Below are 144,179 nucleotides of genomic sequence, written 5' to 3'. Positions count from 1 at the left end.
CTCCTCCACTTGGGTCAAGATCTCCTCCCCAACCCGGAGATGGCACTCCACCCTTTTCCGGGCGAGAACCATGGACTCGGACTTGGAGGTGCTGATTCTCATCCCAGTCGCTTCACACTCAGCTGCGAACCGATCCAGTGAGAGCTGAAGATCCTGGCCAGATGAAGCCATCAGGACCACATCATCTGCAAAAAGCAGAGACCTAATCCTGCAGCCACCAAACCAGATCCCCTCAACGCCTTGACTGCGCCTAGAAATTCTGTCCATAAAGGTTATGAACAGAATCGATGACAAAGGGCAGCCTTGGCGGAGTCCAACCCTCACTGGAAACGTGTCCGACTTACTACCGGCAATACGGACCAAGCTCTGGCACTGATCATACAGGGAGCGGACTGCCACAATCAGACAGTCCGATACCCCATACTCTCTGAGCACTCCCCACAGGACTTCCCGAGGGACACGGTCGAATGCCTTCTCCAAGTCCACAAAACACATGTAGACTGGTTGGGCAAACTCCCATGCACCCTCAAGGACCCTGCCGAGAGTATAGAGCTGGTCCACAGTTCCACGACCAGGACGAAAACCACACTGTTCCTCCTGAATCCGAGGTTCGACTATCCGGCGTAGCCTCCTCTCCAGTACACCTGAATAGACCTTACCGGGAAGGCTGAGGAGTGTGATCCCACGATAGTTAGAACACACCCTCCGGTTCCCCTTCTTAAAGAGAGGAACCACCACCCCGGTCAGCCAATCCAGTGGTGCCGCCCCCGATGTCCACGCGATGCTGCAGAGTCTTGTCAACCAAGACAGCCCCACAGCATCCAGAGCCTTAAGGAACTCCGGGCGGATCTCATCTACCCCCGGGGCCTTGCCACCGAGGAGCTTTTTAACTACCTCAGCAACCTCAGCCCCAGAAATAGGAGAGCCCACCACAGACTCCCCAGGCACTGCTTCCTCATAGGAAGACGTGTTGGTGGGATTGAGGAGGTCTTCGAAGTATTCCCTCCACCGATCCACAACATCCGCAGTCGAGGTCAGCAGAACACCATCCTCACCATACACGGTGTTGATAGTGCACTGCTTCCCCTTCCTGAGGCGGCGGATGGTGGTCCAGAATTGCTTCGAAGCCGTCCGGAAGTCGTTTTCCATGGCCTCACCGAACTCCTCCCATGTCCGAGTTTTTGCCTCTGCGACCGCTGAAGCCGCACACCGCTTGGCCTGTCGGTACCTGTCCGCTGCCTCAGGAGTCCTATGAGCCAAAAGAACCCGATAGGACTCCTTCTTCAGCTTGACGGCATCCCTCACCGCCGGTGTCCACCAACGGGTTCTAGGATTACCGCCACGACAAGCACCAACTACCTTGCGGCCACAGCTCCAATCAGCCGCCTCGACAATAGAGGCGCGGAACATGGTCCATTCGGACTCAATGTCCAGCACCTCCCTCGTGACATGTTCAAAGTTCTTCCGGAGGTGGGAATTGAAACTCTCTCTGACAGGAGACTCTGCCAGACGTTCCCAGCAAACCCTCACAATGCGTTTGGGCCTGCCAGGTCTGTCCGGCATCCTCCCCCACCATCGCAGCCAACTCACCACCAGGTGGTGATCGGTAGAAAGCTCCGCCCCTCTCTTCACCCGAGTGTCCAAAACATGAGGCCGCAAATCCGATGACACAACTACAAAGTCGATCATGGAACTGCGGCCTAGGGTGTCCTGGTGCCAAGTGCACATATGGACACTTATGTTTGAACATGGTGTTCGTTATGGACAATCTGTGACGGGCACAAAAGTCCAATAACAAAACACCGCTTGGGTTCAGATCCGGGCAGCCATTCTTCCCAATCACGCCTCTCCAGGTTTCACTGTCGCTGCCAACATGAGCATTGAAGTCCCCCAGTAGAACGAGGGAATCACCCGGGGGAGCACTCTCAAGTAATCCCTCGAGTGAATCCAAAAAGGGTGGGTACTCTGAGCTGCGGTTTGGCGCGTAAGCGCAAACCACAGTCAGGACCCGTTCCCCCACCCGAAGGCGGACGGAAGCTACCCTCTCGTCCACCGGGTTGAACTCCAACGTACAGGCTCTGAGCCGGGGGGAAACAAGAATTGCCACCCCAGCCCGTCGCCTCTCACTGCCGGCAACGCCAGAGTGGAAGAGAGTCCAGCCCCTCTCGAGAGAACTGGTTCCAGAGCCCTTGCTGTGCGTCGAAGTGAGTCCGACTATATCTAGTCGGAACTTCTCCACCTCGCGCACTAGCTCAGGCTCCTTCCCCCCCAGGGAGGTGACGTTCCACGTCCCAAGAGCTAGCTTCTGTAGCCGAGGATCGGACCGCCAAGTGCCCTGCCCTCGGCTGCCGCCCAGCTCACATCGCACCGGACCTCTATGGCCCCTGCTATGGGTGGTGAGCCCATTGGAGGGGGGACCCACGTTGCCTCTTCGGGCTGTGCCCGGCCGGGCCCCATGGGGACAGGCCCGGCCACCAGGCGCTCGCCATCGTGCCCCACCTCCGGGCCTGGCTCCAGAGGAGGGCCCCGGTGACCTGCGTCCAGGCAAGGGAAATCTGGGTTCCTTCATCGTTTTCATCATAGAGGTCTTGTTTAAAGATTATTTTTTTAATCTGAATAATCACACTTGAATTTGGATTAATCACGAGCAGAACATTTTTAAAAATGAGCCCAATATTTGGACACAAATGCAATTTTATTGTTAAAATGTCATTCAGGAAAAAAAAAAAAAATGTTGTACTTTAATGCACAACATGTATTTAATGATTACATTTTTTATCAGATTTATCACATGTTTGCGTTTGGATTATTCATAATTAATCAGAAGTAAATTAACTTTAAAAAGAGCCCAATATTTGGATAAAAATGCGATTTTAGTGTAAAAATGTCAGAAAGGAAAACTGTTTCAATGTAGTTTTTTATTTAATTTTTTAAATTTAAATTAACCATGATGAATCAGGTAACAATAACTTTTTTTAAAAGCCTAATATTAGGACAAAAATGCAATTTTACTGTCAGAATGTCATAGATTTTATTTTTTTAAATGTGCTTGAATGCACTGCATTTTTTTTAAATATATTTTTTTATCAGAATAATCACGCTTGAATTTGGATTAATCACGGGCAAAAAAACTTGAAAAATTAGCCCAATATTTGGACACAAATGCAGTTTTATTGTTAAAATGTCATTCAGGAACATTTTTTTAAATGTTGTACTTTAATGCACAACATTTATTTAATGATTACATTTTTTTATCAGATTAATCACATGTTTCCGTTTGGATTATTCATAATTAATCAGAAGTAAATTAACTTTAAAAATAGCCCAATATTTGGATAAAAATGAGATTTTAGTGTAAAAATGTCAGAAAGGAAAACTGTTTCAATGTAGTTTTTTATTTAATTTTTTAAATTTAAATTAACCATGATGAATCAGGTAACAATAACTTTTTTTAAAAGCCTAATATTAGGACAAAAATGCAATTTTACTGTCATAATGTCATAGATTTTATTTTTTTGAAATGTGCTTGAATGCACTGCATTTTTTTAAATATATTTTTTTATCGGAATAATCACGCTTGAATTTGGATTAATCACGGGCAGAATAACTTTAAAAATGAACCCAATATTTGGACATAAATGCAATTTTATTGTTAAAATGTCATTCAGGAACTTTTTTTTAAATGTTGTACATTAATGCACAACATTTATTTAATGATTACATTTTTAATCAGATTTATCACATGTTTGCGTTTGGATTATTCATAATTAATCAGAAGTAAATTAACTTTAAAAAGAGCCCAATATTTAGACAAAAATGCAATTTTACTGTAAAAATGTCAATAAGGAAAACTGTTTCAATGTTGTTTTTTATTATTGAATTTTTAATCATACAATTACAATTTTGAATTTGGATTAACTATGATAAATCAGGTAACAATAACTTTTTTTTAAGCCTAATATTAGGACAAAAATGCAATTTTACTGTCAGAATGTCATAGATTTTAACTTTTAAAATGTGCTTGAATGCACTGCCTTTTTTTTAAGATAATTTTTTTATCGGAATAATCACACTTGAATTTGTATTAATCAGGGGCAGAATAACTTTAAAAATGAGCCCAATATTTGGACACAAATGCAATTTTATTGTTAAAATGTCATTCAGGATTTTTTTAAAAAAATGTTGTACTTTAATGCACAACATTTATTTAATGATTACATTTTTAATCAGATTCACCGCACATTTGCGTTTGGATTAATCATGATTAATCAGAAGTAAATTACCTTTAAAAAAGAGCCCAATATTTGGACAAAAATGCAATTGAACTGTCAAAATTTCTGAAAGGAAAACTGTTTCAAAGTAGTTTTTTAAATTATTTTAAATTTTAGTCAAAAAATTACAATTTTGAATTTGGATTAATCATGATAAATCAGGTAACAATAACTTAAAAAAAAAAAAAAAAGCCTAATATTAGGGGGAAATACAATTTTACTGTCAGAATGTCATATGTTTTAATTTTTTTTTTAAAGCTTGAATGCATTTCATTTTTTTTAAAGATTATCTTTTTATCTGAATAATCACACTTGAATTTGGATTAATCACGGACATAGTAACTAAAAATTAGCCCAATATTTGAACAAAAATGCCATTTTATTGTTAACATGTCATTCAAGAATTTTTTTAAATGTTGTACTTGAATGCACAACATTTATTTGATGATTACATTTTTCGTCAGATTTATCACACTTTTGTGTTTGGATTAATCATGATTAATCAGGAGCAAATGACCTTAAAAAAGAGCCCAATATTTGGACACAAATGCAATTTTACTGTCAGAATGTCATTCAGGAACATATTTTAAAACATTCTTGAATGCACTACATTTATTTGATGATTACATTTTTAATCAGATAAATCACACTTCGTTTGGATTAATCATGATTAATCATAAATAAATTACCTTTAAAAAGAGCCCAATGTTTGGACAAAAATATAATTTTACTGTCAAAATGTCAGAAAGGAAAACGGTTTCAATGTACTTTTTTTATTACATTTTTAATCAGAAAATGTATTTGTCCCCCATTGCAAATGTAATAGAAAGGGCTTTAGGAACCTGCCAGTCAGAGTTAAGGGTACAACAACAACTTTTAAATGGGGAAAAATAATGTCCGCTCAAAATATTTTTTAGTAAAAGTGAAATGTTACCAAATTTAAACATATTTAAAAAAATGTAACAAATATTTATTTAAATTATGAAGAATATTGTTTTATAAATGTTTTCCCCTCAACTTTTAATTAAAAGTTCCAAAAAATGTCAATTCAAAATATTTTCAGTAAAAAGTGCAACTTACAAAAATTTAAAAATATGTATTAAATTATAAGAATATTTATTGAAATTATAAAAAATATCGATTGCAATTTTTTTTTATAAACTTTTAAACATAGGTTCATAAAATATGTTTATTCAAAATATTTTTTAGTAAAAGTGCAATTTTACCAAATTTAAATATGTTTAAAAATTTAACAAATGTTTATTTAAATTATGAAGAATATTAGTTTTAAATGTTTTTCCCCTGAACCTTCAATTAAAAGTTTCAAAATATGTCCATTCGAAAATATTTTTCAGTAAAAAGTGCGACTTTCAAAAATGTAAAAATATGTATTACATTATAAGAATCTTTATTGAAAGTATAAAAAATATTGATTGCAATTTTTTTATATAAACTTTTAAACATAGGTTCATAAAATATGTATATTCAAAATATTTTTAGTAAAAGTACAATTTTACCAAATTTAAATATATTAAAAACAATTTAACAAATTTTTATTTAAATTATGAAGAATATTGGTTTTAAATGTTTTTCCCCCTGAACTTTCAATTAAAAGTTTCAAAATATATCCATTAAAAAATATTTTTCAGTAAAAAGTGCGACTTTCAAAAATTTAAAAATATGTATTAACATATAAAAACATTTGTTGAAATTATAAAAAATATTGATTGTAATTTTTTTTCTATAAACTTTCAAACATAGGTTCATAAAATATGCCTATTCAAAATATGTTTTAGTAAAAGTGCAATTTTACCAAATTTTATTATATATTTTTTTTAAATTTACCAAATGTTTATTTAAATTTTGAAGAATATTAGTTTTAAATATTTTTTCCCCTGAACCTTCAATTAAAAGTTCCAAAAAAATGTCTATTTAAAATATTTTTAGGTAAAAAAATATAACTTTCAAACATTTAAATGGATGTATTAAATTATAAAAAATATTTAATTCAATTATAAAAAATATATGATTTTAAGCTCCCCCCCTAAACATTTAATAGAAGTTACATAAGATGTCTATTCCAAATACTTTTTAGTAAAAAGGGCAACCTTCAAAAAACGTAATATATGTATTAAATTATAAAAATATTGTATTACATTACAAAAAAAATGTAATTGGTTTTAACCTTGTTATTTAAAATGTCCAATATTTTTCAGTAAAAAGTGCCACTTTCATAAAATTTAAATATATGTGAAACATTATAAATATAAAAACATTTTAATATATGATTACAAATATTAGTTTTAAACTTTTAATGGAACATTTCAGAAAATGTGCATGCATTTACAAAATGTCCTTCATGATGACCTAGTATATTTCTGTTCTATTTCATTCTTCTTTATGGTAGTTCTGCAGCATGTCCCAAATACTGTGCAGCATTTTGGCTTGTGTTTTCTCATTGTGCTGTGACAACAGGTCCGAATGCTAAAAATAGACATCTTGAAGTGTGTACATGAGGTCACCACAATGCTTTCGGGGTTACATGTGATCGTTTCTGACTCTTCAGGACCATTTTTCTGTACAATGTTTCATGTTTCAGTGTTCATGCGCGTCATGTTGCAGGCTTGTATAGAACTTTTGTTGTGGTGTTGACAGCTGCTTTAGACACACGCTCTGTTAACCGAATCAGGCTGAGCAAGGGGTGCTGTTGTTGTGTTGCATTTTCATTGTGGCTGCATCTCGATAGCGCTTTTGTTTGGCCTAAAAACATCCCTGACCACGCCTGTGTTGATATGTGATACAAGCTGACTCCACTGACTGACCACTGATTCACCAACAGGAATTCATGGCTTAGTCAAATATTTGCTCCCACTTTTAAATACGCGCTCGTATTGCAACAAGGTGGTGAAAAGGCTCATGTGAAATCCTCACTAAGGAAGACAATAATGCATCTATTTCATTGTGATGTTGTATATTTTGATTTTATTCTTTTTTTTTTCAAACTGTATTTTAATTCTTTATTTGAGGCCATGAGGTAGAAATGTATTAAGTGTATCCAAATAAATTGTGTTTTATTATTTTAATTTTTTACACTTATTATTATTATTTGGATTATTCATTAATTACATATTATTGTTAAAATAATAATAATTATTATTATTTTGATCATACATAGTAGTAATAGCAGTAGTAGTAGTTAATATTTTTTCATCACATTTTATCACACAATATTATCATTATTGTTGTATATATTTTTATATATTATATAGGCATATGTTATGTAAAATTGTATTATATGGTGTTATATATGACAATGTTTGTATGTCTCCTGTGTTTGTGAGCCAAAGACCATTTTCCACCTTGGTTTACAATACAGATGTATTCTCTTATCATTGATACTACTTATTATTGTAATAGGTATTCATTCATATTATTATTATAATAATACATATTATTATAAGAAGTATATAATGGTAATGCTCTGTATTTATCTAGTCCAGTCATACACAAATTCACACACTGATGGCAGAATATCATTATCATTATTATAATAACCCTGCCCCAAGTGGAGGAGTATACATTTGTGTTATTATTAATATACTATTGACTAGTACGTGATATTATTATTATTATTATTATTATACACAAGAAGGATGTAACCTGTTATCAATATAATAATAATAACACTTAATATTATAATAAGTATTATACATTTTTATTCAATATGTATTTTTTATCATTCAATCATAATAAGTATTATCATTATGATAATAGAATAGCTCTAGTTTTCTCATTGTCCCACTGGGTTGAGTTTTTCCTTGCCCTGATGTGGGATCTGAGCCGAGGATGTCGTTGTGGCTTGTGCAGCTCGTTGAGACACTCGTGATTTAGGGCTATATAAGTAAACATTGATTGATTGATGATTGATCTTTATAATAATAACCAATAAAAATACTTATTATTATTAGTATTATTCAATGTTAATATTATGGTAATAGACTAAATCTTCAATGTGCACCGATAAGCATTATGATAAATTCCATCCATCCATTTCTACCGCTTGTCCCTGTCGGGATCATGGGGGGTGCTGGAGCCTATCTCAGCTGCATTCGGGCGGAAAGCGGGGTACACCCTGGACAAGTCGCCACCTCATCACAGGGCCAACACAGATAGACAGACAGCATTCACACTCAATAATGATAGTAATAATAATGATAAATGCTTTAGAATGTAATATCGGAAATTATCGGTATCGGTTTTTTTTGGTGTTTTTTAAATTTTTTTATTAAATCAACATAAAAAACACAAGATACACTTACAATTAGTACACCAACCCAAAAAACCTCCCTCCTCCCTCATTCACACTCATTTACACAAAAGGGTTGTTTTTTTCTGTTATTAATATTCTGGTGCCTACATTATATATCAATATATATCAATACAGTCTGCAAGGGATACAGTCCGTAAGCACACATGATTGTGCGTGCTGCTGGTCCACTAATAGTACTAACCTTTAACAGTTAATTTTACTCATTTTCATTAATTACTAGTTTCTATGTAACTGTTTTTATATTGTTTTACTTTCTTTTTTATTCAAGAAAATGTTTTTAATTTATTTATCTTATTTTATTTTATTATTTTTTTTAAAGGAAAACATTCACCTTGGGATAGGTTGATTGGCAACACTAAATTGGCCCTAGTGTGTGAATGTGAGTGTGAATGTTGTCTGTCTATCTGTGTTGGCCCTGCGATGAGGTGGCGAATTGTCCAGGGTGTACACCGCCTTCCGCCCGATTGTAGCTGAGATAGGCTCCAGCGCCCCCCGCGACCCCGAAGGGAATACGCGGTAGAAAATGGATGGATGGATGGATGGACCTTATCTTCACCATAACTGGTTGTCCAAATTAGGCATAATAATGTGTTAATTCCACGACTGTATATATTGGTATCGGTTGATATCGGTATCGGTAATTAAGGGTTTGGTCAATATCGGAATATCGGATATCGGCAAAAAGCCATTATCGGACATCCCCAATATTTTATCATTATTATTATTTGTATTATTTTGTCATAACATTTTATTTTTTGTACCCTAGGACCATGTCTTTTTTTTTTTTAAGAAATATTTTATTCCCAATAATATATTTTTTATAGCGCTTAAGTCCTGTGACTGTGGTTTTATAAGAAATAAAGACAACACGCTCGTTAATATTATTTCTGATGATCATTTTTTACTATATCTTCTTTTGGTTTTGTTACTCAATTTAAAAATGATCTGGGGGGGAAAATACTATATTCTCTTATTGAAGGATGTCTCCAAAGCAAAAATAAATAAATAAATGTATTTTTGACACATATTATAGCAAACAGTTCGTGTTGAGGAGACGTTCAAGTCTAGTGGGAAGTTCTGCTTCCCTTTTAAAGTGTATCTGAGTCACACGTGCTGTACACAATGTAATAAAAGTCTATACAATGTATATGTAATGTTGTCGTGTAATATAAACATATTGAGATAACGGCGCATACTTCAACAAGGGAGTAGCTCACATCACCATGGCAACCTGAACCTCCCAGGTGATTCACATTAGCTGATTCCGACAACTTTATGTGACGTCACAACCCCCCTACCGTTGAGTCACAGGTGATTTTCCGTTTTTTTAATGAAAAAAGTTGTCGGCTGCGCAGTAAGGCCTCCTCTGATTGGACAACGGTGTCCGCGGGATGGGAGGGGGGAAGATTATAAGCGAGGTGATGGTTGGAAGCACCTTAAAAAGGAGTCGCTTGTTTGATGAAGATTTTAATAACGGTCTAAGTCAGTACTTCAACGTCCTTTTTTTCCCTCCCTCACAAGATGAACCGAATTATTCTCCAGCTTCTGGCCGTGGGAGTCTGCTTCACCATCGGTAAGAAAATCCACTCAACTCCACACTTTTTGACTATTTTTCAAAACTCGAAAAAGGCTTCAGAACGTCATCTGCTCTGGCGTAAAATGAGGCGTTTTCTCTATGAGGTTCGGTGCGTGTATTGAAGTACGCCAATAGAACACTTGCCACTCAAACAGGCTTCGTTTTACCTCATTTTCAGCCTCATTAATGTGAAGTTTAATATATGTTTGTTCAATCACCGTATTTTTTTTTTCTATTTAGGTGAGTTTATTGGGTCTGTAAACGCTTAACAGGGTAGGGTGGGGCGTTAAGGGGTAGCTCGGACAAATTGGACCGACTAGCAAAAACACGCCCTAAAACACGCATGCGCCCTAAAAAGTGTCACATTGTCCAAACTTTTCCAGTGACTTAAGCATAATGTGCTAATTGGTCACATTCGAATCATTACGCAATCACGTTGGAGCAAATATGGGGCAAATCGAATGCTTTGTAGTAGGGATGTCCGATAATGGCTTTTTGCTGACATCCGATATTGTCCAACTCTTAATTACCGATATATATAGTCTTGGAATTAACACATTATTATGCCTAATTTGGACAACCAGGTATGGTGAAGATAAGGTCCTTTTTAAAAAAAAAAAAAAAGAAATGTAAAACATTTTCTTGAATAAAAAAGTAAGTAAAACAATATAAAAACAGTTACATAGAAACTAGTAATTAATAAAAATGAGTAAAATTAACTGTTAAAGGTTAGTACTATTAGTGGACCAGCAGCACGCACAATCATGTGTGCTTACGGACTGTATCCCTTGCAGACTGTATTGATCTATATTGATATATAGACTTAGACTTCCTTTTTATTGTCATTCAAATTTGAACTTTACAGCACAGATAAGAACGACATTTCGTTATATAAGCTCATGGTAGTGCAGGATAAAAAAGCAATAAGGTGCATACATATATATATGTATAAATAAATAAATTAAATAAAAAAATAATATATATATTACTGTATAGATAAAAATATTGCACTTATAATGTAGGAACCAGAATATATCTTGTGTGTTATGTTGATTTAATTAAAAAAACAAAAAAACCATACCGATAATAACCGATATTACATTTTAAAGCATTTATCGGCCAATTTTCTCCATTTGTAGTCGTTTCTTTTCAAATTAATCAAGAAGCCATTTCTGTCTGAAACAAAATAACCACAATTGTGTAAAAAATGCATGACTTAACTTTACGTGACTTTACCTAAATCGTTTTTTTTTTTTTAACCGTGCCTCCACTTGTTGCTAGGTGTTGATTTCTGTATTTCATATTACACACTGTAAAAAAAATAATAGCAAAAAAAAATCCAGGATTCAATAGCATTCAACAGTATTTTTTCCACTGTAAAATATTGGATTGCTGCGACACCAAAGGGGACAAGGGGTAGAAGATGGATGGATATTACACACTGTAAAAAAATTCAGGATTCAATAGCACTCAACAGTATTTTTTTCCACGGTAAAATACTGTAATCCACTGTTTCTTAACCATAGGGGGCCGCCAATACCCGCTTGAGCCCCACCAAAAAATGTTTTTCAGCTGTGGTCCATATAGGCCACAGCGGTACTCGATTGTAATACATGTTTCCACCACTTGTCGCAGTCATGACAATATCAAACAGAAGAAGTCTGGCGCTTAAGTCAGAAGTTTCTTTAGCGCAAAAATTATGACTAAAGTGGTGAAGCTGTATTTTCATTTGCGCTTACAAATCATTAAGTTTAAGAAACCTATTTATTGGTACAATTTATTATACAGTCTATTTTAGCACTGCATAATTGTGTACATTTATTTTTCAATATTTTTATTAGTCCCTCCTTTTGCAGTACCGTATTTTTCGGAGTATAAGTCGCTCCGGCCGAAAATGCATAATAAAGAAGGAAAACATATATGTCGCACTGGAGTGTAAGTTGCATTTTTTGGTGTATTTGATAAAACCCAACACCAAGAATAGACATTTGAAAGGCAATTTAAAATAAATAAAGAATAGTGAACAGGCTGAATAAGTGTACGTTATATGACTCATAAATAACCAACTGAGAACGTGCCTGGTATGTTAACGTAACATTATGATAAGTCATTCAAATAACTATAACACATAGAACATGCTATACGTTTACCAAACAATCTGTCACTCCTAATCGCTAAATCCCATGAAATCTTATACGTATAGTCTCTTACGTGAATGAGCTAAATAATATTTAGTATTTTACGGTAATGTGTTAATAATTTCACACAAGTCGCTCCTGAGTATAAATCGCACCCCCGGCCAAACTATGAAAAAAAACTGCGACTTATTGTCCGAAAAATAAGGTATATTTGATTAGTATTTATTTTTTTAATCAGCCTGACCTAAGTATTGATCATCTTTGTGATTAACAGTTTCATATCACTTGACAAGGTTAATCCTTTTAACATGTAACTAAGTTAGATATAATAGAGTATAAACAAAATCAAGAGTAACATCACTAATTCAGTGTTTATATTTGAGTGGGCCCCTCTGCAGTGGAAAAGTGGGTTCGATGTCAAAAAGGTTAAGAACCCATGCTGTAATCAAAGTTTACTGTATTACAACAAGTTACTGTAAAAACAGATACCCTTATTTCACAATAAATTACTGTAATCGTAGTCCTTTGTAATATGAACAAATTACTGTAACTTCAAGCGGATTTGTCTCGGAAGTGACGTTGCATTTTTGTACAGTAGGTGGCAGTATGCTGTTAAAACGAGAGTAACTGTACAATTGCAGCGTTTAGTTGTAACTTTACTGTAATGAACTATGCAGTTACAGCAAATTGCTGTGAAGATATTTCACAGTAAATTCCTGTAAATTTGACTGTGAATGCAACACGGTAGCCAGTAATTGTCTGTCAATTTCCAATGACCGTGCATCAGTCAATATTTGAACTATATATCAGATCAAAACGTTATTTAAATGGCATTTTTCATGCATAAGCAAAGGAAACACACAGCACTATTTACAATAACGAGACGTCATGTTTTTTTTGTATTAATATTTTGGCAGACTGTGCAAAACAGGACGGGGAGAACTGGCAGGAACTTGGTAAACTGACTGCATTTTTCAATGTATTACAGATTCAATTAACCTTTTTTCACCACAGTGCCATCTGCTGGATCAGGTAGATTACTGCCTAGCTTCATTTGTATACCTAAACGCGTCAAACTGCTAGCATCTAAGACATTCCTTAATAATGTGTAGTGTTCCATCCATCAATTTTCTACCGCTTGTTCGGGGTCGCGGGGGATGCTGTAGCCTATCTCAGCTACAACTGGGCGGAAGGCGGGGTACACCCTGGACAAGTCGCCACCTCATCGCAGGGCCAACACAGACAACATTCACACTCACATTCACACACTAGGGCCAGTTTAGTGTTGCCAATCAACCTATCCCCAGGTGCATGGTTAGTATTGAATATATGGTGTTGCAGCTGTGCTTGTGTGGGTTTACTCAGGGTATTCAAAAACTTGCATGATAGGCTAAGGCTAGGATGGACTTTGATTGATTGATTGAAACTTTTATTAGTAGATTGTACAGTACATATTCCGTACAATTGACCACTAAATGGTAACACCCGAATAGGTTTTTCAACTTGTTTAAGTCGGGGTCCACGTAAATCAATTCATGGTACAAATATATACTATCAGCATAAAACAGTCATCACACAAGTTAATCAGAGTATATACATTGAATTACCGTATTTTTCAGGCTATAAGTCGCAGTTTTTTTCATAGTTTTTCATAGGGGTGCGACTTATACTCAGGAGCGACTTATACGTAAAATATCAAATATTATTTAGCTCATTCACGTAAGAGACTAGACGTATAAGATTAGACAGATTGTTTGGTAAACGTATAGCATGTTCTATATGTTATAGTTATTTGAATGACTCTTACCATAATATGTTACGTTAACATACCAGGCACGTTCTCAGTTGGTTATTTATGCCTCATATAACGTACACTTATTCAGCCTGTTGTTCACTATTCTTTATTTATTTTAAATTGCCTTTCAAATGTCTATTCTTGGTGTTGGGTTTTATCAAATAAATTTCCCCCAAAAAATGCGACTTATACTCCAGTGCGACTTATGTTTTTTTTTCCTTCTTTATTATGCATTTTCGGCCGGTGCGACTTACACTCCGGAGCGACTTATAGTTCGAAAAATACGGTATTTACATTATTTACAATCCGGCGGACCTGTAGCTCAACACAGCAAATGGCAGCACAACCCAAATCCTTCTTTCTTCCATGGAGGGTTAGGCTGCCCAGTTGTGGTAGGAGGAGCCTCTTTGTGTTTTCCCAAGACTCTATTGAAAGACTGGATCAGGTCCCAACTTGTCAGCCATCGCATGAGAAATTCCTCACCTCATAACAGATGAAGCCCGTGTCTCAAATTCCTTATCCACACAGGATTTGCAAGGTCTGCATGACAAGTAACAGTTCTTGGACTATTGTGTTTATGCTGCCATTGTAACTCCAACCCCCCCCCCCCCCCATCCCCACTTTCCCAGTCTGCACCTTTTGTCCGTGTCTCCTGTTTCGGACCACACCCTCGCTCGCACTGACTCTTTTTATTCCCATGCTGGCTGCTTTTTGTGCTTTCAGGTGTTGCGCAACCTTCTAGCCTCATTAGCCTGCCCCTCAAATGCTGAAGTCAGTGGCTGCTGTGGAAAAGTAGAACTTGTCCTATTGCCTGCTTGAGTTATTTTCTTGGCAACATGTCACAAGCTTCCATTGGCAAATATTGTCAGACAATCACTGACACGCCCACAAAAAAGATGTAATTCTTGTACCCTGAATCTGTGTCAAACCCCAGGCCTGGGGGCCAGATCAGGCCCGCCACGTAATTTTACGTAGTCCCCCACTTTTTATGTAGGTCTACGTTGTCCAACAAATCGTATTATGTGGTTTGTCACATCATTTAGTGGCCCACCATGTCATTTTGTGGTCATCACATTATTTCAAATGGTTTGCCACATTATTTAATGTGACCCATCACATTACCTTCACGTAGTCCGCCACGCCGCTTTAATATAAAATAAAAGCGCACTTTCTGGCTAAATGTACAGTACAGGCCAAAAGTTTGGACACCTTTTCATTCAATGACTATTTACATTGTAGATTGTCACTGAAGGCATCACAACTATGAATGAACACATGTGGAGTTATGTACTTAACAAAAAAAGGTGAAATAACTGAAAACATGTTTTATATTCTATTTTTTTTTCTTTCAAAATAGCCACCCTTTGCTCTGATTACTGCTTTGCACACTCTTGGCATTCTCTCGATGAGCTTCAAGAGGTAGTCACCTGAAGTGGTTTTCACTTCACAAGTGTGCTTGAAGCTCATCGAGACGGACGGCGTGGCACAGTGGGAGAGTGGCCGTGCACAACCCAAGGGTCCCTGGTTCAATCCTCACCTAGTACCAACCTCGTCATGTCCGTTGTGTCCTGAGCAAGACACTTCACCCTTGCTCCTGATGGGTGCTGGTTAGCGCCTTGCATGGCAGCTCCCTCCATCAGTGTGTGAATGTGTGTGTGAATGGGTAAATGTGGAAGTAGTGTCAAAGCGCTTTGAGTACCTTGAAGGTAGAAAAGCGCTATACAAGTACAACCCATTTATTTATTATTTATATATATATATATATATATATATATATATATATATATATATGCACCTTATTGATTTTTTATCATGCACTATCATGAGCTTATGTAACGAAATTTCGTTCTTATCTGTGCTGCAAAGTTCAAATTTGAATGACAATAAAAAGGAAGTCTAAGTCTAATATATTCATGGTTAGAGGTGGCCCTCAATAAAAATAACTAACACCCTTGTCCTAAACCTTATAATACTCCTCAGTTAATAAACCATACAGTAGTGATGGTTAAATGATGCCTCAGTGAGCGTGTGGCACACTCACTAGCTGTATTGACGCTGCACTGATTGTCTTGTTTCATAAGTCGTCCACCCATCTTCTGGATTAGTCACTTCACTTTGACCGGCAAATAAATAGTAAGAAAATATAAATGATCTAAATGAATGGCTGAGCAAAAAGGAATATGAAATGCACAACTCAATGAGCCAAATGGTAAACAGGAAATATTTACCTTATTTAAAGCTATAAAATCTAAATTATCCCACGTTTTAGATTTTTCTTTTCTTCGTTTCATTTAGATTGATGGTGGTTAAAAACCACTCCTTTTGACTTCATTTAGTTCGAGCCGTCACTCGTAAGCTGAAAGCGTTTCCTGAAACTGGTTGCTTCTGTCAAATTGCGTAGCAGCTGTATTAGTCACATTAGTTTTTTTTCCTTAAAGTGACACACCATCACTAGTATGCAGTGTTGTATCACCTTACACGTCGCATCTTGTCTAAGCATCTTCTTGCTGGAAACTGAGTCATGTTGACTTGTGAGACATTGCCCTCTGCTGGATTTGTGGCTGTAGCATACAAATAACTCCATCACTTTGTATTTAAAGGGGAACTGCATTTGTTTGGGAATTGTGCCTATTCACAATCATTATGAAAGACATGACGATGAATGGATTTTGTTCAATACATTCTAAACATTAAGTAACTGAATAAAAAAGTCCGCTTAACAGCGGAGCCAATGGGAGCTCCTCTATTCCACCCATAAAATCGGATAAATAACCATTCAAAAAGCGCAAACAATGCTACATTTACATTTCTTAAATTGAAAATTAACCAATAATGTGTGAAATTATAAGCGCTAAGACAAACTATTGATAGCTGCGCCGTGTTTACAAGCTTATGTTTACATCGAGTGGCCTGCTGCTTCCTTGCTTCCCTGCTCCCTGGAAGTTTATTGTAGATAATGAATCATGCATATCACGTAGACAAAAGACCTTTGAGAATATAATCCAGAAAGTTGGGACACTTTGACCGCCATTTCGGGCCTGTATGTGGTGAGAACGACACAAAAAGCACTTGTTTCCCCCCATGAGACATTTTTCACCTCAATGGAAATCTATGAACATCCCAGCAGTAGTCATCCTAATGAGAGCAGACCTTGTACAGTAAGTGTTTTTTTATCATGTTTGTTGGCTCTCATGAAGTCTGTAGTGAGCAGAAATTGGTGATGGGGAAAGCAAGTCGTGATGAGTCTTAGAAAATATAGTGCCGCGTGTGCTTAAAATGATCTAAATACTAAATGTTATAAATGTGTCTGTTAGTACATTACATATATACTTGCATCATGTAGATACAACCCTAATAAAGGTGTTTTGATGTTTTTTTAAGGGCTTCTCTAGGCAGAATTGAACGGCTCCTGTAAGCGAACTTTGATCCAATTTAATATTTAGAATGCATTTTTTTAAATCCATTCGTCATGTCTTAATTATTGTGACCCATAGGCAAAAAAAAAAAAAAAAAAGTGCTGTTCCCTCTCCAAGTTGCCTTTTGAAAACAAAACAAAAAAAAAAACTATTGAAATAAAAAAAGATAGCATTCTGAATTTTAAGCAGTAAAACGTATTCAAATAGGAGAGGGTGTGAATGGAAATTTAAGCAGTAAAAAGTATTCAAATATGAGCGGGTGTGAATGCCGAATCCCAAATTCTTACTGTTATGCTGGCAGAGGTTGCATCCTAACCTTGCATCTTGGCCTGAGAATATACATATGTTATAAAAAATATATATAATTTTTTTATAAATAGAAATTGGTTATTTACTGTGCATGTATGTATGTCTATCTCATGTTGTATATTACCTTTCCACCGCAAATATTTTATATAATGCAAACATTTAACTAAATATTAATGGTTAACATTTCCTTGCATTGTTTTACATGTCATTGAAAGGGGAACTCCTCACACAAACGACAAACTATTTTTTTCACTATTGTTTGTACTCTGGTTAAATCTATAAACTATGAGATATATATGTGTATATATATATATATCTTTTATGTATTGTAAGAGGTTTCCAGGCTGCCTTATCATGAAATGCCTTTTAAAAGTGAGCGCTCCTGGGTTGCCATGGCAACAGCACTAACCGCGTTCAATGACACAAACAATACATATTTACTTTCGGAACTCTTGAAGAACTGAGCAATCACTCCCAAATGCACACTTAAACATGGGAGTGCTCCTTTTTTGAGCTTGTTCAAACTGGATATCAACAAATAAGTCTTTTGTTGGGATGTATGATCATTGGCTGGTACCTCCCAACTTGTCATAGTTATGATTAACAGCTCTTAATCCCAACGCAAACTCCTGCTATTTGCTTTACATGCTTGACTCTCTGTATTTATTTGTACTCTGTGTGCAGTGAAGCGTCGCCAGTTCTTGTGTTATATCAACTTTTTTTGTTTTTGTTTGGGCCCCGTCTTCCTGTTTTCCACAGTGGACATAGGAATACAAGGCTTTTCAAAACGGAACATTCTGGTGGTGAAAATACCTTTTTTTTAATTTTTTTTATTTTTTTATTTTTTTTTTTTATTTTTATTTTTTTTTAAATTTTTTTAATTTAAATTTTTTATTTTTTTATTTTTTTTAATGCCAACATGTATTAAATGTACTAAAGGAACAATGAAACCTGCCAGCTTCCTAAAATGATACTGGTCTTGAGGCCTTTTGTAGCATTAGCTCTCTCTAGTGGTTTACTGTGGTAGTGCATCACTTTGGTGTGTGCGTGTGTTTGTGTGAGTGTAGTTCTGTCAAGCTTTTTTTTATTTTTATTTTTATTAAAGGTTTTGCACTTCTAGTGTCCAATGTCTCCTAGACTAGAAGTGCATTTCACATTTTGGCTGCTGAGATAGGCACTCAAGCTCACAGATTCCACCAACTGGGAAACAAATGTGTCACCAGTGTTTTTTGTCATTGTTTTTCTTTTACTTTGTTGTTTGAGATTGTATTACACAGCATTAGTTATGCTTAGGCTTTGTTGTATTTTGTCACTGTCCAATGAAAATGATCACTGCTGAACAAATTCAATTTAGGTTTATTATATTACTTCATATTGTCTTATTTTTTAAATATTTGAACATACTTGTATACTAGTTTACTATATATTACAATGTATTTAAAAAATATTTATGTTACTATGTATTGTATAATCTGTTTTCAAACATTAAAGCGGTTTGTTACTAAATTGCGAAACATTTTTAAAATAAAATTGACATTTGTTTGACTATTACAATATTTGAACAATTGTTATTTAAAAAATATTTTAAAATAGTTTGAAATCCCAATACACATTATTGATGCCTATTTATTGTATTATTGCATGCATTTTGTCACAAGGATGAACATTCCTCAACTAAATCTTAAGATTATCTAAAGACATTGATAAATAATTTTAGTTTTACTTCACTATATATTATCAACAGCATTTTTTTAGTTTTACTATGTATAGTACAATGCATTAGTTAATTCTTTTTGAAAATACGTAATTTTAGTATTGCTATATTTATATTAGTTTCACTTATTTGAATTTTTAAAATTATCTATAAATATGGAGATTTGACTTTGAATACAATATAAACTATTTTTAAAATGTTTAAAAACTGTTCTATGCATTACAATCTATTTTTAAGATTATTTTAGTTTTGGTGTTGCAATATAATCTGGTTTGCTTTAGAAATCATATTCAAATAGTTGTAAACTTTCAGTTTTACTAAAAATATATATTAGTCTTGCTGTGGTACTCCTTATGATCAATTTTGTTTTAAATATCAAACATTTGAACAGTTTGTTTTACTATACTACAAACTATTTTCATACTGATCTAAAAATATAAAAACATCAGTTTAAATATTGACAATTTTTTTATTTGACAATATTTGCAAACAAAATATTGGATATAAGCAATAGTTTTAAAATGTTATATTACAATATTTTTTAGTTTTGCCCTTACTCTATACTACTATATATACTTTACATATATCAAATATTTAAACTGTTTTACTATATTACAAAAATGTATTAAATATCTAAGCATTTTTAATTTTAGTTTAAATATATATTATATAAACTCGTTTTTTTTGTTAACACGTAGATTTACTGTTATATAATTTTTGAAAATATTTAACATTTTACTATATATGATCCATGTTTGAAAAATATTTATATATTTTAAATTATATTATAAAATGTTATACAAATATTGACAATTTTTTTATTTTACAATATTTGTAAACAAAATATTGGATATTTTACTTTTGCTAAGTCACTATATAATTTGTTTAAAAAAAGCAATAGTTTTAAAATGTTATTACAATATTTTTTAGTCTTGCCCTTACTCTATACTGCTATATATACTTTACATATATCAAATATTTAAACTGTTTTACTATATTACAAAAATGTATTAAATATCTAAGCATTTTTAATTTTAGTTTGAATACATATTATATAAACTTGTTTTTTTTGTTTGATAACATGTAGATTTACTGTTATATGTTTGAAAATATTAGTTTTAAAATTTTACTATAAATGATCCATGTTTGAAAAATATTTATATATTTTAAATTATATTATAAAATGTTATACAAATTAAATATTTTTTGACTATTACAATATATCTATGGATGGATGAACGGACTATATTACAAATTGATACATTTCTATAATTTACAAATCACATGAAAAATTTACATTTTAGTTCGACTATACAGTTACTATATATGTATGTAAGTATGTGTGTTAAATATATATATATATATATATATATTATTCATTCATTCTTAAAATTATTTACAATGTTTTTAGCTGAAATAATACATTCACGAAATGTATTGTTTTTACTAACACAAACATACGTCAAAATAAGTCAAGACGTAAAAATGGTTTTAATTGGAGGATTTGATTGACTGAATTCAATGAAAGAACGTAATGTTTGTTTTTGTTTGTAATATTCCTATGACTCATGTTGCACGTCACACCTCAGTTCCTTTTGATCAGGGTGGCCTGTGGAACATGGAAACATGACGTAAAGGTGACATTTTTCTCCCAATGATGTTTGTGGAAAAATCTGTTTCGCTCTAAAAATCAAGGAGCTGAAAAACATTTGAAAATCAACTATCAGTTCAAGAGGGGGAAAATGCTGTGCTGCTAATACATTTGTTCTCCCTACTGCATGAAACTTTGACATACACACACACATACACACGCACACACACACACACACACCTGGTTTGACTGGATTCCAGGAAGGAGAAAAGTTGACGTAAACATGTCAGCCCGCATTTTGATGCTTGTAAGGTGTGGTAGATCACATGCTAGTTGTTTTTGTGAAAAGTATGTTGACATCACCATATAAGGCCATAGTCAGTTATTGTCTTTTTATTTTTTATATATATAGTTTACAAACTGCTTTTGTTGATGGTGAATTAATTAACTTCTACCATCATGCAGAAAAATTTAAACATTTTTACCTTTTTGTTTGAAACACACTAAAAACTAATCTTTCAGTCCAGGTCATCTAAAGCCACTAAACTACCAGAGGCCATTACATCTACTCTTGTGATTCAGTATTTTCATGAAAATGAACAATTCCTAGATGTCTTTTTTTTTGGACATTTTTAAAATATGAAATGTGTTTCATTAAACATTTATATTCATTTGCTGTGACTATCCAAATACTATTTTGGCCATATATTTGACCGTTAAATATAATCGTTGAATAGACAAAGTTTCAGATCTACAATTTTATTAAATTGAATTTCTTTCAGTATAAAAAAAAATAAATCATGATGAAAAAATATGACTTTTTATTGTATGTCAAGAAAAAAAATACGGCTTTTAATACTCTTGCGTTCAATAGCTGATGCATGTGTGTGAATAGGGGACATATATAATTAATTCAGTGTATTTTAATGTATTATAAATATTGAGTGATAATAATTCAAGAAAAATCAGGAATGTAATGAAAGTAATTACGTAGTAATTTTCTAAAGCAGGCCGTTTATTTTTTTCCAAAAAACCATCCATCCATCCATTTTCTACCGCTTGTCCCGTTCAGGGTCGCGGTGCTGCTGGAGCCTATCTCAGCCAAAATATCCCAGGAAAACTAGCCCCGTTTCACAGACTTTGGACAAGCCCTGCATATAGGATGGCTTAATATAACTACAGTTGGATTACAAACTTTGATTTTGCGCCAAGCAAGTCAACATGGGGAAAGTACCAAAATATAAAAAAATTGACGCTAACAAAATAAACCAATCTCTCAAGTTACTCACCCAGGTTCTCAATAATAGCTTTTACAAAGGCATGGCATGTTTGTGTTTTACAGTCACACTTCAGCAACATGTAATCAATTACTTGTTTGGGAACTTGACTGTCATCTGCATCCGCTTTAAGTACCAGTGAGGCATGTCGATGCGTGTCTTATGTCTGAACACCGCTTGAAGAGTCACTGCTTAAGCATGTACAACAGCAAGTCCTTAAATGGAGTACTTCCATCAATACCTCAAATACCTACAGTTGTACCTTGAGATAGGAGTGCCAGTTTACACATTTTTTTTTAACTTTAGAGCTATTTCTTAACCTTATCAGAATCATCAGTATGACATAATTCCTCATATTGACAGTATAATTATTTGTCTACTGCTTTAATGACAGTGCTGTTCTCCACATGTTAACCTGTTTTTCTAATCCTGGATAGGGCCGTGGTTAATTGTTCACACAATTCTGATTGTTTGTAATTATTGGCTCTAGGGATGTCAGATAATGGCTTTTTGCCGATTTCCGATATTGTCCAACTCTTTAATTACCGATACCGATATCAACCGATATATATACAGTCGTGGAATTAACACATTATTATGCCTAATTTGGACAACCAGGTATGGTGAAGATAAGGTACTTTAAAAAAATAAATAAAATAAGAAAATAAGAAATAAAGTAAACATTTTCTTGACTAAAAAAGAAAGTGAAACAATATAAAAACAGTTACATAGAAACTAGTAATTAATGAAAATGAGTAAAATTAACTGTTACAGGTTAGTACTATTAGTGGACCAGCAGCACGCACAATCATGTGCTTACGGACTGTATCCCTTGCAGACTGTATTGATATATATTGATATATATAATGTAGGAACCAGAATATTAATAACAAAGAACCCTTTTGTGTGAATGGGGGAGGAAGGTTTTTTGGGTTAGTGCACTAATTGTTAGTGTATCTTGTGTTTTTTAAGTTGATTTTAATAATAAACAATACCGATAATAAAAAAAACAGAACAGATACCGATAATTTCCGATATTACATTTTAACGCATTTATCGGCAGGCCGATATTATCGGACATTTCTAATTGTCACTTTTTATGGCTCACATGTAAATAGTTAAATTCTGATTTTTTTTAAATTTTTTTAATTTATTTTTTTCAAATCCGACCCAAGCCTATTCTGTATGTGGTCGTAAATCTGATTTTCAATCCGGTTTTCAATGCAACTTGCAAGCCAGCGTGCTAATGGCGTCGATCTTAAATGCTAACACAAATACAAGACGCATCAAGGTTCTTCCCCATTAAACTACATACCCCAATCTAAACTTGTATAAAGTAGGAGGAAAGTAGCTATTATCTGTACTGTAAAGTTCAAATTTGAATGACGATAAAAAGGAAGTCTAAGTCTATTGGCTGTCCTTCACTACATCGCCTAATTTGCACAATTTATTGCAACAGACGCTGTACGAGAGGTACAAAAGTGGGTTGAAAAAAAAAAGTATTAGTAGGGATGTCCGATAATGGCTTTTTGCCGATTTCCCATATTGTCCAACTCTTAATTACCAATACCGATATCTACCGATATATACAGTCGTGGAATTAACACATTATTATGCCTAATTTGGACAACCAGGTATGGTGAAGATAAGGTCCTTTTTAAAAAAAAAAAAGATAAAATAAGATAAATAAATTAACATTTTCTTGAATAAAAATAGAAAGTGAAACAATATAAAAACAATTACATAGAAACTAGTAATTAATGAAAATGGGTAAAATTAACTGTTAAAGGTTAGTACTATTAGTGGACCAGCAGCACGCACAATCATGTGTGCTTACGGACTGTATCCCTTGCAGACTGTATTGATATATAATGTAGGAACCAGAATATTAATAACAGAAAGAACCCTTTTGTGAGAATGAGTGTAAAAGTGGGAGAGAGGTTTTTTGGGTTGTGTACTAATTGTAAGTGTATCTTGTGTTTTTTATGTTGATTTAATAAAATAAAAAATTTAAAAACGATACCGATAATTTCCGATATTACATTTTAAAGCATTTATCGGCATCTCTAATTATTAGAAGTACAAATTTAACTTCTTTTGATTCTCGGATGTTTTTGAAATCAAGTGTTCGGAATCGTTAAATGTTAGACTATCAAATTTGATCACAAGAATGAAGGTTTGATATTCACTAACGAACCAAATCTGACTGGGTCATTGACGTGAACGATTGAATTGGGGCTTTGCAGTGATTATTAGCTTGACCTGACAGAAATATTTCCATATCGCTCTGTAAATTTCAGGCATGTGGTCTCCTCTCTACTGACATGATGTGATAGCTAGATGTTGGACTTTTGTCACAGACACACACTCGCTCACACAGACGAGGTGAGCAAGTGACTGTGGCTGTGTACAGTAGGCAGGTCAAATTCAGCAATTTAGGTGTGACACTAAAACATTTACAATTAAAATGGGAGTCCAGACATTCAGCTATAGGAATTAAAAAATTCCAACTTCCCAGTACAAATTGAATGTGCCATAAACGACTGCAAAACAGTTGTGAAACTGCTATGTGCGCTAAGGCATAAAAAGTCTCTCAAGGTCGCCAAATTTGTCACTAGTAGATTTAACGACAAAGCTGTAACATACTTATTAAAACACTTTAAAACCTTTACAAATTAATTCGTAAGATCAAACACTAAATAATATGGTTCCTAAGAAGCCAGAAGAAGTTTTATTTTTTTGTAAATAAAACTTTAGATTTTTTTGGTGTGCGTGTCAGTACAGGCCAAAAGTTTGGACACACCTTCTCATTCAATGCGTTGTCTTTACACATGTGGCGTTATGTACTTGACAAAAAAGGTGAAATACCTGAAAACATGTTTTATAGTCTATTTTCTTCAAAATAGCCACCCTTTGCTCTGATTACCGTTTTGCACACTCTTGGCATTCTCTCGATGAGCTTCAAGAGGTAATAACTGGGATTTATATAGCGCTTTTCTAAGTATCCAAAGTCTCTTTACATTTAGAACCCATCAATCATTCACAACTGGTGGTGGTAAGCTACTTTCATAGCCACAGCTGCCCTGGGGTAGACTGACGGAAGCGTGCCTGCAATTTGCACCAACCACCTATCATGCAGTTCACTGGTGTGAGTGGCTCCGGGGGCAAAGGGTGAAGTGTCCTGCCCAAGGACACAACGGCAGCAATTTTGGATGGTAAGAGGCGGGGAGCGAACCTGCAACCGTCAGGTTTCTGGCACGGTTGCTCTACCCACTACGCAATGCCACCTGAAATGGTTTTCACTTCACAGGTGTCATAGTTTTGATGCCTTCAGTGACAATCTACAATGCAAATAGTCATGAAAATAAAGAAAACTCATTGTGTGTGCGTGTCATTGGTTACCCTCAAAATAGCACAATGTGACTCATTCAGCTGCCTCGTTCTTGTCATAGTGCATGCACTTTACTGCAGAAACTGGATATCCGATGGCCCTCGATTTAAGAAAAAAAAAAAGTGTAATTTTTGTTTTTCTTGTCACTTTGAATCTTAACTAAATTACTTGCAGGTGCTGTATTTTGAATTAATCAGTCAATTAATGCAATGATTTTGTTTCCTTCCCCCTCCTCAGGCCAAGCTCTGCAGTGCTATGAATGCAAAGTGGGCTTTTGGACCTTGTGCATAACCAAAAAAGTGACGTGTGCCGAAGGGGAGCATTGCTTCAGCGGCATCGGGAAGGCCGGTAAGCAACTTGTCCCATTTTTTTTTTTTTTTCTTCTGAAAACTATGTGGACCACGAATCATCCAGTGCGGCCCGAACGCGACACCGCGGTTTACCCTCACGGAATGTGGAAGAATGTAGTCGTAACGATGTGGAGATGAGTGGAACGTGCACAAAAAGTGCCGCGTTTGCAAAAGGAAATAAGGCGAGACGTGGCATCGCATCATATTAAACATGCCACTGCACTTTTGATTACAAGTCACATGCATGTGATTAAAACAATATTATCCAGCTTGTAGATGTAGATTGGCAACATAGCTAATCATCCAAAAACTGGCTCAAACCTGCTTAGTAGGACTACTGGTTAAACCTGTCGGCATGATCTTCATTCTTACAGGCTGACTAGTGACGACACACATCAGCAAAGACGTCTTTGTCCTTCAGGCATTCACAAAGTCCATTCCTGCGGATCAACGCCATTTGCTTGTCACTCTCAAACTGACATTTCTTTTTTTTCAACTCTAAATCCGACCTACAAATACAAACTGAAAACAACTCTTAAGCAAAAAGACTAAGGGGAGTGAATTTTTAGCATAGAAGTAGCAAATGCATGAAATGTAGCGCTTATGCTAATGTCATGTGCTAGTATGTTAGCATTTTGTCCAATAGGCAACTGTTCAATGACAATGAAAGCCTTGAATGTTTACATTGAGCACATTAGGGATTCAACAAGAAAAGGTAGTTCAAAAATACACAGGCCTGAGTTTTTAGCCGCGAATTAGCAAAAGCATTCAATATAGCATTTATGCTAATAGGCTAGCATGTTTACATCAAGCACTTTACAGTGATTCAACAAGAAAAGGTACCGTATTTTTCGGACTGAGTCGCAGTTTTTTTCATAGTTTGACTTATGTGTGAAATTATTAACACATTACCGTAAAATATTGAATATTATTTAGCTCATTCACGTAAGAGACTAGACTTATAAGATTTCATGAGATTTAGCGATTAGGAGTGACAGATTGTTTGGTAAATGTATAGCATGTTCTATATGTTATAGTTATTTGAATGACTCTTACCATAATATGTTACGTTAACATACCAGGCACGTTCTGCGTCATATAACATACACTTATTCAGCCTGTTCACTATTCTTTATTTTAAATTGCCTTTCAAATGTCTATTCTTGGTGTTGGGTTTTATCAAATACATTTCCCCCAAAAAATGCGACTTATACTCCAGTGCGACTTACGTTTTTTTTCATTTTTATTATGCATTTTCGGCCGGTGCGACTTATACTCCGGAGCGACATATAGTCCAAAAAATACGGTAGTTCAGAGTTTTTAGCAGTGAAGTAGCCAAATCATTAAATACAGCCATGTTGCATTTAGGCTAGCATGTTTACGTCAAGCACATTACAATGATTCATCAAGAAAAGTTAGTTCAAAAATACACAGACCTGAGTTTTTAGCAGTGAATTAGCAAAAGCATTCAATATAGCCATGTAGCAGTTACGCTAATTGGCTATTTTTGCTATATAGCCATGTAGCATTTGTGCTAATAGGCTAGCATGTTTACGTCAAGCACTTTACAGTGATTCAACAAGAAAATGTAGTTTAAAAATTGTTTTTAGCAGTGATTTAGCCAAATCATTAAATATAGCCATGTAGCATTTATGCTAATAGGCTAGCATGTTTACGTCAAGCACATTACAGTGATTCATCAAGAAAAGGTAGTTCAAAAATACACAGGCCTGAGTTTTTAGCAGTGAATTAGCAAAAGCATTCAATATAGCCATGTAGCAGTTATGCTAATTGGCTATTTTTGCTATATAGCCATGTAGCATTTGTGCTAATAGGCTAGCATGTTTACGTCAAGCACTTTATAGCGATTCAACAAGAAAATGTAGTTTAAAAATTGTTTTTAGCAGTGATTTAGCCAAATCATTTAATATAGCCATGTAGCATTTATGCTAAAAGGCTAGCATGTTTACGTCAAGCACATTACAGTGATTCAACAAGAAAATTTAGTTTAAAAATTGTTTTTAGCAGTAGTTTAGCCAAATCATTAAATATAGCCATGTAGCATTTGTGCTAATAGGCTAGCATGTTTACGTCAAGTACATTGCAGTGATTCAACAAGAAAAGGTAGTTCAAAAATACACAAACCTTCAAACCTGAGTTTTTAGCAGTGAATTAGCAACAATATTCAATATAGCCATGTAGCAGTTATGCTAATTGGCTATTTTTTGCTATATAGCCATGTAGCATTTGTGCTAATAGGCTAGCATGTTTACATCAAACACATTAAAACGATTAAACAAGAAAAGGCAGTTCAAAAATACACAGGCCTGAGTTTTTAGCGGTGAATTAGCAAAAGCATTACATTTAGCCATGTAGCATTTATGCTAATAGGCTAGCATGTTTACACCAATCACATTACAGCGATTCAACAAGAAAATGTACCGGTAGTTTAAAAATAGAGGTAACAGAACTGAGATTTTAACCCCTCAAGTCATAAAGTAATATCAACTACTAAGAAAAAACGAGCGCACTTCTGTCCTCGGATCAGAATGATGCGACTTCCTCTGGACTATGTGACTTGGGAATTATTCCCCATTTTTCAGAGAAAATATAGAAACATTTATTTCAAAATATTTTTAATATTAAAATTTTTGTTTTTACAAAAACTACATCTACATTTATATAACAGATAAATACATACATTGTTGTGCATTTATATCCAATTCGAACACAAGTTGCTACAGTACTGTCCCTTGGTTTAAAGTCACACCACCAATACAATTGCTGATCACAAAAATTGAAAAACTAATGTATTTAAGGTGAGTGCTATTGACAGTTTAACAATATCCACACAATATTTAAACTGGTTCCTCATTCTATTACCTACAATTGTTTGTAATAAATAAAATATTAACCTGTGTTCTGTTGCTTGTAATGCTGCAAAAATCACATCTAATTTGTTAAGTGACATGTTTGTGCAGGGTTACTATTTGGTGCCAGATCAGGTTCAATCTTGATATAATTCAGATGAGTGTTTCCCTGCCATCTAGATGTAAGTTCGGTAAAAGGTCACTTGAGCATGTTCCAATGTAATAGGTAGGTAATGTGCATTTTAGTATCAATTACATCCCAAGTACTACAGGGCCAAAATTGATGATTTTGATAGATATTTGGTCATAATTGGCATCAAAAATAAAATGCTAGAACAGAGGTGTCAAAGTCGTTTTCACTGAGGGCCACATCAGTTATGTTTGTCCCCAAGGGGCCGCTTCTAACAGTGAATACTATTACTCAATTGTTTTATGCATTTTATTAGATTTTTTTTTTTTAACTAAAATGTAAAAATGTGGTAAGTTGCAATAATTTGACCTCAAAATGTAGTGTATATTACTGTAAATGGAAAAACAGTACTGCTGTTTTTTATGGTAAAGGCAGCTCAGTTGTCAGATTTTTATTGTAAAATTTACAAATGTTTTTGTACTGTAAATTAAAAAAAACTGCATTTTTACAGTAAAATGTTGGCACCTGAGCTGCCGGTTCATTGTTTTTTTTATACCGCAAATCAACAACTGCAGATTTTTTGGTGTATTACTGTAAATGCCAAAACGGCACCACAGTTTATTACAGTAAAAAAAAAAAGTTTTTCCATTTAGAAAAATGCTGTAAAAACAGTAAATTTTACCATGAAATCTCTTGCTACTATTACATTACACAACTTGATGGATAACTTGCCTTGCAATCATTAGTATTTATTTCTATTTAAATAATGGTTTGAATGTTTGATCATATCCATCCATTTTCTACCGCTTGTTGTTTGATCATATATTTTTGCATAATCAGACAATATTTAAGTTAACATAATTTACAATTACACGGAGTACATATATATATTTTTTTTTTTTTCTCCCAAAATAGAAAAAAAAAACATTTAGTAAGAAAAGTTACAGTAATTTATTGATAGTATTTCCAAGCTTTCGGGGGCCAAATAAAATGAAGTGTTGGGCCACATCTGGCCCCCGGGCCTTGAGTTTGACCCATGTATGCTAGACCAACATTTTAAGCAGACACTGATGTCAATTTTAGTTTTGTTTGGCAAACCAACATAACCATGTAACAGTATGTACAAGAATACAGATTTGTGAAAATAAACAGAAAAATATCAATCTTATCATGTTGGTATGGATCTGACTGTGGTATAAAGCTGTTTTTCAACGACTAGTGTGCCGTGGAAGATTATGTAATTTTACCTAAATGGGTAAAAAAATATTTTTTGCAAACCAGTAACTATAATCCGCAAATGTGCCGTTGCTGAGTGTCTGTACTGTCTTTAGCTCGGGAGGGTAACTGTAATACTCTTCCATGTCAGTAGGAGGCAGCAGGTAGCTAATTGCTTTGTCGTGATCACAATATGCATTGATTGATTGATTGAAACTTTTATTAGTAGATTGCACAGTTCAGTACATATTCCGTACAATTGACCACTAAATGGTAACACCTGAATACGTTTTTCAACTTGTTTAAGTTGGGGTCCACGTAAATCAATTCATGCAGACAGCGGGAGGCAGTGTGCAGGTAAACAGGTATCTAATGCTAAACCAAAAATAAACAAAGAAAAGGCATTGAAGCTTAGGGAAGGCTAAGCAAAACAAATGGTAAATGGGTCGTACTTGTATAGCGTTTTTCTACCTTTTTTTTTAAGGAACTCAAAGCGTTTGACACCAATTTCCACATTCACCCATTCACATTCACACACTAAACAAAACTGAACTGGCTACAAATTAAACCAAAACGGAATGCTGGACGACAGCAAAGACTTACTGTGGAGCAAAGACGGCGTCCACAAAGTACATCCGAACATGACAATCAACAATGCCCCACAAGGAAGGATAAAAACTGAAATATTCTTGATTGCTAGAACAAAGCAGGTTTGGGGAATAGTGTTCGGGGAAAAAATGAAACTGCTACAGGAAAATATCAACAAAACAGGAAAAGCCACCAAAAGACAAAACTAAAACACTACGCACAGGAAAACACCAAAAAACTCTAAATAAGTCGCGGCGTGATGTGACCGGTCGTGACAGTACTTTTGAGACAAGAGCTATTTTTTGAATTCATATCCAACAATTGCCAGAACAACTTTTTTACTGTCAATATAGGCTGCGGAGTTTTTTTGCTGGTGGTGTGCCTCCACATTTTTTTAATGAAAATAATGTGCCTTATCTAAAAAGGTTGAAAAACACTGCTTAAAGCACATTGCTCTCTGCAGTTCTTATCCATGTGACATTTTTCTAATATTTCCGCTCTGAGTTTGAAGGTTTGACTAACGGCTTTTTGTCAGAGTGATATGTTAAAGTTAAAATGTTAAAAATGTAAACCGGTGTCGCGAGTGCATTTCTTGGCTTTCCCGACGACGCCATGCCTTACATACCCCGAGTGCGTTCCCGCCATGTTGTATCGCAACAATTGCTGACAGTTTTATTGTGTCCCCCCGACCCCCCTCAGCCGGCTTTGTGGACATCTCCATGAAGGGCTGCCTGGCAATGGACAAGTGCAACCGCACTGAAGAGGTCAACTTCCCCTCCGATTCTAACACCACCTTTTACAAGATGAAGAGGACTTGCTGCGACACCCACGACCTGTGCAACGCCGCGCCCGGCCTGCCCGGCGCCTCGGGCCTGTCTTTGACCCTCGCCACCATCACCGCTGTGCTGATGGCCAACGTGCTGGTGTGACACCCCCGCCACTAAATATCGCTGTGGCGACATAAGCCAGCTTTTATTTGTATTCAATGATATAACAAGGTTTTTTTTCTGCAGTTTGTCGTTTTTACATTAATGCCTAAATTGTCTACCCTTTCTCTGACAATGACAGTAAAACTCTTAAATGGCTTTACGTTGCTCATGAAATTGACCATTTGTACGATTTGTTCTTAAAACCGCATGACTGCAAAGGTTTATCTGCAAATCTTGCGGTATTCTGAATTGCACACCCTAAATATAAAGATCTTGGATTTTTAAGATGGACAACTCCCACTTTCACTTTCTAGTCCTCACAAGCTGTTTGGAGATGGCACAACTTGTCTGATTGTGGATATGCAATGAAACCAACATGGTGTGTTTTGCACGTATGAAATAAAGGCTTCAAACCAGTGGTTTCTGTGTACGAGTCTCATCAGACGGGACTCTGGTTTCATTATCTTGCTCGCCGCCGTCCAACAAGACTAACCTGTCCGACCGGCCCCCCTAGCACAAAATCCACGAGTCATTCATTCCAATTCTGACATTTTCTCTTCTGCAGGAGTCTCCAAATTTAAGGATGTGGAGGCCGTTTTGGTATTTATCTGGGGAAAAAAAAACATGACACTCTTAAAATGGTCCCTTAGCAACACTTTGCACGCCCAAGTATAGCCTAACAAAACACTTGACTCCCCAAGTACCACTGTAATGACCAGTAGCATAGTAGGCCTACATATTAATTGAAAATAAGGCAGAGGTTGAATTTGACAAGTGCATTTAATATTTTTTGGCCACTAACACTGTTTTTGGTGCACCGCTAGAAGGAGCCTGCGTACCACTGCGCTTTTGTAAAGAAACATTTTGATTGAATGGATGCAATAGTGTGTGACACTGGTTGACACACTAAAGCAGTGGTTCTTAACCTGGGTTCGATGGAACCCTAGGGGTTTGGTGAGTCGGGCTCAGGGGTTCGGCGGAGGTCAAGACACACCCGACTCATCGTGTAAATAAAAACTTCTCCCTATTGGCGTATTACGGATACGGCAACAGCAGAAGCCAGATTGATTTGCAGGTGTGTCATTTGTTGTGAGTTTATGCACTGTTGGTTTTGTTGTTTGAACAAGGTGATGTTCATGCACGGTTCATTTTGTGCACCAGTAAACAAAACATGGTAACACTTTAGTATGGGGAACATATTCACCATTAATTAGTTGCTTATTAACATGCAAATTAGTAACATATTTTCTCTTAACTAGTCATTAAGTACTTATTAATGCCTTATTCAGCATGGCCTTATTATAACCCTAACCCTAACCAAATAACTCTAAATTAAGTCTTTGTTACGTAGAATATGTTCCCCTAGTGTCCAAAAAACTCTAAATTAAGTCTTTGTTACTTAGAATATGTTCCCCATACTAAAGTGTTACCAAAAACATAACTTTGTCTTGAATTTGAAAAAAAACATTTTATTTTTCACTAAAGAAGGGTTCGGTGAATGCGCATATGAAACTGGTGGGGTTTGGTACCTCCAACAAGGTTAAGAACCACTGCACTAAAGTCAACCAAATATAACATCCACACAATTGGACATCTACAGTGGATGTGTTAGAGCCCTGGCTGGGTATCGAACCTGTGCTTGAAAAAAAAACAAAAAAACATTCAATCTAATTGGAATAAAAACTTGGAAAAAAATGTAGCAATCCATTTACTGTAAAACACACAACTATATGAATGCATGGTGGAGTACAGAGGAGACATGTGAGTAAACTCTATCACAGGAGCCATCTGCACCAGGAGGTCATCAGACCATGGCCACCAGGACGCTGACGCAGATGGCTCCCTCTGAGAAACATTGGACAGTCAAAATAATAAAACTTGTAAAATTGGTAAAAACCACAAGTAGAGCTAAAGGATTAGATACTAGTAATACAGACGCTAGGTCAGGAAAAAACACAGAGGCTATTTCATCTGTACAAGCCTGTTTTACTCATCAGGGGATTTTATAAAATCCCCTGACGAGCAGAGAAACCTGCGAAACAGGCTTGTATGGATGAAATAGCCTCTGTTTTTTTCCTGACCTAAGGTATATTCCGCTCTACCCCGGTATTGAGCACTGTATAACGGATAAACCACAGAAACCTTGACTATACAAGTAAAACATATGATTAAAAAAAAAATACAGTAAATATAATTAATACATCTAAATAAAATCTTGCATAACTAATGAGATAAAAAGTAAAATACGAATGAATTCAATCAAATAATTTTTAGGTAAAAGCCAAATCAAAAAGGTGTGTCTTAAGCCTGCTCTTAAAAACACTTTGTTGCACCACCTCTGGCTTTCATAACAGCTTCCAGTGTCTAAGTCATGAACTTAGCGAGTGACAAACAGAACTTCTCATCCATCTTGCTCCAACTTTCTCTGATTGCTCTTGTCAGATCAGCTTTGCAGGTTGGAGTCTTGCCATCCACCGTTTTCTTTCATTTCCACCACACGTGTTCAATTGGATTGTGAGCTGGACTATTGACCTTACGGGTCTTTCTCCCAACAGAGTTTGTAGAGTTGTTGCTCTACGGCGAGATGCAGTATCATCTTGGAAAATAATGTCATCATCCTCAAACATCCTTCACGATTGACGGAATAAGAAAAGTGTCCAAAATGGCAACGTAAACCTGTGCATTTATTTGCATGTTTTCTTCAGGCGGTCGTCTTCATAAATGTCATTGGGACCAAACAAGACTTCCGGCATCATCGCCTTGCCCAATGCAGATTGTCGATTCAGAACTGAATATGCCTTCCATCTAGTATTCCACAGTCCACTATCACTCTGCTTGATCTACAAAACCCAAAACCAGTGAAGTTGGCACGTTGTGTAATTCGTAAATAAAAACAGAATACAATGATTTGCAAATCCTTTTCAACTTATATTCAATTGAATAGACTGCAAAGACGAGATATTTAATGTTCGAACTGAGAAACACGTTTTTTTTTTTGCAAATAATCATTAACTTAGAATTTAATGGCAGCAACACGTTGCAAACAAGTTGTTACATGGCCTTTCCTTTTAACAACACTCAGTAAACGTTTGAAGCTTTTCAGGTGGAATTCTTTCCCATTCTTGCTTGATGTACAGCTTAAGTTGTTCAACAGTCCGGGGTCTCCGTTGTGGTATTTTAGGCTTCATAATGCGCCACACATTTTCAATGGGAGACAGGTCTGGACTACAGGCAGGCCAGTCTAGTACCCGCACTCTTTTACTATGAAGCCACACTGATGTAAAACGTGGCTTGGCATTGTCTTGCTGAAATAAGCAGGAGCGTCCATGGTAACGTTGCTTGGATGGCAACATATGTTGCTCCAAAACCTTTATGTACCTTTCGGCATTAATGGTGCTTTCACAGACATGTAAGTTACCCATGTCTTGGGCACTAATACACCCCCATACAATCACAGATGCTGGCTTTTGAACTTTGCGCCTATAACAATCCGGATGGTTCTTTTCCTCTTTGTTCCTGAGGAAACGACGTCCACAGTTTCTAAAACAATTTGAAATGTGGACTCGTCAGACCACAGAACACTTTTCCACTTTGCATCAGTCCATCTTAGATGAGCTCGGGCCCAGCGAAGCCGGCGGCGTTTCTGGGTGTTGTTGATAAATGGCTTTCGCTTGGCATAGTAGAGTTTTAACTTGCACCTACAGATGTAGCGACTAACTGTAGTTACTGACAGTGGTTTTCCGAAGTGTTCCTGAGCCCATGTGGTGATATCCTTTACACACTGATGTCGCTTTTTGATGCAGTACCGCCTAAAGGATCCAAGGTCTGTTATATCATCGCTTATGTGCAGTGATTTCTCCAGATTCTCTGAACCTTTTGATGATATCACGGACCGTAGATGTTGAAATCCCTAAATTCCTTGCATTAGCTTGTTGAGAAATGTTGTTCTTAAACTGTTGGACAATTTGCTCACGCATTTGTTGACAAAGTGGTGACCCTTGCCCCATCCTTGTTTGTGAATGACTGAGCATTTCATGGAAGCTGCTTTTATACCCAATTGTGTTCCCAATTATCCTGTTCACCTGTGGGATGTTCCAAATAAGTGTTTGATGAGCATTGCTCAACTTTCTCAGTCTTTTTTGCCACTTGTGCCAGCTTTTTTGAAACATGTTGCAAGCATCAAATTCCAAATGAGCTAATATTTGCAAAAAAAATAACATTTTCCAGTTGGAAGGTTAAGTATCTTGTATTTGTAGTCTATTCAATTGAATATAAGTTGAAAAGGATTTGCAAGTCATTGTATTCAGTGTTTCTTAAAGCCAGAAAGTTGCCACTTGAAATGACTATAGTTGTGTGTCATGTCTGTTATCTGTTTTTATTTCCACAAAAATCAAACAACTGAATGAACATCGTCCAAGTCTGGTGATTCCGTCATTTTTTTTCAAGGGGTCGCAGTAAAGAAATCGACGTTCACTTCAAGCGCAGCGGCTCTGGCGGACATTTTTCCTGCAGGCGGGCTAAACAATTGCCTGCTCTCACAACACAATATCTGTGCTATTGTGTTGTGTGACAAAAGTTCACATTTGGTTGTGGGTCGCCTGAGGCTGAGGCGCACTCGTGCAAAAGTCCTGCTGTGTAAACAGCATCTTAATATGCCACACCTTAGACATGGATGGATTATCACGGCAAAGAAATGACCACAAACACAGATTGACAGGTTCATTAACAATGTTTGAGAAGGATTGGACTATTGTGTACATGGGAAAGAGTTTAGATCTTTGAGTGCGGGGGCAAAAAAGTCCCTGCAAACGTCATCTTTCCTGGTTTCTGTGTACATAAGGACCATTGAAGTGAAGTGAAGTGAATTATATTTATATAGCGCTTTTCTCTAGTGACTCAAAGCGCTTTTACATAGTGAAACCCAATATCTAAGTGACATTTAAACCAGTGTGGGTGGCACTGGGAGCAGGTGGGTAAAGTGTCTTGCCCAAGGACACAATGGCAGTGGCTAGGATGGCGGAAGCGGGAATCGAACCTGGAATCCTCAAATCAAACTGTCAAATTGTCTTTGTCACTTCTAAAAGTCTGCTCATTTGACCAGAGCTCGTACATAAAAATGTTCTGGTACACTAATCATTGTGTGCCGGGTTCATATTGCCATATTATTAGTAAAAAAAAAAAGAAGACAAAAATAATAAAGATCCCATTCATGAGGAAGTATTTTTTTAATTTGCAGTCCAAATTAATAGAGTGCTTGATTTGGATATTCAAGAAAAGTTTAAATAAAATGGCAAATTCAACAAAAATATATTTTTTGCGGCTATTACAGTATATACAGATATAGTTTCCTATAATTAGTCAAATAAAAAAATAAAATTTGAGGAAGTATTTAAAAAAAAAAATTGTAGTCAGTGTTTATAATCAATCATTTAATATTGATATAATATTTACATGTTCATTGTCACTGGAATGGAACACTTATTTGGCTATTACAAAGTAATTTAAATTAAAAAAAAATATATAAAGTATATACAGTGGGCATCTACAATTATAATTTCCTTTGATTAGTACATTTAAAAAATACCACTTGCAAAGAATATTTTTTTAAATTGTAGTCAGATTTTTTTAAATTTTAAATCTATCATATTTGACCAAAAAATACTGAAAACATATATTGAGCTATTTAATATTTATGTAATATTTATATAATCATTGTTTGCCAGGTCCAAATTGCCGTACAATCACAAAATGTCACAGGAATGCAACGCTTGAATTGGCTATTCAAGAAAACTTTAGATAAAACGGCAAATTAAGCAAAAAGGTTTTTTTTTGCGGTTATGATATGCAATTATAGTTTTCTATAACTAGTAAAATAAAAATACAATTTTCAAGGAAGTATTTTCTTTTAAATTGTAGTCAGGATTTATAATCAATAATTTATAATTCATTTAATATTTATATAATATTTACATGTTCATTGTGTGCCAGGTCCATATTGCTCTACACTCACAAAATGTCACAGGAATGAAACACTTACAGTATTTGGCTATTCAAGAGTAATTTGAATACTATATACAAATGGAGTTAGTATGTTGTGTAAATGGTAAATAAAAACAGAATACAATTATTCAATTATTCAATTGAATAGACTGCAAAGACAAGATATTTAATGTTCGAACTGAGAAACGTATTTTTTTTTTTTGCAAGTAATCATTAACTTAGAATTTAATGGCAGCAACACATTGCAAAAAAGTTGTCACAGGGGCATTTTTACCACTGTGTTACATGGCCTTTCCTTTTAACAACACTCAATAAACGTTTGGGAACTGAGGAGACCAATTTTTGAAGCTTTTCAGGTGGAATTATTTCCCATTCTTGCAACAGTCCGGGGGTCTCCGTTGTCGTATTTTAGGCTTCATAATGCGCCACACATTTTCAATGGGAGACAGGCCTGGACTACAGGCAGGCCAGTCTAGTACCCGCACTCTTTTACTACGAAGCCACGCTGTTGTAACACGTGCAGAATGTGGCTTGGCATTGTCTTGCTGAAATAAGCAGGGGCGTCCATGATAACGTTGCTTGGATGGCAACATCCAAAGACATGCACCTGGGGATAGGTTGATTAGCAACACTAAAAAATTGGCCCTAGTGTGTGAATGTGAGTGTGAATTGTTGTCTGTCTATCTGTGTTGGCCCTGCGATGAGGTGGCGACTTGTCCAGGGTGTATCCCGCCTTCCGCCCGGTTGTAGCTGAGATAGGCTCCAGCGCCCCCCGTGACCCCAAGAGGGAATAAGCGGTAGAAAATGAATGGATGGATGGATGGCAACATATGTTGCTCCAAAATCTGTATATACCTTTTAGCATTAATGGTGCCTTCACAGATGTGTAGATGTGTAGTCAGATTTTAGTTTTTTTTTATATCTATCATATTTGACCAACAAAACCTGAAAACATATATTGAGCTATTTAATATTTATGGAAAATTCATATAATCATTGTTTGCCAGGTCCAAATTATCGTACTATCACAAAATTTCACAGGAATGAAATGCTAGACTTGGCCATTCAAGAGTAATTTAAATAGAATAAAAGATTAGACCCAAAAAAATACACAGTACATAGCGGTGGGGCATCTACAATTATAATTTCCTTTGATTAGTAAATTAAAAAAATACCACTCATGAGGAATCCCCAAAAAAATTGTAGTCCGAATTTTTTTAAATCTATCGTATTTGACAAAAAAACCTGAAATAATATATTGTGCTATTTAATATTTATATAATATTAAAATACTAATTGAATGCCAGGTCCAATTTAAAGTAAGTAATTTAAATAAAATTGCAAATTAAACCCCCCAAAATATAGCAGTTGGTCATTTAAAATGATAATTTCCTTTAATTATTAAAAAAAGAAAAAAAAAGTTACAAAAAAAATCCCAATTTCAAGAAATACGTTTTTTTTTAGAATTGTACAGTCGTCAAAAAAATTATCATGTTCGACAAAAAAAATCAGTGACAGATGTATCGAGCCATATAATATTTGGATAATCAAGAAATGTTGCTTGTGGTCAAGTCTATCCAATTAAAGAGCATCCTTCCATGTTTCTGTATGCGGCCAACAACGAAAAAAAATAGACACTTACCTTACGTTACCTTACCTTTACGTTCCCGGCGTCTACTTCTGTGTGAGTATGCGAGCATCCCCGCCTCCACCCACAGAGACAAAAAAACAAAACTGGATGACTGACCAGAGTCTTCACTCCTTTTATTTATTACGCTATAGATAGCTCAAGAATTACGGGCATGCTTTGGATGAAACTTTATTTATTAAAAAAAATGATTAAAAGTATTTTTATTGTCAAGTTTCTTAATACAAACATATATACATATAATAAAGTAAATAAATAAAACATGAAAATAAAAATAATGAATGAAAAAGTGTTTTACACAGATTATAACATGTAAAAACTAAATACATGGGGGGTTAGGGTTATTGACTACAGTTTCAGGTATTCCAAAATAGGTCTCCACTAGGGATGTCCGATAATGGCTTTTTGCCGATATCCGATATTCCGATATTGTCCAACTCTTTAATTACCGATACCGATATCAACCGATATATACAGTCGTGGAATTAACACATTATTATGCCTAATTTGGACAACCAGGTATGGTGAAGATAAGGTACTTTTAAAAAAAAATTCATAAAATAAAATAAGATAAATAAATTAAAAACCTTTTCTTGAATAAAAAAGAAAGTAAAACAATATAAAAACAGTTACATAGAAACTAGTAATTAATGAAAATGAGTAAAATTAACTGTTAAAGGTTAGTACTATTAGTGGACCAGCAGCACGCACAATCATGTGTGCTTACAGACTGTATCCCTTGCAGACTGTATTGATATATATTGATATATAATGTAGGAACCAGAATATTAATAACAGAAAGAAACAACAGTTTTGTGTGAATGAGTGTAAATGGGGGAGGAAGGTTTTTTGGGTTGGTGCACTAATTGCAAGTGTATCTTGTGCTTTTTATGTTGATTTAATAAAATAAAATAAATAAATTTAAAAAAGAGACCGATAATAAAAAAAACGATACCGATAATTTCCGATATTACATTTTACGCATTTATCGGCCTGCCGATATTATCGGACATCTCTAGTCTCCACATATCACAAAATGTATTTTAGTTACCAAAAATCTCATATCTCAGTTTTTCAATGTGGAGGATTCCCACTACCTCCCTCAACCAGGCTTTATTTGGATGAAACTTTCAGGAAATGTCAGAAAAGGAACAAGTGATTACATTTTGGGGGTGATCCGGACTTTTTTTTGTTTCAGTATTGGGAGGTCCGAGTGCTTTTCTAGTTATTATTACCAGGGGCGCCGAAAAGGGGGGGTAAAGGAGACGGATTCTAGGGGCCCATGATGGAGGGGGGCCCAGAGAGGCACCTAATGATGATGAAATTATAATACAGAAAAAATAATGACACTGTGTTGGGGGCCCTGTAAAGATTCTTTTCATGGGGCCCAAAATCCCTAGCGGCGCCCCTGATTATTACCACCAACCAATTATGAGAGTTTTAAATATGCCAATTAATAAACAATGAAGCACTTCATACTATTTGCCAACAGTAAGGACTTTTACTCGCACAAAAGAGGTGCGCTCAAGGCACCTTGACTTAAATAAAATACACTCCTTTGTACATTGTGTCTTGTAGTTACCACACAGAGACTGTGACTCAACGCACCTCGCTTTTCTTCATTTTCGGTGACGCACACAAAACAAGACAAAGGATGAGAAACCACACCCCGTTTGGCCACCTCCCCCCCGTCCTTGACCCACCTAACCCGGCGGGGGATAAAACCCTGCCCTCCGACAGGTTCACCAGTCACTCACCTGCCGCCGAGCGCAAAAGGATTCTTTGAACCGCTAAACTAGAAAAACAACAAAGATGAGCAGGATCCTAGTCGGAGTCGTCGCAGCCTTGGCATGCTTCATGCTGGGTAAGATTACGACCAAATAACAACTTGAGTTATTTCATTCTTATTCTGTTTAGTTCATGTTAATTCAGTTCATTTCAACATGCCGGGGTAATAATGTAAATGTGTTTATTTTATTTGTGCAGAATAGGAAAAAAAAACAACAACCCTGATATAGGTAGATTATAAAGCTAGAATTGTGTTCTTATTAAGTATATTCCACCTAAATGTACTCTATTTATGGTTATCTAGCTGCATGTTACACCTGTGTGAACTAATGTTGCACTAATAGTATTATTGATAACAGATTCCACGTGCAAACCTTAGTAAAAAAAATGTTTTGTCTCTTTCAGTGGACTCCCTCACTTGCAACCAATGCGCCTTCGGTCTTTTGGGCATCTGTTTGTCCTCCACTGAGGTGGAGTGCTCCACCAACACCTCCCAGTGCTTTACAGGACGTGCAAGTAGGTCCACGACCAAAAGACGCTATTTTAAAAACAACTTTTTTTTTTTTTGAGCAGCGTCTCACTCAAGTTGTGTCGCTCTTTTCTCAGCATTCGCCATCTCCTCGGTGGGCTTCAACACCCAGGGCTGCATCGAGGCCGTCAACTGCAACATGACCACCAACAACACCCTGCTGGGCGTGACGTACAACGTGCGGGTGGATTGCTGCAACACGGACAGGTGCAACCCCGTCCAGACCAGCGCCGCTCCGTCCACCAAGATGGCGTTCGGCACCGCCGTCGGGGTTGCCCTCCTGGCCTCCATGTGGGGGAGCCTGCTGTGAGGACCACTGTTCTCATAATTATAGTCCCGCACCAACAGTACAGAAGACAGAAACCCTTGGACAATATGTACGCATGATCACTACAATGTGCTCACAGCATGGGAGTTGAACAATGGGATGTTTCGGAGAAACATTGAGCTCGTAAACCTTCCATGGTGCTTTTTTTTTTTAATGCAATTTTATTTATCCTTTGTACTGCTGTGTGTCATAATGCAAAAACAAAAAAACATGATGTGAAAATAAAGTGCAATTGACGTGATGTTTTTGATATAATTCCTGTGAGCTTACGTGTCTCTTTTTATAACTCATCTTTCATCATGACTTACAGGCTGTCATTTAAAAAAAATAAAAAATACATGTGTTCATTCTAAGTTGGTCACGGAGATTGTAATGGAGGGGTGTCCAAAGTGCGTGTAACATGTGAGCTACAAGCACTTTATATAGTGTAGTTGCATATATTAGTGATGGGTAAATGTGAGTGTATGCCACACTCACTACCTGTATCAACACTGCACTTATACTGTGTTAGTGTTTCATAAAAAAGGATTTAAAAAAAGTCACTCCTAGCGATGGTTAAATGCCGCCTCAGTGAGTGTATGGCACACTCACTACCTGTATCAATACTGTGTTAAGTGTTCAATAATGGTCATCCGCCCTCTGCTGGATTAAAAAAGTCACAACTAGACATGGGTAAATGGCGCGTCAGTGAGTGAATGGCACACTCACTACCTGTATAGACACTGTGCTAGTGTTCCGTAATGGTTATCCGCCCTCTGCTGTATTAAAGAAGTCACTGCTAGTGATGGTTAAATGATGCCTTTGTGAGTGTATGGCACACTCACTACCTGTATGGCCACTGTATTAGTGTTCTATAATGGTCATCTGAATTGGCCCTAGTGTGCGAATGTTGTCTGTCTATCTGTGTTGGCCCTGTGATGAGGTGGCGACTTGTCCAGGGTGTACCCCGCCTTCCGCCCGATTGTAGCTGAGATAGGCTCCAGCACCCCCCGCGACCCCAAAAGGGAATAAGCGGTAGGAAATGGATGGATGGATGGAATGGTCATCTGCCATCTGCTGGATTTTAAAAGTCACTACCAGTGATGGGTAAATGACGCCTCAGTGAGTGTATGTCACACTCACTACCTGTATCAATACTGTGTTAGTGTTCTATAATGGTTATCTGCCATCTGCTGGATTTAAAAATGCACTACTAGTGATGGGTAAATGACGCCTCAGTGAGTGTATGGCACACTCACTACCTGTATCAACACGGTATTAGTGTTCAATAGTGGTCATCTGCCATCTGCTGGATTTAAAAAGTCACTACCAGTGATGGGTGAATGACGCCTTTGTGAATGTATGGCACACTCACTACCTGTATTGACACTGCACTGATACTGTTAGTGATTCATCATGATCATCCGCCACCTGCTGGATTAAAAAAGTCACAACTAGTGATGGGTAAATGACGCGTCAGTGAGTGTATGGCACACTCACTACCTGTATAGACACTGTGTTAGTGTTCCGTAATGGTTATCCACCCTCTGCTGGATTAAAGAAGTCACTGCTAGTGATGGTTAAATGATGTCTTTGTGAGTGTATGGCACACTCACTACCTGTATCGACACTGCACTGATTCTGTTAGTGATTCATCATGATCATCCGCCACCTGCTGGATTAAAAAAGTCACTACTAGTGATGGGTAAATGACGCCTCAGTGAGTGTATGTCACACTCACTACCTGTATCAATACTGTGTTAGTGTTCTATAATGGTTATGTGCCATCTGCTGGATTAAAAAAAGTCACTACTAGTGATGGGTAAATGACGCCTCAGTGAGTGTATGGCACACTCACTACATGTATGGCCACTGTATTAGTGTTCTATAATGGTCATCTGCCATCTGCTGGATTTAAAAAGTCACTACCAGTGATGGGTGAATGACGCCTTTGTGAGTGTATGGCACACTCACTACCTGTATCGACACTGCACTGATACTGTTAGTGATTCGTCATGATCATCCGCCACCTGCCGGATTAAAAAAGTCACTACGAGTGATGGGTAAATGACGCGTCAGTGAGTGTATGGCACACTCACTACCTGTATCAATACTGTGTTAGTGTTCTATAATGGTTATCTGCCATCTGCTGTATTAAAAAAGTCACTATTAGTGCTTGTTAAATGATGCCTTGGTGAGTAAATGGCACACTCACTACCTGTATCAATACTGCGTTAGTGTTCTATAGTGGTCATCTGCCATCTGCTGGATTTAAAAAGTCCTGACAAGTGATGGGTAAATGACGCCTTCGTGAGGGTATGGCACACTCACTACCTGTATCGACACTGCACTGATACTGTGTTAGTGTTTCATAATGAACATCTGCCATCTGCTGGATTAAATAACAGTAAATATCCGGAAGGTAATTATGTCAGTTATAAAGCTCCACCAGTAGGGGGCGACACTGGAGTCAATGCGTGCATGTCCTCAGGCACTGACTGGCGACTTGGATCACCACATTCAATTTGGAGAAAATCAAAGCTTCTGGAATCTTACAATTTTCCACCAGCTGAGGGCGACGCAACAACAAACAATGTAGACGATTTGACCATGTGGAAGGTAGTTATACATTTTCACCACTAGAGGGCGACATGGCAGACCCTTACTGAGTGGTGACTTTAACCACCATACAGATTGGGGAGGACCACAGCATCTGGAATGTTATGTTACAACTTTTTCACCAGCAGGGGGCGTGCTGACAACTTGCTGGGTAATGGCGAGGAGCTGGTTTGGTCAAAGGCCCTAGAAGAAGTTCATCAAAATAAACCCCCAGGTTTTCTCCCAAAATGGTCACTTCATTAGGATTTTTTTTTTGCTGCCGATTCCGATCACCCTTGATTGATATCGGCCGATACCAATACTGATATCACATGTATTAACTGTTCATTTGTCCATGTATTTATGGTGAGTGCTACTCACAGAGTAACAATTTCAACACGACACTTAAACTAGTTTACGTTTCTCTCTTATCACATATTATTGATTGATCAAAACAAAGTCAATAGTACACAATAACTCAACAAAACTACCGTCTACTGCTCATTTAAATCCCTTAGTTTGTAAACATGAACAAAAACAAACAAAAAAAGATTTGAAGATAATAAAAATATCCACCTAATCTCTTTAGTGACGATGATATACTGATACTACCCTTGGTACCGTCCTCCAGTGATGATACTTGATAATAACAAATAAGACACTAAGAAATGCAGTTGATTTGCCATATTGGAGATGATTATTATGTATGTTTTAGTATTTGATAAATGATGTTATTATCACAATCACTATACACTTTAGCAGTAGAATGTTGAATATCTTAAAATGTGCTTTGTGGCAATTGCAACTTTGACCACAGCATCAGTTGCTATGTAGGGTGCCGCTTTCCAGTGTTTTCAACAGACTGCATTGCAAAATGATTAACCCGCCCTTCTTCCTCTCGCGCGAGATCCACCCAGGAATGGGGCCATATGAATCCCTTCCCTACTGTACCATAAACATACAAAACAGTATGAAAATGGACAGACAGATGTTTATTGCACTGTGAATAAATACATTGGTAGAATAAATATACATTTTTTTAGTGTTTGGCTATGAATTATTATTATATTTAAATCTGACGGTCAAAACTTTGAAATAAAATACTAATACTGTATGTGAAAAAGCAATGATTAAAAAGGCTTGTCTTTTTTAGGCAACTTTACATAACATAAAGTTGTGCATACCGTGTAGTTAAGTAGTAGGTTACACTTCTCAACACTAGAAGGCGCACTAGACTAAATAATCCAAGTACTCTTTACAGAGCGAGAGCGAGGAAGACAACACACTCCAAATGTCTTCTCCTATCAAGGTAATAATGACGGTTGAGTTGTTTAAAGCATGATTTAAAAAGTTACATATCAGTGCATCACATTGTTTTAGGTGTCTGAAAAGGAGTAGGTAGAAGCACATCTGATTCAATCCTACTCCTTGTTCCGTTTTCCAACAATGACTAATTATGCTGACTTCCTGTGTTTAACCGGTTCAAACAAAGGATTTCGAATTAAACACATGGATGACAAGTAATGAGATGATAAGTGACATAAAAGTTGGTTGACAAACTCGAGTAAATGAGCTGAATACATAAAATTAGGAGGTAAAAGTAGACAGCACTGTATGGGGTAAGAAAAAATACATATTGTATTGTATTGTATTAATGCTTTAAATGTGTAGTTCTCAGACTACTAGTGGTACGTGGGCTCCATCTAGTGGTACGCCAAAGCAGAGCCGGCCCAAGGCATAAGCGCACTATGCGCTTGCTTAGGGCCCTTCCATTTTCTACCGCTTATTCCCTTTGGGGTCGCGGGGGCGCTGGAGCCTATCTCAGCTACAATCGGGCGGAAGGCGGGGTACACCCTGGACAAGTCGCCACCTCATCGCAGGCTTGCTTAGGACCCCGCGGCAATTAACAAAAAATTCTTATTTTTTATTTTTTGCATGTACGAGTCTGACTGATGATTTCTAAATGATCAAAGATATATTATTGTACAAAAACACAATTTTAGGTCAACAGAGTGCTGCTGCTGATCTAGGCCTAGTGATTCTTCCTGCCTCTCTTTAAATGTAAAGCTGCCTCTGCTGCACCTGTGACGTTTGCCGCCTGCCGTGCGTGCAATGCCAGTGCGCACTGGGCATCAAAAGCGCAGATAGAGGCAAAACAATGTCACCAAAAAGGACATATCCTTCAGGTGCAGAAAAAAAGGAAGAAGAAGAAAGTGGAAGAGGAGAAAAACTGCCATGATAAAGGTATGTTTGCATGACTTGGTAATAAAAAGTTTATAAAAGAGATTTGTAGCTGTAATTAGCTTTAGCTAGGTGACGTTAGCTAGCTAGTGCGGTGCTAGCAATATGTTTTTAGCATCAGGTTACTAGTGAGATATGTTGTTTGCACAAATTGTTTGCAGCAGAGCACGGTAATTTATGTGAGTAAAATAAACATTATTTTTTACATCAACTCAGGAGCATTGTTAAAATACTTTGGAGGCACAGAATCAGCCCAGAGCCAGTCCACATCCTCAGGCTCAACTGTGAGTGATGAATTAGGTGAGGAAAAGACTGTCACCATACAGTATACATTTAATTTCTTAGTATAAACATTACACCTGAAAGGAAATTAATATAGTCAAAGTATCTCATTAATATGTGTGCCTATATATATATGTATGTATGTATGTATTTCATCATAGGTCCATCTCCATCCTCTACAGTGCTCTCTCACACACCTCCATCCTCTGTGCCCACTGTCCCCTCCATGTCTGAAACCACAGCTGATTTATCTAGTAAGTTAACTGCAAAACACCCTTTATAATTGCTCATTGTACTGCAGAACATTCTGAGATGAATAATTATGTCCAACAGTGCAATTTAATGACCTTATAGGTCCTTCTTTTTTAGTCATTGTCTTTCTTTGGTCACTTCCTCAGCAACTTCCACCACAACGTCCCCTTCACACCATGGACCATCATCAGCTCCGCCAGTTGACCCAGCTGAGTGGCCTTCTTTCCTCTCAGATTCAGACAGGACTGAGCAGGTGATCAGAGGACCACTGTCTATTAAGGAGAACTTTTCATTCCCCAAACGGCATGATGGCCGAAGTTTTCATTATCATTATACCTACAGACAGCTAGTCAATGGGGAAAAAGTCAAGTGTCGCTGGCTGACCTTATTCAAGAAGTAAAGATGCAGTCTATTGCTTTTGCTGCAAATTATTTTCCAAAAAGTCCTTAAAACTGGCAGCCGAGGGACAGCGGGATTGGGTCAACATAGGTACACTGCTGAAACAGCATGAAAACAGTGAAGATCATTGTATCAACATGGTGAAATGGAAGGAATTTGCCTTGCGTCTTTCAAAGGGGAAAACTATTGATGAATTTAACTTCAGTAGACTGCGCTCTCTTTGTACAAAGTAAACATTAAATATGAACAATTAACTAAAAATATCAACTAGTAATTAAAGACTAATATGTACAAGACTGATGAGACAAGATGACACTTTTACTGTAAATACAAAGCTTTATCACTTGGACTGTTCAACCCCAGGTCACTCTTGTAGCTGAATGTTTTCTACATTTTAAGATTAGGAACCATATGTGGCACTCTGGACATCATTCGTTCATTCATTGGTATTATTTATGTTCTTAACTGGGCCACCCCCATATCTTTATAAATGACATGTCATTTGTAAAGACATGCCAGGCTGACAATAGGATAATGTAAACAACACTGCCAGAGCCGCAATGAGTTTATAGTAGGTGTGTGAATGATCAACAATCAATATTATTGGCAGAAATAGAGGGCCCCAAAATCAAATTTTGCTTAGGACCCCATGGAGGCTTGGGGGGTCCGCTCAGCCCGACCCAATCGACTCGTCGCTGCGCACGTGACCCGGTCCCCCACCGTGTAAGGGACCCAGCTGGTCAGCCGGGTCCCTTCATTTTTCTCCTTATCAGGTAATATGGGGCCCCTGGAGGTGGACAGCCAGGTGATGTTGGGCAGGGGTTTGCCCGCTGTGACACACTGCAGCCTCTGGGGGGCGCTGTCGTTGACCAATGACAAGCTGAGGATTTCCGGCTTCTCTGCCGGGAGAGCAAGGAAACAAGGAAGATGCACATGTGCTGACTCCCTGAAACTTCTCCATTATGTTCATTTCAATCTTTACCTACGACCTTTAGCTCCATCTTCTTCTCCATCTTGTTCTTGTAGCTCCGAGGCACATAGTCCAGTTTTATACGGCACAAGTACTCGCCTTCGTCGGTCGGCTTGACCCCTTGGATAAGGAGTGACAGCACCCCTTGTCGCGGGTCGCCATGCAGTGAGAACCTGAACCATGAGCAGGCCCTGAGGTTCGCTGAGGAGATGTTTTGGATGGAGCACGCTAAGAAATTAGTTTTGGATTGTTTGGACCACTCGACCGTAATGTTGCCGGCATAGTGATCCTGCTTGGGATGAGTGAAAGAGCATGTGAGGACGACGTCTTGTCCTCTTCTCGCCTCAGTCTCCTTGGAAACTTCCATGTTCCACTTGGACACCGAGACACCGCCTGCACAAGTCAACAAGGTCAAGGTATATATCCATCCATCCATTTTCTACCGCTTGTCCCGTTTGGGGATGCGGGGGTGCTGGAGCCTATCTCAGCTGCATTCGGGCGGAAGGCGGGGTACACCCTAGACAAGTCGCCACCTCATCACAGGGCCAACACAGATAGACAGACAACATTCACACTCACATTCACACAATAGGGCCACTTTAGCATAGACCAGTGGTCCCCAACTCAAAAACCCCCCCTCCCCCATTTACCCTCATTCACACTCATTTGCCCAAAAGGGTTGTTCATTTCTGTTATTAATATTTCTGGTTTCTACATTATATATCAATATTGATCAATACAGTCCGCAGGGATACAGTCCGTAAGCACACATGATTGTATTTTTTTATGACAAACCACGGGGGGGGGTGGACCGGTACGTTTCAGAGACAGTATAGTACCGAAAATGATCATTAGTATCGCGGTAGTATACTAATACCGGTATACCGTACAACCCTAGTAGTGACTAGTAATGACATCATTATAATTAAATAATGAATAAAACAAAGCACTGTATTAACACCGTATTGCACACTGAGTCAAGGTTTCACCCACTAAGAAATAACAGGTCACAGTAATTAAATAAGTAGATGTAACAGTCTAATGCACCGTGGATGTAACCGTTTAGTGCATCGTGGATGTAGCAGTCGAATGCACTGTGGCTGTAACAGTCTAATGCACAATAGATGTAACAGTCTAATGCACCGTGGATGTAACAGTCCAATGCACTGGGGCTGTAATGTCTAATGCACTGTAGATTTAACAGTCTATCGCACTGTGGCTGTAACAGTTTAATGTACTGTTTCCTTTCAAACTTTTTGTTTATGCCTAAACTGTTAACAGCATATCACACTGTGGCTGTAACAGTTTAGTGCATCGTGGATGTAACAGTTTAGTGCATCGTGGATGTAACAGTCTAATGCACCTTGGATGTAACATTCTAATGCACTTAAGATTTAACTGTCTAATGCACCATAGATGTAACCGTCTAATGGGCTGCGGGTGTAACAGTCTAATGCACAGTGGATGTAACTGTCTAAGGCACCTTGGATGTAAAATTCTAATGCACCTTGGATGTAACAGTCTAATGCACCATGGATGTAACAGTCTAATGCACCATGGATGTAACAGTCTAATGTACTGTGGATGTAACAGTCTAATGCACTTTGGACATACCAGTCTAATGCAGTGTGCGTGCAACAGTTTAATGCACCGTGGATGTAACAGTCTAATGCACCTTGAATGTAACAGTCTAATGCACCGTGGATGTAACAGTCTAATGTACTGCAGGTGTAACAATTTAATGCACCATGGATGTAACAGTCTAATCCACTGTGAATGTAACAGTCTATTACACTGTGGATGTAACAGTCTAATGCACTGTGGATGTAACAGTGTAGTGCACTGTAGATGTAAGAGTCTAATGCACTGTGGATGTAACAATCCAATGTACGGTGGATGTAACAGTCTATTGCACTGAGCATGTAACAGTCTAATGCACGGTGGATGTAGCAGTCTAATCCACTGTGGATGTAACTTGATAATAAATAGATTATTTAGTTCATTAATTAATTCTTGTTGAAATAAGTTACAGGTTGGAAAAGCTCATTCTGGTTGCACGGGGATAGCCTAACCCAGGGGTCGGCAACCCAAAATGTTGAAAGAGCCATATTGGACCAAAAAAAACAAAAAAACTTCTATCTGGAGCCGCAAAAAGAGAAAGTCGTACATGTAAACAAACTACGGTGAGTTCAAGGACCACTGAAAGTAGTAGAACAAAACGGTGATCGCCAAATTCTCTCATCGGTGAAGCATCCATTCATCCATCCATTTTCTACCGCTTGTCCCGCATGTGTAATGTAATGTTAAACATATGTAGGACGCATACATACATACATACATACATGTAGGGATGATACTCGAAACCGGTTTTCCCGGTTGTTCGATAAGAAAAGAACCGAGTCCTCGGACTCGAATCCCTTTTTGAGAACCGGTACCCGTTATCGAGACTTCTATAGTAAAGAAAAAGAGTTGGTTCTTTATTCGAATCCCTCGGAACGAATCCCGTCCCGACCAGAAATGCCCCGTGGGACATCACAAGAAATTACGTCACGTAGCTCAGTCATTAGGCGCAGATAGGGAAAGCAGGAAAAACAATGGACCGGAAAAAGCGCTCCAAGGTGTAATAAAGTTCAAAACAAAAGGTATAATCCAATGAATAACTTTACTGAGAGATTTGAGCAGGGTACAAACACGTGACGAACACTTTTACGACCAACCGTAAACATAGCAACCAGGCTAGCAACGCACCTCTTTTACGGCAGCTGTCGCAACGTTCTTAGAGCAACCACAGCACATACAACATATATGACATGATCTCCCTTTTTTAACTTTTGTTTTTCTTTCCTTGTAAACAAAACAAAATCACACTGTATATGTGTTGTCTGTCTAATTATATATAATGCAGACGAGGCGTGTTGGCTGAGTTCTTCACGTTTACTTTCACAGCGTGCTCATAACCTCATTCTTAGCTGCCGGGTGGCGACATGCAACAACACTTTTCGGGGCTACCGCGCATGCTCGTCGCTCCCGTTACATGCTGGGTAGTGTAGTTGTTATATTCCCTAGCTCATAACATCACATCTTTCCCCCTATAAAGAAATAATGTTAACTCAATAAAGTGTATTTCTTTTTTTAGCTTTAACTTTTCATTTTTTTTAGCATTGTAACCACATTTGCAAACAACTTTTCTCTTCATAGAATTTTCTTTCAATAAAGAAATAAAGTGCAAAAATGTCAAAGCATCATAACAAACAGTTATGTCAAATAGCAGAGGTGTGGACTCGAGTCACATGACTTGGACTCGAGTCAGACTCGAGTCATGAATTTGATGACTTTAGACTCGACTTGACAAAATGTAAAGAGACTTGCAACTCGACTTAGACTTTAACATCAATGACTTGTGACTTCACTTGGACTTGAGCCTTTTGACTTGACATGACTTGCTACTTTCCCCAAAATCCAAATCTTAAAAAGTTATTTGGGAGCGCTCCGTATTTTTCATTTTCTTTTTTCTGTGTCTCTCAGCGTGTTGTTCCTGTCAGCTGGTGTGCTGTCAGTACAACAGCCAATCAAAGTAGATCTACGTTGTTTTCATCACGCAGCATTCATCCAATCAAATTGCAGTACAACCACTGAACAAGAGTTGTCAAACAACGTGCCAGTGATAAACAATTATGCCAAAGTTGGTTTCGTTCGGGTATAAAAACTACGACTTGGTCAACAAAAAACGAATTGCCGTATGCAAATCACGCAGTTCTGATATTACAGACGGAGACGCAACAACTTCCAACTTCGTTCGACATTTGAAGTTGCACAAAGAAGGGTAAGTTTTTAATGTAAGATAACGTTTATTGGCTAAGTAACGTGACTTTTATTTGCTGTGTAGTTAAATCAGTGAGGCTGCAAACTCACTGCTAACGTTGTAACCGTAGACATCTTATAAGTAAACGCAACATGGAGTGCTACTGCCTACTGGCGCAGACGAGGCGCGGGGCCGCCATCTTGGAGTGGTGATCAGTGCAATTCATTTAGCAGGAGCAATGAACTGTCAGCGCATTTAATTCATCTTACCTCACTGAATACCACTGATTTTCACCCCCCTTTTTTGTCATACGTGTAGCTATGATAACAGACACATGTTTTGGCGTGTTTTATTATTCATTGTTTGCTTATCAGTAATATAATATTCTTATACGCTATAAGTGACCAGACGTCCGAGATCAAAACTGGGAATATAATCCCAGAGAAGGGGGGAAAAAACGGTAAACTATTTTTAAATTGAAGAAACAATATGATTAGGTTATATATACATGCGTATATCCTACATAAACAATGTATGAATACATTAGATATCTATATATCTTAGGGACCTATAGACTGTATCTCTGTTGCTTCAGCAGAAGAGAGTTTATTCTGTCTTGACACTATGTATTGATATTTTCTATTACATTCTTCCCTTAAATGATAATGTTTGCAGTGATTGTTTTATATGTATTATTTTATGTAAGTCGCTTTGGATAAAAGCGTCTGCCATATACTTAAACATATATAAACACCTGAAAGTCCTCATATCAGCTAAAACCACCAATCTGTTTCACTGAATTCAGAATAAAACCAAATTCTGTTTTACCCAACAATGTTAGTATTTGAATATTGTTACTTGAAGACTTATTCCTGGTTACAATTATACTGTTAAGAAAGTATTGTCTTATACTTTGCCTAAAATGAGAATGCATCATAATCAGTGGCGGCTGGTGAATTTTGTTTTAGGTGGGGCTGAAAGTTTGTAAACCAAACCCCTGTACGGGGGTCATCCTCCCCCAGAAGATTTCTTTGTGATTTTCACATACAAATATTGAAGATCTTTGATCCTTCTCAACTCTGTGGTAATATTATTTTCATAAGATACAACCAATAGTACGTTAATGTTAAATCTTACTTGTGAAAAGTAATCCCCCGATTCCTATTTTCAACAGTCCGCTCATTTGAGCAGGAAAACGCTGAACACCAGCCCGGCATCTTTGTTTTCTACCTGTCAACTGTCAGTTTAGGCTGCTCGCCGGCTCCTCATCACCACTTCAAGATGGCGGCCAAATTGCTCACGTCACAGCAACCAACTACTTATAAGATGTCTATGGTTATAACGTCATTGCAAACACGGCAATCTGTTGCGTCCACTGCAGTTTGCTACCTTATTCATACTTTTTGTCAAGTGATTTTTTTTTAAGCAGGGTTGCATGAGGTACCTACACATAACGTTACGTTAGACAATGTATCACACACAGTAACGTAACGTTAGTCAATGCATCACACACAGTAACGTAACGTTAGTCAATGTATCACACACAGTAACGTAACGTTAGTCAATGTATCACACACAGTAACATTACGTTAGTCAATGTATCACACACAGTAACATTACGTTAGTCAATGTATCACACACAGTAACGTAACGTTAGACGGTGGTCAGCAGCACCGCGTATTTTAGCCACCTACAAAAAGACAAACATAGTCAAATAAAGGTCAGTTAAAATGTATACTATATTAAGAATATGTGTACATATTGCATAGGGTCCTGACATCTAAAAAGTACAACTCTGTTCATTGTTATGTTCATATATTTATTATGTTTTTCATGTGTACGCACACATAAACACACATACAGTATGAGATGAGATCAATGAGATAAGGTAAGAACAGGATATAAACTGCTGTGGAACTAGTTACAATGCAATATGCCATTGAAATACAATGTTAACACTTTTGTGCAAATAAGTACAGTTGCACTTGTTTTTTTCAAATGTGTTTATTCTGTAGAGGAATGAGTTACATGTTTAAAATGACTGGTTAATAGTGCTATTTTGAAGTGCAATGTCAGCACTATCTTTTTCCCTGCAATTTCAAATGCACTTGTTTTAATAAATAAATACAGCGTTTTAAAAGCATACACAATCTGTGTAAATATATTAGTCTGTGGTTAAACGACTTGAAAGGACTCGAAACTCAAAATGCAGGACTTGGGACTTGACTTGAGACTTTCCAGTCTTGACTTTGGACTTGACTCGGACTTGCCCTGTCTTGACTCGGGACTTGACTCGGACTTGAGGGCAAAGACTTGAGACTTACTTGTGACTTGCAAAGCAATGACTTGGTCCCACCTCTGTCAAATAGCAGCAGAAGTGCCCTTTTTGGAGAGCTGTATTATTTTAAGTTTTGTGCCCAAGTTACTGATTTTATTTAACACTATATTATTATTTATATACCTATAGTGATCACAGAGACAGGTTGTTTTTGTGTTACTGTATATATTTGTTTTTCTGAAAAATCCCACTTAATATACTTTGGGTAACAACAGTCAATATTTATTTATTTTATTGTATTTTATTTTTTTAGGGGGGTAACAGTCAATATTTATTTATTTATTAGATTTTCTTATTTTCTTATATAATAACAGTGAGCTTTTGTTAAACCAAATATTGTGTGTTTTTTTTCCATACACAACAACCTATCTGGACTCGTTAAGAGAATCGATAAGGAATCGGTTCGATAAGAGGATTCGATAATAGGCTCGAACTCGATAATTTCTTATCAAACATCATCCCTACATACATGTGCGCCCTTTCAATCAGGACCACCTTCGGGGTCAGTGGACCAGAAGCGAAACTCACCTGGGATGAGAGTGCTCAGAACCACAAGGAAACCCACGATCATGTTGATCCAAGTCTCATCGCATCAATGCAAAACATGACATGAGTTATCCAGGAAGGAAATGAGTGTTTTATGCAAGTCACACCCACACACTAGTTCCTATAAAACATGAACAGGAGTGCAACATTCTATGCTCCTAACAAAGCAGCTGCAAGCACTTTTTAGCATTTACCTTCTTCTTTTCACGGACATAATAATAGTAACACTTTCAATCCGATCCCTACTTGTATTTATTTATATTCTATTGATTACTGCGAGCAAAAACTACTTTTGGTCTGTCAGAGAGACTTCTTTCAGCGGGGACGTTCACATGACACTTTTACCAATACAAAGTAAGCACTAGTGATGTTTTACTCCATTTTACCAATCAAACGGAGCCTGGCAGTCACATAAACCGCTCCCAAAGTACACATGGTAAAAAGTGACATGACATCATCATACCTCTTCAATGTTTACTTAAAAACTATGAAAAGAACATTTATATCATGTGCTGTCATCTGTGCCAGTAGAAATTTTCACTTTTAAGCCTACAAGAATTCCACGTTCAACTACAGAATACTTGTTAGAAATTTGATTAATTAAATTAATCAAATTAGATCTAAATTAGATTTTCTTTTTATGTTTTAGCTGCGCTAATGCTAACAATAGCATGTTATAATATCATAAGTGACCGTAAAATGTGCATCTCTTGTAGTACATACTGTAGTAGTGTGTCTCTCTATCTCTCTCTCACACACACACACACACACACACACACACACACACACACACACACACACACACACTACAGTTGTAGTGTAAGTACCAGCTACTAAATAAACCAAAAGTTACTTACAATTGTAGTTACTCTGTACACAAGTATTTTTTTTCACTGGATACTTATTTACTCTTACACAAATATAAATTTGGATGACAACTTTTTACTTTTTATTTGAGTCATATTCCTCTAAAGCAGGGGTGTCCAAAGTGTGGCCCGGGGGCTATTTGCGGCCCGTGGGTAGCACATGCTAAAAATAGTATTTAAACATAAAAATATATTTATAAATAAGTGAAACAAGTGGAGAAAAAGTTGCAATTTTGACTCTTTTTTTAAATTTTTTTTAAATTTTTTTTATTTTATTTTTTTGCCCTGTCCAGCTTCTCAGGCAAATCATATAGTTGATGTAGATGCAATTTTGACTCTAATAACACAAAGCTGCCATGCAGGCTGTTTTGTATTTAAAGCTGTAATTGCTCAAAAAATAATAATCAATTAAAATCAATGTTGTTATGAAATGTTGACCTTTTTAAGACTCCAATTACTTCACATGAAATATTCCACATTGAAATAATTTATGGGGGACATTTGAAATGTTTTGTGTGTTAAATTAGCCATATACAAAATAAAGGTTTCTTTGACAAAAAGGACATAAAACAAACCAAAAAAAACATGAACAAATAAAAACCTACAATCGGTGGGTAGATATGAAGTTGGGTTAAAAGTTTTTTTTAAAATACACATTTTTGTTTCAATGTTCTGAATTATTGACCTATTCAAGACTGCAATTAAATATTCCACATAGAATTTTTTTTTTGAGGAAAATATTGCATATGTTTAAAAAGGGCATAAAACATAAAAAAATTATAAAAATAAGACCTGAAGTTGCTCTCGAGATTTAAGTGTAAATAAAAAAAATAAAAAAATTAGATTTATTTATTTTTAACATTATTGTGACCAAGACTCTGCCAAGCCCCCGTGTCCTAACTTGAGGGGAGCCCCTAAACGTAAAAAAAATATTGTTTTTTAAAATGAAATATATAAAAATTGTCCCTCGCATGCTTTCATTTTGCAGTGTGCGGCCATTAGTGGAAAAAGGTAAAGAACTCCTGTTCTAAAGTGACGGTACTTTTACTTAAGTACAATTTTGACAACTGTAGCCACCTTTGCCTATCTGTGCCGTATGACAGTTAGCGTACACAAATATGGTGGGGGATTAAAATCCCAACATATAACTACTACTGCATTGTCATTCACCGTGCTCACCGTTGTAGTTTCAAAGTGGACCTCAAGAACCTGGTTCGTCAACACCACTTCCTTTGACCTTTGACTCATGTGTCTTGTGGCGATGTTTCATGCAGACAAAGCTTCCTCAAAAATCGCAATGGAAAGACACACACACACACACGCACACACACTGGTCCGCCATGGAGGTTGTCTTGTGCGTTGCGTTGTTGTTTGCTGCTGGTGAAGGTGAGTTGAACTACACACCTGCACTGTATCAGTGCTGGTGTGTTTGTTATTGTGTGTTTCTAAAGTGTGTGTATTTATTCATGATAGACCGATAGATTAATGCGTCGATGTACACAGGCTCTAAGGGTAGCGAGTGGTCCGTGCGCATGCAGGCGGAGGTGCGGGCCATGGAGGGTTACCCTGCGGTGCTGCCGTGCACCTTCCTCCACCCGCCGCATTCCCAGCATTCCTCTGTGCGGGTGCTGTGGCGGCAGGATCACGGCGAAGTCGTCTACCGCTGCGCCAGTCTGGCGGGAGCCCCCGCCTGCGAGCCCGGACCGCAGCAGGATCAGCGGTACCGACTTGAGGGCGACCCGCGCGAGCACGATCTGTCGCTGCGCATCAACGGCGCCGCCCTGCAGGACAGCGGCCGCTACTACTGCGGCATAGAGGTGGAGGGTCGCGAGGACGTGAGCGTTGAGGACAAGATGGGGACCCTTCTGAGAGTGGAGGGTGAGCGGTGAAGACCCGAGGTCCCCTTGAAGACGGCACCGCCCTTCACTTTTGTCTATGTTTGCTACAGCTGTTCCCAGCATCGTGTCTCTGTGGGTGGAGGGCGGGGAGCACGTTGGCTACACGGCTCTGTGCCAGGTCCAGGGCTCGCCGCTGCCCGACATCCAGTGGCTAGGGCCGGACCGCCTTCTGGAAGGTTCTACAGCCACAACTCAGAGCGACGCTACCAGCTACCTGACCGTCAGCCAACTGCCAGGCGTGGAACTCGGACAGCAGATCACATGCAGCGCCTCCAATCCGCTTGGCAAAGACAAGGCCATGATGTATCTGCTGTCCCCACGGACCCTGCCAACTGACACCGGGGTACCACCCCTTCTATTGCTGCTTCTGTCCTTGTCTCTAGGGTCGAAGGCCATCCTGCTGGTGGGGCTGGGGGTGTGGCTCATTCAGTCCAGAGCACTGTGTTACAAGTGACCCGCCCCGAACTCGGTCCCCACACATTTCGACAAAGTCCAATAAAGATTTTTAATCCTCATTTCATCTCTCTCTGTACACGCACACGTAAGAATTTGCCTGGTCCTGCCAAAGCTCAAAGCATGGGTCCTCAGAATGAGAGTTCTAGGCATCGAGCTAAAAGCCGTACAGTAGCTGTCAACTAAATGTCCAGGACTAGGTCTTAAGGTATCAGGTATCACATACACACACATAGACACTTGCATGAGATCTACTGCACGGGGAAGAGAACCGGTCCACGGTAGCAAATGGGACGGACTGGTTGGCAACAGTCTTCATCGCTCCAGCTAAAGTCCTGACCCAGTTCTAGACTCACGGTCCCACACTGGCTACCCTGTGCGCTGCTGGGCTTCGCCCCCTTCCAGCTGGTGACGGTGACTGGCGCCATGTTGAGCCAGTACCACTCTCCAGTCAGCCAGCTACGACGCAAGCCGATCCACGCCCGCCTAAGGTTGACGTCTTGTAACTGTTGGACTTTAGCGTAGACGTAGTTCTGCAGCGGTAGCGTGGACAAGCTGACTAGCTGCAGGTTTTTGCCTCGGCAGTACTTGACGGACTCCTGCCAGCTTACCGCCTCTTGGCCAACTTCTAGAATGTCAGGTGAAAGGACGCAGCCTCTGGGATCTGTTGAGGACACAGATGTCCAAATAAAGACACAAGTGGTCTTCCTGTCTTACCTTTTGGACTCACCTGAGGTCTGACTGACGGCAGGCGCCGGATTCCCAAACAGAGCACCGCCCCTCTCTCCCATGTAGTAGACGGCAATTTTGTGGGAACTGTGCCAGATGGCGGTATCCGACGTCAACTCAACAACTGTGGAGACGTGATCCGTCCCCTTTATCTGCTCCCACACAGCGTTCTCTGCAGCATCTCTGCCAACATGGACCCCGTCAGTGAGGTCCTTGTGGACCACGATCACTGCAGAGTTCTGAATGCTTGGAATGGCGGTGACGACGTAACAGGAAGCAAAGTCAGCCTCCGGGATGAGTGGGAGGAGCATGCCAGGCCGGTGGAGGAGGACGTTTCCAGTGATCTCTACCAGAGGGGTGTCTGAGTCCAAGTCCTCTATTGTGGACAGTTCTTCCTGGGACAGAAGCAGGGAGGTTTGGTTCCGGGAGAGCGCCATGGGGATGAAGAAAGTCTTCCTCTGCTGTGTGGCAGGCGGCAGCGTGGCGTACAGCAAAGAGCAGCTACAATTGTGAATCATGGCACAAGTGTGACTGAACAGCACCGCCGCCGGATGTTGGACCCTCAGGACCGCCCAGGCGTCGTCGACCGTCAGCCAAAACTGAGCGGCGTGATACGGCTCCAGCTCTGACTCTGCGATGACATCACCTTCCAGCATGACTTTGTTTTGTTTGTCCGCGTTGACGACGACAAGCCTGAAGGGGCCTCGCTCCGTCACGTTGACGCTGACTGCGTCGGCCGGATCAGTGGTGCCTTGGATTTTGGGTATCGGCGGGATGAGGTAATCAGTGCCTAGTCTCTTTGTGGGCAGAACCAGAGTGCTCTGGACGCTGTCGGCCTTGAGGCTGAGGGCTTGGACCACGATGACCTTGGTGCTGCTCACCTGGACCACCTTGTTGGACACATGTTTCCGGCGCAGCTCGTCTTGGCGGTAGAAGAAGAAGCGCTGAGTCTCAGCGGCACTCAGAGTCCGACTCTGGACTTGGCTGGATATGTTAACAGTGACGTGGGTGTCACGGTACAGAGCAGTCACCTGCACCTGGTTCTGAGGGCCTTCGGGGTAAAAGTAGGCCACATTCTCTGGAAAAACCACCAGGAAATTCAAACCCCTACTGATTTCTGCCTCAGATGATTCTGCAAAGCAATAGTTCAACATGTCACTGTGCGGGTATGAACACGGGATCCTTTAAGATTGACTTTGACACCGTGGAGCAAGACTCACGTGGCTGTATCACCCCCAGCAGGAGAAGCAGCAGTACTGCAGGCTCCAACATCCTATGGGAGGAAACAAAGATTCAAGGAACTTTATTGTCAAAGCAGCACCCCAGCATGCACAAGACATTAAAACAATGTTGAGAACTTGTTGAATTAGGTCCTGACGTTGAGCAACTCAAACATAACGTTGAAACAACATGCTTTTTGACAACAATTAATCAATGTTAATTAAATATACAAACATAGTGTTACTGTTCAAACTGAGGGAAATGTTACAGTGGCCAAAAGTATTAAATATACTTGTTAAAAAAACCTCTGCCTTGTTTTTAATGAATACCTAGGCCTATCACGCTGCTGTATCTTGAATGTTGGTCATTGTGGTGGTACTTGGAGTTTTTTCTGAGGTGGTACTTTGTTGGAAAAAGTTTGAGGACCACTGGAATGTAATATAAAAATACAGAGTTGAAGACTAAATGAGAGGTGGGATTAGAGTCCTTAGTTATGTCTCAATATTAAATGTGTATCTAAATTAAAAAGACAATTTTAACAATAGCATGCTGCCAACTTTTCAGTTCCAGCAAGCTCAATGAAGCCCTGCTTAGAGGAGTTTGGTGTGGAAGAACGAGAAGTAGAACAATTCCCACGCAGACATTGTGACATCTACGAGAAGAGAAGAAAACTGTCCCTCCACTTCTTCTAGCCTGACTCCAGCAGTCATCACTTTGAAACCATCTTGTTTCCTTTCAAACTTCTTGTTTATGCCTAAAGAGTCATTTTATCAACTCAAAGCGGCGTCTTACCTTCTAACCAGTCGTCTTCGCCTTCAGCGTCCTTGACTGCTGTGAACATGGAGGCAAACATTTGTCAGTCAAACACGACGTTTGCATCGCATCATTATCCCACTGATAAACACTTTGACTGTCAAATTATCCACATGCACATCTACACTATACATCTACACTCTATACATCTACACTTTATACATCTACACTTCACACATCTACACTTTATACATCTACACAGCCAGGCAGTGGAGAGAGAATCATCCATCCTACTTGCGTGTCGACTAGTGATGGGACGAGATTCGCCAAGGCAAGTGTCGAGTAACAGAGGGGGCATTTCCGCGACGGGCTTACGGAGGTCTGCCTAATGTAGGGGATGATCCGTAATTGATGAAGCCTCATCTGACCACTGACGTGACTGTTCAGGTTTTGCCGGGAGAGTCGACAACACATAAACTGCCCATAAAACCATATTAAGCTGGTTTAGAAAACACTCTGATTGGTGATCAGAAGCAGATGAGTCTCCTGATCACAAATCCGAGGCACGTGAGGGTAAAGGCGTTCAGGAGTCACTGCAAGAAGACACACACAAGAAGTGAAACCAAAATAAACAGGAAATAAACCCAGAACACAGGAAATACACCCCCCAAAAAAAGACATGACCTTGAGCCACAGGTCATGACAGTATACCTACGGTATTTATTTTATGCCACAGATCGATTCTCGATGTGCTTATACTGCAAACTTTAAATTTAATAAAGAAACACACATTTCTTCTCTTTTAAACCAGTAATCAATAGCTGATGGAGAGGTTGTGTCAAAAAAATCTAATAAAAATTAGCGGAATCTCCCCTGTGCTGCAAGTTATTGTTACAATAAATGGTCATCTTCCTCTTTAAGCCCACAAGCCATTCTCCCAAGATGATAGAAAAACTTTATACAAGCTGCCATATCATATGATACTATATATGTTGGCAACATTTAAAACACACAAGTCATTGAAACATTTTTTTTATCATACACATGTTAATTTAAGGAACAACACCATTCAAACATTTACTGTGATTCATTGTCATTTCCAAGAGCCATAAAAGATGCAAAAATTCAGTGCATCAAGCATTTTTATTTTTTATTTTGTCTATCATCACAATAATTTTGTAAGACAAGAACACATTTGTTTTCCTTTGTTTGATGCATTCTAAATCATACATAAAGGCTAGCAAAAGTCAGCAAACAATGGCGCCAATGGGAGACATTGGAGCCAATGGGAGACATTGTTGACCTGTATCTCACCTTTTTTGTAAGGGGCAGACGCGTCAGCGATCCTGTTCTGTCTCCCTGTAATGTTTGTCTGATCTTGAGTGGGATTGTGCTGAAAATTTTAATTTGCCTTCGGGGATTAATAAAGTATTTCTGATTCTGATTCTTGTGGTTGGTATTGAAGTGAATTAGTGAAGTGAATTATATTTATATAGCGCTTTTCTCTAGTGACTCAAAGCGCTTTACAACCCAATATCTAAGTTACATTTAAACCAGTGTGGGTGGCACTGGGAGCATGTGGGTAAAGTGTCTTGCCCAAGGACACAACGGCAGTGACTAGGATGTTATTGTTGTGTTTGTCCCAGCAATTTCCCCCTCGTGCTCCGGTCCGGCTGCGCCAAATAATAATATAAATCCATTTAATAAAGTCAAATACGAATAAGGCAACAAGAGAAGTATCTCACACTTCTCTTTTGTAAAGTAAATCTGCACAGCTAATATGGGCATCTACATCAACAATATGATTTGTCTGAGTAGCTGGACAAGACAAAAAATAAATTAATAATAATAAAAACTTATGGATGATCTACAAGTTTTAGAAGCTGTGTGCTAAACAGATCCAGCTTTAGTGAAACACTAAGCATCAAGTAGCAGTATTGCTAAATGCTAAATAAGATCTACAAACTTAATAAAACAGTCACTTACAGTACAATGTCTGCTGTCAGTGGGACGCCGACAGATGGGATGTTTATATCTTCCCGTTTAGATGAAGAATTAATCATAATCCTCACAATGGTTTAAAAACGATTGTCGCAAACGAGCGTATTTTCGCGTCTTTCTAATGTTGACCATATTCTCGGATTATGTCCACAACCTTCTACTATCCAGGTGAGAGGCATGATTTATAATCTAGAATTAACTTTCATCAACATATGTGTTTTGAATCTTGTTTCACTTAAGGATTGTAAATAATAGGCAAACTTCCAAAAAAAAGGGCAGTTCCCCTTTAACAAAATAAATGTATAAGCACTTGTATTTCACTTCTTACATTGACCAGTACTATCTTCAATGCACATGCTTAGAAATAGAATACATTGATGCACTAGTTGGTAGTCCACACACAGGTCACGCTAGAGGTCAAAGGTCACATGGTGGCCCGGTGAGGGCAAGATTGAAGGTTCAGATGTAAGCTCTAATTAATTAACTGTGACATCATGCGAGCTTTGTGCACACAACAATGAGCTCATTGTGGTGCAATAATCAGTCAGCAGGAGGGAAACACAAACATGACGGTGCTAATCACAGATAAGTTGTTCAAACAGCCAAACATTATTAGTTACCATATGAAACAATTACTATTATTATTAGGCTGCATTCATGGCCTGCACTGCTTTATTCCACTTGTAATAAAGCATCTATGGATTCACTTATCTCTCGGCCATGCCTGCTTGCTATAACATTTAATTTTAAATATTTTACTTGAGATAACAAATATAATCTCTCTAAAAAAAACATTATGATAGAAATTAGTGTTGTCCCGATACCAATATTTTGGTACCGATAACAAAATTATTTAGATACTTTTCAATACTTTTCTTAATAAAGGGGACCACAAAAAATGGCATTATTGGCTTTATTTTAACAAAAAATCTTACGGTAAATTAAACATATGTTCCTTACTGCAAGTTTGTCCTTAAATAAAATAATGAACATACAAGACAACTTGTCTTTTATTAGTAAGTAAGCAAACACAGGCTCCTAATTTAGCTGCTGACATATGCAGTAACATATTGTGTCATTTATCATTCTATTATTTTGTCAACATTATTAAGTACAAGTGGTAGAAAATGTATTATTAAACTATTTGTTCATTTACTGTTAATATCTGCTTATGTTCTCTTTTAACATGTTCTAGCTACAGTTCTGGTAAAGTGTAATAATCGCTTATTGGACTGTTGTTTGGATACCACAAATTTGGGTACCAATCCGATACCAAGTCGTTACAGGATCATACATTGGTCATATAAGTCCTCATGTGTCGAGGGACATATTTCCTGAGTTTATAAATATAAAAAAATAAAAAAATAAAAAATAAATAAAAATAAAAACAATTTTAAAAAGAGTTTATAAACATAATCTAAATTTAAAAAAAAAACCAAAGAAGATGTTGTGATGCCAAAACATATCGACACAATCATAATAGTATCGACTAGATGTGTTCCTGCACTTGGTATCATTACAGTGGATGTTAGGTGTGGATCCACCAATGGGGTTTGGACCGGTACTTTTCAGAGGCGGTATAGTACCGAATATGATTCATTAGTAAGATGCGACTTTAAGGTTTTACTACTTACGTATAAAATACTACACTGTCTAGCTCCACCCTATCTTGCTGATTGTATAATAATAATAATAATAATAATAATAATAATAATGGATTAGATTTTATATCGCGCTTTTCTATTATTAGATACTCAAAGCGCTCACAGAGACGTGGGAACCCATCACCTGGCATATGTCCCGGCAAGAAATCTGCGTTCAAAGAACTCCGGCTTATTAGTGATTGCCAGAGCCCCAAAAAATCTGCGGGCTATAGAGCGTTTTCTATTCAGGCTCCAGTACTCAGTTAGAGATGCTACCTCAGTAGAAGCATTTAAGTCCAATCTTAAAACTCATTTGTATACTCTAGCCTTTAAATCAGACCTGGGCAAATTAAGGCCCGGGGGCCACTTTTCAATCTGGCCCGCCAGACATTCCCCCAAATTTTTTTTAGATCTTTAAGATGGAAAGTGTAGCTGCCATTATGTTGTGCAGTGATGTTTTCTAATGACCGTAAGTCTTGAACTATACAAAGTATTTCAATGGTTGGAATCTGCGCTTTGGGATGATAGACCAGTTACTATGGTAATCTAATTAGTTACAATGGTAATCTAATTAGTTACTATGGTCATCTAATTAGTTACTATGGTAATCTACGTCACAGCAGCTCAGACGAGGCACCAAGCAGTGTGGGCGGGAAGCGTTTCCACAGACACGGAAGGAGATTTTCACAACAATGTTCTAAAACCTAGTGATGTATCAGATATACTGTATCAGATTGTCGGTGGGTTTATTTTGTACCCTTCGCGTTCATATTTCACTGTTTGTTGCATTTTTGTTGCGTTTCACTTGATTGTAAAATATGTCGATCGAAAGGGGGTGTGACGTTTATATTTGGTCAATATTCAGTGTTTTATTGTTCATAGAAAAATTTAAAATTCCATTACGTTTTTTAAGGCGGTCTGTCATGACGTTTTTAGCATTCAATCAGACATTATTGTGAGGTTTTGTATTAGTGTTCCTAAAAATAGATATACCGGCCCCCAGACACATTTTTTTCTTTAAATGTGGCCCCCCGAGTCAAAATAATTGCCCAGGCCTGGTTTAAATAGACCCACCTTTTAGACCAGTTGATCTGCCGTCTCTTTTCTGTGCACCCCCTCTCCTTCACGGAGAGGGGGTGCACAGATTAGGTGACCACAGATGACGTGCTGGCTGTTCAAAGTCGGGACCCGGGGTGGACCACTCATCTGTGCATCAGTTGGGAACTTCTACGGTCCCCTCCAAGGTTTCTCATTGTAGCCCATTGGGTTGAGTTTTTCCTTGCCCTGATGTCGTTGTGGCTTGTGCAGCCCTTTGAGACACTCGTGATTCAGGGCTATATAAATAAACTTTGATTGATTGAGTATCGCGGTACTATACTAATACCGGTATACCGTACAACTCTAATAGAAATATAATAATACCTAAGTTATTAAAGGCCACAGTGATGATTTGCATACCATGCATTACCATGAATTGATTACGTGGACCCCGACTTAAACAAGTTGAAAAACGTATTCGGGTGTTACCATTTAGTGGTCAATTGTACGGAATATGTACTGAACTGTCCAATCTACTAATAAAAGTCTCAATCAATCAATTAATCAATCAATCAATGCATTAGAGAACATGAAGTTACGATGATTGGCGGAACAAAGCCATTGCTGCGCTGTGATTGGTGGAAGGACATGGCTGTCACAAGGAGGCGGGTCTTCACGCTGGGAGTTTATATGGTCCAATACAAAAAACTCTCTAGAGAAGCAGGCGAGGAGAAAATCGTTAATGCTGTTCAATATTTGATCACCTTCACGTCTAGAAGATCGTAAACCTCAGAAAGGAAGACGTGTTTTGAAAATGGAGGAGACGCGCGAACAGATGAGACCGCTGCTCACATCCGTAAGTTGTTACTCTCCTCAAATAGCTAGCTAACTGCTCCCATTCCGCCTCAAGATGCGCTAAAGACGGCTGCCCTCGCACAGCAGTTCAAACTTGCGGAGCGCCTTGAACATGGCCCTTAACTTTTTTAAGTAAGGCATTAAAAAAAGGTCAGTTGACTTCTGTTGTCAACGAGGCAAGTTCCAGGAAGTCAGCGCGCGCTCGTCACCGTTGTTGCGAAGTCCCTCGAGAAAAGTCCAACTTCTAAAACCTGCACTAAACTGTCTCCACTTTGTATTAACATGTCTTTTAGGCACCCGAACGAGATGTCCACTAACTGACATAAAAATCGGCTTGCGTCACATCCAGCTTCCAGCATTATTTAGTGAAGAATTTAGATGTCCTCCACGTTATTCCCTCTTGTGCGCTTGCGTCCCAAGACGAGAATACTTAGTGGATTTTGGTGTGCTATCGATACCAATACCTGTATCAAAATATGTTTCGATACTTTTCGATACATTTTAAAATAAAGGACAAAAATGTCATTATTGGCTTTTATGTAACAGAAAATGGTATGATACATTAAACATGTTTCTTAATAGAATATAATTCCTTTTATTGTCACTATACACAGGTACAATGAGATTAAGAACAACTCCAGTATCAGTGCGACAGTCTATAAATATGCAAAACGTAGTAAGAAAAGAAAATGAAAAATAGTGCAAAAGGAGGTAAGGTGCACAGTCCAGTCCTGAGAACGATTTATGTTCAATGTGTTGTTTACAGGAAATAAATATTACACTATATACATATATTAAAGTACCAATGATTGTCACATACACAGTAGGTGTGGTGAAATTTGTCCTCTGCATTTGACCCATCACCCTTGATCACCCCCTGGGAGGTGAGGGGAGCAGTGGGCAGCAGCGGTGCCGCGCCCGGGAATCATTTGTGGTGATTTAACCCCCAATTCCAACCCTTGATGCTGAGTGCCAAGCAGGGAGGTAATGGCCGGCCGGGGTTTGAACTCACAACCTACCGATCTCAGGGCGGACACTCTAACCACTAGGACACTGAGTAGCAGGGGCGCCACTAGGGATTTTGGGCCCCATGAAAATAATCTTTACAGGGCCCCCAACACAGTGTCATTATTTTTTCTGTATTATAATTTCATCATCATTAGGGGCCTCTCTGGGCCCCCCTCCATCATGGGCCCCTAGAATCCGTCTCCTTTACCCCCCCTTTTCGGCGCCCCTGCCGAGTAGTATACATAAGCATTCAGATTGTGGGTGGAAAGTAAAAATTGCACTCAGAGAGGTGCTAAACTATAAAATCAGTGCCTATGAGAGTTCACCGTGGTTATGGTTTTAGGGGGGAACATTTTTTCTTGAGTCTGTTTGTCTTAGAATTGATGACCCTGTAGCACCTTCCTGAGGGCAGAAGGTCAAACGGGTCAAAGTCAGGGTGATAGCTGTCCTTGATAATGTTGATAGCTCTGCTGAGGCAGCGGTAGGTGTAAATGTCCATCAGGGAGGGGAGAGGGCAGCCGATGATCCGCTGTGCTGCCTTTAAAACTCTCCGGAGCCTCTCCCTGTCTGCAGCGGTGCAGGTGCCGTACCATGCTGTGATGCAGTATGTCAGCAGGCTCTCAATGAATGAGTGGTAGAAGGTCAGCAGCAGGTTGGAGTCCAGGTTGTACTTCTTGGGGACTCTCAGGTAGTGCAGCCGCTGCTGAGCAAATAACAAGCAAATAACAATTTTGGCATTAGATAACATAGTGAAAGTGCTAGAAAACTTCTCTTTTGGTAGTAAGTAAGCAAACAAAGGCTCCTAATTTGGCTGCTGACATATGTAGTTACATTTTGTGTCATTTTGCAATTCTATATTTTTGTCAAATTATGGTAAGCGATAGAAAATGTATTATTCTACTGTATCTGCTTACTTTCTGTTTTAACATGTTCTATCTACACTTCTGTTCAAATATAATAATCACCAATTCTTCTGTTGTTTTCATACTTTTGTATGATACTACACATTTTGGTATGGATCCTGTAATGGTTCAGTGGAGAAGGAGACGGCACTGAGGCAGGGACGTCCTTTAGCCTTAGGCGTATTTATTCATATAATAAAATGACGTGTGTAATAAATCCAAAGGTGCGTCTCGCTGGTGAGTGTTAACGTACAATGTTGAAGGTGCCTTGTGAGAGGTGCAGAAGTCCAAAAGGGGCAAGGCAGGCTCGGAGGTCCGTGGGCAAGCAAGAGGTCAAGGGCAGGAGTGAGGCGTCAAGAGTCCGTGTCCAGGCGAGAGGTCGAGATCCAGGAAGGTAGCAAGAAGAATCCGGGGAGACGAGAAACACAGCTCGAAACCAGGGAACGAAGAAGAGCTGCAGGATGACGACACAGGACAAGACACAATGAGCACAGAGGGGAAACACAGAGAGCGAGTATGCACATGAAAAGGAGCTAGAGACGTGTGAGCTTACTGAACAATACAGGTAGCTACGTTCTGGCACTGAAACACAGGACACGCTGGCTTAAGAAAGGCGTCAAGCTCTCATCAGCGGGAGATGTGCAGATTGCAGATTGAGTGAATGAGAGGCGGCAGGTGCTTGAGCCTTAACATATCCAATACCAAGTAGTTACAGGATCATACATTGGTCATTATTAAAGTCCTCCTGTGTCCAATTACGTATTTCCTGAGTTATAAACAATAAAAACGACAAACGATTTTGTGTTAATAAAAAATATTGATGTACTGTAATCATTGTATTACTGACTAGATACGGCTCTTGTACTTGGTATCGGCACAGTCCATATTTGTAAAGATCCACACATTTGTTTACATTGAGGAGCGCTAGCTTGCTGTTAGCGGTTAGGTATTGTATCCTCCTACGTTGTCAAGTGAAGCATTTTTAGCTATTCCTCGTCCTGCAGGGATGATACTCGTAAGAAACGTACTTTATGTGTTGCCATGGAGGCGAGGATTAGGGATTTAGAAGTAGTTAAAACACTGTGGACGGACATTCGCAGCTAGGTAGCTATGTTTTTAAAGCGCTGCTCTGTTTATAGCTTCACATTCATTGTTAGTTTTTAAGCCAAAATACTCCTTCTTCTGTCTCCACACTGTTTCTGCTTGTAAGTGCTCTGTGTGCCTCATATTACCAGAAATGTCACCACGGCATGCCATCATGTCCATAAAAAAAAAGGTACCGTTATTTTTCAAAGGCAGTATAGTATCTTTTTAATTTATAGTGGCGCTGTACTTCTTTAGTACTGTTATACCGGACTCAGTATTGCGCGTTTTTGTTTGTGTGTGTTGCAGGGTAACGATGAGGAGGCGGTCTTGGACCGAGGGAAGGCCAACTCCATGCCCTACACCAACTTCGAGAAGGAGGACCTGGAGAGTGAGTATTGTCATTTCCAACGATGCTTCCGTCGTAGTTGCCTTGGACCTGCTGTCACATGTCCTCCCCCAGGTCACAGGGCGCTCTATGTCGGCGTTCACGTCCCATCGGGTCGACAGAGCCGGCGGCGGCACCGTCACAGAGGACACAGGCACCACCGCAGAAGGCGGGATCGTTCGGAGTGGGATGACGAGCAAGAGTCGGCGTCACACGGTACGAACTCTGCCGTTGGCGCATACAGCCGCCGCCACTAGGGATGCACCATCTTGAGAAAAAAAAATTGATTTTTCGCCCCAAAAATGCCATTCGATTTGCGATTTTTTTTTATTTTAAACATAAAAATGCATAAAATTGGGAAAAACAGGAGTGAAGGAAGACATGTTGCTGTTAGACTGTCGATCAACATATTCTTGTCTTAAAGTGCCACACAAGACTACATCAGGGGTGTACAAAGTGCGGCCCGCAGTTAATTTTTTAACGGCTCCTGGCACATTGTAGAAATAGTATTTAAAAAAAAAAAAAAAAAAAAAACGAAACCCCCCCCTTCCAAAAAAAAGGAGGAGTAAAAGAGCAAACAGTTAAAATGTCATGAGAAAAAGTTGCTACGTTGGCTCTAATAACAGAAAACTGCCATGCAGACTGTTTTTTCCCCTTTAAAACTGTTATTGCTCAAATAATAATAATGAATCAAAATCAATGTTGTCATGAAACACTTCACATCAAATATTCCACTTTGAAATAGTTTTGGGGAAAATACTGCATATGTTGTGTGTTTGCCATATAAAACTATTCTTTGACAAAAAGGGCACAAAACAATAAAGAAAAAACATTAGAAACATTTAAAACTTAAAATCAACGGTGTTTGATCTGGAGACTTAAGTAAAAAAAAAAATGGATGACTTATTTTGAACACTTTTAAGAGTGGGTCCTTTTGAGGGGATTTTTTTTAAACTGTCACTGCTCAAAAAATAATGATGAATTAAGATAAATGAGTTTTAGACCAATTTGAGGCTCCACACATCACTTTATCACATCAAATATTCCACTTTGAATTTTTTGGGGGAAAATGATTGCGTATTTTGTTTTTTGCCATAAAAAAAGGGTTTTCTTTGACAAAAAGGGCATAAACATTTTTTTCAACTCTATATCGACAGATATACCGGTACCTGAAGTTAATCTAGAGATTTAACATTAACCCTACAAAAATATTACTTTGGTCCCTGGGACCAAACTTGATGGGAAATCTTAAGGTTGAAATAAAAACGATATATTGTATTGGTTTAAAAAAAAAAAAAAAAGAGTGAAAAATATCAAAATGGCCTCCACATGCTTTGATTTTGCAGTGTGCGGCCCTCAGCGGAAAAAGTTTGGACACCCCCAATCTACATCATGCTCCTAAACTGAAGACATAACTGATAAATACTATACAGTGTTTATTAGGGGTGTCAAACAAATCTATTTTCGAATGAATCACAATTCTTAATTGTATCGATTCCTAATCGATTATAATCAGTTTCATTTTTCTTTTTTCTTTTTAAAAAAAAATCTGTCCTCTCCAGCCACTTGGACAAATCATATTGTTGATGTAGATGACCATATCAGCTGTACAGATTTACTTTAGAAAAGTGAAGTGCTGGATACTTCTCTTGTTGCCTTATTTCTATTTGACTTTATTAAATGTTTGGGTAGTATTTTATTCAACAAAACCGGTTTTCTTTTAAGTAATATAGAAATTTATCAGAGCTGTTTAACTATTTTATGGAGGGATATAGTTAATCGTAGAATTGGCACCCAGTGTTGTTAAAAAATAATTGATTTTGAATGGAGAATCGATTCGGAATCAAATTATTACCCCAAAAATCGATTCAAATTGCGTGGTGCCCAAATAATGACAGCCCTACTGTTTATAATGTCATGTATTCATAATCCATCCATCTATCCATTTTCTACCACTTGTCCCTTTTGGGGTCGCGGGGGGTGCTGGAGCCTATCTCAGCTGCATTCGGGCGGAAGGCGGTGTACACCCTGGACAAGTCGCTACCTCATCGCAGGGCCAACACAGATAGACAGACAACATTCACACTCACATTCACACACTAGGGCCAATTTAGTGTTGCCAATCAACCTATCCCCATAATATTGCAAGTAACCATTTAAAAGGATATAACGTTTTATTTCTCCCTACTGTAAAATTGTTTGTCATTTACCAACTTTGTTAACCTAAATAAATAAACAAAAACAAAAAAATGTACTATTTAAGTGCAGTTGGAAAAACTAAGTCGGACGTTGTCTTTTTTGTGTTGCATCACGGCCTTCTCGCTCCTTCGTCCGTGTTGATGGGCTCATATTGCCCATCTGATATAAAGCTGAAATGTTACCACAACGGGACATCCTATTTTTCCCTCCTAATTTTTGTTACTTTGCGATAACATCTCACTCGAGGGTCGCGAGGCTCTCTGTCCGTGCATCCTGTGTGTGTAAAGCTGGCGGTCTCATACACAAGGATCGTGAATGAGTGAAAAGAGGGCTCGCTGTGTTCCGTTAATTCTACTGTTAAATAAACACGCTCAGGCGCTGAGAACGATGCACGGGGTGAGACGTCTTTCTCCCTTTATGAAGCGTGAGATGAACAAAAGCGATTCTGGTTGGCGAACATGCCTGTCACTCAAATGCCGGTGTTGATTAATCGTGCAGCTCTGTGAACCGCGGCCGACTGATGCTGTGTTTCTTAAGACACGCCCTCCCAAAGGGTGCAGTTCATTCTCGGCATGGAGGATGACGATGAGGAGCACGTTCCCCACGACCTTTTCACTGAACTGGACGAGCTCGCCTTCAGGGACGGAGACACCCTGGAGTGGAAGGAGACCGCCAGGCGAGGAGGCCTTATCATTTGTGTGTCTGCACGCTGTCACACATGCTCCTTAATAATTGTTGTGTGTGTATGTGTGCAGGTGGTTGAAGTTTGAGGAGGATGTGGAGGATGGCGGCGAGCGCTGGAGTAAACCCTACGTGGCCACGCTGTCCCTGCACAGCCTGTTCGAGCTGCGCTCCTGCATCATGAACGGCACCGTGCTGCTCGACATGCGCGCCAACACCATTGAGGAGATCGCAGGTCGGCAGTGCCTTGGCAATGCCCGCGTTGTTGTCGGAACGTCGTTAAAGTGTTGCCGTCCCCACTCCGCAGACATGCTCATCGACAGTCTGCTGGCGTCCAGTCAGATGGACGAGGGCGTTCAGGACAAAGTGAGGGAGGCCATCTTGAGACGTCATCACCATCAGAACGAGAAGAGGCTGAGTAACCGCATCCCGCTCGTTCGCTCCTTCGCCGACATCGGCAAGAAACATTCTGACCCCCATCTACTGGAACGCAATGGTGAGGATGCAGTGTTTCTTCTCAGGGAACCACTGACATTTATCTGAAAGACTCCTCTGCTAGCGTGAGCTTAGCATTCTTCAGAGTTGGTCAGAGACAACGCTCACGCAACTAAGCACGTGATCCATGTGATCACTCTGCAATGTTCTGGCTCCGCTGCGAAAGTATCCAACCCGCTGAGTCAGCATTTAAATGGTAAACACGTGTTTACACAGCGTATTTTCCCGACTACAGACCACATCGGTACATAAGCCGCACCCACTAAATCTTAGGGAAATAAACTAGTTTTTCATATATCGGACTATAATATTTCCATATATCGGACTATTGTTTCCAAACGGTGTCTGTAACACGCCAGTAAAATGGCTGATCCAACAAAACAGAAGTCATCGTCATGGGCCCACTAACTGCGTAAACTAGCTCTCCAATCAGCTAAACAGACTCAACAAATCCACGGGGACGTTTTGGGGAATTTACCGAGGAATTTGTGAAACTGAAAAAATACACACAGAATGCCGTTGTAAGGTAACAATACTAACACAGACACTCGTAAACGTGCTAGCATATTAGCTAATGCTAATGACACTTGCTACATGTATACATGAAACACTCCTACAGACACCACACATGGGATGGTTTAGTAAGTATTAAGGGTGTACATCTGCACTTTAAATGGCGATCCAATATGAATCTCGATACCATTCACTAACAATACTTTTTAAAACATTACCATTTGATGCGATACGGTTCAATGCGATTCGATGCAAATGTAAGCTTTGCATGGTGAAAAGAAAATTGAATGTATGATATCAGAACAATGACATGTGCTTATTTTTTAATTAGACACATACGAAAACAGGTTAAAGTTAAAGTACCAATAATTGTCACACACACACTCGGTGTGGCGAAATTATTCTCTGCATTTCACCCATCACCCTTGATCATCCCCTGGGAGGTGAGGGGAGCAATGGGCAGCAGATGTGGCCGCGCCCGGGAATCATTATTGGTGATTTAACCCCCAATTCCAACCCTTGATGCTGAGTGCCAAGCAGGGAGGTAATAGGTCCCATTTACCATGAATTGATTAACGTGGACCCCGACTTAAACAAGTTTAAAAACTTATTCGGGTGTTACCATTTAGTGGTCAATTGTACGGAATATGTACTGTACTGTACAATCTACTAATAAAACTTTCAATCAATCAATTTTTATAGTCTTTGGTATGACTCGGCCGGGGTTTGAACTCACAACCTACCGATCTCAGGGCAGACAGTTCCTGTATTATTAGCAAAGAGTAGAACTATCAACTTTAAGGCATTGCAATCCATAAACTTAAAGTAAAGAAGATGTGTGAATTAAAAAATGCAAACTATGATTAGAACTGTAAATGAATTTTCTTCTGTTGAGTCTTAGTTCAGTTGTATTATTATTTGTTCTACATTGTTAAATGTTAGAGTATCAAATTTGATCAAAAGACTAATAGGTTGAGATATTCATGAACGAACCAAATCTGTTGACTGGCTCATTCACATGAACGATAGTTTTTATTTGAAGCGTGACAGTAATGAAACATTTACATCTCAACCAAGGCCGAAACTGGCAGTTTTGCACAGAGTGGGTGTGCGTCTACTCTCTGCTCTGACTGGAGTGGAATGGACTTCATTGTGATTGCACTTAAAAGTACAACGACATGTGTTTTCAGTACAAGATGTCTAAGAGCAGACATTCATTACACAGGGGAGCACCTGTGAGGAACGGCTTACAGCAGCACCGTTTCTACGTGGAGGACATTAGAGGGTTACACGCTTTCATGTCTCCAAACATCAAAAATAAATTGCTGGTCGTTTTTGAGAAAGAAAGTCACGAAGAGGAGTTGGAAAGATTCTAGACTTAACGGGAAAGTCGCCAAGTTGACAACACTACGCTGAGGTGCGTGTGAAAAATAAAGACACAAAGACCCGCCTTACGTTGCTTCTGACTGGTTTACACTGCGTGGTGCTTTCCCTGGTTGGCTAGATTCAGGCACAATAATTTATGGATTGGTCTGTGATCGGTTCCTTTGGTGAGTCAATCAGAATTACTCCAACTACGGCAGGCCGCGAGGAAACAAGTTTCTTATTATAGAAAATAGATGTGGAGTAATAAAGGGGGAAAATAAGCATGAGAAATGTCAAGTGTGGTGCGTGGCGTGAAAAAGGGTTAAATTGTGCGACTCTTATGCTCAAAGCGTGAGGCTCGGCAGCTCAGAGCTAGGTCTTTAGCACAAGGAACAGTATAGTAAATGTTGTGATTACCTCGCAGAGTCTTAGCTCCATCATTAGTCGTGCTGCACTACTTTATCCCTGATTTCCAAACATCACAAATGGCCATACTTTCATCTACCTCAGTGTTTTTCAACCTTTTCTGAGCCAAGGCACATTTTTTTTCATTGAAAAAATCTCGAGGCACACCACTAGCAGAAAACATTAAAAAATGAAACTCAGCAGCCGATATTGACAATAAAAAGTTGTTCTCGCAATTGTTGGATATGAATTCAAACCATAACCAACCATGCTTCACTATAGCTCTTGTCTCAAAGTAGGTGTACTGTCATGACCTGTCACATCACGCCGTGATTTATTTGGAGTTTTTTGCTGTTTTTCTGTGTGTAGTGTTTTAGTTTTTGTCTTGCGCTCCTATTTTGTTGTTAATTGTCACGTCATGTACGGATGTACTTTGTGGACACCGTCTGCTGCTCCACACGCTGTAAGTCTTTGCTGTCGTCCAGCATTCTGTTTTTGTTTACTTTGCAGCCAGTTCAGTTTTAGCTTCGCTTTGCATAGCCATCCCTAAGCTTAAATGCCTTTTCTTAGCGGCACTTGCCTTTTGTTTATTTTTGGTTTAAACATTAGACACCTTTTTACCTGCACACTGCCTCCCGCTGTCATCTGCATATTGTGATCACGACAAACCATGTTCCCGACATCTACGAAGCAATTAGCTACCTGCTGCCACCTACTGATATGGAAGAGTATTACACGGTTACTCCGCCGAGCTCTAGAAAGCACAGACACTCAACAACGGCACATTTGCGGATTATAATTACTGGTTTGCAAAAAATATTTTTAACCCACTATGTGAAATTACATAACCTCCCACGGCACACCAGACAATATCTCACGGTACACTAGTGTGCCGCGGCACAGTGGTTGAAAAACACTGATCTAACTGACCATGCTTCAAAACAAACAAAAATCCAAACGTTTACCACACTTTAGATTTAATATTTGGGGTTTGCAATGTTTGTAAACTCTTTTGGGTGCTGTCAGCCATGATGTTGCTTTGTCGTTGTCAGTCACAAACAAGAACGATACTCTCGTATTACATCAGCACAGAAGTCTATGCGACCATATTTTGTATCAGATCCACAATCAACCGATCTAGTACTTTTCAGAGGCTCGCCAAACGATGTATTCATATCTCTAAAGTTAAAATCGGTTATCAGTTTGTACCGATTATTTTTTACATCCCTAGCAAGTATGAATTGTTTTAGATATATTGTCAAACTTACAAACGTTGCTTGGAGTGATGAATGAAGAATCCATACGAGTAGAAACGCTATTGACGATGGAACAGCACTTGGGACAGCACTTCTACTTGCGGTTCAAAGCTTTAAACAGCAGGAATTTACATTCAACCAGCAGCACCTGCAGTGAGCGAACTCGTCCAAAAGATGGCGCCATAGCACAAACAATAACACACCATTTAAATTTATTTTTTAATGAAAACTATTTGCATTATGGCTGTCAGCAAGAAAACTCCATAAATTAGCCGCATTGTTTTGTAAGCCACAGGGTTCAAAGCGTAGGAAAAAAGTTGGCTTATAGTCTGGAATTTTTGGTAATAAAGTGCTCAAACATTAATGACAGGTCCCTCCAGGATGCTGCGATTGCGCCAATTCACCGCAAATTATTCGCAAGTTTGTCCAATGCTCGCGACTTCCTTGCACATTTTGGCCAAGCAGGGTCATTTTTGTGAATCAAGCTTGTCTCTGAACGGCGCTCAAACACGCACATCAACTGTCTAATCCAGTGATTCTTAAACTGTGGTACTAGTCAGAGCCGTGTATAAAAAGGCCGACTCGGTTTCGGATCACCTCCTATATGATTGGTCAAAAGCAGAGGTGGGTAGAGTAGCCAGAAATTGTACTCAAGTAAGAGTACTGTTACTTTAGAGATTTATTACTCAAGTAAAAGTAAGGAGTAGTCACCCAAATATTTACTTGAGTAAAAGTAAAAAGTATGTTGTGAAAAAGCTACTCAAGTACTGAGTAACTGATGAGTAACATATACACACACACATATATATATATATATATATATATATATATATATATATATATATATATATATATATATATATATATATATATACACACACACACACACACACACACACACACACACACACACACATATATATATATATATATATATATATATATATATATATATATATATACACACACACACACACATATATATATATATATATATATATATATATATATATATACACACATATATATATATACATACATTGATATATACAGTATATAATTTATATTTATTTATTTAGCCGTTTTTGTTTACATGTTAAAGGTGTTTTAATGAATATACATGCATGTTTAACACATGTAGATTCCTTTCTTTCATGAAAACAAGAATATAAATTGGTGTATTACCTGTATCTGATGACTTGCATTGATTGTAATCAGACAGTAGTGATGATAATGATCGTCCACGTTTTCAAATGGAGGAGAAAAAAAGTTCCTCCTTTCTGTCTAATACCACATGAAAGTGGTTGGTTTTTGGCTTCTTATTTGTCCAGCTTCCATATTCGTTTTTATACACTTTACAAGAAATACATTGGCGGCAAACTCCGTCGCTTGCTAGCTTGTTTGCGCTGGCTTTCGGAGACTCTTATTTTGAAAGCGCAGGCGCGATGGAGCGGCACTTTTATTGTGAAGACAGGAACTGTGCAGTCAGTCTTTAGGCTTTTGACGGGATGAACGGTTGAAATAAAAAAGGGTCTTTTTTCCTTCATACTTTTGATTGATTGATTGGAACTTTTATTAGTAGATTGCACAGTACAGTACATATTTCGTACGATTGACCACTAAATGGTAACACCCGAATACGTTTTTCAACTTGTTTAAGTCAGGTCATGTGACCCCTGGCTCTGTTTGATTGGTCCAACCTCACCAATGACTGCATCTGATTGGTGGAACGGAGTGAACGTCACCAGTGACTGTATTTGTTGAAACGCAGGCACTATGAAGGTCTGTCTGACAGACCAAAACAAACAAAGCGTGCATTAACAGATCGATAAAAATTAGTAGCGAGTAGCGAGCTGAATGTAGATAAAAGTAGCGGAGTAAAAGTAGCGTTTCTTCTCTATAAATATACTCAAGTAAAAGTAAAAGTACGTTGCATTAAAACTACTCTTAGAAGTACAATTTATCCCAAAAGTTACTCAAGTAGATGTAACGGAGTAAATGTAGCGCGTTACTACCCACCTCTAGTCAAAAGGCCCTCACGCGACTGCAGGGCGCCATGTTTGCTTCCAACTTTGAGCAGACCACATCTGGGGTTATTGCATACACTGCACTTTTTTAATTAAAGAGTTTTTTTTGCCATGTAACCATACATAGTTGACATACTGTTTTTTTTAAATTGATTTTCATGATAACAGACATACAAGCAAATTAACAGTCCATTAACTATGGATTGTACTTCAAGTACAACAATATATGAAAAATATATGCGTATACCGTATATATATACATGTATAAATATATTTATACATCAAATAATGTATACATTTACTGTATATTCATATTTTGAGTGTGTGTGTGTGTGTGTGTGTGTATATATATATATATATATATATATATATATATATATATGTGTATATGTGTATGTACTGTATGTATATGTATATATGTGTGTGTATGTATGTATATGAGTATATATAATTGGAGACAACCACCACAGTTGACATACTTCAGTTCACACAAAAGTCACAATACCTCCATAATTGTTGGTCCCAAGCTAATGAAAATTTTGGCAAAATGAGGGTAATATGATTTTTGGTCGTTGTATGTATTTTCTTTACGTTCAGACAGCCTGCTCATCACTAAACCATACATTGATTTATACAGTGGAGAGCGTCAAATAGAGCCGCAAAACTATATTTTGAGGAAATAAAACATCTGTTATTGTAAGTGTATGAGCTGGAGTATGTTTAAAACTCTATTTAGTATTATTATAGTTTATTTTTTTCAGGAAAACTTAAGTCAGAACGGCCAGAATTCATGCTTCCGAAGCAAACATGGCGCCCTGTAGTCAAAGGTTTTATTAAATAAATATATTTTATATTTTTGGCCACTGTAACATTACCCCCAGTTTGAACAGTAACAATGTGTTTGAATATACGAAATTTAAACACAGCACTTAAATCACGTGTTTCCTTGGCGTACCACTAGATAGAGCCCGCAAACACAGTTTTAGAATCACTGTTAGGAATGTACTAGCGACTCCCAGACGTCAAGATTCTTCCTGTGCGAACAGGTCTCCCCGCGTCTCCTCAGTCGGCTCCTGGGAACCTGGACGGCAGAAATGGGGGTGAAGGTCACGCCGGTGGAGGAAGTGGTGAAAACAGCGTGGTGGACTTCAGCAAGGTGAGACATGCTGCTGTCCCCTGCTGGATGTGCAGGTCATCACAGCCATGTTTGTTTCAGGTGGACATGAACTTCATGAAGAAGATTCCTCCCGGTGCAGAAGCCTCCAATGTGCTGGTGGGAGAAGTGGACTTCCTGGAGCGCCCCGTCATTGCCTTTGTGCGCCTCTCCCCCGCCGTGCTCCTCACCGGACTCACAGAGGTCCCTGTACCCACCCGGTGAGCTCTAGAACCACGCCTCCATTTCTGGAGCTCGGGTTCTGACTCCTCTTTCGCCCAATCAGGTTCCTCTTCCTTCTGCTGGGTCCGTTTGGAAAAGGTCGGCAGTACCACGAGATTGGACGCTCCATGGCCACACTGATGACGGACGAGGTGCCGCCTTCAAGCCTGGCCAGTCATGTGACAGTACCGCATGGTCTGACGTGTCTTGTCACTCGTAGATTTTCCACGACGTCGCATACAAGGCAAAGGACCGGAACGACCTGCTGTCAGGGATTGACGAGTTCCTGGACCAGGTGACGGTGCTCCCGCCGGGTGAATGGGACCCCAGCATCCGCATCGAGCCCCCAAAGAGCGTGCCGTCTCAGGTGGGATGCCTCGGCCTGCAGACACGCTAATTAGCATGCTAACATTTCACTAGCTTGTTTGTCTTGACTTTGCAGGAGAAGAGGAAGATCCCGCCTATGCCCAACGGCTCCGCCTACAGCTCTGACATCGTCAAAGACGCAGGGCATCAGACTGGACCAGAGCTGCAGAGGACCGGAAGGTCCGGCCATCATGCACGTGATCCACGTTAGCAATGAGGCTGCTAACGTTCTGTGGCGTGCGGCAGGCTTTTTGGTGGTTTGGTGAAGGATATCCGGAGGAAAGCGCCCTTCCTGCTGAGTGACATCACAGACGCCGTCAGCCTGCAGTGTTTGGCGTCCGTCCTTTTCCTGTACTGCGCCTGCATGTCGCCCGTCATCACTTTCGGAGGCCTGCTCGGAGAAGCCACCAAAGGGAACATAGTAAGGAGCTGTGTACTGCTGCCGGTCGCCATGCCTTCACAACGTACAAGGTCTGACGCTCCCTGTCCTCCTTAGAGCGCCATCGAATCTCTGTTTGGGGCTTCTCTGACAGGTGTGGCCTACTCTGTCTTTGCGGGTCAGCCTCTCACCATCCTGGGCAGCACTGGGCCCGTTCTGGTCTTTGAGAAGATCCTCTTCAAGTTTTGCAGGTTAGTTGTTGGCGTTGGGATGTGACGGTAAAGGACTTATAGCTAAAACTGCTAATTTTAGCGCTTATCACAGTTGTATAAACTCATTGCTATCTGAGAAACTAAACTGTTCAATTGTGTACATTGAACCTAAAGGTTGTGCTCTCTTAGAGTGATCGAGCTGTAGTCGAACCAATAATGACAACAGAAAGTGAACTCGCGTGCCGTCACATAAACCGGAAGTGATCAACGTTCCCTCTATTGCGCACTGCTTAAGCGTCTTATGCACACAGCAAATCTATGCCGTGCACAAAATCAAAGGCATAACAATATGTTCTGTATGATTTTGCAATGCAACTGTGAGTGACAGGTGACAACAAGCGGCCAAACAATGGTCATCAACCCTGTTCTATTATTGTAACGTCTGTCGAGACGATTTAAGGAGGAAAGGTATTTGAACGATCACTTTATTGCGCAAAACTGTTTATATTCGGCCGTAAGCACCCCAAAAACATAAGTAAAAAAACTTCTAGCGAAAAAAACATTTTTTGCCGCTCATACCAGGCTTAAACCAACTCTGTCATCTGTCATATCCACAGCAGCCATTCTCTCTCTCTCTTAACTGCACCAACACACACACTCATGGCACTTAGACACTAGCTGAGTTTCCATTACCCCACAAAACCTAAATATCGCAATAAGAAACTGGTAACAGAAACACCCCTATTTCAGAAAACTCTCAAATATCGCTAAAACATTTTTGCGCTCTCATGAGGTACTTTTTGAGACGTTTCGATGTTGAAGTGTTTCCTAAAGGCATGATGGAAACACTTTTCCCGTATTAACAAGGCACCTAAAAACCGAACCGGGGGGGGGGGTTCGGTGCCAAATGCCAATGCAGGAAAACTAGGGCAGACAGGTCGTCTTGGTCTCGCTTCCGATTGGTCGGTCGGGGGGAGCTAGGCGGCACCGCCGCATCAAGACGTCTCGCGGTTCCTTTCCTGGTAAAAGATGCCGACCCGCAGACTCGGGGATTACCCACATGCTCGAACAGTGTCAAGGGGCCCGTAGGTCTCCGATCAGTCGGATGGGGTGGAGCGAGGCCGTCTGGCATGTCCCTTCTCGGGAATAGAGGCCGACGCGGAGGCTCGGAGAGACCCACATGCTCGAACAATGTCAATCGGGCCATAAAGACGTTGCCTTTGAGCGATCACCCGCTGCCTTCGTCTTCTATTGACATCACGGCAACAGCAGTGGCTATAATATCTTCCTCAAAGTGGAGTCTCACTGGATGATATTTTACTAGAATTACGGCTCATGACGCAAAACACCCTTTAATAGAAACTTGTAGCAAATGTACTTTGTCAAAATTTTAGAAATATCACTTTGCGAAACACTGCAATGGAAACACAGCTAGTGATGTGTACACAAAAAGTCGGACCACTCCAACACCACACAAAGTGTAAATTTCAAATTTCAGATGTGTGCTTGAAAATTAATTATAAAATGCTGTTCCGAGATTACAGAAATGCTCATAAAAAGATATATTTTACAGACAGAAAGCTACAGGAATGTACACTTTATCCCATGCTTACATCTCATTGTGCAACATGTGAATGTTTTAAGGGGAACTAAATCTGATCTCTAAAAGGGGTACAAATTCTTTCCAAAGTAGGACCTCCAACCAGACATACAATACTTGTACATAGCTCATGAAAAACAATATTTTTTTGGTTATTTGCATGGTAAGTGGGCCAAATCACCTATATCAGAAAATAATGTAAGGGAAATCACTGCTGTCATTTTATTATAGTAATAAGACATTTAAATTATGTCAGGTTTGAGACAGGTGTGTTGCTTGTATAGCCACAGTATGCAAGTCGGACGTTGCTCACACATGCTCCACTGAATGCTCAGGGAGTTTTTGCGTTTGCACACATGAAAAATTAGTGAACATTGGAATGAAAACTACTCAAACCTTTACAACTCACAAAAACTCAAATACAAATGATATGCCTAATAAAAAGCCAGAACAATATTTATGATTTATTCTACCAATGAAAGTGTATGGTGTGTCAATAGAGTTTTTTTTTTGTTTTTTTTTTAACTAAAACCTGGTTCAAAAGTCCTTTTTGAGCACATTCAACAATACCGCGATAGTAGTAACCGTGATAATTTTGGTCACAATAACATTCCTTCAGCCTGCAGAAATTAAGCATCTGTTTTTTTTAGGAAAGGATACACAACTTTTCAAACTAAAAACAAGCCGCCACACCCTGTCATGGCTACATAATGTAACATGTGTAGCGCTCAGAATCCACATGTTGACGTTTTTGCTTACAAATGATTCAACAGGAAGATCAAGACAGAACGTAAAATATTCGTTTTTGAATTTATTTAAAACAGGTACAGTACTTAGTTTTAGCTACAAAGCACATTTTCACCTGTAGTCTGAAAAGCCATCAATCAACGTTTATTTAGTGACCCCTGACCCCTGCGTGTGTGTCAAGATGGCCGCCACCCTCACAAGGGGAAGAGCAGGAAGCCGCTGAAGGTGCTGTGGTGGTTGCTGTTGTCCCAAATCTGAGTGTTGTGCCACAGGTACAGCGAGAGCTTGTCGCCCCTCTCCAGCTGCAGCGTGGCGCCATTGGACGCTGTGTCGCTGCCGTCGCCCGACGGCTGCTCGTGGGCGATGAGCTGGATCTGTTCGTTGTTCTTGTAGAGCACGGCGCTCATTGGGAAGTCGGTGGGGGCGTTGGCGGTGAAGCGGATGTAATAGACGCCGCGAACGGGAGCTGTGAACTCTCCTGCAAGATGAAGTGCACAGATCTAAGCGAGAATACGATGCTAATGCTAATCATTTTCCAGACCAACACAGTTCGTGCTGTCAGGTGTGCCACGTGGTCGCCACTCACCTGTCTCCGGGTTGTACGCCTCGCCGACATTAGTCAGCACGTCTTTGTAGAGGAGCTTCTTATTTCCTGACGTTGTCTTCTGAAGACCGTTACCACCCAGCGACGCCGCAAACGCCACCTTTGGCACATCTGCACAAGACGGTGAATACGTTTTAGTAGCAGCTCTGGGCGTGTCCTCTTCACCACAACGTTAGGAGGTGAAAAAGGATTTCAGACTGACCTCTCATGGCCATCAGCTCCTTCTCCGTGGTCTCCAGGCGGTCTTTGAGTTCTGCCGACACACAACAATGATTTCACATCCAGCGTGACGTGCGGAAACAAGTACCGCACCTGAATTGTCAGCCTGGACCCGCGACACTGACGCTAGAAGGCTTTTCATCTCTGATTCAACGTCAAACTTCATCGTAGGCTCATCCACCCTTCAGCGCCAACAAAGAACGATCTGATCAAGATGTGAGCAGTGGATCCAACTCTTGGACCAGAACCGCAGAAACGTAAAAGTATGTTTGTTTTAAGCCTTGTCTTAAAAAGGGAACTGCACTTTTTTTTTCCAAATGTTTTTCTTTTATGCATTCTAAGCCGTAAATTACTGCAAGTATGGGGTGGCTAACAATGTTGCTAAAGGGAGTACTCTATTGCGCCCATAAAGCACTCTAAAAAACATCCAAAAAGCGTCAATACTCCATTTACATGTCGTGACCTGAATATTAACCAATTATTAGTGATGTTGTTATTGTAAGCGCTAACGCAGACAAACTTTTAGCTGCGCCGTGATCACAGCGCTAACTAGCTTATGCTGCTATATTGACATATTGAGCTGCTGCATCGCCTCTGAGTTGGTGAAAGTTAATTATAGATTATAAATCATGCCTCTCACCTGGATAGTAGAAGGTTGTGGACATAAACCCAAAAGATAGTCTACTTTGACATCCAACTTAGACCCGGAGATGGCAAGAAAGACACAAAAAGACACTTATTTTGTTTAACCTTTGGTGAGGATTATGATTAATTTTTCATCCAAACGGGAAGATATAAACATCCCATCAATCGGCATCCCAGTGAGAGCAGACATTGTACAGTAAGTGATTGTTTTATCATGTTCATAGTTTGTATTTCTTGTTTTGCACTCAGCAATACTGCTACATGACGCTTATGTGCTGTTGAAGGGAAACGTGATTGTTGTGATACGTCTGTGAAATAGATGCGCTGCTGTATGCTTAAAATGAGCAAAATATGTAAATATTGCATGTTATTATGAATGTTACTGCATTACATATATACTTACAGCGTGTGTATAAAACCTTGGAGTTGTTTGGATCTTTTTTAGAGCGCTTTAAAGGCGGAATAAAGCGGCTCACATTAGCTTCATTGTTAGCTTACTTTTGCTAGCATTTATTTATGACTTAGAATGCATAAAAAAAGAAAAACAAATGTGTTTTTGTCTTACATAAGGATTGTGAATGATAGACACAATTCCAAAAAAGTGCAGTTCCCCTTTAAACCAACACACAGATAATTCAAAGCTGTGGGCTCAGCTCCCTTTTCTTTCCATCTTCTGTCTGACTTTAGAACGGATAGTTAGGAAGTTGCTGTGTGTGGGTCACCGTGTTTACAGTCTGGTTCTTACCAGGGGAAGACCAGGAAGCCACTGAACGTGCTGTGATGATTGCTGTTGTCCCAAATCTGGGTGTTGTGCCACAGCACCATCTTCAGCTTGTCACCCTTCTCCAGCAGCAGGGCGGCACCGTTTGACGCCGTGTCGCTGCCCTCGCCCGACGGCTGCTCGTGGGCAATGAGCTGGATCTCAGCGTTGTTCTTGTAGAGCACAGCACTCATTGGGAAGTCGGTGGGGGCGTTGGCGGTGAAGCGGATGTAGTAGACGCCGCGAATGGGTGCTGTGAACTCTCCTGTAGGACACACATATCTGAGCCAGAATATAAAGCTAATGCTAATAATTTTCTAAACAATTTGATTGAGACTTTTATTAGTAGGTTGCACAGTGACGTACATATTCCATACAATTGACCACTAAATGGTAACACCCGAATAAGTTTTTCAACTTGTTTAAGTTGGCGTCCACTCATGATACAGATATATACTATCATATATACTATCATCATAATACAGTCATCACAAGATAATCATCAGGGTGTATACATTGAATCATTTACATTTACAATTCGGGGTGTGTGTGTGTGTGTGTGGGGGGGGGGGGGTTAGGTTTGGTTGTTATCAGTCATCAACAATTGAGAACAGAGAAATGGATATTGAAACAGTGTAGGTCTGACTTGGTAGGATTCGTACAGCAAGTAGTGGACAGAGAGAGAGAGAGAGATCAGAAGGCATAAGACAAATATCTGCATTTGATTGTTTACATTTGATTATTAACAATCCGGGGAGGGTGTTAGTTTAGGGTTGATGTTGCCTGGAGGTGTACTTTTATTGCGGTTTTGGAGGCTAGAGATGCCCTTTTTATACCTGTTGGGAGCGCATTCCACATTGATGTGGCATAGAAAGAATGAGTTAAGACCTTTGTTAGATCGGAATCTGGGTTTAATGTGGTTAGTAGAGCTCCCCCTGGTGTTGTGGTTATGGCGGTCATTTACATTAAGGAAGTAGTTTGACATGTACTTCGATATCAGGGAGGTGTAGCGGATTTTATAGACCAGGCTCAGTGCAAGTTGTTTTACTCCGTCCTCCACCCTGAGCCAGCCCACTTTGGAGAAGTGGGTAGGAGTGAGGTGGAGGTCTAGAAGTAATCTGACTAGCTTGTTCTGGGATGTTTGGAGTCTAGATTTGAGGGTTTTGGAGTTGCTAGGGTACCAGGAGGTGCATGCGTAATCGAAAAAGGGTTGAACGAGAGTTCCCGCCAGAACCCTCATGGTGCTTTTGTTGACCAGAGAGGAGATTCTATAGAGAAATCTTGTTCGTTGGTTGACCTTTTTGATTACTTTGGTTGCCATTTTATCACAGGAAAGATTTGCCACTAGAATAGAACACAGTTCATTCATACTGCATTTGGGTCTAATTAACTAAAGTTCTGAATTGATGGATAACTTGCTTTGAAATCATAAACCAGGGTGACAAACAAATATACATTTAGTTAAAAAAAACGTGATCAGATAATATTAAAGTCAAAATACATGCACTTGCATGCAGTAGGGCTACATGCAATTTTTTCGTCAAAATAAAAATACATTTACTGACTCATTTCCAGGTTTTTGTGGGCCAAATAAAAAAATTGTGGCCGGCCAGATCTGGGCCCCCGGGCCTTGAGTTTGACACTTGTGCTGTAGAGATTAGGGGTGTTGGACAGTCACTTTTGGGCACAACACCGGCACTTTGGTGTGCTGGAATGACCCAGAAGCAATTGGCAAAGATGTATATGAAAAACACTGAGAAACAGCAGGCATAAAACTTAGATTTTTTTAAACCCCAAAACGTGAGTTTTAATACACGCAAACCTTTAGTAGATCAGACCCTCTGTCTCACTCTGTCCACGCTTACCTGTAGCGGCATTATAAGCCCCGCCCACGTTGGTCAGGACATCCCTGTAGATAAGATCTTGGTTTCCGGATGTCGTCTTCTGGGCGCCGTTTCCTCCCAGCGAGGCAGCAAAGGCCACTTTTGGACTTTCTGCACCCAGAAAACTGCCTGTGTCACCCTTTTGACCTCAACGGCAACTTGCAGATATGCTCACCTTGGACTGTCTTCAGCTCCCTCTCGGCCTCATCCAGACGATCCATCATGGCTGTTACCATGGAAACACGGTAAACACAGGCAGTTAGGGGTGGAGAAAAAAATAACGATATGTCAATATATTTTAAGCGATATATACATTAATATTTTTGCATCATTCGACTGTTAGTAAAATTTATTTACTGTTATCAGTGCAGTGATTATCCTTTTCGATCTCAGGCCCCAAGTTTTCTACTACAGAGGGGCCCACTCAAATATTACCACTGAACTACATGAGGCAATTCCTGAAGGAATTGCGTGTGAATGCTCCAATGCTGAAGTTGAACTGAAATCCTGGAATTTTTTTAGAATTGTTGAAAGGGAGCACACAATTCCCAAACAGGCTGGATATTTTGAAGTTGGAACAGTTTGAATCAGATGAAAAATGTGGGAGTTGTGGAACTTTGAAGAATGATTTTTGGGAATTTCGGGAAAAGCGGACATTTTTTTGAAAATGGTAGATGCTCTGAATGAGTTGAAATGGTTGGTGTTGACATTTTTCAAATCGGTCGAGAAATGTTGAATTAGTAACATGTTGAATTGAGAAATGGTATTACGGAATTCCTGGAATATCAGGAAAACCGGGAATTTTTCCAGTTCAAAAAACCACTTTGTTTTATGTCCTGATTAAGCGAAATGTTTTGACGGTGGAACGGTTGAAATGCGCTGAAAAATGTGGAAGCAGTAGTCGCCAAAAAAAGGGTGGAAATAGGGCTTTGTAAAACCAGGAATTCCGGAAAATCCTGGATTTTTTTTTACTTGGAAAAAAGATAGTTTGAATTTCCAGTATGGTGAAATGTGTTGAAGGTGGAATGGTTTGAATCGGTCGAAAAATGTGGAAATGGTGTAAGTTTGAAAAATGGCCAATTCATTTTCCAATGGGAAAAATGTCCCAGAAAACCTGGAATTCTGGGAAATTTTGCAATTTTTCAAGGGAAAGCCCGCGATTCCCGAATAGGCTGAACAGTTTGAAGTTGAAACGTTTTGAATCGGGTGAAAAATGTGGAAGGCAGAGCGCGGCAAAATCTGGAGAAGAAGAAGTTGAATAAATAGATTAATTTTGGTGTAGAAAACTATGTGTGAATGCTTTGGAGCATTCACACAATTAGTCTTCCTTTTGATTTTATGAATAGGTTTCTTAACTAAACTGTCATTAAATTGAAAGTGCAAATGAAAATACAGCTTCGCCACTTTTGTCATAATTTTTGTGCTTAAGAAACTTCTCTATTTCTGTAGTTCCGGTCTTTTTCTGTTTGTTTGATATTGTCATTACTGCCACAAGTGGTGGAAAAGTGTATTACAACCGAGTGCCGCTGCGCCCCAAACGTATTACTCCTGAGAAGAAGATTTTTTTGTTGGGGCCGCTCGCGGACAGACAACGGCTAAGAAACATTGGTATATTGTACATTTAAAAAACTCGTATTAAAAATTGATCAGTCAACGATGTAGAATATAGCAATATCGTGATACCGTGAACGTATGGTCCTAGCTAATACCAGCTCGAATGCACAGCAATGCAGCGTCACCTCGTCTGTCGGCTTTCAGATTCTCCAGAGACGCTCGAACACTGTTCAGCTCGTCCCGGTTGTCCACGGGCTGAGCCCGGCTGCACCGCGCCACAACCAACAGCAGGACCAGGAGACGTAGAAACATGGTGGAGAGTAGCAGACCAGATAGCAAAAAGGACAGTGTGTCTGCTGCATCTTATAGCCTGACAGGCAGCTGTCATTGCACCTGATGCTGATGAACCAGAGGTATTGACTCCGGGTCAATGTTGACTCTGATAAGTCCGTAGAAACATGGTGGAGAGTAGCAGACCAGATAGCAAAAAGGACAGCGTGTCTGCTGCATCTTATAGCCTGACAGGCAGCTGTCATTGCACCTGATGCTGATGAACCAGAGGTATTGACTACGGGTCAATGTTGACTCTGATAAGAAACCTTGCTGTAAAGACAGCGATTCGACTACAGGTAAAAGCCAGTAAATTAGAATATTTTGAAAAACTTGATTTATTTCAGTAATTGCATTCAAAAGGTGTAACTTGTACATTATATTTATTCATTGCACACAGACTGATGCATTCAAATGTTTATTTCATTTAATTTTGATGATTTGAAGTGGCAACAAATGAAAATCCAAAATTCCGTGTGTCACAAAATTTGAATATTACTTAAGGCTAATACAAAAAAGGGATTTGTAGAAATGTTGGCCAACTGAAAAGTATGAAAATGAAAAATATGAGCATGTACAATACTCAATACTTGGTTGGAGCTCCTTTTGCCTCAATTACTGCGTTAATGCGGCGTGGCATGGAGTCGATGAGTTTCTGGCACTGCTCAGGTGTTATGAGAGCCCAGGTTGCTCTGATAGTGGCCTTCAACTCTTATGCGTTTTTGGGTCTGGCATTCTGCATCTTCCTTTTCACAATACCCCACAGATTTTCTATGGGGCTAAGGTCAGGGGAGTTGGCGGGCCAATTTAGAACAGAAATACCATGGTCCGTAAACCAGGCACGGGTAGATTTTGCGCTGTGTGCAGGCGCCAAGTCCTGTTGGAACTTGAAATCTCCATCTCCATAGAGCAGGTCAGCAGCAGGAAGCATGAAGTGCTCTAAAACTTGCTGGTAGACGGCTGCGTTGACCCTGGATCTCAGGAAACAGAGTGGACCGACACCAGCAGATGACATGGCACCCCAAACCATCACTGATGGTGGAAACTTTACACTAGACTTCAGGCAACGTGGATCCTGTGCCTCTCCTGTCTTCCTCCAGACTCTGGGACCTCGATTTCCAAAGGAAATGCAAAATTTGCATGGTTGGGTGATTTATTCTCTACAAAAAACCTTCCGTAAAAGGAAAAAAAAATGTACGACGGAATGACAGACAGAAATACCCAAATTTTTTAATATATAAATTTATTTATTTAGCTATTCTTGTTTAAATCACACTTACGTGTAACTTACAAATGACAATATATTTATTTATTTAAGTGTGTATCAAACTGGTAGCCCTTCGCATTAATCAGTACCCAAGAAGTAGTTTTTGGTTTCAAAAAGTTTGGTGACCCCTGTACTAGGGCATAAAATCAGTGTCAGTTGAGTCGGTCCATAGGTTGCCTGTAGGGATTTTTAATGTCCAGCAGATGTCAGTATTTAGTGACACAGTATCGACACAGTATCAATACAGTTTTGTAATGTGTCGAAACGCTTCATGACGCCTCATCAACCCATCACTAGTGTCTGGCAGGCAGGCAGGCTTAGAGGAGGTAGGCACTGGAGGCAGAGGAAAACAATGGTGAGTCAAGGAACAAGTTACCAGGAGCAAAAGGCGCAAACAAAAGATCAACAAGATCATCAAAATACTACTAGAACTGGCGAGAAGCGTTACCACTTGGAGAGCTGTGAACCGATTTGGCAGCGTCATGTGAGGAGACCAGGGCTTTTGTGGAGTGTAGGTGATTAGCTAATGGCAGGCAGGTGAGTGAGCTGATCAGCGCCAGGTGTGCCAGACTGGGAAGCTAGGAACCCAAATTTCGCCCACACATGACCACACCCAGACAGACAAGACACTGCAGGGACTGTGACAGGGTGCTTGATAGAACATCACCAGGAAGACCAAAGTACAGATCACCATTGCATTGCTTGGATAAAAAATATAAACTCTTGATTAGGGATGTTCGATAATGGCTTTTTGCCGATATCCGATATTCCAATATTGTCCAACTCTTTAATTACCGATACCGCGATCAACCGATACCGATATCAACCGATATATATAGTCGTGGAATTAACACATTATTATGCCTAATTTGGACAACCAGGTATGGTGAAGATAAGGTACTTAAAAAAAAAAATTAATACAATAAAATAAGATAAATAAATTAAAAACATTTTCTTGAATAAAAAAGAAAGTAAAACAAAATAAAAACAGTTACATTGAAACTAGTAATTAATGAAAATTAGTGAAATTAACTGTTAAAGGTTAGCACTATTAGTGGACCAGCAGCACGCACAACCATGTGTGCTTACGGACTGTATCCCTTGCAGACTGTATTGATATATATTGATATATAATGTAGGAACCAGAATATTAATAACAGAAAGAAACAACCCTTTTGTGTGAATGAGTGTAAATGTGGGAGGAAGGTTTTTTGGGTTGGTGCACTAATTGTAAGTGTATCTTGTGTTTTTTATGTTGACTTAATAAAAAAAAATAAAAAAAACGATACCAATAATAAAAAAAACGATACCGATAATTTCCGATATTACATTTTAACGCATTTATCGGCCGATAATATCGGCAGGCCGATATAATCGGACATCTCTACTCTTGATCATTCCATTGTCTTCCCTGTCCTCAGCGACTACGGTCTGTCCTACCTGTCTCTACGGACCAGCATCGGCCTGTGGACCGCCTTCCTCTGCCTGCTGCTGGTTGCCACCGACGCCAGCTCGCTGGTGTGCTACATCACGCGCTTCACCGAGGAGGCCTTCGCCGCCCTCATTTGCGCCATCTTCATCTACGAGGCCCTGGAGAAGTTGCTCCACCTGGGGGAGCTCTACCCGGTCAACACGGACAACCACCTGGACAACCTGACCTTCTACAAGTAAGCGTACCGTGTCATTTCTCATCGCCTTCTGCGATCCCACCCCATCACTGACTCCTGAAGTCATCGCTGGCCGCTGGCAGGTGTGGATGTTCTCCACCCGCCAACACCTCAGCTGACCTGCGTGAGATTTGGAGCAACCACGGCTACAACTCGTGCGAGAGCGTGCCATGGGGGCAACTGAGTGTGAAGGTTAAATTCTCTAGTGTCCAACAGCAGCCACTAGTGGACACCTGGGCAAGTGCAGCTGTTGTCTCTTTGCAGGACTGTCGGACTTTGCGCGGCGAGTTTGTGGGCTTAGCTTGCAGCCGCGACGGTCCCTTCATCCCTGACGTCCTCTACTGGTCCGTCATCCTTTTCTTCACCACCTTCCTCCTCTGCTCCTTCCTCAAACGCTTCAAGACCAGGAGATACTTCCCAACCAAGGTCTTGTCCCACTTCTTCTGGGAAAAACAGAACAAAGAAGAAAAGCTAACACCGTTTTTTTCCCCCCAACTTCAGGTACGTTCGACCGTTAGCGACTTCGCTGTCTTCCTGACCATCATGGTCATGGTGCTGCTGGATTATCTGATGGGAATTCCTTCCCCCAAACTCAGCGTGCCAGACCGCTTTGAGGTAACCTTGAGGTCCAAACAGGAAGTCAGCATCCTGATTGTTGAAGTCTGTGATTGGAAGATGTAGGTGGTCACATGAGTGTCGTGATGCTTTTCAGCCCACCTCCAACACCCGCGGGTGGCTCATTTCGCCGCTGGGCCCAAACCCCTGGTGGACGCTGCTGGCCGCCGCTATCCCCGCTCTGCTCTGCACCATCCTCATCTTCATGGACCAGCAGATCACCGCCGTCATCATCAACAGGAAGGAGAACAAGCTGAAGGTGAGCCCGACCTGCCGCGCCTATGGTTCATCTGCCAGGCCTAAAGCCGCGTGACCGTGTGCTTCCAGAAAGGATGCGGCTACCATCTCGACCTGCTGGTGGTGGCACTGATGCTGGGTGTCTGCTCCGTCATGGGCCTGCCGTGGTTTGTGGCGGCGACCGTGCTCTCCATCTCGCACATCAACAGCCTCAAGCAGGAGTCGGCGTGCGCGGCCCCGGGCGAGCAGCCTAAATTTTTGGGCATCAGGGAGCAGCGTGTGACAGGGTTCATGATCTTTGTCCTGATGGGCTGCTCCGTCTTCATGACCTCGGCTCTTAAGGTGAGCGCCAGGCCAGGTGTGCAGACACCTGACCTTTCACCATATGGCTCGAAAGGCCACGTGATTTTGCAATGCATTGTGGGTGCTGGGTAGACATATTGGATGAAGGCTTTGTTTACAATGTAAACGTGAGTAACAAGCAGGATCAAAATGGATTGTACCAAATAAAAAACCAAGGGACCGTACCGAGACAAATTGGACCTTATTCCATAGGCTTGCTACCTGGAAAAAATAATAGAAAACAGTGGAATTGACTTATATGAGCTATAAGCACGTCCGGTGGACGAGAGATTCGAATCAAGTAAAAGTGCTGCCAAACTTGTCTATATTTTGCAAATGGAGTCAGTTTTTATACTGGTGAAAAATTTTAGAATGCAATGTCTGTTAAGGCACATTGTCCTTTATTCAAATTGCGTGTAATATACAGGTCACATCTCTTATGTGTCCGAGATGGGTGAGGTCCCCCAACCAGTGGTGGGCAAGCTACTTGGAAAATGTAGCAAGCTAAGTGTACAGCCTTTACCTTTAAGCTGTTACTGAGGGCGACTGTGTTGACTAGTTTGACGCGTACAAATGATTCAAAGTCCCGTACTGTGGAAATATGTTTGGATATGACAATCCGTTTATTTTAAGCTATCAAAATGAAATCAGGTGTAGGCTATAGAACATAATGTATGCTGACCTTGAATGGAACATTGTCACAGCAGCGAGACCTGACCACACACGGCCCGCACGGCACGGTCGAAAACTGTTTGTGTCCTCCACGCAATCGCACCCCAGTGCTCCCACCTGAACCCAATTAAATGAGGTTACCATGGCAACCGCACCATAGCAACGGCCCCATCCCTGTCAACACTTCCTGGTTCTCAAGAGGAAGTGGGGGGAGCAATCTGCCGAAAAGGAAATTCAGCATGAACTGAGGCCAGCAATCAATTAAGAGAAAACAAAATAAAAACAATATAAACAAAAAAGGAAATTTGACTCCAACGCTAAGCTACAAGTAACTCTCGATTAAGTTTAGCTAAGCTACAGGGGAAGCTATCCCCAGAGAATTGTAGCAAGCTACACTACAAGCAACACGGCAAAAGTAGTTTGCTACATTACACATATACACATGAATATATAGATGTGTATATATATATATATGTATATATATATATTTATATACACACACACATATATATATATATATATATATATATATATATATATATATATGTGTGTGTGTATATATATGTATGTGTGTATGTATGTATATGACCCCCTGTATGACATGCATCAAGCCCAATTGTCAAGCCTTCCTTCCTCCGTCCACAGTTCATCCCCATGCCTGTCCTCTACGGTGTCTTCCTTTACATGGGCGTGTCCTCTCTCAAAGGCATTCAGGTGGGTGTCCGTGCATCCAAAACCACAATTTGAGTCTAAGAGTTTGAGTGTGTGGCTTTGTCTTCACTGCATTGGTCTGTTTTTTGTCACTTTTATAACCTTTTTATACATTCTTGGGGCTTACTGGGGATGTCTCCAAAACCCCTACTTTCTCAGTAAAATAGGACACAGATTGCTGATGTTAGTTGATTGATCACTAATTCATGTTGTATTTGTATTTTGGTCAAACGGTTACTCTACAAATGGGTTTCTTTTGTGATTGTGAGTGCTTGTCGAATGTTTAATCGAAACATTCCTGATCAGATCAAGTGTGTTTTGCTCATCTTCCTCCCTCTCCCCCTCCCAGGAGACAAGACATTTCTCCCAAACCCATCCCGTCCCTCATATCTCATTCCTTTAAGCTATAAAGTTCTGGAAGAGATATTTATCGCTCAGTCACTCTCTCTCTCTCGCTCCTTCTTGCTTTCTTCTTTCTTGCCGTAGCAGCAAAAACGTTTTATCTTTGTAATCTGATGTTATTTGAGTACCCAAATAAATACTTTAAATATCTTAGTTTCCTCTGGATATATATTTATTGAATAGTAAACATTCCAAAACACCTCTGTCCCCCTTCTTCATGTGTTTTGTTTTTGATGTTTGCAGCTCTTCGACCGCATCAAACTGTTCGCCATGGCGCCCAAGCACCAGCCGGACCTCATCTACCTTCGCTATGTGCCTCTCTGGAAGGTGCACGCCTTCACGGCCGTGCAGCTGTCCTGCCTCGTTGTCCTGTGGCTTATCAAAGCCTCCGCCGCCGCTGTCGTCTTCCCCATGATGGTGAGACACACGCAGATGCCAGGCGACACCCGACCACCCCTATTCCCCGTGACTCCACTGCTCTCCGCAGGTCCTGGCGTTGGTGTTTATTCGGAAGCTTCTGGACTTCTGCTTCAGGAAGCGAGAGCTGAGCTGGCTGGACGACCTCATACCCGAGAGCAAGAAGAAGAAGGATGACGACAAGAAGAAGAAGCGGGAGAAGGAGGTGAGCACCGCCGTGTGACCATGTGACAAGTATTAATTTGGACAGCAGGTTTTAATTTATTTTAGTTGTTTTTGACAAAAAATGATTTTAGTTTTAGTCCGATTTTAGTCATCTAAATTAATTCTGTTTTAGTCTACTTTTAGTTAATGAACATTTTAATGAGCTTTGAAAGCACCTTTATTTAGACTACAAAACATTTCCTTAAAGGGAAAATCCACTTTTTAAAAATTTTGCCTATCATTCATAATCCTTATGTGAGACAAGAACACATATGTTTTTCTTTTTTTATGCATTCTAAGTACTACCATAGACTCTGGACGTGATTGACCTATGTCGTAGGCACAACCTCTTTTTAACCAATCTTTTCATAACAAGACTCCTTTTTATTGCTATTTAATTCATGCCGTGTTTGTTATTGTGACAGAAAACTGTTTCAAGCTTTCATAGAAAGGTTCAAATGTAAATGAGGTAAAATGTTTCTAGAAATGTGTTTGATTCCACAAATCTTGTTCATCTATATCAGGGGTGCCCCAACTTTTTGACTTGGGCGCCGCATCAGGCTAAAAAAAATGTGGTCGAAAGCCGACTGCATATAAAGTAACGTACAGTGTCTATACACATGTATACATATAAATATATATATATATATATATACATACAGCTGTGCACGTCTCACAACTCCGCCCACAAGACGAACACAGGAACTCTAGGGGGAGGAGAAATGTAGTAAGTAAAAGGTCAACTGCAACTGTAAGTTGTTCTTCTAAATATTTGCTTGGAACAGTACCCGTATTTTCCGCACAATTAGCCGCACCTAAAAACCACAAATTTACTCAAAAGCTGACAGTGCGGCTTATAACCCGGTGCGCTTTATATATGGATTAATATTAAGATTCATTTTCATAAAGTTTCGGTCTCGCAACTACGGTAAACAGCCGCCATCTTTTTTCCCCGTAGAAGAGGAAGTGCTTCTTCTTCTACGCAAGCAACCGCCAAGGTAAGCACCCGCCCCCATAGAACAGGAAGCGCTTCTTCTTCTACTGTAAGCAACCACCCGCCCGCGTAGAAGAAGAAGAAGAAGAAGCGCGCGGATATTACGTTTCATTTCCTTTGTGTGTTTACATCTGTAAAGACCACAAAATGGCTCCTACTAAGCGACAGGTTTCCGGTTCATGTAAAGACGCAATCTCTCCATCCGCACACGGACTACTATTTCACAGCAACTGCCTAAAGACTTTCAAGAAAAGCTGGCTACTTTCCGTGCATATTGTAAAAACAAGATAGCTGAAAAAAAGATCCGGCCAGAGAACATTATCAACATGGACGAGGTTCCACTGACTTTTGATATTCCTGTGAACCGCACTGTGGATACAACGGGAGCACGTACGGTGAATATTCGCACCACAGGGAATGAGAAGTCATCCTTCACTGTGGTTCTAGCTTGCCATGCTAATGGCCAGAAACTTCCACCCATGGTGATATTCAAAAGGAAGACCTTGCCAAAAGAGACCTTTCCAGCCGGCGTCATCATAAAAGCTAACTCGAAGGGATGGATGGATGAAGAAAAGATGAGCGAGTGGTTAAGGTAAGTTTACGCGAAGAGGCCGGGTGGCTTTTTTCACGCAGCTCCGTCCATGTTGATATACGACTCCATGCGCGCCCACATCACGCTGGTTTTTAATATATTATTAAAGTTTGACTGACCTATCTGACTGTTTTTTTGACATTCCTTTAGCGCAGTTAGATGCGGCTTACAACACGGGGCGGCTTATAGGTGGACAAAGTTTTGAAATATGCCGTTCATTGAAGGCGCGGCTTATAACCCAGGGCGCCTTATGGTGCGGAAAATACGGTAAATGTTCCTGTACAATTATTTGCACTTAGAAATACTTGTTTGTAGTTATAAATATGATTAGGAACATATTAGCATTATGTGTTTGTTCAATTACAGTAAGTGTGTTTATCTTAAACATTCCTGCCACTTCATTTTAGTCTTTGTTTCTTTTTTGGACATATACCGCAACGTGAGATTTTGATAGCGCTACATACCGAGTTAAAACTGTTATCAAGCCTTTCATTGTCAACACTTGGTGGTTTTAATTGCATTTATATGCAAATTACCGTATTTTTCGGACTATAAGTCGCTCCGGAGTATACGTCGCACCGGCCGAAAATGCACAATAAAGAAGGAAAAAAACATATATACGTCGCACTGGAGTATAAGTCGCATTTTTGGGGGAAATTAATTTGATAAAACCCAACACCAAGAATAGACATTTGAAAGGCAATTTAAAATAAATAAAGAATAGTGAACAACAGGCTGAATAAGTGTAGGTTATATGAGGCATAAATAACCAACTGAGAACGTGCCTGGTATGTTAACGCAACACATCATGGTAAGAGTCATTCAAATAACTATAACATATAGAACATGCTATACATTTACCAAACAATCTGTCACTCCCGATCGCTAAATCCGATGAAATCTTCCTCCCCGGTGTCGCCTCTGGTATGCGCCGTTTCCTTTCTTTCTGCTGCTCGGTCGCCGTTTTCTGCTGCATATTTCACTACGACCGGCTTGTAATCTGCAGTATATGATTTCCTTTTCGGTGACATTTTAGTTCAGCCCTTCTCAGTTTTTATAAGGTACCGCCAATGTTGAAATAATCAATTTTAATAGCTACGGATGTAGCAGCAGTTAGCATCCCATGACCCACAATGCACTTCTGCCATGACGCACAATGCACTTCTGCCATGACCCTCTCTCGCCAAATTCTTATTGGTTGACGTGTGTGACGATTGCTGACGTGTGTGTGACGATTGCGGACATTTTCTTCGTCTCTTACTAGAATGAGATAAATACTATTATTTGATATTTTAGGGTAATGTGTTGATAACTTCACACATAAATCGCTACGGAGTATATGACTGAAACTATGACAAAAACTGTGATTTATAATCCGAAAAACACGGTAGGTATCAGTACAGATTATGTTAATGTGCGAGCTGCATCCATAACAATTTTGAAGAATATTTTCCACTCAAAATATGCATAATATGCGCCTGGAAAAGATATGTTCTAAAGACATGTTTATTATAGATATGTGTCCGAAAAATTCCAAACACTGTAGACATACTGTTTTTTGTTATTGATATGTTTTTATTGATTTTTATGATTACAAACATACATGCAAATCGACAGTCAATTAATTATGGCAAAACTCAAGTACAAAAATATATAAATAATGTATATATGTTATATATAAATATATGGTAAATATTGCGGTAAAAAGCAGCATTAGTTCAGTACACAAGTTAATAAATCAGGAAGCCATGACTTGCCACAACAAAACCTATAAAATATTTTCAACAAAGTAATAGTCCAGGCATATATAGTGCAGTGATTACAAATATATTGGAGGGCAGACACCACAGTTGACATACTGTACTTCACACAAAAGTCACAATTTCTCCGTAATTGTTGGTCCAAAGCTAATGAGGATGATGCCAAAACGAGGGCAAAACTTTTTGGGGGGGTCGTTCTGTGTTTTGTGACGTACATTTCATGTGTTTGACAGCCTGCTGGTCACTGCATTAAGACAGCGGAGGAGTGCATCCAATAAGGTTGCAAAAATGCTTTAAAGCTTTACTTTGACAAAATAAAATGATGTTTTGTTTTAAGTTTATGAGCTGGAGTATGTTTAGAACTATATTTAGACATATTATTTTGACAGGAAAACTAACGTCAGTCAGAACGACCTAATTGCATGCATGTGGGCACAGCCGCACACGTCCTAGGTACCAAACATGGCGCCTGTTGTCTACCTGTCCATACTATCTCTATACACGGCCGGACTTTTGTCAAGGCTGGAACCCATTATACATAATTACATTGTTTCTTATGGAGAACTCTGCTTCACTTAGCACATTTTTCGATTTACAAATCATGTTTTAGAACCAATTAAGTTTGTTAATTGAGGTTCCACTGTATTACAATGTGGAACATCACACATTTTTGTTGACGAAAATGTCAGTTTTGTTATCGTCATTTTGTTTTGATTAGTTATCGTCTAATTTTTGCCATGGTAAAATAGGTTGTCAACGATAACTATTACAAAAAGTTAAACACTGCATGTGACGATGTGACTCTCGTTCTTGACTCGCTCCCTTCCCAGGATTTCCAGCAGATGTCAGAGCAGGCGGCAGAAATATGTCCGTACGAGCCAGCCATGGTTATCGAGGTGGAAAGTCTAAAAGGACGGTGCGTCATCGCCGCATGCACGTGCACACACACACCTTTGAGCTTCTAACGAGTTTGTGTGTGTGTGTGTGTGTGTGTGTGTGTGTGTGTGTGTGTGTGTGTGTGTGTGTGTGTGTGTGTGTGTGTGTGTGTGTGTGTGTGTGTGTGTGTGTGTGTGTGTGTGTGTGTGTGTGTGTGTGTGTGTGTGTGTGTGTGTGTGTGTAGTTTGGACCCATCAGAAGTAAACATCTCGTATGAAATGGACAAAAGTGGTGTGTGGAAGTCGCTTTCTGTGACGCCTGACGGTAGCAGAGCTCTGAAACGCACCCACAGGTGAGCCCGCCTTCACCTCACGTACCTCACTGATGATGTCATTGGTGACTGGTAATGACTGCTGATGTCAACGTCACTTGTGATGTCATTGACGTCACTTGGGATGTCATTGACGTCACTTTTGATGTCATTGACGTCACTGATCATGTGACTGGTTACATCACTGATCATGTTACAGAAGATGTCACTGACAACGTTTCTGATGATGTCACTTATGATGTCACAATGCCATCACTGGTAATGTTACAGATGATAACACTGACAAAGTTTCTGATGACATTACTGATGTCTTCACCATGTCACTTATTATGTTACAGATGATGTCACTGACAAAGTTTCTGATGATGTTACTGATGTCGTCACCATGTCACTTATTGTGTTACAGATGAGGTTACTGACGACATTACTGATGATGTCACCAAAGTCATCATCATGTCACAATGACATCACTGATGATGTCACTCATGACGCCACTGACAACATCACCTATGATGTCATTGACTTCAGGGATGACATCACTGGTAATGTTACAGATGATGTCACTGATGACATTACTGGTGATGTCGCGAATGTAATCATCATTTCACTTATGATGTCACAATGCAATCCTTGATGTTGTCACTGACAAAATCACTTATGCAATTGACATCAGTGATGACATCACTGGTAATGTTACAGAAGATGTCACCAACAAAGTTTCTGATGATGTCACTGATGTCATCACCTTGTCACTTTTTATGTTACGGATGAGTTCACTGATGATGTCACCAATGTCATCATCATGTCATTTATGATGTCACAATGACATCACTGATGAATGCACTTATATCACTGATGATGTCACTTATAACTAAACTAATGATGTCACTGATAATGTCATGGTATCTTCCAGCCAGGAGAATCTTGCCAGCGTTGTCGTGGGTGGCGGAGGAGATGCGAGTGTCGTTGACACGGAGACGTCACTGTGAGCTGCCCATGAGGTCAAAGTTCACCGTTACTTCACCGTTTTATGGTGAAAATAGACCAAAGTACTTTTTACAAAGTTGACCAGTTAATATTTACGTGTGTGATAAGTCTATTTTTGTGTATGGTGGGAACACGCTTGCTGCCTTGTCGTTGTATGCATACATTTGTAATCAAATCAGTAAATTACTTAAAAAAGACTATCTCCATTATGTTTAATGTGGCGCACAAAGGTGTCAAACAACATAAATAACCGGCAACCAATCAGATTTCAGGATGAGGTAATCTTGTAGTTCAAGTCCGAAGAAGTATCTTCCTGGACATCTTCTTAAACCCGCAAGTGTGACCTCGGATCGAGGTTAGAGGAGCGTGACGACGAGTATGGAGATGAGCGTCACCAGGGACACCGTTACGCTTTGAGGTCCTCCTGTCAAAACAGAAGAAAGAAAATCATTCGTACTCCTCCGAGGTCTTGATGTCGAAGCTCAATGGTGCCTCGGCGGGTCCTCACCGCCACTCAGCAACATGTCCTGGGTGGCCTGCAGCGACCCGTTGTGCGGCGCCGGTTGGATGTTGAGCAGCTGACACATGAGTGGGTAGATGTGGATGCTGTCAAAGGGCTCGGACAGGAAGTTCTTCTTAAAGTCCGGTCCAAAAGCCCTGAAGATCATCTTCATGTCCATCTCGCCGTTATGGTACCCGTGGTCGCCTTTGTTGACGTAGACGATGAATCTCTGGCGGCAAGGAAGGAGACAAGAAGCGTTAGAGGAAGCGGGCAGACGTGTTCCAGACCAGACTCACAGAGTTAAGGTTGAATCCGAGGTCGGCGACCACGATGACGGGAGGGAGGCGGCGACTCCTGGCCAGGTGGAAGCTTTCCGGCATGTCGTCCTTCCTGTACACCGTCAAGTTGGGCGCCTTGGACAGCGCCTCTAGCGCTTCCTGCTCCTTGCCGGGCCTCGGCGTCAGGATGCCAAATCCACCATAGTCCAGGATCTCGAAGCTGGCCACTTTCAGCAGGTTCACATACTTGTTGAGGACAATCTCATCCACCAGGGGGCGTTTCTTGATGGTGGTCATGCCGTGGTCGGACGTGATGATGACGTTCAGGTGGTCGTTCAGGCGGTGGCGACCAATAGCCTCACTCAGGTAGCCGATGGTGCGGTCGATCTGGCGGATGATCTTTTTCCTGTCTGAGTGGTCTGGCCCCTTGGCGTGGCCCACGTTGTCGGGCTCGCCGTAGTACAAAGTCACCAGGTGGAAGTCCTCCTGGGAGAACCAGCTCAGCACTGTGTCGATGTTCTGCCGCCATTCGGTCTCGTTGTCATCAGGATATCCCGCCTCCTCTACCAACGCTCGGTTGACGCCCTGCCCGCTGTAGTTTGCCCCGCCTCCCGGGAAGTGGAAGGAGGCGGTTTTCAAGCCCTGCAGCCAAAGAAAATTACAAGTGATGTCATATCTCCAGGCCTCAATGTGCTAACGTATGTTTGAAGTACCTGACCTGGTTCTGAGCTGTGATCCACAACGGCAGGGGTCCGTTGTCCCACCACTCAGATCGGGTCAGCGTCTCCTTGTGAGGAACCTTCTGGTTGGTTTGCGTGTTGAACATCATGTTGTGGACGACTTCATGGTCCTCCACCCACCTGCCTGTCGTTCACCATGCAGTTAGACACAAAGACCTGAAACCAGGAACCCGGAGCGGCATGGGGCCGGGGGGTGTCACCTGTGATGGTGGTGAAGTGGGACGGCGAGGTCATCGTCAGCATGGGCGGCGTGATGTATTTGGCCTTGACGCCTTCCACCGCCAGCCGGTCCATGTTTGGCGTGTACACATCCTGGTCATAGTCCCACCTGAAGCCATCGAACGAGATCAGCAGCAGCTTGTTCCTCGTCTCTCTGAAGGGGCTGGCGGCGGCGAAGGCTGCCGCAGCGACAATCAGGCCCACCTGAAGCTTCATGGTCTTCCCGAGAGCAAGTGTGTGGACTGAGTGTCTAAACGCCGAGCAGCGCGTTAATGAGTGACAGCGCTCTGATACGTATCTGCTGATGTCCACCTGGAAGGAGCAGACCTTGGACCGCAGCTCTCTTGGCATCCATCTTTAACCACACCTCCAGCAGCAGCCATCACTGACAAGCTATCACTAATGCGTTGTGGGTTTAATTCCAATTCGCTTATTCCAAACATTTGGTGTAGTTGCGTGTCACACGTCACCTTGAGATGATAAGTCTTCCAGGCTCCACCCCCACACGTTTGCTGCTCTTATCTTGTGAACTGATATGAATAAATGAATGTGACGATCCATCCGTCTGATATGATGTCAGGGTTGAAGTCGTCTAAAGGTTGGTTTCAGAAACCAACCAGCTGTCTGAAGTGATATGATGTCAGGGTTGAAGCCGTCTAAAGGTTGGTTTCAGAAACCAACCAGCTGTCTGAAGTGATATGATGTCAGGGTTGAAGCCGTCTAAAGGTTGGTTTCAGAAACCAACCAGCTGTCTGAAATGATATGATGTCAGGGTTGAAGCTGTCTAAAGGTTGGTTTCAGAAACCAACCAGCTGTCTGAAGTGATATGATGTCAGGGTTGAAGCCGTCTAAAGGTTGGTTTCAGAAACCAACCAGCTGTCTGAAGTGATATGATGTCAGGGTTGAAGCCGTCTAAAGGTTGGTTTCAGAAACCAACCAGCTGTCTGAAGTGATATGATGTCAGGGTTGAAGCCGTCTAAAGGTTGGTTTCAGAAACCAACCAGCTGTCTGAAGTGATACGATGTCAGGGTTGAAGCCGTCTAAAGGTTGGTTTCAGAAACCAACCAGCTGTCTGAAAAATTGACTGAAAAAGTTAGCACAGTAATGTTAGCATGTTTACAGTTAAGATGCGTCAAGTACCAAGTTATAAGACTTTTGAGGTGTTCGGCTGCAAAATTGGCTCAAAAAGTTAGCACGTTAAAAAGCTAATCGTTAGCATGTGTCCAATAACAAGTTGTATGATTCTGAGGAACTCGGTTGCAAAATTGGCTAAAAAGTTAGCACACTAATGTTAGCGAGCTAATTTTAGCATGAGTCAAGTACCAAGTTACATGCGTCTAAAGAACTCGGCTGCCGACTTGACTGAAAAAGTTAGCACGCTAATGTTAGCATGTTTACAGGTATGATGCTTTAAGTACCAAGTTATATGACTTTTGAGGTGTTTGGCTGCAAAATTGGCTCAAAAGTTTAGCACGTTAAAATGTTAATCGGTCAAAATCTTGGTCAAAAACCAAGTTGTATGAGTCTGAGGAACTCAGTTGCAAAATTAGCTAAAAAGTTTGCACACTAATGTTAGCGAGCTAATTTTAGCATGTGTCAAGTACCAAGTTACATGAGTGAGGAAGTCGGCTGCCGAAGTTACTGAAAAAGTTAGCACTGTAATGTTAGCATGTTTACAGTTAAGATGCGTCAAGTACCAAGTTATATGACTTTTGAGGTGTTCGGCTGCAAAATTGGCTCAAAAAGTTAGCACGTTAAAATACTAATCGTTAGCATGTATCAAATACCAAGTTGTATGAGTCTGAGGAACTCAATTGCAAAATTGGCTAAAAAGTTAGCACACTAATGTTAGCGAGCTAATTTTAGCATGTGTCAAGTACCAAGTTACATGAGTGAGGAAGTCGGCTGCCGAATTGACTGAAAAAGTTAGCACGGTAATGTTGGCATGTTTACAGTTAAGATGCATCAAGTACCAAGTTATATGACTTTTGAGGTGTTCGGCTGCAAAATTGGCTCAAAAAGTTAGCACGTTAAAATGCTAATCGTTAGCATGTGTCAAATACCAAGTAGTGTGATTCTGAGGAACTCAGTTGCAAAATTGGCTAAAAAGTTAGCACACTAATGTTAGCGAGCTAATTTTAGCATGTGTCAAAAATTGACCCAAAAAAAACTTAGCACGTTAATGCTAGCATGCTAACAGTTAGCTTGTGTCAAGTCCCAAGTTATATGACTCTGAGGCGTTCGGCTTCAAAATTGACCCCAAAAAAACTTAGCACGTTAATGCTAGCATGCTAACAGTTAGCTTGTGTCAAGTACCAAGTTATATAATTCTCAGGTGTTTGTCTGCAAAGTTAGCTAGAAATGTTAGCATGCGAATGTGAGTCATGCTGGCTGAGGCTAAGCCAATCAGTGGCCACGATACTGAAGTACTATAATAAACTTGGTATTTTTTTGTACTTTTCGACATTTTTTATCCTTGAAAATGCTTAATTTAGGGCAACATTGTGTAGAATATGCATTGTTACTGATAACACAAAGCTACGATATGGACTTTGAGTTCAGATAGTTTTGCATGATTGACTTATAGTTTTTTGGTTTTAGGACAGTGGTTCTTAACCTTGTTGGAGGTACCGAACCCCACCAGTTTCATATGCGCATTCACCGAACCCTTCTTTAGTGAATTTTTTTTTTTTTTTTTTTTTTTTTTAAATTCAAGATAAAGTTATATGTTTTTGGTAACACTTTGGTATGGGGAACATATTCTAAGTAACAAAGACTTAATTTAGAGTTATTTGGACACTAGGGGAACATATTCTAAGTAATAAAGACTTAATTTAGAGTTATTTGGTTAGGGTTAGGGTCAGGGTTAGAGGGTTAGGGTTATAATAAGGCCATGCCGAATAAGGCATAAATAAGTACTTAATAATGACTAGTTAAGAGCATATGTCACTAATTTGCATGTTAATAAGCAACTAATTAATGGTGAATATGTTCCCCATACTAAAGTGTTACCATGTTTTTTTTACTGGTGCACAAAATTAACCGTGCATGAACATCACCTTGTTATGGTAAATGGGTTATACTTGTATAGCGCTTTTCTACCTTCAAGGTACTCAAAGCGCTTTGACACTATTTCCACATTCACCCATTCACACACTGATGGCGAGAGCTGCCATGCAAGGCCCTAAGCACCACCCATCAGGAGCAAGGGTGAAGTGTCTTGCTCAAGGACACAACGGACGTGACGAGGTTGGTAGAACGTGGGGGTCGAACCAGGAACCCTCAGGTTGCTGGCACGGCCACTCCCAACCGCGCCACGCTGTGTGTTGCATAAACTCACAACAAATTACACACCTGCAAACCAGTCAGCCGTTGTCGTATCTGTAATACGCCGATAGGGAGAAGTTTGTATTTAGATGAGTCGGAAGTGTTTTGACCTCCGCCGAACCACTGAGGCCGACTCACCAAACTCCTAGGGTTCGATCGAACCCAGGTTAAGAACCACTGTTTTAGTATCGTTAATGTAAAAAAATGTATCAAGGTGGCCGCAGCGTCCTTCAATTTTTATTTATAGTGGTCCTTGAACATCCCTGCTCTAGTTGACTGTAACAAGTGGTTATTCATTTTAAAGTGTACATCTCTCTCCTGTTGTCTTTTGTCACCAGGAAAATAGAAAATAGTCGAATGATTACATGTTGCATACAACTTATGATTTTGAAGACGGCATGGGTGAATACAACCTCATTATACTATTGGCTAAGTTTTATATTCATAAATGTAAGTTTCTCAATTCCCGACGTGTCTTTTGTACCTTTAAAAAAGAATTAGAACTCTACATTAAAACACTCTCTACCTCTAACAACCAAAAAGCCTTGAAAACGATGATGCTCTGTTCCAAATTTAAGTTATTTACTGAAATTTACCAATTTACAAGACTGGTGACAAACATCAATTTACAAACTATAGACCTGTTTCTTTAATTCCACAATTTTCTAAAATCATTGAAAAACTGTTCAATAACAGATTAGAGAGTTTCACAAATAAAAATAGAATACTCGAAGAGAACCAATATGGATATAGGATTCTTAATAGGACTAGTTGTTAAAGATCCCTAAATATTCAATACAACAATTAAATGGGGTTGGAGATGTCCTCTTGGGTGGGGTGGAGTTTGGCAATAATCATGTGGTGCCACCAGTACAACACATCTTCAGTTGTGTTCCCCGACGTCATTGGGCGTTTCGGCCATTTATCACAAGACACCCTCTGCCGAGGTTGGCCCACCACAGGCTGATCAGACCTGGGTGTGTGTCGCATGGTGGCACCACGTGGTTATTTGGCAGCCCATGCTGCATCCCTGCGCTTCAGCCACAGCCAGTGACTGCTCCGTTCTGCTGCGGTGGCAAGTTCTTTAATAGCCTTGCGTTGGGCCTGTCCTCTGATTCCTACTTCTTTCAGGAGCCTTGTGGTGGAACTGGCTACAAAGCCTCTACAGCCCACCTCCACTGGCCACACCTTCACGTCCCAGCCCCTTGCCTCTGCTTCAGCTGCCAAGTTGGCATATCGCAGCCTCTTCCGTTCGAATGCTTCATCGATGGCGTCCTCCCATGGGACCGTTAGCTCAACGATGAAGACACGGCGGCAGGACATGGACCAGAGGACCAGGTCTGGGCGCAGACTGGTTGCTGCAATTTCGGGTGGGAAGATAAGCCTCTGGCTGAGGTCTACCCGCATTTCCCAATCTCGGGCTGCGTTCAGTGGGCCTAAGTCTGGAGATGATGGCTTGGTCCGCCGTTTCTCTCCTTCCCGGATGAAAGTTGTTTTGTGTGGGAAGGTAGCCTGAGCATTTAGAGGCATGGCATTGGTGACCACTCTCTTGTTCTCAAGTTCGGCAGCTAAGCACTTCAGTACTTGGTTGTGGCGCCAGGTGTATCTCCCTTGAGTCAGACTGGTCTTGCAACCAACCAAGATGTGTTTGAGGGTTCCTGGGGCTGTACACTGGAGACAGGCTGGGTCCTCTCCATACCAGAGATGTAGGTTGGTTGGAGAGGGCAGGACATCATATGTGGCTCTAATGATGAAACTTAGTCTTTTAGACTCCATGCTCCATATTTCGTTCCACGTGATTGTTCTCTTCTCCACGCCCTCCCACCTTATCCAGCGGCCCTGCTGGGCTTGGGAGACTGCCTTGGCACACCTGGCTGCTTCCTCCTGGTGGCGCACTTCCTCCACCACCATGTGCCGCCGTTCGGTTGCAGTTGCCTTTTGCCACGTGGGTGTTGTTGCTTCCAAACCAAGGCCCCCTCTGCCATATTGGACATGCCCCACTATATCCCGGTGTCTGAGGGCAGTCTTTGCCACTGTGACTGCTGCAGATGGATTCCATTTCCTCCCTGCCGCTAGGGTTGGAGCAGCACCTCTGACGAATGGGTCCCGGGATTCTGTGAGAGTCATTTCCAGCCTTGATTTGGCACATTTGTACTCCTCCACCACGCTGGCTCCGTTGCCATACAGGCCCACGCTGCTAAGACATCTCGGCAGTCCAAGCCATTTCCTCACTTGTGCATTCACCAGCCTCTCCAGCCGATTGGCATGGGATAGAGTGACCTCATAGATAGAAATACTAATGTTTCAACTTCGATGGCTTTAATTGAAATTACAGAAGAAATTACCAATGCAATAGATAGTAAAAAATGTGCAGCAGCAGTTTTTATGGATCTAACTAAAGCATTTGATACAATTAATCACAATATTTTAATCAAAAAACTAGAACGATATGGCATCAGAGGGTTAGTCTTAAACTGGATAAGAAGTTATCTAATGAACAGGAAACAATACGTGAAGCTAGGCGAACACACGTCTACAACGCTAAATATATCCTGTGGTGTACCTCAGGGATCAATACTAGGACCTAAATTATTCAATCTCTATATAAATGACATTTGTAAAGTTACAAAAGATTTAAAGTTAGTATTATTTGCGAATGATCCAACAGCGTTTTGTTCAGGAGAGAACACACAGAAGATACTACAAATAATAACAGAAGAAATTAACAAATTAAAAAGATGGTTTGACAAAAACAGACTATCGTTGAATCTCAGTAAAACTAAAATAATGCTATTTGGTAACAGTAGAAGAGAAAGTCAAACACAAATACAAATAGACGGAATAGAAATTGAAAGAGTAAATGAAACCAAATTTCTAGGTATAATGATTGATGATAAATTGAACTGGAAACCTCACGTAAAAAATATACAACATAAAGTAGCAAGAAACACGTCAATAATGAATAAAGCAAAACATGTTCTCGACAAAAAAATCACTTCATATTCTCTACTGCTCACTAGTGTTACCATATCTGAGTTACTGTGTAGAAATATGGAGAAATAATTACAAAAGTACACTTCATTCATTAACGGTGTTACAAAAAAGATCAGTTAGAATAATACATAATGATGGATAAAGAGAACATACAAATCCTTTATTTATTGAATCAAAAATACTGAAATTCCACGACATAGTGAATTTGCAAACAGCTAAAATTATACACAAAGCAAACTATAACCTGCTACCCAAGAATATACAACAATTATTCTCAAAAAAAGAGGAGAAATATAATCTTAGAGAGAAATGTAATTTAAAACATTTGTCCGCACGTACAACACTTAAGACCTTCAGTATATCAGTATGTGGAATTAAATTATGGAATGGATTAAGCAAAGCAATCAAACAATGTACTAATATGATCCACTTCAAGAAACTCTTCAAACTTAAAGTGTTTACACAGTACAAAGAAGAAGAACCATGATAAGCATTCTGAATTTATTTAATTCATCCATTCTTTCATTCTTTCACTTTCAAAATAATCTTACTTATCTCATCATATGAAATGTAACTTACTTCACCAATTATTATTTATTTATTTATTTTTATTGTGATTACTTATGGAGTATATTGTGAATAAATTGAGAACAGGAAGTGAACAAAAGTTTTAGCAACTGTTATGTAAAAGAAAAGGGGTAGGATTAAATAAGCTCTGCTTCTTCCTACTCCTTTTCGAACATGTTGAAAAGAGAAACTGGAGATTGTGATGTATCATGTTGTATGCTTGCATGTTCGAAATAAACTCAAACTCAACTCAAATTAAGTGAGCCTATGGCTTTGCACTTCGTTTATTTTATATATATATATCCATCCATCCATTTTCTACATATATATATATATATTTTGCATTCTATTTTAGTTACTTTGAATTTATAACCCCCTGGCGCTGCTTTGTACTCTTTTCGTACTGTTTTGTACTATTTTTGTACTTATTTTGATTATTGTTTCTTGTCTGTTTGTAAATGTTGAAATTTATAAATAAAAGTTAAAAAAAATAAAAAGGCATGGGTGAATACATGGAGGAGTGTCGCATTGTAACCAAGACAGTATAATAGAAAATCGAATAAAGAGAGAAACGGCATAGAAAATAATGACTTGTGCTTGGAGACTTTTGAACACATATTCACAATGTACAAAAAAATTAAGGCACTTTCAACCTGTAGCCTAAGTCAGTGTTTTTCAACCACTGTGCCATACATTGGTTCACCAGACTGTGAAATACAGTCTGGTGTGCTGTGGGAGATTATGTGATTTCACCTAACTGGGTTAAAAATATTTTTGCAAACCAGTAATTATAATCCGCAAATAATGTGCCGTTGTTGAGTGTCCTTACTGTCTAGAGCAGGGGTGTCCAAACGTTTTTCCACTGAGGGCTGCACACGGAAAAATTAAAGCATGCGGGTGCCATTTTGATATTTTTCATTTTCAAACCATAACGAAATATATGGATTTTTTTTTTTTTACTTTCGGGCTCCCAGTGTCCATAAAGGGTCTCGGTCATTAAAATGTTAAAAATAAGTCAAATTATTATTATTTTTTATTTAACGCTTCCAGTAAATCTCTATATCAACTTCAGGTTGATATAAAGTAAAGACCACTTTTTTTTTTTTTTTCATAGTAAAACTGAAATATGCAGTATTTAGTAATTAGAGCCCTAAAATATCAATAATACAGGACACCATTGATTTTAATTCATTATTATTTTTGAGTAATCACAGAGAAAAGATAAATAAAATCCCACTAAATATTGTTGGGATCCAAAAGGTCCTCCACCCATAAAGTGATGCATTTTTATTAGTTTTTTTTTTTACTTTCAACACTTAAGTTACAGGATCAACTTCAGATATATCTGTCTATTTTACATTTGAACTATCATTTTGTTTGTTTTATGCTCTTTTGTCAAAGAAAACATTGATGTATTTATATGGCAACCAAACAATCTACGCAATATTTTCCACATAAAACATTTTAAAGTGAAATATTTGAAGTAATTGGAGCCTTGAATAGGTCAAGAATTCATTATAACATCGATTTGTTTAGTTTTTTTTAGCAATGGCAAAAAAAGAAAAATAAAGATAGACAAAAAAAACAGCCTGCGTGGCAGCTTTGTGTCAACATTGCAACTTTTTCGAGTTAGATTTCACCTCATTCCACTTTTTCATATGTTTTATTTTTTTATTTTTGCAATAGCATTTCCAGAATGTTAGCTGCATTTCCAGAATTAGCTGCCGGCCGCAAATGGCCCCCGGGCCGCACTTTGGACACCCCTGGTCTAGAGTAACCGCGTAATACTCTTCCATACCAGTAGGTAGCAGCAGGTAGCTAATTGCTTTGTAGATGTCGGTAACGACGACATGGTTTGTCGTGATCACAATATGCAGACGACAGCGGGAGGCAGCGTGTAGGTAAAAAGGTATCTAATGCTTAAACCAAAAATAAACAAAAGGCGAGTGCCGCTAAGAAAAGGCTTAGGGATGGCTGTGCAAAATGAAACTAAAACTGAACTGGCAGCAAAGTAAACAAAAACAGAATGCTGGACGACAGCAAAGACTTACGGCATGTGGAGCAGTGATGGCGTCCACAAAGTACAGCCAAACATGACATCACAATCAACAATGTCCCCACAAAGAAGGATAGCATCCGCAAAACTTAATCAAAGTCTTGTTTGCTAAAACAAAGCAAGTGCGGGGAATAGCGCTCAAAGGAAGACATGAAACTGCTACAGGAAAATACCAACACAACAGGAAAAGTCACTAAAATAGGAGTGCAAGACAAGATCTAAAACACTGGACACAGGAAAACACCAAACAACTTAAATTAAGTCACGGCTTGGTGTGACAGGTGGTGACAGTACACCTACTTTGAGTCAAGAGCTATAGTGATGCATGCTTGGTTATAGTTTGAATTCATATCCAACAACTGCGAAAACAACTTTTTATTTTCAATATCGGCTTCATTTTTTAATGGTTTCTGTCGGTGGTGTGCCTCCGGATTTTTTTAATGAAAAAAATGTGCCTTGGCGCAAAAAAGGTTGAAAAACACTGGCCTAAGTACTCACACTGAGAATACACACTCCATTACTGTAGGGGGCGGTATGCGCCTGGTAACGCTGGTTGCGAACCGCCATAAAACGCAGAAGAAGTAAAAACCCAGAAGTACGTCTGTTGTGAAAGAATACTTCCGGTGTCTTTGTCGCTAGCCCAACCTGTAAGAAGTCGACTGAGGATATTTATGCTCACAAAATGTCATTAAATTGTTGAGTTTGAGTGCGGGACGTGGGCTGCTTGTTGCTGTGGATACGTGTGACAGTGTGGTCCTTGTTTGAGTCCCGTCATCAGGTACAATAATCCAATTATTGCTGTTAGCTAGCATGTTAGCACAAGGACAATGTATCACATGATGCAGGTCGAATGTTATTATGTTATTTTCTTGACACTTCGTTGTAAATATGTTTTAAATCCACATAAAATGTCCATAAAATTTGTATTTAAAGCTTTTTATTGCAGTTAGCTAGCCGCTGGCACGTTAGCACAAAGACAATGTATGACATGCTGCAGGACGAATATTATTATGTCATTTTCTTGACACTTCGCTGTAAATATGTTTTAAATTCACATAAAATGTCCATAAAATGTGTAATTAAAGCTTATTTTTGCTGTTAGATAGCCGCTAGCAAGTTAGCACAAAGATAATGTATGACATGCTGCAGGGTGAATATTATTATGTCATTACCTTGACATTTTGTTGTAAAGTTGTTTTATATCCACATGAAATGTCCTCATAGTTGGTATATAAAGCTTCTTAATGTTAGCATCTGTCTTTGGCATGCAGGCATAATTGTTAGTTTGATGACATTAGCATATATCAAATGAACACCGTGTAGTTACAAATATAATTCATTGTAATGATAATAATAATTATATTTTTGTCTGATTTGTGTTTGATTTTCAGTGATGTCGCTGTTACAAAGTGTAAGACCTGCTCTCACGACGCTTTTTCAAGGCAAGTTGGCATCTGTAAAGCTGTATTGTATATAATTTATGTCATTATTACAAAGCTTTTTTTTTGGCACTTAATTTTTGGAACTGAATTCTTTGCGTTTAAATCATGTGAAGTGATTTTTTAATTTTTTTTTTTTACATCAAATGATTTTACTAAATTCATAAAATTTTAATTAAATGTAATTTCATTTAATTAACTAGAAGTAAATATTGAGTTTTAAGCAAATTTTTGGCACTGAATTGTTTTAACTGATTTTCATTTCATTGCATTTTTTTACCCTGATTTTTTACACATTGAATTGTTAAACATTTTAAAACATTTAATTTTTAAATGCACAATTTTTTATTCCATAGCATTTACACTAAATATTTTATGTATTTTAACATTTATTCATGTAGTACATGTATAAATGTACACTTTATACAATTAGTGTTGGTTTATTACATGTATAAATGTACACTTTATACAAGTAGTGTTGGTGTAGTACATGTATAAGTGTACACTTTATACAAGTAGTGTTAGTGTAGTACATGTATACATGTACACTTTATACAAGTAGTGTTAGTGTAGTACATATATAAATGTACACTTTATACAAGTAGTGTTAGTGTAGTACATGTATAAATGTACACTTTATACAAGCAGTATTATTGTAATACATGTACTGTATAAATTTACAGTTTATTTAAGTAGTGTTAGTGTAGTACATGTATAAATGTATACTTTATACAAGTAGTGTTGGTGTAGTACATGTACAAACCCTGTTTCCATATGAGTTGGGAAATTGTGTTAGATGTAATTATAAACGGAATACAATGATTTGCAAATCATTTTCAACCCATATTCAGTTGAATATGCTACAAAGACAACATATTTGATGTTCAAACTGATAAACTTTTTTTTGTTGTTGCAAATAGTCATTAACTTTAAAATTTGATGCCAGCAACACGTGACAAAGAAGTTGGGAAAGGTGGCAATAAATACTGATAAAGTTGAGGAATGCTCATCAAACACTTATTTGAAACATCCCACAGGTGTGCAGGCTAATTGGGAACAGGTGGGTGCCATGATTGGGTATAAAAACAGCTTCCCAAAAAATGCTCAGTCTTTCACAAGAAAGGATGGGCGAGGTACACCCCTTTGTCCACAACTGCGTGAGCAAATAGTCAGTTTAAGAACAACGTTACTCAAAGTGCAATTGCAAGAAATGTAGGGATTTCAACATCTACGGTCCATAATATCATCAAAAGGTTCAGAAAATCTGGAGAAATCCCTCCATGGCCCGAAACCAACATTGAATGACCGTGACCTTCGATCCCTCAGACGGCACTGTATCAAAAAGCGACATCAATCTCTAAAGGATATCACCACATGGGCTCAGGAACACTTCAGAAAACCACTGTCACTAAATACAGTTGGTCGCTACATCTGTAAGTGCAAGTTAAAGCTCTACTATGCAAAGCGAAAGCCATTTATCTACAACATCCAGAAACGCCGCCGGCTTCTCTGGGCCCGAGATCATCTAAGATGGACTCATGCAAAGTGGAAAAGTGTTCTGTGGTCTGACGAGTCCACATTTCAAATTGTTTTTGGAAATATTCGACATCGTGTCATCCGGACCAAAGGGGAAGCGAACCATCCAGACTGTTATCGACGCAAAGTTCAAAAGCCAGCATCTGTGATGGTATGGGGGTGCATTAGTGCCCAAGGCATGGGTAACTTACACATCTGTGAAGGCACCATTAATGCTGAAAGGTACATACAGGTTTTGGAACAACATATGCTGCCATCCAAGCGCCGTCTTTTTCATGGACGCCCCTGCTTATTTCACCAAGACAATGCCAAGCCACATTCAGCACGTGTTACAACAGCGTGGCTTCGTAAAAAAAGAGTGCGGGTACTTTCCTGGCCCGCCTGTAGTCCAGACCTGTCTCCCATCGAAAATGTGTGGCGCATTATGAAGCGTAAAATACGACAGCGGAGACCCCGGACTGTTGAACGACTGAAGCTCTACATAAAACAAGAATGGGAAAGAATTCCACTTTCAAAGCTTCAACAATTAGTTTCCTCAGTTCCCAATTGTTTATTGAGTGTTGTTAAAAGAAAAGGTGATGTAACACAGTGGTGAACATGCCCTTTCCCAACTACTTTGGCACGTGTTGCAGCCATGAAATTCTAAGTTAATTATTATTTGCAAAAAAAAATTAAAGTTTATGAGTTTGAACATCAAATATCTTGTCTTTGTAGTGAATTCAATTGAATATGGGTTGAAAAGGATTTGCAAATCATTATATTCCGTTTCTATTTACATCTAACACAACTTCCCAACTCATATGGAAACGGGGTTTGTATAAATGTACACTTTATACAAGTACTGTTGGTGTAGTACATGTATAAATGTACACTTTATACAAGTAGTGTACATAAAGTGTATTTTTTCCCCAATAAAGATATATATCTGATGCATGTAATCTAATGTATGTTAAATGTGTGTTTAGTGTACCAGCACACCTGCGTGTGGACACGCCCCCTGCTCTCCCACACCATGGCAACCCTCAACCAGATGCACCGTGCAGGCAAACCCAAAGTGCGTCCCAAGACCCTCGGCGCCACCTTTGGGCGTCCGCAGTTGAAGGCGGTCATCCTGAAGACCATGATCAGGAAACCCAAGAAGCCCAACTCCGCAAACAGGAAGTGCGCCCGCGTGCGTCTGTCCAATGGCAAAGAGGCGGTGGCGTTCATCCCAGGGGAGGGGCACAATCTGCAGGAGCACAATGTGGTCCTGGTGGAGGGGGGCCGCACGCAAGACCTTCCTGGCGTCAAGCTGACGGTGGTCCGGGGCAAGTACGACTGTGCCCACGTGATCAAGAAGAAACAATAGACGCTCTAAGTCTAATCCATTATTATTATTTTAATTATTATTCAGTGGGGCCACAGTGTGTCAATCAAGGTGCTTCCCACCTTCTGCCCGTATTTGGCCTCCCCTCATTGGTCCATTTAAATAGTGCATGGAACATGATGTCAATATTGGACCCATGAGTTTGCGTACTATTACAATAAAAACTTGAAGAATTTGTACTTGTAGTGAGGACTGTAACTGTTTTAATATTGGGTAGCCCGCTAGCCAGATAGCTTTAAATTATACGACTTTTAGGTGTAGACCTGTAAATAGAGCTAACATTTTAACAGCTAGCATGCTTGGAAAAACAAAATATTTGACTGAGATGTATACCTGCAAAATTTTACAGAAAGCTAACGGCATGCTAACAAACAGCGTGTGTGAAAATTTTTTTGGATTCAAGTATATTCCTGTAAAATTAACGAACAAGGTTAGCACGCGCCAAGTAACATTATATTTGAAATTGAGGCGTAGAACTGCAAAATCAGCTGAAAAGCTAGTATGCTAACAGTTTGTATGCATCAAATAAAATATTTGACTTGGAGGTGCATACCTGTAGAATTAGCTTAAAAGCTAGCATGCTAAGAGCATTCAATTGCCAAAATAGTTGACTCTGAAGAGCCTTCCTGATAAATTTGCCTAAAAGCTAATGGCATGCCAAGGTTAGCATGCTTAACATTTGACTGGAGGTGTTTTCTTGTAAAATTAGCTAAAAAAGCTAACAGCATGCTAAGAATTAGCGTACATGAAAAAAAATGGACTCAGGTGTATACATGCAAAATCAGCAAAAAAAGTTAGCATGTCTCAAGTAACAAAATATTAGAATTTGAGGTGTATAACTGTAAAATCAGCTGCAAAGCTAGCATGCTAACAATAAGCAGGTGCCAGATTACAAAATATTTGACATTGTGGTGTATACTTGCAGAATTAGCTAAAAAGCTAGCATGGTAAAAGTGATTACCGTATTTTTCGGAGTATAAGTCGCACCGGCCGAAAATGCATAATAAAGAAGGAAAAAAACATATAAGTCGCACTGGAGTATAAGTCGCATTTTTGGGGGAAATTTATTTGATAAAAGCCAACACCAAGAATAGACATTTGAAAGGCAATTTAAAATAAATAAAGAATAGTGAACAACAGGCTGAATAAGTGTACGTTTTATGAGGCTTAAATAACCAACTGAGAACGTGCCTGGTATGTTAACGTAACATATTATGGTAAGAGTCATTCAAATAACTATAACATATAGAACATGCTATACGTTTACCAAACATTCTGTCACTCCTAATCGCTAAATCCCATGAAATCTTATACGTCTAGTCTCTTACGTGAATGAGCTAAATAATATTATTTGATATTTTACAGTAATGTGTTAATAATTTCACACATAAGTCGCTCCTGAGTATAAGTTGCACCCCCGGCCAAACTATGAAAAAAACCTGCGACTTATAGTCCGAAAAATACGGTAGTTGTTTTTTTTTTTTTATTGCCTTGAAGCTAACTGCATACAAATGTTGGCATGCTATCAGTTGACTAATATTAAACAAGGAGCAACTTGACTTGGTTTGAATCGGTTATCGATGTTTGAAAATTGTCGTATCAAGTAACTTTAGGTGTATACCGGCAGAATTAGCTTTGAAAAATTTGCATGTTAGCAGATAGTGTCCGTCAAGTAACCAAATATTTGACTTGAGGTGTTTACCTGCAAAACTATCTTTAAAGTTAGCATGCATCAAGTAACAAAATATTTTAAAAAATTAGGTGTATAACTGCAAAATCAGCTGAAAAGCTAGCATGCTAACAGTTAGCAGGTGTCAAGTAAGAACATATTTTAATTTGAGGTGTATACCTTCCAGTGACGTGCGGTCACTAGACCGCACGTTCCATGATGGCAGGTGAGGCCCCGCCTCACCTGCCATCATGGAAAGAAAAAAAATGTAAAAAGAAAAAAAATTAATTAAATTGTTATATGTATCCAGTGATTATACTATAAAGTTATTTTCCATTTAACTTCACCAGTTTTAGATTATTTTTATTCAAAATTGCTGAATTTTCACATTTGCCGTTCAAATACTGAGAAGAGACGGTGCGGTGATCAGCAGCCAGTTGAGGCACGTCGCTCAGTTGTGCCTCAACATGGATTGCGGACTCGGCTAACTGCTGGCCTGCTGTGCAGTGAGACCGTATTGCTATATGAATTATATTATACATTTCCATAGTTTAGTTAGCTGAGGTATATAATGTACAGTGTATTTTGTCAACAACTGTATGTGTGTAAAGTATTTCTTGTGCTGAGCAATCATAAAACTGCTGCGAAGACGCACTGGCTGAGGCTCGCGTAATCCCGCCTCCTGGTGCCGGTTATTGCACCTCCACCGCAGACTGCACCCCCCGACGCGAGCGCCACACCAACCAAAGCCCACACCCAAACCCTCCACGTGCAAGACCGAATCCACCCAAAAAAAGTCACTTAACAAGAAGCCAAAAAGTGCAAAAACAACATTGCTCGCGCCAGAAAAGCCGTGAACGACTGCAGGGACACAACATTAGGTACACCTGCAGACTGCAGCACGGATTTCATATTTCATTCATTCACAACTCCTCCAACACCAACACCACTGTTCCCGCACTTATAAGTAAAGGTAAGACCAGGGGTGCTCATTACGTCGATCGCAAGCTACCGGTCGATCTCGGAGAGTGTGTCAGTCGATCACCAGCCAGGCATTAAAAAAAATAGTCCTAAAAATGAGCGATCATAAATCTTCACTATGACGTCACTTTTGTCACTTGATTGACATTCACGGCACCCGAGGGTCTTCTGAGATGACGCTGGCTGCTGCCAGTTCATTAAAATTACCGACTGGAAGAAAAAGTGTGAGCACCCCTGGGTAAGACCATAATAACGTTTTTTTTTATTAAATGTGCTTTTTGTGTGCTACAGTTTGTATGTGTAAAGTTAAAGTTAAGTTAAAGTACCAATGATTGTCACACACACTAGGTGTGGTGAAATTTGTCCTCTGCATTTGACCCATCCCCTGATCACCCCCTGGGATGTGAGGGGAGCAGTGGGCAGCAGCGGCGCCGCGCCCGGGAATAATTGTAGGTGATTTAACCCCCAATTCCAAGCCTTGATGCTGAGTGCCAAGCAGGGAAGAATGCTGGTATGAGCTTTTAAACATAACCCGTTAACTGCTGCCAATCAAATGGTGAATAAGATACTTTTTAGGGTTCATTTGTTTGTAAATCTGACTGTGATGAAGTCAGTGCCTCACCAGCCATCAACCTCATCGCACGTCACTGATACCTTCCTACAAAATCAGTTAAAAAGCCAGCACGCTAATAGCATTTGTGAAAAGACAAAATATTAGACTCCGAATAGCCTACCTGCAAAATTAGCTTCGAAGCTAACGGCATGTCAACGTTAGCATGCTATGAATTGACTAACATTAGCAGGAAGCATTTTAGGAATGGTTTGAATTGGTTGGGAAATGTAGACATTTGAAAAATTGTCGGTTCATTTCATTTTCGTATGAAGTTAAAAAGGTATGACTTGACTTGTGTACCGGCAGAATTAGCTTTTTAAAAAATGTGCATGCTGAAAGTTAGTTTGCGCCAAGTAACAAAATATTTGACTTAAGGTGTTTATCTGCAAAATTTGCTAAAAAGCTAACGACAACCTAACAATTAGCATGCGTGGGAAGAAAAATTCACTCTTAGCTATAAATTTAGCATGCGTCAAGGAACATATTTCACTTGAGATGTTCACCTGCAAAATTAGCTAAAAAGCTAACGACAACCTAACAATTAGCTTGTGTGGGGGGAAAATTGACTCCAAGATACAAAGTTAGCATTCAAGGAACATATTTGAATTTGAAGTGTACGGCTGCAAAATCAGCTGGAAAGCTAGTATGCTAACAGTTAGCATGCGTCAAAAGGAATATGTACATACTTGCAAAATTAGCTTAAAAGCTAGCATGCTAACAGCATTCATCAGGTGACAAAATATTTGACTCAGGAGCCTACCTACAAAATTAGCCTCGAAGCTAACAGCATGCTATCAATTAGCAAGGAGCATCTTAACTTCGTAACGGCTTAAATCAATTGGGAAACGGCAATATACGATATACATCTCGATATTTTTTCCATCAAGTAAAAACAAAACAGTCCTAGTTACCTGAAATACTAAGTACGTCATTATTACGACTTAGTAATTTACTATAAGTCATTGAGATCTTGTCTAAATGAAACGCAATTGGTGGGGACTACTTTTTCTTCCGCCGCGGTAAGTATGTGAACTGTGTCATTTGTTTCGCCCTGTAATTTTATATGATTTTTGAAATTATTCTCCAAGAGCAGCAACACTTTAAGTACACTACTTTTTAAGTTTTACTGGACACTTTAGGTTTTTTTGCACAAAGTATCGGTATCAGAAAAAATCCGCATGTCACTACGCTGTAGTCAAAACGCCATACCGGAAGGGGACGCTAATGCACCAGTTGTGAAGGATGCCTGCCGCCGCAACACCGAAGAAGGAGAGCACGCTTTTATCCTGCTGGTCTCTTGCGCCCCCCAATGTCGGAATCAAGAACTACTAACAACAAAATAACTCAGGCAAGAAGAAACATATGCACCACTGCGACAGTCTTTTTGTACAGTACTTGAAGCTTTAAATACCCCTAAATGACATACAAGTTGCAAGCGGGGAGTTGATTGCATATCTTTAAAATATTCAGGCAAGTTCTTTAAAATTGCTCTTTAAAGTGTTGGTGGTGACGTGCGAGCAGACGACAGGCCAACGTTCGCTTTCAGGGTAGTTTTTCCTGGCAAAGATGATAATGTTGCACAGAAGTGCTAATTACTGAGTTTAATGACCGTTACGTTTTGTGGACTAAAATTAAACGGGTCGTGACGTGTTTAGCCTGGCTAGCTTGTGTTCGCTTAGCAGCGCTGCTAGCTTATGTTAGCTCATTTCTGCTATCTCTGGTTGGTGTTTTATCGCTTTAACATCTCTTTTCTGCGTTAAAAGTGTCTTTATCACAAATCGAACTATGATCTTCATTATGTGTTTAGCTAATACTACCTTTTAGCTTGCGTTCGTCGCTTTTACTTTTAGCAAGTGCTATGTAACTTTACAGGAAATTGAATTAACCTCTTTCAAAGTGCATTTTCTGTAAATTTTCGTGTTTTTGTCCGACTGAGGGTACGTTAGCATTAATATAGCCGAATGTGTATGCTAAGATTTGCTAAGGCACGTTACTTTGTGACACAAGACAATCGATGTTTGTGTCCAAAATAATGACTTCCGGTCCTGTTCGTTGGTCAAAGACATTATTCTTAATACGTTTACCGGTATATGGTTATGTCAATATTGTTGACAAGTCTATATGGTGATATTTCAACTTGTGCTTGATTTTAGTGTTTCATGGCAGGAAGAGGAGATGAATGACGTCAAAATAGAACAAAATGCTACTGAAGGTTAGGCTTTTATTGTGAAATGCCACTGTCTGTGATTTAAAGGCGATGTCATCGCAGCGTCTTGTGCTTCGCTCCCTGCAGGAGATGAGCCGCCGCTGCCCAAGGCAAGCGCGGGGGCGTCCAAGCGGCGCCACCGCTGCTCGCTGTGCGACCGAGACTTCTCGTGTCCGTCCCGCCTGTCTGACCACATGGCGGCGCACGCCGGTGAGAAGCCGCACGCGTGTCCCGTGTGCGGCAAGCGCTTTAGCAAGAAGGTCAACGTGAAGGCCCACCAGCGGGTGCACACGGGCGAGAAGCCGTACTCGTGCCCCGACTGCGGCGTCAGCTACTCTCAGCCGGGCTGCCTGCGCCGCCATCGCCTGCGCCACGCCCCGGAGAAGCAGCACCTCTGCGGGGTGTGTGGGCGGGGCTTCCTGCAGCGCCGCTACCTGCTGCAGCACCAGCGCTCGCACACGGGCGAGCGACCCTTCGCCTGCCCGCTCTGCCCCAAGCGCTTCGCCTCCACTGGCGGCCTGTCGGAACACCGCCACTCGCATGCGGCGGACGCCCGTTACTCGTGCCACTTGTGCCGCAAGGTGTTCTCCACGGCATCGGCCTTCCGCGACCACGCCACGCTTCACACGGGCCGCAAGTCACACCCCTGCTCGCTGTGCAGCAGGAGCTTCAACAGACCCGGCCTGCTCAGGAAGCACCTGCTCAAACACCTGCAGCTCGCCGTGGTGCGTCATACCCATCATGTCGGCCATGTTGCCTCTCTCTGACTCTGTCTTCTAAATCTTGTCACATGATAGCCGTCTGACGGCGGCGAGGAAGTGGAGCTCTCGCAGGAACCGCCTTCGTTGCCAGGTGAGCTAACCACGCGGCCCGTCGAAGCGCCGGGTTGTTTAAGTGTACTTCCTGTTTGCGACAGGAAGCGGGAAGAAGAGGAGGAAGATGCTCCACGTGTGTGACGTGTGTGGGCGGAGCTTCACCAGACCCTACAAGCTGAAGGAGCACCTGGAGGTTCACGGGGCCCAGAAGCTGCACGACTGCTCGCACTGCGGGAAGTCGTTCGCCAACGCCACCAACCTGAAAGCTCACCAGAAGATCCACACGCTTGACAGGCCGCACTCTTGCAGCGTCTGCTCCAAGCGCTTCCTGCGGCCCTACGAGCTGCGCAAGCACATGAGGATCCATGTCCGCCATAGCCTGTTGGACGCCGCCGCCGCAAGCTCCGCCCCCAAACAGCCTGATAGTCCGGCAGGTGTGCCGGTAGAGACGGCGTCACTTCCTGCGGAAGACCTGCAGCGCCAGGTAGCTTTGATGTCTTAACATTCCCATGACAACTGACCTGTTTAATGATGTCATCGCTGTCCGCCAGCATCTGCCTGGTAACCTTAGCAGCGAGGATGCTGTGAAGGAGGACGACGACGAAGGACGTGTTAGCGGTCTGATTAATTCTGATGGTGAAGAAGAAGACTGGAGCTCCGCTGTGGCACGTATGTTGGACGCTGGTCCTTCATGTCCTCATGTCCCCCACGTCCCTCATGTCCCCACATATCGTCATGTCCCCCACATATTGTCATGTCTCCCCCATATCGTCATGTGCCCCTGATCTCCCACATCTCGTCATGTTCTTCCTGCCCTTCATGTCTTTCATCTCGTCATGTCTCATCTTTTCATGTCTCCCACATCTTCACGTCCCTCATGTTCTTCCTGCCCATCATGTCCCTCACGTCATGTGTCTCACGTAGGGCTGGGCGATATGGTCTTTTTTTAACATCTCGCTATTTTTAGGCCATATCGCGATACACGATGTATATCGCGATATTTTGCCTTAGCCTTGAATGAACACTTGATGCATATAATCACAACAGTATGATGATTCTATGTGTCTACATTAAAACATTCTTGTTCATACTGCATTAATATAAGCTACTTTTAAATTTTCATGCAGAGAGGGAAATCACAACTACCGTATATTACCAAATAGTAGCCCGGGCGTTTATTTCACAAAATGGGGTCAGACCCCGGGCGGCTTTTAGGACATGGGCGGTTATTTGCACATGGCTTTTATTTATTTTTGCACCAGCCTGCACCAGACCATTATTTGGTTACAATGGTTACTGTCCAATATTTTTTTTTCGTACAAAAAACTTTAAATGTAAAAGCTATTGTAAACATACAAACAAAAAAACAAGAGATCAACATGAGGTAGGCTATCAAAAGACAAGAGATCAACAAGGCCTCAACATGACAGTAGTCCAACAATTGTCAAATAGAATACCAATACTAAAAATATATAAACTTTTTAAATAAAGCAGCCTACCGGGAAAAATACAATTATGGTACCAAGTACTCAAGTATAAAACCCACCATCAAAACAGAACAATATTACTGTCAATTAAATAAAATAAAGGCTACAGTACTCCAAGTTTTAAATAAAGCAGCATACGTGATGTATCCACTGACACAAATTAGCAACAAGCTCGTCGCTCACTTTCTTCCTACCTCCACCAGATAAGCGAGCCCGTTTTCCATCGATTGCCGACTGAGATAGTAGTTCTCCCTTTTTTGTTTCCATTCTCGTACACGTTTTGGGTCAATGTTAAACCAGAATTCTGCTCCGCATACTTCACAACCGCTAGCTTGAACTTTAAGTCGAGTTTTCTGTTCTTCTTCCCCCTTAAAGTATTCCCGTCCATCAGTTGTGGTGCACCAGTATCCTGTTCATTCAACTCACTGCTACTGTTGCTTGCCATGCTGAAACTTTTCCTCGTGGGTTTGTTGTTGTCGTTGAGTGTGTGTTACGCTATATGCGGTGACCCATTGCAATATGTTGATTACCCAGAATCCCCACGTAACGTCTGCTTTTACCGTAATTACCAGAATTACTGCACCTTTGCTTTTCCTTTTAGCTTATAAATTGGGCTTAATGAAATCAATATGATTTTAATCTAAATTATGCAAATAACAGCCCACGGGCAGCTATTTGGACATGGGCGGTTATTAGGAAGAGGCAGTTAATTCACAAAATGAGGTGGCTATTAGGACATGGGCGGTTATTTGCACAAGGGCGTTTATTTGGTAATATACGGTAAGTCAATTTACCAAAAGTGTATTTATTAAACGGTTATTAAGCAGTGGCACAAACATTCATGTCATTTCAAAACAGAAAGTGCAAGATTGTCAGAGACATTTTAAAACAAGCTATTAGTGCACTTTTGTGAATGATGTCCTCAAGATGACAAATCAAAACAACACTAAATTAAAGTGCACTTTTTGTACAGAACGCCACTACAATAGTTTAAAGCAAATAAAGTGCACTTCTGTGCATGATGTCACACAAGATACTTCAATAACTGTCAAATAAAAATTAGCTGCATAATAGGAAATCAAATTGTGTACGTCCTTCGCTATGTGGTAGGTTCCGGCGGACGTTATCTCCTTATGTCGTGGACTATTTTTTTCATACGGTGTTGATGTAGAAATGATTGCCTCTGCATTTTGTTGGTGTGGCACCGAACTGAGATGTTGACATGCGGAGTTTCAAGCACTCTTCATTCTCGAGCGGGTGACTTTTCAAATGACGCTACATATTAGCAGTAATGCTACTTTTTGTAGCAACGCTTTCGCCCCACACTTGACAAATTACGGTTGTCTGTTCGACATATTCCCACTTGAAGCCAAACCACCGCCAGATGATGGACCCCGTGTTGTTTTTCTTAGGAACTAATTCTTCCTTCATTTGTTACCAGAATCGCACCTTCTTTCTCTCGTATTACCACTAGCACCACAGCTAACTTTAGCCATGCTGCTACCTCTCTGCTCAGCGAGGGCGTATACGTATGTGACGTATGTAAGAAGGTGCGCTTGTTTAAGTCTCTGTGAGAAGGAGAGACTAGAAAGAGTGAGAAACACCTGTAGTGTAATGCCTGCAGCTAAAAGCAACTGCGTGAGAACGTTTACTCGAATATCACGATATAGCCATTTTCTATATTGCACAGAGACAAACCCGCGATATATCGAGTATATCGATATATTGCCCAGCCCTAGTCTCACGTTCTTGGTCTTGGCGTCCCTCATGTCCTCACGCGCTCCCTCCCTCCCTCCCTTCCTCCCAGCAGAGGGCGACGCAGAGGTGCAGTCAGACGAGGACAAGCGCAGGCACGTCTGCCCTGTCTGCGCTCGTGACTGCTTCAAGGCGTCGGCGCTGCTTAAGCACCTGCGCGTTCACTCGGGCGAGCGTCCCTTCCAGTGCGCCACCTGCAAGAAGAGCTTCACGCAGCAGGTGCATCTCAAGGAGCACCGGCGGATCCACACGGGCGAGAAGCCGTTCTCGTGCGAGCAGTGCGACAAGAGCTTCACCTTCTCCAGCGCTCTGCGCCGCCACCAGCGGCTGCACGCTGACACGCGACCGTACGCATGCAGCGATTGCCCCAAGACCTTCAAGCAGCCCAGCGCGCTCAAGAGCCACCAGCTCGTCCACTCGGACGTGCGCCATCAGTGTCCCGTGTGCAACAAGAGCTTCAGCCGCACGCTGGAACTCCGCTACCACGTGGACGTGCACGCTGCCGGCCGCCCGTACATGTGCCGCGTCTGCATGAAAGACCTGAGCGGCGCCCGAGCTTTCCGCAAGCACATGAAGCGGCACCAGGCCGCCAGCTCGCCGCCTCAGACGAGCACTTCCGCTTCGCTAGGCTAACCAAATTATGATGTTGTCATAGCAACAGCACCACACAAATAAAACACTTGCTCAGCACACGTTTGTCCCTTCATTCTGCTTGCAACTTTGCCCTCTGAGGGGCGCTGTGGGGCTGCCTCCTGGTGGGTGGGGCCTGTGTGTATAAAAGCGCAGGGCACAAATGCTGATCCACAAGTGACCTGACATGGATCAAATGCTCTCATACCAGAACTCCACTGGACCACATGACTGGACCCAGGTCAGTATGTAGTGTCTGTGAGCTTTGTGGTTCTGATCCACATCGGTTTCTCTACAGATCCAGCAATTGGTCCAGTGGGCCCAGATGCTCATGGCTCTGCTCAGGTGAGCACACGCTCTGATTGGTTCTGACGATTTTGGTTCTAACCGTGGCTGTTACAGCGCGCTAGGCTCCGCCTCCATCATCGCCTGCATGGCGTCACAGCGACCAGACGGGAGCACCGCTGAGGTGAGTTCCTGTGCCCGAAACCAAAACCATGTGACCGTCCTAGAACTTGACTAGCGCACCTGATGTGCACACTTGCAGCGGCAGGCGCCGCTGCTGCTTGCTGCCTCCGACCTGCTGCTCGCCCTCTGCTGGCTGCTAGGGGGCGCCCTGGGGTCTCAGCACTGCCTTGTCCGGCACCACCTGCACATGGCCCGGCAGGTCAGGACCCGGAATGTTCCCACAAGCCGATGACCTAATTGTTTTGTTTTGCACGTGACATTGTGTGTGTGCGTGTGTGTGTGTGTGTGTGTCAGGTTGTGTGCATGGCGTCCTTCTTCTACACACTTAACTACGTGTGGAGCGTCTACGCCAACCTGCGCCTCAGGTTCTCCTTCGGCCCACAGCAACACCTTGGACAGGTACCACTAACATGTATAGAGCATGTATCCAGATCAGGGGTGTCCAAACAAACATTTTTACGCCCCGTGGAACATTCTAAAAATGATATTTAAAAAGAAAAAAAACACATTAAAAAAAAGTGGAAATTAAAAAAAAAACGGATGAAAAAGTTGCACTGTTGAGTCTAATAACACAAAGCTGCCATGCAGACTGTTTTTTTTCTTTAAAACAGTCATTACTCAAAAAAAATGTATGAATCAAAATCAATGTTACCTATTCAAGGCCTCAAGTACTTCACATCAAATTTTCCACTTTAACATATTTTGTCTATTTGCCATTTAAAAAAAATGAAAGTCTTCTCTGACAAAAGGCATAAAACACTAAAAACAACCATGAAAAAATTATAAAAACTCGATCGCCGGTTAGATCTGAAGTCAAATTTAAAGAGTTTGAATGGTAACCATTTGCGTCCCCAAGAATTTTAATAAGATTTAAAAAAAAAGAAAGTGTTATTGCTAAAAAAAATAATGGATTAAAATGAATGTTATGAATTATTGCTTTATTCAAGGCTTCAATTACTTTACAATAAACGTTGCACTTTGAAATAATTTTGAAATATTGCAGTTATTGTGTTTGAAATATAAAAATGTTCTATGACAAAGGGCTTAAAACACTAGAAAACATGAACAAATAATACAAACTCATCGACAAATAGATCTAAAGTCAAAGTAAAAAAAAAAAAGAAAAAAAAAAGCTTATGACTGGTTTTCAACAATTTTTGGAATGGGACCCTTTTGGGTCCCCATAAATTTAAATATGTTTTATTCATTTTAAATTGTTGAAAAAATAATAATGGATTAAAATTGATGTTATGAATTATTGATATATTTAAGGCAATTACTTCACATCAAATATTCAATTTATTTATTTTTGGGGGGGGTTGCATATTTTGCCACATTATTTTTTGCACATTACAATTTGTTTTTAACTTTAACAGATCAATCTGAAGTTGATCTAGAGATTTTAACGTTGAATAAAAACTGATGTACAAAACCCAAAACCAGTGAAGTTGGCACGTTGTGTAATTCTAAATAAAAACAGAATACAATATTTGCAAATCCTTTTCAACTTAGATTCAATTGAATAGACTGCAAAGACAATATATTTAATGTGTTTTTTGCAAATAATCATTAACTTAGAATTTAATGGCAAAAACACATTGCAAAAAAAGTTGGCACAGGGTCATTTTTACCACTGTGTTACATGGCCTTTCCTTTTAACAACACTCAGTAAACATTTGGGAACTGAGGAGACCAATTTTTGAAGCTTTTCAAGTGAAATTATTTCCCATTCTTGCTTGATGTACAGCTTAAGTTTTACGCTTTATATTGCGCCACACATTTTCAATGGGAGAAAGGTCTGCACTACAGGCAGGCCAGTCTAGTACCCGCACTCTTTTACTACAAAGCCACGCTGTTGTAACACGTGGCTTGGCATTGTCTTGCTGAAATAAGCAGGGGCGTCCATGATAACGTTGCTTGGATAGCAACATATGTTGCTCCAAAACCTGGATGTACCTTTCAGCATTAATGGTGCCTTCACAGATGTGTAAGTTGCCCATGCCTTGGGCACTAATACACCCCCATACCTTCACAGATGCTGGCTTTTTAACTTTGCGCCTATAACAGTCCGGATGGTTATTTTCCTCTTTGGTCCGGAGGACACGACGTCCACAGTTTCCAAAAACAATTTGAAATGTGGACCCGTCAGACCACAGAACACTTTTCCACTTTACATCAGTCCCTCTTAGACGAGCTCAGGCCCAGCGAAGCCAGCAGCTCTTCTGGGTGTTGTTGATAAATGGCTTTGGCTTTGCATAGTAGAGTTTTAACTTGCACTTACAGATGTAGTGACGAACTGTAGTTACTGACAGTGGTTTTCTGAAGTGTTCCTGAGCCCATGTGGTGATATCCTTTACACACTGATGTCACTTTTTGATGCAGTAGCGCCTGAGGGATCGAAGGTCACGGGCATTCAATGTTATGTGCAGGGATTTCTCTAGATTCTCTGAATCTTTTGATATCACATCACAGACCATAGATGGTGAAATCCCTAAATTCCTTGCAATAGCTTGTTGAGAAATGTGGTTTTTAAACAATTTGCTCAAGCATTTGTTGAAAAAGTGGTGATCCTCACCCCATCCTTGTTTGCAAACGACTGAGCATTTCATGGAAGCTGCTTTTATACCCAATCATGGCACCCACCTGTTCCCAATTAGCCTGTTCACCTGTGGGATGTTCCAAATGAGTGTTTGATGAGCATTCCTCAACTTTCTCAGTCTTTTTTGCCACTCGTGCCAGCTTTTTTGAAACATGTTGCAGGCATCAAATTTCAAATGAGCTAATGTTTGCACAAAAAAAAAATTAAGTTTCTCAGTTGTAACATTAAATATCTTGTTTTTGCAGTCTATTCAATTGAATATAGGTGGAAAAGATGTGCAAATCATTGTATTCTGTTTTTATTTGCGATTTAAACAAAGTACCAACTTCACTGGTTTTGGGGTTTGTATGATTTATTTTTATGACCGAGACCCTTCCGGGTTCCCACGACCAAACTTGAGGGGAGCCCTAAAGGTTAAAAAAAAGTGTATATTTATGAAAAATATCAAAAGGGCCCCCACCTGTGTTAATGTGTCAGTGTGTGGCCCTCAGAGGGAACAGTTCTTTATGTGGATGTCTGTAAAGTTCTGCATCATCATGGTGATATTTTCCTTGTTTTCCAAGAGAGTCCCGGCTGCCAAGATGACGGCGCTGCTTTGTGGGTGAGTGCGAGCCGCCTAGCGCGTTGTCACAGGAAGTGCGTTGAAGGTGAATGATGCACATGTGTCACCAGCGTGCTTCCGGTGATCCTGATGGCGCCCGTGTTCATCCGAGGAAGCGTGGGCCAGTGCACTGCCAACTGCAGCGACTTGTACAGGTGAGACGTCTGCAGTCAAATCAGCGGCGGCGTGTTGCTAACATTTGATTACCCGGGACAAACACAGGGATCCGCTGATGCTTCCTGTCGCCGCTCGGCAGCCGGTCAGAGCCTGCCTCGTGCTGCGCATCTACTCCGGCGCCATCTTCCTCGCCGCGTTCTTCCTTACGTTGGTTGGCATGATGGTGAGTAGTGCATGGCAACGCTCGCACTCACGCGTAGCGTGCCTCTGTCAGGTTCAGACACTGATGACATCTGTTAAACAGACAAAAACCAAGGAATCATGCAGAGACAGAGTTCAATTTAGCTCATGGGGAGAACGCATGGATCTGCACACTTAGTCACAGTCTCGCCCTACGCTCTAAGGTACAGCTCCCATGTCGCTCTATTTATTCAGGAGTTCCCCAGTCAACATCACTGAGGCCGCCTCTAAAAGGAGTGGTCACACATATCATGCAAAGCCGCTCCAGTCCACAAAATACGTGACGGAATGTGCTGGGGCCTTGTGATTTCGCCTTGTCTCTGCTTCGTCTGCGTGCTGTCGTCTTGTCTTTGTTGAGGTCCTTGAAGTCCTTGGCTGTTAGCGGGCTAAAACAAAGATAACATCTGCGGCTGAGGCCACCCCTCAGACAAGAAGTTTTGTCCTTGCACAGATAGAAAAAGTACAGCTTGAGCACAATAGCTAATAACTATAGCAACGGACTTTAAGCGTACTAAAGTTGCGTGATAACTTACACATAATTATTCTAACAGCCTTGCTTGCACATAGAATGCCTCATTAAGACATAGCATGCCTTGCTAGCATTTCGCACACCCTGCTAACACGTAGCGTGCTTTAACACATCAGGCTAGCAGGTAGCATGCCTTGTTAACATGTCAGGCTAACACGTTGCGCTCACTCGTAGCATGCCTCGCTTACACACACAACGCCTCGCGAAGACATAGCATGGTTTGTTAAAATGTAGCGTGCCTTGTTAACACATAGCATGTTTCGCTAACAGAGCATGCCTCGTTTACACATAGAACGCCTCGTTAGGACGTAGCATGTCTCGCTAGCACGCAGCATGCCTCACTTGCACATAGAATGCCTCTTTAGCACGTCACATGCCTTGCTAACACGCAGCATGGCTCACTGATGCATCACGGTAACACGTAGCATGCCTCGCTTACACATTGAATGCCTCGTTAGCACGTAACATGCCTTGCTAACATGTAGCATGCCTTGCTAACACGTAGCATGTCCTGCATCAGATGATCATGGGAAAAGCTCGTCATGTTTACCGGCGAGTCGTGATGTCATATGGTTACCTTGGCAACCAGCAGCGGGCCTCCTTTCGTTCGCTGGACTTTCGGATGCTGGCGTTCCCGCTCGTCTTCGCCCTCTGCTGGGGACCCGGTCAGTTTGTCGTTTTTGTTTATTTTTTTGTGTGTTGGTGGGGAAAAAAAAGCTCATGTGATCTTTCAGCGGCGTGTCTGGTGATGATGTCATCGAGGAACGCGAGCTCGGCCGCTGCGGTCGTCTACGTCATTCAGGTGGGTGATTTGCGACGTCGCGTTTCTTCGAAGGGGGCCCGGGGTCAGAGGTCACGTGTGTTTGTGCGTCAGGCCTTCACGTCGCCGTCCCAGGGCGTCTTCCATAGCGTGCTGCTGGCGTGCGCCCGCACACGGGGGAGGGGCCGGCTGGCGTGGCGGGACGCCGACACTCAGACGCCGTTGCTGCGAGCGCAGAAGAGAAACTACCGCACCTGGCAGTGATGTCATCACTTTTACTTTGGGTGGGCGGGGGATGCCCGCTGAAAAAAGGAAGCACGCCGCAGGAAAGGAGAAGTGGACAAAGGTCACATGAAACCAAAATGTTTGAAAAGTTCTAGAAGAACCAGGTGACTCATCACAGTAATAAAGGTAAATATTATTTTCTTCTGTTGTCATATTTAGTCTGCTATCCCCCCCCCCCCACACACACACACACACACTTGGCAACCCCACAAAGAACGTTTTGTTAAACTAGCACAACTACGTCTCCGCAGTGCTCGTTGTCATAGCAACCACAACATTCGTCTGCTCTAATGAGGCCCACTAGCACGTGCGCGGCGTCCTCCAAACAAATATGGCCGCCCACCCCCCGATTGCTCACATGTGCACGAGCGCTGACGTGCACTGCTGGTGTTTATTACGTCCTTTTTGTTATCAACGTGCGCTGATGGAACCACACACACACACACACACACACACACACACACACACACACACACACACACACACACACACACTCTTATATATATATATATATATATACTATGCAAATATAAAAAAGCTTGTTGTGAAAAATGAGTTTGAATTTCACTAGAAAAACTGAACATTTGTGCAATTATATGATAAAAGTTGGAACAGTTGCAATTTTACAAGAAAAGCTTAACATTCTGGCAATTTAATGAAAAGAGTCGTACTTTTACTCGACAGAAGTCACAATTTTATAAGAAAACTTTAACATTTTGGCAATATTATAATAATAATCGCAATTTTACCTGGCAAAATTATGACAAAAGTCATGATTTTACTCAAAAAATTTCACTATTTTACAAGAACGACAAAAAAATCTGCAATTTTGTGATGAAAGTCGGAATTTTATATGACAAATGTCACCATTTTGCATTAAAAAGTAATAATTTTACGAGAAAATATTGCAATATTAGAGAAACAAAGAATATGAGAAACTCTTCCCAATTTTATAAGAAAAAAGTCAACACATTGTGAGAAAAAGACTGCTTTTAATTAAAAAAAAAAATTGTAATTGGTTTTTAAAAGGGATGTCCGATAATATCGGACTGCCGATGTTATCGGCCGATAAATGCTTTAAAATGTAATAATTATCGGTTTCAAAATGATCGGTATCGGTTTCCAAAAAGTAAAATGTATGACTTTTTAAAACACCGCTGTGTACACGGATGTAGGGGGAAGTACAGAGCGCCAATAAACCTTAAAGGCACTGCCTTTGCGTGCCGGCCCAATCACATATCTACGGCTTTTCACACAATCAAGTGACTGCAAAGCATACTTGGTCAACAGCCATACAGGTCACACTGAGGGTGGCCGTATAAACAAGTTTAACACTGTTACAAATATGCGGCACACTGTGAACCCACACCAAACAAGAATGACAAACACATTTCGGAAGAACATCCGCACCGTAACACAACATAAACACAACAGAACAAATACCCAGAACCCCTTGCAGCACTAACTCTTCCGGGACGCTACAATATACACCCCCCGCTACCTTCTAACCCCCCACATCAACCCCGCCCACCTCAACCTCCTCATGCTCTCTCAGGGAGCGCATGTCCCAAATTCCAAGCTGCTGTTTTGAGGCATGTTAAAAAAAATATTGCACTTTGTGACTTCAATAATAAATATGGCAGTGCCATGTTGGCATTTTTTTCCATAACTTGAGTTCATTTATTTTGGAAAACCTTGTTACATTGTTTAATGCATCCAGCAGGGCATCACAACAAAATTAGGAATAATAATGTGTTAATTCCACGACTGTATATATCGGTATCGGTTGATATCGGACTCTGTAATTAAGAGTTGGACAATATTGGAATATCGGATATCGGCAAAAAAGCCATTATCGGACATCTCTCGTTTTTAATCACTATTTACTTCAAGTTATTACAGTTTGTCTCTACATACATACATATTTATTTTATTTTTTTAATACATTTTGGCCAAAGGGGGTGCATGCAAGAACACTTGTTATTACATATGTTGGCCAGAGGAGGAGCACCTAAAATTTTTCAACACACTTATTTCATATGTTCACCAGAGGGGGAGCACTTTTAAAACCGACACACACAGTCCATTTGAAAAATCCCTCCGAATTTTGATAGATTTCGCCACCAGGGGTGCAAATGAGACATTCTCTATTAGATGCAATGGTTTTCCATATTGGGACCATGATGTATGTCCTAACTCAGTGGTTCTCAAATGGGGGTACGCGTACCCCTGGGGGTACTTGAAGGTATGCCAAGGGGTACGTGAGATTTTTTTTAAATGTCTGTCAAAAAGAACTGTGAAAAGAAATGCAACAATGCAATATTCAGTGTTGACAGCTAGATTTTTTGTGGACATGTTCCATAAATATTGATGTTAAAGTTTTCTTTTTTTGTGAAGAAATGTTTAGAATTAAGTTCATGAATCCAGATGGATCTCTATTACAATCCCCAAAGAGGGCACTTTAAGTTGATGTTTACTTCTATGTGTAGAAATATTTATTTATAATTGAATCACTTGGTTTTTTTTCAACAAGTTTTTAGTTATTTTTATATCTTTTTTTCCAAATAGTTCAAGAAAGACCACTACAAATGAGCAATATTTTGCACTGTTATACAATTTAATAAATCAGAAACTGATGACATAGTGCTGTATTTTACTTCTTTATCTCTTTTTTTCAACCAAAAATGCTTTGCTCTGATTAGGGGGTACTTGAATTAAAAAAATGTTCACAGGGGGTACATCACTGAAAAAAGGTTGAGAACCACTGTCCTAACTTGTTCACCGGTCCTCATATTGAAGGTACTTTTCCTTGTTGATGTCTCAAGAAGGGTAGACATTTCTCACGCCCCCCCTGATAATGTTAATTTTTTTTATCTATATGTGTCAAGATATAATGACACATTATACCCCCGCCCCCGCCCCCAAAGGAGGGCCCTCCCCACTATTTGTCAGGCACTGGCTTAGGTTCACTTCCACCATAGCAACCATTCAATGCGCCCTCTAGTGGAGGAGTTTTTTTTTTTTTTAATTTCCTGTTGATGAATAATCCGTCTTGAAATCAGAAGAAACAAGTCAGACAAAGATGTCGTCAGAGCTGCGGCTTCCCGGAAGTGGCGTTGAGCGTATCCCTGCTTCCAAAGTGGGCGGAGCTACTGGCGCTGACGGCGCCAATGACAGCCAGGTAGGAGTGATGAAGGATGGGCAACTGGACGCAGTGCCGGCCCAAGCCTCCATGGGGCCCTAAGCAAAATTTGATTTTGGGGCCCTCTATTTCTGCCAATAATATATAAATAATATATAAACTCATTGCGGCTCTGGCAGTGTTGTTTACATTATCCTATTGTCAGCCTGGCATGTCTTTACAAATGACATGTCATTTATAAAGATATGGGGGTGGCCCAGTTAAGAACAAAAATAATACCAATGAATGAACGAATGATGTCCAGAGTGCCACATATGGTTCCTAATCTTAAAATGTAGAAAACATTCAGCTACAAGAGTGGCCTGGGGTTGAACAGTCCAAGTGATAAAGCTTTGTATTTACAGTAAAAGTGTCATCTTGTCTCATCAGTCTTGTACATATTAGTCTTTAATTACTAGTTTATATTTTTAGTTAATTGTTCATATTTAATGTTTACTTTGTACAAAGAGAGCGCAGTCTACTGAAGTTAAATTCCATGTGTGTTAAACATAACTGGACAATAAAGCTGATTCTGATTCACTTTATTATTTTTGGTAACAAAAACCTGAAACAGCAATGTGCAAAAATGTTGACCTTAAATTGTGTTTTTGTACAATAATATATCTTTGATCATTTAGAAATCATCAGTCAGACTCCTACATGCAAAAAATAAAAAATAATAATTTTTTGTTAATTGCTTTTGGGGGCCCCCTGGTGGCCGCGGGGCCCTAAGCAAGCGCTTAGTACGCTTATGCCTTGGGCCGGCTCTGACTGGACGGACAGACGGCGCCGCACGCTTTCGGAGACAAGACAAGACGACGCGTGACGCATTGGGGCCGCCGGGTAATCGACACGTGACAGGAAGTGAACCCACAGGTCAGGAGCTTTGACGTCGGCTGGATTCTCTCTGACCTCTGACCCGGCCTCCGCCGCCGGACCGCTGTCGTCACGCATGCAGGATTTAAGTGGCGAACAGCTTCCTGTGGCGCTCTGAGCAAGCTGCGCCTCCAAAGCGTGGCAAAGTGTGTCAATGCTAGCGTCCAGCTGTGAAGACAATTACCTATGACAGGTTGGACCTCCTGCGCCTCCTCCATCTTTGTCCTCACCTCAGCCCTTTCCTGTTTCAGCCGTCGGTTGAGCGCCTCTGCGGCCTCGCCCCTTGTAGCTTCTCCCTCTGGGGCCCCGCCCCCTCCGCCGTGCAGCTGGCCGATGCGGACCTCGAACATGGCGGCAAGGAACAGGAGGTCGCAGGCGAGGACCAGAGCGCTGGTCACGCAGAAGTGAAGTGAAGGATTGTGGGCGAGCAGCGGCCCCCGCCACGCTGACCGCCGCCACCGCCGACATACTGAACGCCAAGCCCGTGCTGCGCCTCCTGATGTTCCACGCCACGAAACATCCCACACCCTGGAAGTGAGCCACACATTTCAAAATAAAAGCACTGGAATTAGCTTCGTGCGGCGTGTCAAGTAGCCTGTGGACCGCTGGTGTGTGCCTACCAGCAGCGCTGCTTTGTAAGCGTAGATGAAGGCGGTCCACTCCTCCATGTTGTTGCTGTTGCAGCCATCAGAGGGCGAGCACGAGACGACGTCCAGGGGGGCGGAGTCACCCTGAATAGCCCGCAAAGGTTGACCTCGCTCCTCAGAGTTGTCTATTAGAACTGGTCTCACCTGTGGCCTGTGCCGCATCACCACCCGCCTGAGAGGGTCCACCATTTGCCAGGTGGTCAAAACAAACACATCCAGCAGAGCCAAGATGGACGCCACCAGAATTGTGCTGCTGAAGCAAGTCCGTTTTTTTGAATTTTTTGTAACGGTGCCCCCTTATGACATTTTAGCAAAAAATGTTTTCCGTAAAATGTGCATTTTCTTCCATTTTCAGGTTCTGTCGGGACTCCTGATGACATTTTGAGACATTTTGTACAACTACAGCACCAGAATTGTGCTGCTAATGCAGGTCCGTTTTTTAATTTTTTTTGTAAGGGTCCCCTCGGACATGCTTCAGCAGCACAATTCTTGTGCTGTAATTGTAGATGTCTCAAAACGTCATCAGGAGTCCCCCTTACGACATTTTAGCAAAAAATGTTTTCCGTAAAATGTGCATTTTCTTCCATTTTCAGGTCGTGTCGGGACTCCTGATGACGTTTTGAGACATCTACAATTACAGCACAAGAATTGTGCTGCTGAAGCATGTCCGAGGGGACCCTTACGAAAAATTCAAAAAAACGGACTAGCTTCAGCAGAACATTTCTGGTGCTGTAGTTGTATAAAATGTCTCAAAACGTCATCAGGAGTCCCGACACAACCTAAAAATGGAAGAAAATGCATATTTTACAGAAGAAAAAAAATTGCTAAAATGTCGTAAGGGGGGACCCTTACAAAAAATTCAAAAAAACGTACTAGCTTCAGCAGCACATTTCTGGTGCTGTAGTTGTATAAAATGTCTCAAAACGTCATCAGGAGTCCCGACACAACCTGAAAATGGAAATAAAAAAAGGTTTTACGGAAAATTTTTTTTGCTAAAATGTCGTAAGGGGGGACCCTTACAAAAAATTCAAAAAAACGGACTAGCTTCAGCAGCACATTTCTGGTGCTGTAGTTGTATAAAATGTCTCAAAACGTCATCAGGAGTCCCGACACAACCTGAAAATGGAAATAAAAAAAGGTTTTACGGACATTTTTTTTTGCTAAAATGTCGTAAGGGGGGACCCTTACAAAAAATTCAAAAAAACGGACTAGCTTCAGCAGCACATTTCTGGTGCTGTAGTTGTATAAAATGTCTCAAAACGTCATCAGGAGTCCCGACACAACCTAAAAATGGAAGACAAGGCATACTTTACAGAAAAAAAAAATTGCTAAAGTAACGTAAGGGGGAACCTTAAGAAAATTTCAAAAAAACGGACTACCTTCAGCAGCACTTTTCTGGTGCTGTAGTTGTATAAAATGTCTCAAAACGTCATCAGGAGTCTCGACACAACCTGAAAATGGAAGAAAAAAAAGCTTTTACGGAAATTTTTTTTGCTAAAATGTCGTAAGGGGGGCCCTTACGAAAAATTCAAAAAAACGGACTAGCTTCAGCAGCACATTTCTGGTGCTGTAGTTGTATAAAATGTCTCAAAACGTCATCAGGAATCCCGACAACCTGAAAATGGAAGAAAAAAAAGATTTTACAGAAATTTTTTTTTGCTACAATGTCGTAAGAGGGGACCCTTACGAAAAATTCAAAAAAGCGGACTAGCTTCAGCAGCACATTTGTGGTGCTGTAGTTGTATAAAATGTCTCAAAACGTCATCAGGAGTCCCGACACAACCTAAAAATGGAAGAAAATGCATATTTTGTGGAAAAAATGTTTTGCTAAAATGTCGTAAGGGGGGAGGGACCCTTACGAAAAATTCAAAAAAACGGACTAGCTTCAGCAGCACATTTCTGGTGCTGTAGTTGTATAAAATGTCTCAAAACGTCATCAGGAGTCCCGACACAACCTAAAAATGGAAGACAATGCATACTTTACAGAAAAAAAAAATTGCTAAAATAACGTAAGAGGGGAACCTTACGAAAATTTCAAAAAAACGGACTACCTTCAGCAGCACTTTTCCGGTGCTGTAGTTGTATAAAATGTCTCAAAACGTCATCAGGAGTCCCGACACAACCTAAAAATGGAAGAAAATGCATATTTTACAGAAGAAAAAAAATTGCTAAAATGTCGTAAGGGGGGACCCTTACGAAAAATTCAAAAAAACGTACTAGCTTCAGCAGCACATTTCTGGTGCTGTAGTTGTATAAAATGTCTCAAAACGTCATCAGGAGTCCCGACACAACCTGAAAATGGAAATAAAAAAAGATTTTACGGAAAATTTTTTTTGCTAAAATGTCGTAAGGGGGGACCCTTACAAAAAATTCAAAAAAACGGACTAGCTTCAGCAGCACATTTCTGGTGCAGTAGTTGTATAAAATGTCTCAAAACGTCATCAGGAGTCCCGACACAACCTAAAAATGGAAGACAATGCATACTTTACAGAAGAAAAAAATTGCTAAAGTAACGTAAGGGGGAACCTTAAGAAAATTTCAAAAAAACGGACTACCTTCAGCAGCACTTTTCTGGTGCTGTAGTTGTATAAAATGTCTCAAAACGTCATCAGGAGTCCCGACACAACCTGAAAATGGAAGAAAAAAAAGCTTTTACGGAACATTTTTTTTGCTAAAATGTCGTAAGGGGGGCCCTTACGAAAAATTCAAAAAAACGGACTAGCTTCAGCAGCACATTTCTGGTGCTGTAGTTGTATAAAATGTCTCAAAACGTCATCAGGAATCCCGACAACCTGAAAATGGAAGAAAAAAAAAGATTTTACAGAAATTTTTTTTTGCTACAATGTCGTAAGAGGGGACCCTTACGAAAAATTCAAAAAAGCGGACTAGCTTCAGCAGCACATTTGTGGTGCTGTAGTTGTATAAAATGTCTCAAAACGTCATCAGGAGTCCCGACACAACCTAAAAATTGAAGAAAATGCATATTTTGTGGAAAAAATGTTTTGCTAAAATGTCGTAAGGGGGGAGGGACCCTTACGAAAAATTCAAAAAAACGGACTAGCTTCAGCAGCACATTTCTGGTGCTGTAGTTGTATAAAATGTCTCAAAACGTCATCAGGAGTCCCGACACAACCTAAAAATGGAAGACAATGCATACTTTACAGAAAAAAAAAATTGCTAAAATAACGTAAGGGGGGAACCTTACGAAAATTTCAAAAAAACGGACCACCTTCAGCAGCACTTTTCCGGTGCTGTAGTTGTATGAAATGTCTCAAAACGTCATCAGGAGTCCCGACACAACCTGAAAATGGAAGAAAAAAAGCTTTTACGGAAATTTTTTTTTGCTAAAATGTCGTAAGAGGGGAGGGACCCTTACGAAAAATTCAAAAAAGCGGACTAGCTTCAGCAGCACATTTGTGGTGCTGTAGTTGTATAAAATGTCTCAAAACGTCATCAGGAGTCTCGACACAACCTAAAAATGGAAGAAAATGCATATTTTGTGGAAAAAATGTTTTGCTAAAATGTCGTAAGTGGGCACCCTTACGAAAAATTCAAACAAACGGACTAACTTCAGCAGCACATTTCTGGTGCTGTAGTTGTATAAAATGTCTCAAAACGTCATCAGGAATCCCGACAACCTGAAAATGGAAGAAAAAAAAGATTTTACAGAAATTTTTTTTGCTACAATGTCGTAAGAAGGGACCCTTAGGAAAAATTCAAAAAAGCGGACTAGCTTCAGCAGCACATTTGTGGTGCTGTAGTTGTATAAAATGTCTCAAAACGTCATCAGGAGTCCCGACACAACCTAAAAATGGAAGACAATGCATATTTTACAGAAAAAAAAAAAAGCTAAAATAACGTAAGGGGGGAACCTCACGAAATTTTCCAAAAAACGGAATACCTTCAGCAGCAGTTTTGTTGGTGCTGTAGTTGTATAAAATGTCTCAAAACGTCATCAGGAGTCCCGACACAACCTAAAAATTGAAGAAAATGCATATTTTGTGGAAAAAATGTTTTGCTAAAATGTCGTAAGGGGGCACCCTTACAAAAAATTCAAGAAAATGGACTAGCTTCAGCAGCACATTTCTGGTGCTGTAGTTGTATAAAATGTCTCAAAACGTCATCAGGAGTCCCGACACAACCTGAAAATGGAAGAAAAAAAAGGTTTTACGGAAAAATTATTTTGCTAAAATGTCGTAAGGGGGCACCCTTACGAAAAATTCAAAAAAACGGACTAGCTTCAGCAGAACATTTCTGGTGCTGTTGTTGTATAAAATGTCTCAAAACGTCATCAGGAGTCCCGACACAACCTAAAAATTGAAGACAATGCATACTTTACAGAAGAAAAAAAAATTGCTAAAATAACGTAAGGGGGGAACCTTACGAAAATTTCAAAAAAACGGACTACCTTCAGCAGCACTTTTCTGGTGCTGTAGTTGTATAAAATGTCTCAAAACGTCATCAGGAGTCCCGACACAACCTGAAAATGGAAGAAAAAAAAGCTTTTGCGGAAATTTTTTTTTGCTAAAATGTCGTAAGGGGGACTCTTACGAAAAATTCAAAAAAACGGACTAGCTTCAGCAGCACATTTCTGGTGCTGTAGTTGTATAAAATGTCTCAAAACGTCATCAGGAATCCCGACAACCTGAAAATGGAAGAAAAAAAACATTTTACAGAAATTTTTTTTTGCTACAATGTCGTAAGAAGGGACCCTTACGAAAAATTCAAAAAAGCGGACTAGCTTCAGCAGCACATTTGTGGTGCTGTAGTTGTATAAAATGTCTCAAAACGTCATCAGGAGTCTCGACACAACCTAAAAATGGAAGAAAATGCATATTTTGTGGAAAAAATGTTTTGCTAAAATGTCGTAAGGGGGCACCCTTACGAAAAATTCAAACAAACGGACTAGCTTCAGCAGCACATTTCTGGTGCTGTAGTTGTATAAAATGTCTCAAAACGTCATCAGGAGTCCCGACACAACCTAAAAATGGAAGACAATGCATATTTTACAGAAAAAAAAAAGAAGCTAAAATAACGTAAAGGGGGAACCTCACGAAATTTTCAAAAAAACGGACTACCTTCAGCAGCAGTTTTGTTGGTGCTGTAGTTGTATAAAATGTCTCAAAACGTCATCAGGAGTCCCGACACAACCTAAAAATTGAAGAAAATGCATATTTTGTGGAAAAAATGTTTTGCTAAAATGTCGTTAGGGGGGACCCTTACAAAAAATTCAAAAAAACGGACTAGCTTCAGCAGCACATTTCTGGTGCTGTAGTTGTATAAAATGTCTCAAAACATCATCAGGAGTCCCGACACAACCGAAAAATTGAAGACAATGCATACTTTACAGAAGAAAAAAAAATTGCTAAAATAACGTAAGGGGGAACCTTACGAAAATTTCAAAAAAACGGACTACCTTCAGCAGCACTTTTCTGGTGCTGTAGTTGTATAAAATGTCTCAAAACGTCATCAGGAGTCCCGACACAACCTGAAAATGGAAGAAAAAAAAGCTTTTACGGAAATTTTTTTTTGCTAAAATGTCGTAAGGGGGACTCTTACGAAAAATTCAAAAAAACGGACTAGCTTCAGCAGCACATTTCTGGTGCTGTAGTTGTATAAAATGTCTCAAAACGTCATCAGGAATCCCGACAACCTGAAAATGGAAGAAAAAAAACATTTTACAGAAATTTTTTTTTGCTACAATGTCGTAAGAGGGGACCCTTACGAAAAATTCAAAAAAGCGGACTAGCTTCAGCAGCACATTTGTGGTGCTGTAGTTGTATAAAATGTCTCAAAACGTCATCAGGAGTCTCGACACAACCTAAAAATGGAAGAAAATGCATATTTTGTGGAAAAAATGTTTTGCTAAAATGTCGTAAGGGGGCACCCTTACGAAAAATTCAAACAAACGGACTAGCTTCAGCAGCACATTTCTGGTGCTGTAGTTGTATAAAATGTCTCAAAACGTCATCAGGAGTCCCGACACAACCTAAAAATGGAAGACAATGCATATTTTACAGAAAAAAAAAAGAAGCTAAAATAACGTAAGGGGGGAACCTCACGAAATTTTCAAAAAAACGGACTACCTTCAGCAGCAGCTTTGTTGGTGCTGTAGTTGTATAAAATGTCTCAAAACGTCATCAGGAGTCCCGACACAACCTAAAAATTGAAGAAAATGCATATTTTGTGGAAAAAATGTTTTGCTAAAATGTCGTTAGTGATCCTAGGAGCTATGTTGTCCGGGGGCTTCCTTGTCCCCTGGTAGGGTCTCCCAAGACAAACAGGTCCTAGGTGAGGGATCAGACAAAGAGCAGCTCGAAGACTTCTATGGAAATGCAAGAACCGAGACTCAGATTTTCCTCGCCCGGACGCGGGTCACCGGGGCCCCCCTCCGGAGCCAGGCCCGGAGTTGGGGCACGATGGCGAGCGCCTGGTGGCCGGGCCTGTCCCCATGGGGCCCGGCCGGGCACAGCCCGAAGAGGCAACGTGGGTCCCCCCTCCAATGGGCTCACCACCCATAGCAGGGGCCATAGAGGTCGGGTGCAATGTGAGCTGGGCGGTAGCCGAAGGCAGGGCACT

The 144,179-nt window shown here is 40.1% G+C and overlaps 9 protein-coding genes and 1 long non-coding RNA gene across 24 annotated transcripts; 7 read left to right on the top strand and 3 right to left on the bottom strand.

Moving 5' to 3' along the window:
- The first annotated feature begins 10,010 nt into the window (after positions 1-10,010).
- LOC133620952 (sperm acrosome membrane-associated protein 4-like) lies at positions 10,011-32,309 on the top strand. The gene is made up of 3 exons (XM_061982640.1): positions 10,011-10,174; positions 26,046-26,156; positions 31,661-32,309. Exons 1-3 carry the CDS (start codon positions 10,123-10,125, stop codon positions 31,888-31,890), a joined length of 393 nt encoding a protein of 130 aa, XP_061838624.1. The 5' UTR covers positions 10,011-10,122; the 3' UTR covers positions 31,891-32,309.
- Positions 32,310-46,003: 13,694 nt separating this feature from the next.
- LOC133620953 (sodium bicarbonate cotransporter 3-like) lies at positions 46,004-102,315 on the top strand. 10 transcript variants are annotated; one of them, XM_061982649.2, is made up of 25 exons: positions 48,831-49,320; positions 70,350-70,431; positions 70,504-70,644; positions 73,165-73,303; positions 73,383-73,543; positions 73,616-73,804; positions 80,416-80,525; positions 80,586-80,743; positions 80,809-80,896; positions 80,965-81,111; positions 81,187-81,290; positions 81,357-81,531; positions 81,607-81,740; positions 92,732-92,977; positions 93,061-93,169; positions 93,242-93,403; positions 93,479-93,592; positions 93,690-93,851; positions 93,920-94,171; positions 95,489-95,557; positions 96,200-96,373; positions 96,444-96,578; positions 100,754-100,839; positions 101,044-101,151; positions 102,044-102,315. In XM_061982649.2, the coding sequence occupies exons 1-25, from the start codon at positions 49,270-49,272 to the stop codon at positions 102,117-102,119; spliced, it is 3,372 nt and encodes a 1,123-aa protein (XP_061838633.1). In that variant the 5' UTR covers positions 48,831-49,269; the 3' UTR covers positions 102,120-102,315. The 10 variants fall into 10 exon arrangements, with proteins under 10 accessions (XP_061838627.1, XP_061838625.1, XP_061838628.1 ...); XM_061982650.2 differs by lacking the exon at positions 48,831-49,320 and adding an exon at positions 66,860-67,048; XM_061982644.2 differs by having other exon boundaries at positions 48,830-49,320; positions 93,061-93,403.
- Positions 46,267-47,607, top strand: LOC133620957 (uncharacterized). Its single transcript, XR_009817590.2, has 3 exons — positions 46,267-47,004; positions 47,218-47,301; positions 47,445-47,607. It is a non-coding gene; the product is annotated as an uncharacterized lncRNA (long non-coding RNA).
- LOC133620956 (sialic acid-binding Ig-like lectin 15) lies at positions 57,330-58,869 on the top strand. Its single transcript, XM_061982654.1, has 3 exons — positions 57,330-57,842; positions 57,960-58,334; positions 58,405-58,869. The coding sequence occupies exons 1-3, from the start codon at positions 57,725-57,727 to the stop codon at positions 58,806-58,808; spliced, it is 897 nt and encodes a 298-aa protein (XP_061838638.1). The 5' UTR covers positions 57,330-57,724; the 3' UTR covers positions 58,809-58,869.
- Positions 58,882-61,598, bottom strand: LOC140679701 (IgGFc-binding protein-like). Its single transcript, XM_072915656.1, has 4 exons — positions 61,558-61,598; positions 60,757-60,809; positions 59,538-60,668; positions 58,882-59,471 (listed from the first exon to the last, which is right to left on the bottom strand). The coding sequence occupies exons 1-4, from the start codon at positions 61,596-61,598 to the stop codon at positions 59,059-59,061; spliced, it is 1,638 nt and encodes a 545-aa protein (XP_072771757.1). The 3' UTR covers positions 58,882-59,058.
- LOC133620955 (complement C1q tumor necrosis factor-related protein 4-like) lies at positions 84,093-90,066 on the bottom strand. The gene is made up of 8 exons (XM_061982653.1): positions 89,899-90,066; positions 88,335-88,385; positions 88,142-88,270; positions 86,262-86,541; positions 84,965-85,053; positions 84,855-84,905; positions 84,635-84,763; positions 84,093-84,526 (listed from the first exon to the last, which is right to left on the bottom strand). Exons 1-8 carry the CDS (start codon positions 90,023-90,025, stop codon positions 84,243-84,245), a joined length of 1,140 nt encoding a protein of 379 aa, XP_061838637.1. The 5' UTR covers positions 90,026-90,066; the 3' UTR covers positions 84,093-84,242.
- A 78-nt stretch (positions 102,316-102,393) lies between the features above and the next one.
- LOC133620954 (ectonucleotide pyrophosphatase/phosphodiesterase family member 7) lies at positions 102,394-104,072 on the bottom strand. The gene is made up of 5 exons (XM_061982652.1): positions 103,838-104,072; positions 103,616-103,761; positions 102,916-103,539; positions 102,626-102,848; positions 102,394-102,541 (listed from the first exon to the last, which is right to left on the bottom strand). The coding sequence occupies exons 1-5, from the start codon at positions 104,070-104,072 to the stop codon at positions 102,474-102,476; spliced, it is 1,296 nt and encodes a 431-aa protein (XP_061838636.1). The 3' UTR covers positions 102,394-102,473.
- Positions 104,073-113,384: 9,312 nt separating this feature from the next.
- Positions 113,385-117,320, top strand: mrps12 (mitochondrial ribosomal protein S12). The gene is made up of 3 exons (XM_061983387.2): positions 113,385-113,578; positions 114,192-114,242; positions 116,741-117,320. The coding sequence occupies exons 2-3, from the start codon at positions 114,194-114,196 to the stop codon at positions 117,121-117,123; spliced, it is 432 nt and encodes a 143-aa protein (XP_061839371.1). The 5' UTR covers positions 113,385-113,578; positions 114,192-114,193; the 3' UTR covers positions 117,124-117,320.
- Positions 117,321-121,995: 4,675 nt separating this feature from the next.
- Positions 121,996-127,357, top strand: LOC133620958 (uncharacterized). Its single transcript, XM_072915578.1, has 7 exons — positions 121,996-122,124; positions 122,571-122,616; positions 122,698-123,335; positions 123,408-123,462; positions 123,527-123,909; positions 123,977-124,094; positions 126,720-127,357. The coding sequence occupies exons 2-7, from the start codon at positions 122,580-122,582 to the stop codon at positions 127,298-127,300; spliced, it is 1,812 nt and encodes a 603-aa protein (XP_072771679.1). The 5' UTR covers positions 121,996-122,124; positions 122,571-122,579; the 3' UTR covers positions 127,301-127,357.
- Positions 127,358-127,453: 96 nt separating this feature from the next.
- LOC133620959 (transmembrane protein 116-like) lies at positions 127,454-133,609 on the top strand. Of its 6 annotated transcripts, none has more exons than XM_061982665.1 (11): positions 127,454-127,538; positions 127,596-127,642; positions 127,700-127,766; positions 127,845-127,964; positions 128,060-128,164; positions 130,928-130,965; positions 131,037-131,120; positions 131,188-131,305; positions 132,372-132,516; positions 132,586-132,653; positions 132,726-133,609. In XM_061982665.1, exons 1-11 carry the CDS (start codon positions 127,485-127,487, stop codon positions 132,873-132,875), a joined length of 996 nt encoding a protein of 331 aa, XP_061838649.1. In that variant the 5' UTR covers positions 127,454-127,484; the 3' UTR covers positions 132,876-133,609. The 6 variants fall into 6 exon arrangements, with proteins under 6 accessions (XP_061838649.1, XP_061838648.1, XP_061838646.1 ...); XM_061982664.1 differs by having other exon boundaries at positions 132,702-133,609; XM_061982662.1 differs by having other exon boundaries at positions 132,586-133,609.
- Positions 133,610-144,179: the final 10,570 nt, after the last annotated feature.

Source organism: Nerophis lumbriciformis, linkage group LG21 (genome assembly GCF_033978685.3).
Source record: "Nerophis lumbriciformis linkage group LG21, RoL_Nlum_v2.1, whole genome shotgun sequence".
NCBI lineage: Eukaryota > Metazoa > Chordata > Actinopteri > Syngnathiformes > Syngnathidae > Nerophis > Nerophis lumbriciformis.
The sequence above is the reverse complement of the archived record's forward strand: the minus strand, read 5'-3'. Positions and strand labels throughout refer to the sequence as shown.

Excerpts from the sequence above, each read along its gene's own strand:
- LOC140679701 (XM_072915656.1), bottom strand. The coding sequence starts at position 61,598 with ATGTTCACAGCAGTCAAGGACGCTGAAGGCGAAGACGACTG. Across the intron at positions 60,669-60,756 it reads GCTGGGGGTGATACAGCCAC|AATCATCTGAGGCAGAAATC; the intron begins GTGAGTCTTGCT and ends ATTGCTTTGCAG. Across the intron at positions 59,472-59,537 it reads TGCCGTCAGTCAGACCTCAG|ATCCCAGAGGCTGCGTCCTT; the intron begins GTGAGTCCAAAA and ends TGTCCTCAACAG.
- LOC133620959 (XM_061982661.1), top strand. The coding sequence starts at position 127,485 with ATGGATCAAATGCTCTCATACCAGAACTCCACTGGACCACATGACTGG. Across the intron at positions 127,643-127,699 it reads ATGCTCATGGCTCTGCTCAG|CGCGCTAGGCTCCGCCTCCA; the intron begins GTGAGCACACGC and ends TGGCTGTTACAG. Across the intron at positions 130,966-131,036 it reads ATGACGGCGCTGCTTTGTGG|CGTGCTTCCGGTGATCCTGA; the intron begins GTGAGTGCGAGC and ends ATGTGTCACCAG.
- LOC133620954 (XM_061982652.1), bottom strand. The coding sequence starts at position 104,072 with ATGAAGCTTCAGGTGGGCCTGATTGTCGCTGCGGCAGCCTTCGCCGCC. Across the intron at positions 103,762-103,837 it reads CCACTTCACCACCATCACAG|GCAGGTGGGTGGAGGACCAT; the intron begins GTGACACCCCCC and ends GGTGAACGACAG. Across the intron at positions 103,540-103,615 it reads GGATCACAGCTCAGAACCAG|GGCTTGAAAACCGCCTCCTT; the intron begins GTCAGGTACTTC and ends CTTTGGCTGCAG.
- LOC133620952 (XM_061982640.1), top strand. The coding sequence starts at position 10,123 with ATGAACCGAATTATTCTCCAGCTTCTGGCCGTGGGAGTCTGCTTCACC. Across the intron at positions 10,175-26,045 it reads GGGAGTCTGCTTCACCATCG|GCCAAGCTCTGCAGTGCTAT; the intron begins GTAAGAAAATCC and ends CCCCCTCCTCAG. Across the intron at positions 26,157-31,660 it reads CAGCGGCATCGGGAAGGCCG|CCGGCTTTGTGGACATCTCC; the intron begins GTAAGCAACTTG and ends GACCCCCCTCAG.
- LOC133620956 (XM_061982654.1), top strand. The coding sequence starts at position 57,725 with ATGCAGACAAAGCTTCCTCAAAAATCGCAATGGAAAGACACACACACA. Across the intron at positions 57,843-57,959 it reads GTTGTTTGCTGCTGGTGAAG|GCTCTAAGGGTAGCGAGTGG; the intron begins GTGAGTTGAACT and ends CGATGTACACAG. Across the intron at positions 58,335-58,404 it reads GACCCTTCTGAGAGTGGAGG|CTGTTCCCAGCATCGTGTCT; the intron begins GTGAGCGGTGAA and ends TGTTTGCTACAG.
- LOC133620953 (XM_061982641.2), top strand. The coding sequence starts at position 49,270 with ATGTTCCACTTGGACACCGAGACACCGCCTGCACAAGTCAACAAGGTC. Across the intron at positions 70,432-70,503 it reads CGAGAAGGAGGACCTGGAGA|GTCACAGGGCGCTCTATGTC; the intron begins GTGAGTATTGTC and ends GTCCTCCCCCAG. Across the intron at positions 96,374-96,443 it reads CTGTCGTCTTCCCCATGATG|GTCCTGGCGTTGGTGTTTAT; the intron begins GTGAGACACACG and ends TGCTCTCCGCAG.
- LOC133620958 (XM_072915578.1), top strand. The coding sequence starts at position 122,580 with ATGAATGACGTCAAAATAGAACAAAATGCTACTGAAG. Across the intron at positions 123,336-123,407 it reads AACACCTGCAGCTCGCCGTG|CCGTCTGACGGCGGCGAGGA; the intron begins GTGCGTCATACC and ends GTCACATGATAG. Across the intron at positions 123,463-123,526 it reads GGAACCGCCTTCGTTGCCAG|GAAGCGGGAAGAAGAGGAGG; the intron begins GTGAGCTAACCA and ends TGTTTGCGACAG.
- LOC133620955 (XM_061982653.1), bottom strand. The coding sequence starts at position 90,025 with ATGTTTCTACGTCTCCTGGTCCTGCTGTTGGTTGTGGCGCGGTGCAGC. Across the intron at positions 86,542-88,141 it reads GGCTTATAATGCCGCTACAG|GAGAGTTCACAGCACCCATT; the intron begins GTAAGCGTGGAC and ends TGTGTCCTACAG. Across the intron at positions 84,527-84,634 it reads GGCGTACAACCCGGAGACAG|GAGAGTTCACAGCTCCCGTT; the intron begins GTGAGTGGCGAC and ends TTCATCTTGCAG.
- mrps12 (XM_061983387.2), top strand. The coding sequence starts at position 114,194 with ATGTCGCTGTTACAAAGTGTAAGACCTGCTCTCACGACGCTTTTTCAA. Across the intron at positions 114,243-116,740 it reads TCTCACGACGCTTTTTCAAG|TGTACCAGCACACCTGCGTG; the intron begins GCAAGTTGGCAT and ends ATGTGTGTTTAG.